The 132,308-nt window shown below is 34.5% G+C and overlaps 3 protein-coding genes across 3 annotated transcripts; all 3 read left to right on the plus strand.

Annotated features, from left to right (window-relative positions):
* Nucleotides 1-5,369: 5,369 nt before the first annotated feature.
* zld (zelda) lies at nt 5,370-12,669 on the plus strand. Its single transcript, XM_068764667.1, has one exon. The coding sequence runs from the start codon at nt 5,956-5,958 to the stop codon at nt 9,145-9,147; it is 3,192 nt and encodes a 1,063-aa protein (XP_068620768.1). The 5' UTR covers nt 5,370-5,955; the 3' UTR covers nt 9,148-12,669.
* A 32,235-nt stretch (nt 12,670-44,904) lies between these two features.
* LOC137932594 (uncharacterized) lies at nt 44,905-46,366 on the plus strand. Its single transcript, XM_068776198.1, has 2 exons — nt 44,905-45,053; nt 45,481-46,366. Exons 1-2 carry the CDS (start codon nt 44,905-44,907, stop codon nt 46,364-46,366), a joined length of 1,035 nt encoding a protein of 344 aa, XP_068632299.1.
* A 33,326-nt stretch (nt 46,367-79,692) lies between these two features.
* LOC137920409 (solute carrier family 7 member 14) lies at nt 79,693-120,684 on the plus strand. Its single transcript, XM_068763755.1, has 19 exons — nt 79,693-79,741; nt 92,051-92,102; nt 92,922-93,060; nt 102,967-103,120; nt 105,961-106,088; nt 106,984-107,086; nt 111,074-111,282; nt 111,691-111,862; nt 112,963-113,146; nt 113,309-113,433; nt 115,246-115,446; nt 115,545-115,617; nt 115,769-115,869; nt 117,657-117,800; nt 118,080-118,251; nt 118,461-118,588; nt 118,675-118,876; nt 119,114-119,206; nt 120,547-120,684. Exons 2-19 carry the CDS (start codon nt 92,095-92,097, stop codon nt 120,596-120,598), a joined length of 2,388 nt encoding a protein of 795 aa, XP_068619856.1. The 5' UTR covers nt 79,693-79,741; nt 92,051-92,094; the 3' UTR covers nt 120,599-120,684.
* The last annotated feature ends 11,624 nt before the right edge of the window (nt 120,685-132,308 follow it).

A 132,308-nucleotide genomic window follows, 5' to 3' on the forward strand; every position in this document is an offset into this window, starting at 1 on the left:
AAGGAAACTAAGTGCTAACGAAACAGTCTGCGATAGATAAATATTTTAACTTTCATAGAAGATATTTCATCAAATATAAAGCTAGTTTTAAAGATAGTCATAATTAAGAACGCCTTATACAAATAGTACTACGCTGGGTTATGATCGTTTGAACAACCCCAGTATATCTTTTGCCGCGATTACCTGAAGATTCTCTCAAAGAGCATAAAAATATGTTTTAATATTGCTACTACATTTTCATTTTTTTTCTAGGATCAAAGTTTATTTATAGGATATGAATATTTATACAGTTGATTTATTTTTAAAAGATAACTTGATAAATATATTACTTGCATTAAAAATGACCTCGTCTGTATTAAATAAAAATAAAATAATGACATTTTGATAACAAATAAAAAAAATATTAGATTATCAGCTAACATAAGTTGTCAGAAGTTATTTAAGATTTGATTTCTTTAACTAATAATAGTAAATCATTTTAAAATAATGATAAGACTTTACAAAATAATAATATTATTAATTATATGTTTTATGAGGAAACTAAAATATTTATAAAATAGTAATTTTTTTAATGGAATAATCCAATTATTCCATTAAAAAAAAATCGTTTTCCATTAAACAAATTCGTTCATATTCATGGTCAATTAAGTTCACGTTATTATGAAATTTTAATCAATACCGGTAAAATGGGTCAAGGTTAGTCATTGCATGCAAAATTTGGATGTCAAAATATTTTTTGCGCCGCCGGTTTAGGTAACGAGAGCGTATTGGCATAAACTTGCAAATGTCACCCGTTTACCCGACGCAATCCCGGGGCACTCGGTTACTGTGTCTCAACAACAAAATTTGAATTAGTTAACATTTGTTTTCGAAGTAAATCTGTAGTTATGAATTTAAATAAGAGAATATATGATTTTTAACGTTTTTTCTCTAACCAAAGATGTTTCACAAACAATACTTCACACAGCATATATTATAGTCGATAAGTTTTCGAAAAATACATGCCAAAAAATATTTTTTTATAGGATAATAAATTAGCAGATATTTTAGTTGGCGAACTTATTCACTTGGACTTATAATTTAAAAAAAAATAGACCTTAAGAGTAATATTCTATAAAATAATTACTTTGATATAGCTCTTGCACGCATCAGTTGTGAAGATTTGTCAAAGTATGAAAATTATAAATTAAATATAATTAAATATATCTCGCTCGATATCTATCATATCGAAGATAAATACAAGGGTATATAGGAAAGTTCTAAATAAATAATTTGATAACAAGTTTGATATATGCTCGGTTAAGAAAAATTGTTTACATAATAACCTATTCAATGAATGAAAAGTAGTCTTATTTATGTCTCTTATTCTACAATATTGGCTATTTTCACATTCTATCTACTATCGCATCAACTTCCTATTGTTAATAAAATAAACTCTAATATTTAAATAATCGTTTCGTATAATATTGTTTGCGCAAATATATTTTGAATAAAAAATTGTATATCATCCGCCTATTGCACAGAAATAAACCGGGCAGTCAGTATAAGCTGCCATTTATTGATTAAAATTAATGGTTTATTCTGTAATATTTTTTCCATAGCTAAATATTGAGATATATTACAAAAATGTATGAACAATAAGGAAAACTTTTCCTCCGAAAAAGCGGTGATGATCCTTTGGTTTAGGTTTCATGTATTAATTTTAATTAAAACTGTAATCATTAGTAAGTTAAATTTCTATTTTATGAATAGTATAAATTCGTGGTATAAATTTGTTTAACATGTCAAATATTAATATGTAAATTAAATACTACTTGAGATTATCGTAAACATTTATTTTTAACTAGTGCAAATTAATATTTAATTAATATATTACTTTTTGATTTGTGTATATTTGAAATAATGTATACAAGAAAATAATATAACGTCGTAAACTAATGCTTCCTTCCGACATTTATCATTTTGGGATTTCAAATTTTACGGAACAAAACACTGTCTAAAAATTATTACTTAACATTATTTTTTCTCTATTTTTAATGTTAAGCCTAAGTACATTTTATCAACGTAACAAACAATGAAAACTTTTTAAAAAGGAAAGAGGTTGTATTTTAGATTACTAAACTTCAATCGCTAAATAATTTCTTAATTTTCTAAAAGCAACTATGAGAACGATTTAAAAATAATTGAACAGCTAGAAATAGTTTTCATCCAAAAACATAGAATATTTTAATATTTTAACGATACATAATGACTCATTTAACAAACGTAGAGCAAATATTACAATTAAAACATAAAATACCAATTTCGACTACAGACAATAATTCTATTTCAAAGTAAAAGTTTTCGTGAACAAACTTTTTGCTGCACTATTATGCGCTGCATTCTGAGAAGCGATAAACTTCCAAGCATTCAATAGTCTATCTTTTGTGTAAAAATTCTGTGTAATGAAGCTTAGCCGACTGTTCTCCGAATTTTATCTATTGTTTCTGTACCGGTGTAAAATGTGTTGTCAAGTTTTATTGCACTTGGTTCGGCTTAAAAGAAAGTAATGTTATTTGCGATTACAAATACTACGTAGTTTGTAAAGCCATTAGACGGTTTCAATACATAGGATAATAAATTATATTTATGACATTATATAGTTTTATGTTTTGCGAATTTTAAGAGGTTTGTTCGTGTATATTTTATGAGTGTGTTGTTTTAGGTTTACACATTGAAGATTTTCACTAAACGTTATATGGTATATTTTATGTAATTAAAGCATCAATAAAGTTAAATCTATCACGAACAAATGTATTTTTGAAATGATAAAAATCTTACATATCGTAGTTACTTCGTAATAATCGAAAGCTTATCCGAAATAAAATTTATCGACCAGTTACCCTAAAATTCTGAACATGTGCAGGTGTTAACGGGTCTTAATGATCGCATACCATTGTTAGTGGTACTATTGGAAGTGTTTTCTCTAGGAACACGTGTTAATATTGTACATACTCAATCGCATAAAGCAGAGAGCAGAGTCCAAAACTTATTCACTTTAGTTCCGACATGATATTAAAATACACTTGACCGTTCAGACATATTTAATGTCGACTATTTAATTGTCTTTGGCCCTCATCATACCAATATGAATTTCCCAAAAAGTAGGTTATGCGGTAGGTTAAGGTTTCACCAATAGCGCCGGTAGTCCAAAATTATGTGGACCCAGGTTGACTATGAGCCGTTTAGAATTGGTGAGCTATAACTTAAAACTTCTGTCATGTCAATATGCTATTTTTTATCAATTTTAAGTTTTTTAAACCTAATTCACAGATCTATATGCCGTATTTTCTTTATGCCGAAAAAAAAAACGAGGAAATAGTATTTTTGTTTGCCTGAGTTTCGTTTATAGTGTTTTGAACTTGGGGCAAGTGATTCGATTTATTAAATTCGGCGCTGTGATTTATGTGTGTGATTACTACTGCGTTGTGCAATTACTATTATAGCATAAGAAAGCTTTAATTTCTATTCCGTTTCCTTTCTCGAGTCATATTAATTTTACATTATAAAATATAATGGAACTGTAGCATCTCAAAGTTACATAATAAATGTGTGTTTGTATAATCTAATCCTGTATTGGTTGAAGGTGCTAAATAAGAATGATTATAAGAGGACAATCACAAATGGTGTATACGGGAACTGTTAAATTGCAGTATTGTTTGAAAGGTCGTGTGTTTACAGTCCACGTCCCTCGTAAGATATCATGAATGATACAAGTTCACGACGAGGGGATTAACTCGCTATTATTACGCCACTTTGCCAGCCATTATGTTCTAAGTGGAAGTTTTATTGTATCCGTTTTGAAGAACTTAGTAAAACGCTTTTCTGCTGCCTAATTTTCTATAAATTATTGTACGTAAAAATATAATAACATAATAAATCTGACATAATCCCTTTACTTAATAAACGATAGCTAAGCTTTAATGATGCTACACATATTGATTTTATTTTATTGTTTTCCAATAATTTAACAACCAATATGACTATTAGAGGCGTATGAAAATATGACACTATTTTTTTATTTAGAACATGTATGTTTTGTTATGTACAATATATAATGGCTGTGTCAGATAGATAAAAAAAAAAACAAAAAAGTGACCAGCAGTTTCGCTATAAACCGCTCAGCAGTCGTGGACATTTCGAAAAATTACAATAGCGAAAAATATCCATGTACCGAAAAATACTTTAGTATTGAAGATATCATAGAGGTGGTAAGAGCAAGAAATTTTTCGAAAATTTCAAGGACCGATAATACAAGTAGGAAGTGAGGGAACGAATGTTAAGTACCTAGGGGAACGCGGACGGTGAAGCGATCGGTATTGTCCGAGAAAATCGATTTTCACCCCTCATAGTTTGCATGGCCAGTCCAGCCAGCTACGCAATTTTTACGCAATGTTTGTTTTAATACATAAATTAGTATTTCACGATCTTTAAATTTTTAACCATATTAATCATTATGTCATTTTCTTTAATAGTTCACGATGTTTTTATCATTTTATTTTAAACGATATTTTATATTTCATATTACTGATAATCCAAATCTTATAATTTTACTAGGAAGGTTAAAAATAAAAAAATATGTTATTTTAAATCTACAAAAAAAATTTATTGAAACTAGTATTTCAGTTATTAGTAGTTATATTCATAGGGAAAGATCAGCTAAAAATAATTTAAAATTTGACACCGTATGATGGTGGATCAATTATTTATAGAAAGTTTTATATTATATCATAACTTCTTAGCAAATTATTTATATTAGTGTGATATATGAAATACACATATTAAGTAGTAAGATTATTCGATTATGCAGAAAAAACATTATAAAACTCTTGAAACGTTATAAAACATATGGTGAGGAATTAGGTAATATTAAAATTGTATTAATGATTACGACAAATGAACAATATTTCAGATTTTGAAGTCTATAACATAAGATAGGCAGTTGAGATTAACAAGATATCCTTTTGATTATTTAAAGTGATGTTTAAAATTTAAAAAAAATTCATCGAAGGGTACGTCCGCCCGCAACGTAAGGGTGGGTGCTATCGCCGTCCTACTCGGACGCAGCTTCACCGGACATTTCGACCGGGCATTTCAATTTTAAGAAAGAGTAGGGTCCGTCCCGCGTAATACTACCGCACCCCCCCTAAACTTTCGTACGCTATCTCGCTCGCACGAAGGACTAACAAAAGGACGTAGGAGCGATAACTTCATCACCACGCGTGGCTCTCGCTCGCACTTACGCATCGGTGGGGGACGACGTTGCGAATTGTTATTGAAGTCATGCCCCCGAAGGCGACTTCGGGAAGGCTGTCAGTTGCTTGTAAACGTTCGTGGCGTCCATACTCGGCGACTGACCCGCATCGCCTCTACCGCATCCACTACCGTGCAACGCAGCTCGCATCCGCGTGCATAAAAAAGTGCCAATTTGTAATATTAACTCGCTCTGTGATTTTACGTTGAAAACTTCGTTTCTTTTATGTTGTAATCGATATGTGACAATAACTTAACATGGACAATAGAAAATAGACTATAATAACTTTCTGTAACTTTTTAAAGTGAACTTTTGTGGACGATTATTTACAAACGGCTGGGACGGTCCCTTGTGAGAGTTGCAGCTGAGAGAAAAGCAAAAGTGAGCCAAACATTGCAAGCCGCGACTGTTTACAACGCGCACGTGGCACCTTGCAGTCATCTGCCCGCGCTACGATGCCGCCAAAAACTTTCTTCGTAAACATCGCGCTGGTGTAAGCGACAACCACACGTCATCGCGATCATGACTCTATCCTATATTTGGTTAACATTTTATGCTGATTAATGTCTCAACTACATGCACTTCTACACAAGAAGCGCGGTTCTTTTAATAATTTTTTTTCGTTGGAGGAGACGGCGTTCTCCATTGGATTAATGGTTTAAATGGCCAACAGCAGTACCGTATCTTCAACCTTACCATCGAGGGATTACCATTGTAAGGTTTGCGATCTATATTTAGATACCGTCGAATCTTTAGAAGTGCATTTGCAGTACCACAAAGAAAATTTATACGTTAAGTGGGGCACTCAAAATTCTCAAAATGACGCAGACAACAATAATGGTACAAAATTAAAAAGTGAAACAACAGTGTCGGCGCCTGCCGATTCCAGCGACAACATGATCACCAAGCCGAGTCCTGAGTTCCAGCAGCGCGCTACTCCTGAGGCATCAGGACAGTTTCCACACCCGGCCACTCCGCAAAGTTACCACAGTGCGCCTTCGCCATACCAGAATCCGGACCAAACCAACTTCTCACCTGGCGCGCAATTTGCTAATAGTTACACACACTCTAACTTTTCTCAAAATCAACATTCAGATCAAATATCGTGGGATCAATCACAATATAGTCAAGAATATCATAAACCCGGTCGCTTCCATCCCTATAATATGCAAGAACGAGTGTCACAAGTTTCGTCATCCAGCCCACTTTATGGACAACCTCTAAATCAACCAACACCATCACCTTCACCAAATCAGTGTGATAAATGCGGATTTGTTTGCGATTCCGCTGTACAGCTAAATGAACATTGCAACTCAGCTCATGCAGGCTCAAGCGCAATGCCAGCTTCTGGACCCGCTTCATTTCAACAGTTTTCTGTGAAACAGTATAGTTCTGCATATCATAATGATAGCTTAAAAGTTAAAGAAGAGCACGAAGAGTCCTCCGATATTTTAGATTTAGACTCGCAAAAAGTAGTTTACCAAGGAAATGAAGGGGAGCAACAAACGACCCCATATGATGACGCGCCATCACAAGGGCGAGAAGTAAACACACGTACTGTGCCAATGATGCCATGGGAAACTCAAAAAATGTACAACAATCCACCTATTAACGGTGATGTATCACTTTTTAAAGATCAAAAAATGTTTGGGGAACAAAAACCATACCATGCCGACCCCAAAATGTTTCACCCAGAGCAAAAATATGCTTTTGCACAAGATAAATTTCTTGCCGTACATCACGATCAAAAACAGTTTATGCATGTCGATCAGAAAATGTATACCGGTGTTCAAATGCCGCCATTGCCTGATTATGGAGGACAAGTTGCTTCGTCAAATTCAGACATGAAACCCCCATACCGTCCTTACGATTCACCCACAGTGCCGCAGATAACTAGTACACAACCTTCTAATCCTACTTCTTCTGCTCTACCTTCAATTGGTGGCAAAGGAGCAAATTGGAAGTCAAATGAAGCAAGAAGGCCTAAAACTTACAACTGTACAGCATGCAACAAATGGTTTACAAGTTCCGGACATCTAAAGAGACATTATAATACTACACTCCATAAAAATGCTGTAAGGTCGTCGGGCCAGCCAGACCCAGCTACCATGCCAATTTCAAGTCATCACCATCCAAGTCGGGACACGATTCAAGCAAGAGCCCAACAACAAGGCGTCGACTCGAACACTCAAAGTCCAGTTCCTTCCGAAGACAGCCGCAACGTCGACGATGCTGTTCTGCAGTCACCATATGCAACGCAGAACTTCGAGCGCTCCCATCGTGTGGCTACAATGCAGTCTAAGTCACCATACACACATCTACAACAGGGTAATTTAGATAATAGTTTCAGTAATAATCCTTTAGCTAATCATCCTTTACAGCATCAAGTTGGAACACATCCTATTAATATCGGCAGCCAGCCTCCTGGTATAGGTAATCCAAACGATAGTAATCATCCAGGTTCTAAAGGTGTTCCTATATCATCATCAGGGAATCCCCCAAACGGGGAAGCAGGTCCCTCTGTCTCACAAAATCACCATATGAGGGGCCTGCTATCAGTGTCAACCAGCAATATTTCAACCCCAGTGCTAACACAGAGTACTCCGGCGCTTACAGCTCACACATTGCCGCCGTTCAGTCACTTGGGTGTCAACCCATACAGCCCGAGGTCTACGGATCCTTTGGCACATTCAATGCCGGACCCCACCCACACCCCCTTATATTTGGGTCAGAATTTTCAGCAGACTTTAGCACCGAATTACCCAAACGGGATGGCCCCCCACGTTATGGATATGGCTATCAACAATCTGCCTATAGCCAATCCGGCTACTTTTGGTGAAAACACATCAGAAGTGGTTGAAGTTATAAAACAGGAAACGTTGAACCAACCTGCTGTTGGAAGGCTGCCTAGTTTTGCGCAGCTCCAAACGCAGAGCTTCAGCGTTTATGTTTCTAACTACGTTTCACAACCTAACGTGGGGGGTCAAGTTGTTTCTGATGAGTCGACCGCTGGGTATATTATTGTAGACCCACTGCAGGCCAACTCTCCACTGCAGTACAACAATATTGACATTAGTGGGCAAAACATTGACTATGATTATAGCTTTTCTCCCAGGCAAATAAAAGAAAATTTGGCTAGTTTTAATTCGGACAATGTAAAAGTATATCCTTATGGTTTTGCGGTTGGTGGTAAAACAATTAAACGGGAGGACAATAATCCACGTACCGATGCTAGCGAGCTTCAAATATTAAAAATAGAAGACATAATGGATTATGCTAACAAAGAAAATTACGGAACACAAATGAAGTCACCTGCTAGTCCAGAGAGTGCAAAAGCCGAGAACGAAAGTCAAAGCTCTCCTTCTGTTTCATCAACGGTGATAAGCACGCCTTTGACTGAACGAAATCAGTTAAAGAAAACAGCACCTGCCACAGTGCACAAATGTTACGAGTGCGATAAATTGTTTAATAAGGCATGTTATCTCACGCAACACAACAAAACGTTTCATTCGGGCGCTAAGCCATTCAAATGTGACCGGTGCGGCAAACGCTTCTCTGATGACGTTTCTTACGAGGGCCATTACATGAAACATGCAGACAATAAGCCTTTCAAATGCAACGAGTGTCCAAAGTCTTTTAACCACAAGACTGATTTGCGCCGACACATGTGTCTGCACTCCGGTTGTAAACCTTTTGCGTGTGATCATTGTGGTAAAGGATTTATTAGGAAAGATCACATGGTGAAACATGTGGATATTCACATCAATCCGCGTAACCAGTACCGCCAACGTCGCCCCCTCCTTCGTGATAATGTCAAAAGAATTAATAGTGATGAAACAATCTTAGGAGCATAATAAAAATATCGATTAACAAATAGTAATAACATGTCATAATCCTTTACGACTCTATCATTCAAGACATGATTTCTGTTTAATATCGCTAACAAGTGGAATATTGTTATTTGTTATATGTATCTCTTAATATAAAGGCGCAGCTCAACTCCAGCGCACACGTTTCAGTCGCCGGTTTGTTTTTTGTTGTTCATTCAATCTAACCTTGTGTTCGATGCAAGGTGACTTTATGTGTCTGGGTGTCTGGGCGCTAAACATGTAATTACGTGACTTCGAAATGAAACTCCGCGATATTGTTATGACCGATCCATATAATTTTTATCTCATAATTATTTAAAAATAATCTAAATATCCATTTAGATCTGGCCATATTTCCTTTTAGGTCATTTTATTGTTTGTGTTCACTGTATCTTTTATTCATATGCTGTAAACTGTAGAATGGTTTAATTTTAGACAAATTGCTATCTTCTACGTAGAGTTGTTAATGTTATAGGGCAATGTGTGTTTTATAAAGAACGCTTACCGTTATTAACATTTCTTGTAAATAATTAAAATTTGGGACTTTACTGCCAGACACTTATTTGAGTAGATAACATGGATAAAGAATTTTAAAACTTTGATATCGTTAATTTACCGGAAAATTATTACACATGATAAAGTTTTAAGAATTAATTATTTGGATTAACGAACGTAAATTAATTAAAGCAAAGGACGTAATTAAGATCATTTGAAAATTAAGTTTAAGTATTAAATTAAAAATTGTAAGTAGCGTCGGGTTTCCCATACTGTTGTAATGCTGTAATAATAATCCGAACAGGGCGTATTGCAGTGTGATCAGTTGGCACGTGTCCACATACACCACGCGGTATGTTTGAGACACGGAGCGGGCCCGTGCGCCGTCGTCGTAACCGGGTCCGAGGTTACCGCGTCCCGTCGACCGCGCACTACGAAGTGTTGTTTTTGTTCTAGGTGTTAATCCTCTAATTGGTTATTACTTAATTAATATTTCCCGGTGCTTCCTATTATTATTTTGTCTGTTGACATTTGTTTTAAAGATAAGATGTTAACAACTTTGAAATTTCGTAATTTTTTTTCTCGAAGTCGATACTAATTTATGTCCAATATCTAAGTTACCAATGCGTTATTTGAACGAATTTAGTTTATACATTCCTGTTTCGTTAGTGGTAGGAAAGTAGTCTTCCTGAACGTTGCCAAATTGATTCCGCCAACTATCTGTTGCGAAACGATATAATTTTAATTTTTAGCTTAATAATAATGAAATTCTTTAGCAATAATAAAAAAAATAATGTAAATGTTTTTTGTATAGTATAAATAAAATTAACAAGATTTATGTAGAGACTTGGAAATCGTTTTTAATGAATTTGTACATAATTTTAATTGAATTGATAAATTTGCAGTATGACAAACATATCAGATGTATGCGGAGGTTACAAAATATTCCGGGTAGTTATTAGTTGTACTTGAAATGTTTTCTTCATATATACCCACTTTTACGTCAAAGACTAGTTCGTATGTTTCCTCATTAATATTCCGGCGAAGATAATCTCTGCGACGTAAACTTCCGCTTGCATAACTTTCGGAATATTTTGTTTCGCTCTAGGTTGGAACCATATCATCGTTCGATTTGCAGTTTTACCGATATTCAGAAAATATATGTGCAATATGGACATTATATCGATTTAATTTTGATAATGTTTGTATTTTGATGTTAATTATATTGCAGAAATATTTTTATACAACTAGAATTACACTTACAATGTTGATCTACCTCATCGGCGACTATACTTATCACTTAATGAAATTTACAATAAAATTTAAATTATTTGGAAAAGCAATAATATAGGCGAAAATCCGAAAGTGACTTCGCCTGTCTTGTATTTTGAAATAAATATTTAATCGTTATTAAAATAGGAATAAATATTTCTGATTTATATAGTCTTATCGTTGATGGTACAATCATTAAACAGCCTGTGATGTTGGAGGGCACTTTTGAATATCTTGCCGAACCATATCGTAGTCTATTTTAATGAGCACATATCATATATCTCTACATATATTCTTTTAAATTTGTCTCTACGTTAACATGTGCAGAGCTGTTTAACCAGTATAAATGATTCATTTACAAGGAAAAATGATACCCAAAAATTTTTGGACGAAGTTTAAAATAAAACTAAATATTACTATGTTGTTGAGAAAATTTTTGTATAACAGAAATGTTTTCTTCATAGCAATAATGACCTAATAGTGACGCATATGATGAAACTGAACTACCTCAAGTAACGAGTAATAGGGTTAGAATGTGTTGTGAGGGCGCGCCGCAGGATGCGTTGTCGCTGGCGCTGGCACCCAATGCTGAAACAATATACCTCAATTTGCCTTCCGTGTTCTAGTTAAAGTGAATTAATAGTGTTCTGGCAGCGCTTCAGCACACCGCCGCGGCCGCCCAATTTCTGATATATTATTGGAGACTTATTTGTCACCCCTCATACTGTTTAAAACATACACTAAAGTAGTAACAGTTAGAAATAAACTATTGTAAATATAAAATAACGATGAATTTTGTTATTTATCATATTCTATTATTGTATTCATCGATAGACTTATTTTGAAATAAGTTTAATGTAGTGATTTCAACTTTATAACAATAGCTTTTAAGAAGGATATATTATAAGATTTTTGTGATGATTATGTTTTTGTGTATAATGTATTAATTTAATTATCAGTTACCAGACGATTTCTGTTAAATGCATTTGAGTAAAATTGGAATCTAAAAAAATGCGATTAGACGTTGTTTTCTTTTTATTATTCCCTCTATAGATATTAAAGCTCACGTAGCGGTAACTAATAAGCCTTTTTTTTTTGTATGGTGAAATTCCTTCATTGTAAGCGTAGCGCGAAAAGTTCTCGACTTTGTTCCGATGAAAGCTTTCATTATTGTTGATTAACTGTTACCAGTAATCGAAGGTTAATCTTCAGAGGGAAATAAGCTGCAATCAACGGAGCACTGTCTAGATTATTAGGGTAAGTTTTGATGATAGTTTATTCTAGTTTTAGGCGACAGATCTGTCACACCGCATATAGCGAAAGAACTTTATCTTTGCTCCGCGTTGATATGTTCATGTGCATTTATTACACTCTGTAGTTGACATACATTGAAATATAATTTTAAGCATTTTGACCAAAATCTTTGGACATATGATACATGGACAAATCAGACAAAAAGGTGATGCGAACTATGGCAATGCGATTTCACGTATTTCTTGTTTAACTATTTATGTTTCTTTTAATATCAATGCAATTATTCGTGTTCATAATCTGACTACAAATGTAGTATCCCTCAATTTTTAAGAAGTGTTTAATGTAAGTATTATGTTATCTATGAACATGAATTGGTACAAATAATTGTGTTGATCTTAAAAATACTTAACATCAATTAGTTTTCTTTCATTGTTAATCTATTGTTAATACAATAGTACACACTACAGATCTGTCAGTTAATATAAACTTACTGTGAAAAATTGTTGTTTTATTTTCCTATCCTCAACCAGCGTAATGCGAATTTATAATTGGCTGTGCTACTATTTTTGTTACATAATGTTTTGACAGCTTACTTTCAATCATTTTAATTACAGGTTTAATAAAAAAATAAAACCAAGGACTCAAATACTAAATATTTTATTACTTGCTACAAAAGAGAAACAACATTTTCTCAGGGTAAAATATATACCCTGTCCGAAAAGAAACTAAATAATAAGTTTTATCTATTCAAAAAATTCAAAGTTTTCTATCTGTGTTAATCCGAACTAAACTAAGTAATTATATGTAAATTATATATATATATATATATATTATGGTAACATAATGACGATGATATTGTCAAAATAAAATTTATTTTAATATTTCATAATTTCACTTACAAAAATTCTACCTATTAAACACATGACACATGACATAAAAGGATTCCAATACTGTGGAGGAATCCTTTGTTGAAAAATAGAACATACGCTCTCCCCCCATGTGAATTACTAATAGGATTCGTTGCGGCCTGCATCCGACGTCTTTCAACACCGTTAACAAGATTTACTACACCCCCCCCCGCCGCCGCCGCCTTGTGAGTGGACGTTCTACCCTGCGCTTACCGGTAAGTGATCGTGGTCACTCCAGAACCTCATGGCCCCCACTGACCATCGGTTCCGCAATGTGATGCGGTCTCCCTATTCTCACTTAAACTTGCCAGCTTACTTGTTGATTCAATCTCAGAAAAATACCGAGCTTAGCCCAGTCTTTAACTTATTAGGCTCGTTAGGATTTGCAACTGACCTAACCAAAATTTAAGGCTATATATTAAATTAGTTACACAAATCGTTGATTTCCTACAATCAGTAATTCATGAATAATATTGATGTTGATTAACTAAATTTATTATTATTAATATGGTAGTAATTAATGTAGTTCATTCTAGTATTTTGCACTAAATAAAAATAAAAAGCTAGACTCTTTAACACGCACAGTGGATTTATGTATAAAACAACCAGAATCTCTGAAACTTAATCGGGAGACTTAGTTACTCTAAATTTTCTACACTTAATGTAAAAAAAATTATAAACTTATTAAAACTTTACATTTTATTATTATACGATAGGTAACGCTTAAAGAATAATGGAACATAAAAAAGACTTCAACGCTTCTTCGATTATTGATTTAATTAATCTTGAAACCTTTAAAAAGCTATTTCGATTTAAGAGTTATCTAATATTAAATGATTATCACAGTAAGCTATTTAAATAAGCCTTCCTAGTAAGTCGCCTTTTTTTTAACTAAGTTCTTTATGGAACTCTGATTGTGGATATCGGCAGCTCTCGGTGAAGTGGCGGCAAAAAGGTATTGTCTTGTCTGACCGCATTATATACTCGTATTGGACTAGACTCCGAAATTGAATAACGTATCTGAGCCCCACGACGGTGTAAAATTTGAATGACAGGTGGAATTGCTTTTTATGAAGTGCCACCTACGATCGCTATGTGAAGTCTTGTTTTTCCTAATATATTTTAGGTCGAATTGAAATATTCACGATTTGCCTATATTTGAACCTAGTGGACGAGCAAGGGAAATAAATTAAGTAAAATGAGATTTTACAGTAAGCAAAACAGCCGCCTGCCTGAGACAATGTTAACGGTTTTGTTATATCGAATCTTGCACGGCAGTGCCTTTGTTAGTCCACATAAGATACGTACATATAACTCGAGTAAGTTATTCTTGCATACAACTGTTAAGAATATAAGCTACAGTTTAAGCTATCTAAAAAGTATTTGAGGAAATGATGAGAAGCACACAAACGATCAAAAGCCAGTACTAAAACATAAAAATTTCTTAATGACTTTGTAATAAAACAAATGAAAAGTGTTCGCGACTTAGTAGTCATGACATCAACTGAGCTCATGTGTACTACTCGAGACGAAGATCAATGTTAGAAAAAACTTTACACTTGTCTGTCATGGATGCACGTGGGCAAACATGAATCCATGACGAACCTAATGAAATTTAGCTTTTTAATATCATTTTGTAAATCATTCTTTAGTTTTTCGCTCACCGTTACCTCGCGCCAATTATAGACAAATAAGCAAACGGCGATAGTTATTATAGGTGTGGGCCAAGCAAACGAAAAGTGTGATTATCGAAAGGCGCTACAATTATAAAATTAAATAATTAGAACGTTAAAATTACAAGTTACGTCTCCACGGCATAAATTGTGGACGGCGCATGGCGAAAGAGATTCGGGGAGCCGATGTTCAGCAGCGGTAAAACTACAACCAGGTGACGATGTCTACACGACAATGGTAATAAACAGGGAGCGATATAGGTAATCATTTCGAATTATTCGAATGCAATTCCTATCTATATAATGACATTATGCGTTTATATAGAACATTAATAGTTTAACTTGTCTATTGAGAAATATTGAATACACCAAATAAACATTTACTACAAGTTTCTTTACAGATGAATACTCACACCATAAATGACCAATCGTTTTATCATTAGTTTTTAATGAAAAAATAAAGTACGAAGAAAATTGAAACAAATTAATCTTTTTAAAGTTATGTTTAAGGTACAAAAGCTAAATAATTTCACCTTTAAATAAGTAATTAAAGCACAACATACATCTTAATTTCCGACAACTCTTCTGTCTCAATTATACAACGTTAACCAAGAATTACCACCACATATATCCCATACAAAATATTCCTATATTCCTATATTATAACATGTTATAGTATAGGAATATTGGAAATATGAAGTAAGAAAGCAACTAACGACCGACCTAATCTTTCAGCGGTTAATTAATTGACTAATTATTAGTATTATCCTGTAGGTAAATATCAAGTATAATAAATTAAGTACTTAAACCGAAATAATTGTGTAGTAATTTGCTTAATACCATTTAAATTGAGCGCCAAACCTTGCCAACTTTATTGTTACATCTCCAGGGCAGATTGTATTTTAGACCTCGGCCTGGCAGCCGGGAATCTTAAAGTCTTACCGCGAGAGTTGTTTGCAGACAGTTTTACGTTCTCTCGTGTGTTTTTTTAACTTCAAAATAAGCTATACTGTTTTGCACTGTCTCCCCGAAAACATCGGACAGCATTTGTTGACCATGTAAGACAAAACCGACATTTTGAACTAGAATATTTGCCTTATCCTGCCACTGCCCTCACAGTGGATGGGTAGGAATTCCTCTTGTGTCCAGAAGTAGAAACGATAATTGTTATAATGCTGGCGAAACCACTATACAGTTTAGGTTTAGTGAAGTAAAGTGGGGCTCAGGTAAAAAGAGCATAGGCGTCGCTGCCATGAGCGTTGACGGATGGAATGAAATGCCTATACTCTCCCCTATCTTTCCTTGCGGTACATAAGCACAGTACAGCGGTTTCGGAATACGGTTTTATTCTTATTTTCAAATCAAAATATCTTTATTCATATTGGCATTAACATATACTTTTAAACATTCAATGTTTTAACATTATATGTAGTCAGCGACCACCGGCTCTAAATGCTGAAAAGAGCGTGCCAGATAGTCAACAGTTATTATTATATTACATTTAATAATTTTTTTATTTATACATTATATTATCAACCCTACAGATGAGTGAACAAACAAAATTAAAAGGATTTATTTCATTATTTTTAATTTTAGATTCAAAACAAATCATAATTCAAAAATACGTATATCCTAGGAATTTGTAACCTTGGCTGTTTTTATTGCGTAAACTATCATCATCACCACCATCATACCAGCTGATAGACACTCACTGCAGGGCATAAGCCCATAAGCCTCCCCCCACTGTCGCCACGATGACCGGTCTTGCGCTGTCGCATCCGGCGACTTCCTGCGACCTTAACAAAATCGTCAGTCTACCAAGTGGCGACTTCTCCGTTCCATATATCTAATGCCTCTTTTTTGTCCGACCGGATCGGTCATGGGAAAATCAGTGAAATACCTTGGAGTTACATCAAGAACGTAAAAGCAAAGCCGCTTTCGTAGTGGGTAGACTACACCCACTCATCCATTCGTCCAGCAAGAGAGATATGAGACATAAGATACTACTGCATAAGTCTTACGTGAGGCCAATAATGTCTTACGCCCATATCAACGAGAACAAAATAAATCGCCTGCAGGTCTTTCGAAATCGCTTCGCCCGGAAAGCAATCGGAGCAGGTTACTACCAGAGAAACAGACATTCATAGCCATCTAAGCCTCCCGACCATGACGGAGTATTTCGGAGAGGCGTCAAAAAGATACTTCGAAGACATTCACTACACTACCCCCCGAATCAACTAGTGGCCCAAAAGGCCGACTATGTACCTAACAACTACTATGTACTAACATAGACGCACAAGCAAGAAAGCCGCGCAATAGAAGACGAAGAACGAGTAGAACCCACGAGGAGTTCCAGAATAAAAGCGGCGGAAACAATGCACCGAGGTCTAATCCTCCAACAACACCCGAGAGAACAATGTACCACCCCGACGCGCCACATAACACCCGAGTGTCGCAAAAAAATGTCGAAACACATTAATAGCAGAAATGTTCAATTTAACTCGCTGGTCCTGTGACTGTTGAAGCTCTGACAACAAACAGAAAACTGACGTATCGTCTCTGTGTGAGTACCTGTATTTTTTAAAGATTCACTACATTTAGTAAATACATTGACTCTCTTATCGATAAGTATGTAATATTAAAAATTTCTATATAAATCGTTTTATTATAAGTATTACAAACAAGCATAAAAAACTCACGAGCTATTGTAAACCTTATTGTATGTAACCTTATTATTATCAGAGTAATAACGTTATAATGATGGTAATATTACAATTATTTTAAAAATGATTAGTGTGTATTTACACCTTACCGGTTACAAGATCCTTAAATTATCGTAAGAATATTATCAAAGAAAATTAAAAAATAAAAACCTACAAACATATAATTCATTTCGAAAAGTTTATTTCACTGCTCTTGCATATTTTTTATTTCCTATCTTTCTAGTTGTAAAATAATTTACTTTCGTTTTCACTTTACTACCCATACCCAGGAAAATATCTTACTTTTTAAAAAAAATATATTTATAGTAGTTTAATATTGTTCGTACCCGTGTCACACGCGTTCGTGTCCTTATATCTTGTCGAACGTCCTCTATGATATGTTAAATTTGTGAGACAACATCTTGTTCTTGAGAATACTCCACCTTTTATGTATTCTTGAGAACAACATTTATTCACATTATCTGGCTACAGACACATCAATTAAAGAATGAGTATTTTTATTAAATTTTATTTCACTATAAATATACTTTGTTAAAACAACAACTTCACACATAACAACCTCCTAAGCAGGGGCACATGTGAATAATTTTAAAAAGTTAGATTATGAATGAAACCGTTCTTTACATCGGTGTATCATTATAAAAATAGATACTTAATGTTTCTGAGTATTAATTACAAATACAAAAAATATAATATTTATGCCTGTAGATACTATTTGAAGGTACCTGTTAAAAATAGAAATGACAACCGTAAAAATTTTACTTGACCATGTCACAATAGTTGAGATTAACTACTAACACAACTTCACATAAATTACATTATTTAGCTTATTATATACAAGAGTTTTAAATTTTTTTCTGCAGGTAGATAAAGAATAACAATATTTAATAATGTTTAGCAAACAAATAGCAAGAGCGGGTAGTTCCGACAGAGCCGATGCAAGGGCAATGCATATTTGTAGTTAGTGTTTTGGATGCTGGTTTGAAAGCGAACGCGATCGAAACTAAGAGCGGAGAGCAGCGAGGATCGTTCGGCCGCTGCACGACGACCTACACCGGTTTCGCTTTCGTCCGAAGGTCAACATTGAATCAGAACGAACGCGTGCCGTACCACGCGGTGTTGCTACTCCTATATCGACATCGAACCATATTTATAACTATTTGCTTTTAAAATTAATAAATAAATGTATTACAATCATAATCCCTTTCATCATACAATAAATTTTTACTTGCAATTGTTAAAGATATCGTTTACGTTACGCATTCAAAACATAATTAAGATAACTAGATCCATATCAGAGTATCATTTATCTAATAGTACGCCATTTATTTTTGAGCACAATCGAAAATGATATATAGACGCACTTTCACTCGCATCTGTTTACTGTATAGTACATGAATAAGTAATGTGTAATTTAAGTTTATATAACATATCCTATTTAAGTGTTTTTAGAGATTAGATAAGAAATATATTATTGCATGTTTTATTGATTTTTTGTGTTCATATTTATTCATTTCCTATCATTTTAAACATTCAATTGAATACCTGTTTAGTTGTTATCCCGGCACCGCTTTTGGCTGACTAGTATAGAATGTCTTTTTGGTATCCAATAAGCACAAAGTTTCTAATAAAATTGTGCTGTTATGTAATGTAGTACTTAATTTGTGAGAAAAGAATGCGTTGCCCAGGAATGAAAACTAAATAATGTATAATATAAGGAAATATTTCATGGTAACAAATATAAGAAGATTCGTAATGAATTCACGAATACCTCTTAAAGAGATTTAGCGATCCATATATCGATAATTCTTCACTCAGCCAAACTGTGTATGTAACTTGATTGGAATTTAATTTATTTCCGATCTCACAGTTTGCAGAGCTTGATTCTTCCGAATTACATATTTCACTTAAAGACAAAATCATTAACCCTATACATATATGATATTGAATGTATATTGTATATTGAACATTATTAATCGTCTTATATCTTATAATTTTTAATGTGTAGAGATTTGCATACAATTGTATAAAATTTTATAAGTATATCTTTATAATTAGACAATTTTTAGGTAATTTATTAGTTTTATTTTGAAGAAACGTAATAAGCACCTTGTGACCGCTTTTTAGTCACTATTCACAAAGGAGTTTTTGGTAATATTAATTAAAAAAATCAGTTCAAGTCTAATAAAATACTACATAAACTTCAAGAAAATACAACTGGTAAGAACTGTAATATTCTCAATCTTCTTATACACATCTGAAACCTAGATAATACGCAGAATAGGCCGAAGGAAAATTAATCCTTATCAACTCTATATATACCCCGGGCTCTCCGCCTTCTGCAACATGCGTATTATGGGTTACTTCGGCCACATAGATAACTCATAGTCTATTTAATGATATTAAATTTACTACGGAGTTATTATAATGTCTACATAATAGATTAAGAAATTAAAAGTAAAAACTAATAAATAAGTAATGTAATAGAGCAAATTTTTTAAAAAAAACTGACTATATATTATGTAATATACTGTGGGTCGGGTTTTGTTAACCATTAAACATAGTCAAGATTGTTCAAAATCCTTTTATGTTTATACGTATAAAGGTAAAAATATTCTCATTTTTATTTCTTTAACATAAAGAAGCGTAACAGTTTTTGATAGGAGATAACTGAAGACACGACCCTGAGTTATATTTGTGCTTGCGGAGTTGACTCAAAATTAAAAAAAAATTATTAAACTAAAACAAAATGAACCAGTAATTTCTTTACTACAGCACTGATTAGCTAGAATGTACAATTTTAATTAAATTATATAGCTATTTATAATTCTTTTAAGGTGATATACTAACTATTTATAACAAACTAGTTTTAGAATTACGATAAATTTTAGCGTTACATCGCTATAATTTTATTAAAACTCGTCTTCGATTCGATACCGCGGAAAGTGCAACACTGCACCCGTGGTAACGACCTCTTGTACTTGAGACAACGGAGGTCAGTGTCGCTTGCTTGCTGACGCCATAGTATTTGCAATTACAACTTAGGCAAAACTATAGCAAGGCAAAATATGCTTTGTTTTAACTTATTGTGCTATTAAATTTCAAATGAATATGTAATATATTATACATGCATATATACACACATGCATATATATATATATATATATATATATATGTGTGTGTGTGTGTGTGTGTGTGTGTGAATATATATGATTTCCACCATGTACATGCCTACTGGTCTCCATATCTTTTGAACCATAAGGTTTAAAGGTGGTTGGTAAGAATATTCCATTTATCGAACAAAGGACAGGTAAGAGGATTTTACGAAACTTGAGCGGGCGTTTATTAAATGTTATATTTTTATACTAAATAATTACTAATAGTTTTTATGTCATTACGCACACAAATAGCAATGCAAACTATGCAAAGCAGGCGGGATACAAGTAGTATTATTAATAAAAATTTACTCCAAGACGTAAAGCGTTCCTATTTTTCTTAATGATTAATCTCTGAAATATGAATATATATAAATAAATATAAATATCTTAGAACTATGTCTTGTTATGTTTTTAAACAACATTAAGGTGTAACATATTTAGATAATAATATATGTAAGTATCATCAAGTTTATCATAAATTAATAAAAGATTATTCAAAATAGTGCCATTATCTATTTGCTAGACAGCCATATATACGAAAAACTCCGTAGGCGGGTACCTCTCGAGGTCATTGAACGAAACCTAATGAACCCTGTGCTCATTTGTGTTTTCTTATTGAAACCAGAGAAAGTTTTTAAGGAGATTGATAATTGATGATAAAAAGTGGATCACGTACAACAAGAACACGTGTCGTGGTCGTAGATCGGTCTGGTTTGATGGACTGTCACAAAACCCGGGTTAACTAGCAATAAGGTAACGCTGTGTAAACGGTGGAATTGCAAGGAATTTATTTATTACAAGTTTTCACCGCCGAACAGAACTAACGTTATGGATGTACATTGCAAAGAATCAGGTAAAATCAAGACGTTGGGTCAAAACGGCCCGACTAGCACCTGTAACTTTCCACCTGTTTCAGACTCTTCAGAATTCTTTAGGTTCACATCATGAGGAAACTGAAGTCCCAAATTTTTATAGCTACGGCATCGTATCCACTATACACAAGATAAGTAACAGTTATTGAACAAAATAGCATCTGTATTATATTTAAAAGTTAATAAGCTTTTTAAAAAATTTCTCCATTTTCATATAAAATACAAGAACCGACCTTTTACAAATTCGTTTAATATTGCAAGAGAAAAAACTTTTCTTTTATCGTAATATTTCAATATAATTTTTTATTGCGAGGAATAAGAATTTATAAGCCTTCTTTTCTATGATGGTGTAAAAGTTCTTATGATCGTTTAAAACACTTCAACTAAATTCATAAAATAAATGATTTTATGGTCACTGGACCTTTTTCACAGCATGTAAAACAGATATTCCGTATTTAACCTATTCCATTCTTATACTCTTTAAAAGTAGTAAATAATATATTCTTAGTAGATTGAATTAAATTTTGGAGCAAAGGCAAAACAGAACTAAATTTATACCAAAAAGTCCTTCCTTATTCTCTACTTAGCTATACCGCATTTGTCCTTGTTGATGACCAGATAACCCCGAGAGTGCTGGTCAAGCAATACGCAAATAAAAATGATTTGATTCAGAAGAAAAAAACGAATGCAACGACTGATGGTGATTGGCCTTCCCATCTCAAGGAGTTTGCAAGGGGAAACGTTCCTTAACCCATATTGAATCGTACGCACACACATCTCAAGTACTTTATATGCTATTATGTTTATTGTTATGTAAATTTAAACATATTAAACGTTTTTGACAACTAAAACATAATTCTATCTTAGAATGAACTCGTTTCGTTTAAGTCTCATCACCACGTTATTCATAATCAGTATTGTGTCTTCGTTGTCTATTATAATTAGATAGATTTAAAATTAAATCATTAAAAAACTTGACGCGATTCGTTTCAATTACTTTAATTTTACGCTTTTAATGTCCAATGTATTTTAAAGAAATCACCAGTTGTTTTAAATTAATCCATACCATAATATTTTTTTTAAAAAAAATCTATATTTTAAGTGCACGTGCTATATATTTTTTAATATATTTTTCACGTAATATATTTGCGTTGTTTTCATGGTAATCATAAGCTTCAGTTTCTTTTTTTATAAGATAACGGCACGTATGACCTTTGATATCAAAATACCAAAAAAATGATTACAACTAAATTTAACACTTTTTTGCGGGCATCAACGACTATCACCAACCTGTAATTGTCTTGTTAAGATTCGGCCACGAAAATAGTCCTGGTTTCTTGGTTTCAGGTTCATAAGAAGAGTTTGTTGGTGCAAGGCAGAAAATTTAATATTGATAATTTAATTATTTAATACCCTTTATAGTACTTCAAGAAGAAAAGCATAGTTGTACAGTAACATAAAGGTACAAAAACAAAAGAAAACATAAATAAATATTGTTCTAATATTATAATATAATGATTTTTTGAAATTAATTTTATTTATATTTTTTTAATGTGAAGAAACTATTAATCTAAAATAAAAATTGAAAGCAAAGGGAAAAAAAATATAAGAATTTTTTGGACCGGACAGTCACTACTGCCCAAATATCATTTGCAGATTCCGCCAGTTTGAGCTGCCAGGGTGAAGAGAACGTCAAGCTTAAGACGTCTTTTACTATTTTACCGGATTGCAGGGCGCCGAACTCTTATATCGCTTTGATGACCGCTCCATGGCTTGATCATTGCCTTCTACAATGCGAAAGGAATGTGCGATCAACGCGACGAAATAACACAATTCGTCCGCGACCATGACATTAATGTGCTTCTAGCTCAAGAAACATTTCTTAAATCAGCCAAGAGAGATCTGAAAATCCCTAATTATACGCTGGATAGAAACGGTAGCAGGGCTTGGGGTGACTGTACCGTGATCTCTTACAAAAGGTTCTGGCACTGCGTGTCCACCGACTAGAATTATTCACTCAGACTTTGCAACACTATTTGCTATGGGCTGGGACTATTCTGGTTAGAGACTTTAACAGTAAGCACACCAGACGGAACACCGTTAACTAAGGAGGGAGAGCGCTATATGCCCTCTCAGATCTATTAATTAATTTTGAGATCATCGGACCTAGAGAACCCACGTGCTACCCGTCAAAGAGCATTCGCCAAACGTACTTGACATAGTGATAGTCAATGTCACAACACTCTCAATTAACGATGTGTGGTGATTCGTGAGCTTAATTCAAGCCACACTTCGCCGTTACCCCAGGCATCACAGCGACAAAACTGCTATTAATTGGCACAAACTCGGAAAATCTCTTAACGAAACTCCTATTCCAATCGACGCCAATTCCGAATCCATCACGTGAAAACATCATGCCAATATCACCATCGGTGCACTCACAGGACATAAACAATCTGTCATCAAAGATTGCTGAAAACGGATCCCAGCTAAAGATAACTTCCAATAGGCTCTGCCAGACAATATTAGATGCCATCCGAAAGGCAAGTGTGCCTCAATGCGCGCGTGCAATGTGATCGTTTCTTGTCTGCAACGAAACGCAGGTACATGTAACAGCTCAAGCGTGAAGGTAAATAGCGCATAGCCCAAGTTCAGAATGAGAGGGAGTAACACCATCTCGGCAATCAAAACGTCCCATTTCGCCTTCCAGAACATTCCCAAATCCCACATAGGGGAAACACGCTCAACCATGCCACCCCTCTCGCGCTCGAATAATCTGACTCCAGCCTTGCTGGACGAAGAAAAAGATGAAAACCTAGCCCACAGTCTGTAGGACCAATGCTCTCCCAGCTTCCGAATCGCCTCCTGAAGGTGGACGGTAAATTCGAAAGACGCTCCAGGAAGCTCTTACTGCACCCCAAAGATCCGGTCACGTGCCATGAATTTGAAGCTGTTATCCAAAATTTACTCCAGTGTAATGCACCGGGCTCCGATGGCGTAACAAATAAGGTAGCTTAGCTTCTCCCTGGGCGATATAATGCAAGTTTCTAGTCCTTGTTTTTGACGCGACCTTGAGTTGCGGATTCTTTTCCAAACAGTGGAAGAGTGTGGAAGTCATAGAGTTCTTGAAGCTTTCCAATACGGCTACCAATCCCACGTCCTACCAGCCCTTTAGTCCCCTAAACAGTTTTGATAAAATGTACGGAAGATGAATGCTTACTTGAATTAGGAGAATCATGGAGGCGAAAGAACTCCCTATTTCTGAACAGTTTGGTTTTCGCGCCAAGTACTTCTGCACTCCTCCATCACGAATTATCATAGAGCATATACTCGCCAAGGGAATGAAGGAGTCCAACATGGGAGCTATCTTTTCCGAGGTGGCGTAAACCGTTTGACATAATAGACAAGATATCCTAGCTACACGATGCCTGTATGCGGTACCGTCTTGTATACATGATATGAGAGTTTCTGAGCGATCGAACGTTTCAGTATTGCGTCGATGATGACTGAAACGTTCGACGTTAGACTCCTTAGTCGTTTTTGCGTTCGGGCGAGCGAACCCGAAGGATAGGTCTACTAGCAGGTTCTATATGCGATTAACACCAATGACATCTCTTGCGTCAAGGGTGTAGATCTTCTCTTATTCGTGGACAACACCTCCATTAACACTTCTGGTGTCGCCACCGGCGCCATCACCAAACTCTTTGTGACCGCAGCTAACGACCTGGTACGATGATTTTCGAAATAGAGAGCAGTCATTAATACCTCCAAAAGCGCGGTAATGTTCTCTTCAAAGCGCAACTGCTCCTTCCTACCACTCCGATCACGCTTATGAACAATCACTGACATGAGTGATTCAAACCTGTTATCTAGATTTTGTCCTGAATGACAAATCTATTGACCCATTGCTGCAGGAGTAAAATGTCACTGTTGTATAAAGTGACACTCTATATGAAACTATAATCATACCTGTCCTCACATACGCAAGTCGTTGCTTCGCGTATGCTAGTCCGCGCGTCATTCGCAGACTCCAGGTCGTACAGAACAGGTTCATGTGTAGGGCAACGGACGTGTCGTGGTACGTATGCATGTCGACCTGGAACTGCCAGCAATCGCCCAGTTCCTTTTACTTTGACTCTGCCGTTCGATACACAAATTTATTGATTGTAAGTGCCGCCTCCTTCAATAGAATCACATCCTGTACATGCAAATGCCGCACCTTACTGAAACCGAGACACGTTAAGCCGCGTACAATGCATACCATCATCGACGCCATTTGAAAACCAACTGGTCTCGTCGGAAACGAGAGCGGATCCTATATATCACGGTGGATGCCAACCTCCGAACATACTAGACAGAAGCGTTGCTGGAGCTTCTTCTGCCACTTCTTTTTGCAGCACAAATGCTTTTCGTAACTGTTGTAGTGATTTTAGCCAGGCAATAGCAGTTGCTATTGCCAAGCCAAGGAACGCCAAGCGGCTGTTATCGACGGCTGACAGCCCAAGCCGCAGTCCTTTCGTGGGAACCCCAAAATTTATGTCTCATATGTTCCTAATATTATATTTAAAACTTTATAGATTAGCTAGATACTTTGCCAGTTTAAAAAATATTAATAAGATAGAAAGTGACAGGATACAGAAACATCATATTTTTGTCACCATCACAGGCAGGCCTGGCAATAAATAAATTAAAAAACGAAATCAGGCCCATACCAAAGTATTTTGCCATCTTAAAATTATTCACTCGAGGTTTTAAATTGGATCAGCCAGATATTAAACTTATTTGGTTACGTTTCTTTGTTAATACTTTTGTCTGAATTTTCATTCCGTCACTCAAATTTCAATACCTTGTTATATTATTGTGAAACTATTTCACGTATGCAATAAAATGTTTATATTTTTGGGGTTTTTTAATTGTTAACAAAAAAATCATAGTGTGTGTGTATGTGTAATACTCGTCGTGTAAATTTTACAAATATTTAAAATTGTGATTTTTGAACTACACTTGATTGTTCAGTCTTTTCGTTGAGAACGGGGCAAGGATTTAACTGTCGTTTTCTGTATCCTAGGGATATCATCGGAAGCAGGCGCGTTGCGGTCAGATGACGTCACCAAGCAGAAGTGAACCAACCAGTTTTTGCCGGAGCCCCAATTTAGCGTTTGATTCTTATGCATACCTCAAGCGCTTTGCCCTAAAGTCGTCTGACATTCAAGGACATTAATGTTAATTGCTAAAACGCAAAAATGTTTTTTACAATAAGTGTATCCACTGCCTTGGTGTCTATATATTCATAAATATATGTATGTGATATACTGATGAAGTTTACAATAACAATGTCCTAATCTATAGTAGTGTACTTGTAGTTAGTAGTAGGTAATAGTAGTTTAAAAATATATTTACTGGTTAAATAAATATCTATCTGTTTTAAACTCAAGAAGAGTCCCACATATACCTGTAGTCCAGTGGTGGCCCAGCGGTGGACCAGACCTTGATGCACGTAATCGTTTGCTATTCCGTATTTAGTAGAAAAAGATCAGAGCTAGAGATGCAGCTGGGAAAAAGGATAGACAGCAGTAGCAATGTCTCCATGAAGGGAGATGGTGACAGCGATGACAAATTCTTACACTGCTTAAATAGTAATTATACTACAATAAAAAGAAATAAAATGAAATATTATAAGAATTGTGGCAAAGGATGGAAGGTGATGCAATGAAGGTTTGTAACCAAAACTTTGGGTTGAAATGTGAAGGATGAAAGGGAAGAAAATTCACCAAAAAAATTAAATAGTGAAACCTAAAAGATTGTTAATGAAATTAAAGTCTCTATTTTATCTGAGATAAGGAAAACGATATTAAATAAAAAATATATTTAAAAATAAAATTATCGGTACTCGAAATCTGTTTCTTAAATATACTTATATTTTGTACAGTCTATCTTAATTATTTTTATTTGGGTAATAAAACCAATTACAAAATTTAAATAAAATATTAATATCCCTAATCAAATAAATCTTTAACATCAAAAGGTTTTTGTGTAGAGTGTACTTTTATTAAAAGTATACAATTACCAGCAAAATTTAAAGAATTTCCATAAACATTTTAAGTAATAATAAAAAATTAAAAACAAATAGTTTACCAAAAAACCTATTATATTGTGGGATAATACCGTTTAACATTGTGCTCAATCGCATGGTCACATTACATTCATGTGAACGCTCTTTTGTTTGTCAAAAACCTCGGTTACTCATAGGTCATTGGTGCCCACGTCGAGTCGAATGCCTGTTATTCTTTACAACTTTTTTTAAATAATGTTTAAAGAAATTATTATTAGATATATAAGTACATATTATTTACAACTTATTTTGTAATAAATAAAACAAAAGGTATGTTTATATAAATATAATAATATATTAAAATATTACACGCAAAAATTATACAGAAATTATTCTTAATAAAATACCAAAACGCGTCATCTTGCTGTTTCCTAAATTATAGAGATCTTCGAATTGTCACCAGAAAATTGTTTTTCCCGATTCGGTCATTTGATTGGCGATTATTTTCTCTTTATATGACATTTTTAGATGAAATCTTTTCTTACCATCTTCAAATGGCGAGTAATGATATCAGATTATCTCGGGATCCACTCAGTGCAAAACTTCGAGATAGCACAGTTTTTGTAATGTGTAACTATACTTCTAATCAAGTAATATAACCACTGACACGCGAAATTTATTTTATGCATTGTTGTGTGGGCTTGGACCACACAAATAGTTTAGCCATATTTTGAGTATGCGTAATCACCTTCAAATATCATTATTTAGTCGTTTTGTATCTCTTGGAAACGGTCACTTGTAACTTTTGCATAATTAATTTCAACCAAATAAGTAATCGGTTAGCAGCGAAGGCGAGATCAAAACAACCGACGATTTCATCGGAATTATGAGTAAAAAATATAATAACATGTATAAATTATTAACAAAATCCTTCCAATAAGCCTTCTGTATTATAAAAATAGAAAGGCTTAGAGCCTCAAGGTTCTGTAGTGGTGACCACGGACCGGTAAGCGCAGCGTAGGATATACACCCACAAGGTTGACAGATAATCTTGATAAGGTCGTCAGAAGGCGCTGGATGCAGATCGCTTTCAACCAGACCCGTTGAAAAACTAAATCTATCTCCAGTGGTGGACGTCCTCCCGCTCAAATAATGGTGATGATGATGATAAGAAAGGATTCTGTTTTTGATGACATTGAAATTACCCTTCAAGATAAATTTATTAAATAGTTATTTAATTTCTGTTTCTCTATTAACATTTCCATTACATATATAGACATAATGCTACATAAACTAATTAACGTAACGCCTAAATGAAAGTTTCTGTCCTACAGAAGCTTTGATGAATCGATGGATATTTGAAATGACTATATCCATACGTCCACTGTACACTTCCTAACATAACAATTTTAAAGAATGTCGTACTAAATAATTTATTTTATGTGTTACAAAAATACGTCAGCCAACTTAGCCAAACAGCAAACAGTCGTCTGTTGTAGTCATAACTTTAAACATGTAATTCTGTAGGTACAAACAATCGCACTTGAAAAAACTTGTTTGTATATTGAACAGGTTTTATGTTTATCAGAGAAATTCTCGCTTATCTTCGATTTTCGCGCTTTATAAAGTCAATTGTTACTAGTCAATTGGAAATGGACATAGATTCACAAGGTCTTGCATGGTAATTTATTTGCACCCTACTTTGGGCCACCAGGCTGTTTTGAAATCACTGTTAAGAAAGCACAGGCAAATCTCGGATTCATTTTCAGAGGACCTTGCACCCCGGCAGTGAAATATCTTGGATAGGTACTGAAATTTTGAGTAGCATTTCACATTTCTGGTTTCCTATATCAGTCGATAGAAGTCCACTCACTCAAGGTCGCCACAATGACCGGTCACGCGCCGGCCGCATCCGGCGATTTCCCGTGTCCTTAACTATGTCGTCAATTCACCTAGTGGGAAGCCTACCTGCTCCACACCTACCAGCTCGTGGTCGCCACTCAAAGACTTTTCGGCACCAAAGGACATCGATTGCACAAGGAATGCCCATTGCTACTTCAGACGAGCAATTCTTTGAGCTCTACGTCGGTGTCGTTGGTTCTTCTTCCGATCTCCTCAATCCTGATTCGATTCCGTCTTGATTTCTAGTTAGTGGTAAGAAACACTATGATTATATTGTCTTATCTTAAAGGACACAGATAGGAAGATCCGAGTGTTGTATGATTAATAGACCTCTACAAGCTTTTAGTACTTGGAGTCCAAGCGTACACAACACGCTGAACATTTCTGAACAAATTTTTTGCTGAAAAGCGTTTGGTTAGCGCACATTAAATGTTTCTGGTTTTGTGCCAATTCAAATTGTGCAAATTCATTTTAATACAAAACATTGAATTTAAATTGATTTCACATACGTTTTTTTCAATTAATAACGTGTGGCATAAGTACTTACAATATCTGTACAACGTATCTTTTAATACCTATGAATGGCAATTGTGTGTTTTCTGATATCAAATAATGATTTATTCCTTGCCGGTAAAGTAAAAACGTACAGTTAAAACGTACGTGTAAAATAATCATCTTTTCTTAAGACAATTAAATCCGCTAGTTATAACTTTAATGTATTCAACAAGATTGTTTTAAACTATTGTTACAAAATATTACACTTACGTAGGTCTTCCTTAATAGGATGTCACTGAGTTCCTTGAGTTAAAGCGACTACATAACTCGTTACTAATAGTTATGTTCTTCAAACCTATATTTATTTCTCATGGAAAGATTGTACTCCTGTATGTAGCAAGGTAGCAGGGTTGTTTTCTTTTATATAATACCGCGTACCGAAAATAGATGTACACGTATAATTCTCTTTGATAAAACAACGAGAATAAAAACTATAAGCTAAACAGTGTTACCTCCGCTAGTCAAATCTGCCTTTACAGAGAGGTAGTTTGACAACATTTTTCTCATATATGTTATTTAATTAACAAGGAATTACATATGTAGTTAACATACTATTTAAGTAAGTTGGCTCTGGTTAATTGGTTGAAAACTATTAACTATGAAGAAGTAGAATCAATTTTCCCACACAAGCACGCAATTACCCAAGCACTTTTAGTTAATTTGTAGTTATAATCTTTTGATTTAGTTTTCAGTTTTCTTATTGCTATAAGCAGTTGATATTTATTGCAATGATAGTTCCACGGAAACGTTTATGAACGGGTAATCCTCTAACACAAGCAATAACATATTGCTTAAAACAAGACTTCATGCCTTGGAATTAAATGATAACTATATTTGTAAATATAAATTAATCTTAAAAACAAAACTTTTGTGCAGGTCAAAAAGTTTCATTTCTATTAAATCGTCACATCACGTTTTTTGATGAGTTGTCATCATGTTGGTACTTTGCATGCCCACTGCCTTTTTCAATTTAAGTCAAGCGCCTCATGGTCCTGGAGTGTAGGCTATGGATACGCAAGGGCAGCGTAGAACGAACGTCTACAAGATGAATAGATGAAATTATTAAAGTGGTCGGAAGCCGTTGAAAGAACTTTTGCACACGTGTTTTGAAATGCATTGTGGAGGCCTATATGTAGCTAGTGGACGTCCTTAGATTGTAATGGTGATGATGATTTTAACAATCGAATAAAGTAACATGCAAGTTGTTTTCACGATATCCTACAAATAATATGGGTCCGTGATGGGTCCCGTCTATGTAAATATATATTTACATTATTAATTTCACTAGCAAAAGCTTCATTAAAACTAGAAAAAGTTGCAACACAAAACAGCGTCTTGTGAAAGCGACGTATGATTAATAAGTTATTTGTAATTGTCTATTAATTGTCCGTGTAGATATGAAGGTTGGATAAATGACTATAGATCATGACGTTAGCCGTCGTGAAAACCAATGAACTGTGGTTACCATGCACTATGAACGCGATGTTGCGTGGCGATCGAAAACTGCATCCGTGCAATAATTATTGCCTCGGGACTGACGCCTCGTGACGGCAGTGACATTGATTAATTGTCCAAACGACCCCTTAAATAACACCGATTAACGTTTTAATAAAAATTGTTCTCAGAAATAAATAATTTGAGAATGTGTTCCACACTGTACAAAATAAATTTATTTTTTGTGTATAAGAAGTATGAACCAGTGATTGGGTGTGTATTTATAATTCATACTATATTTATTCTTCTGGCAGTTAACCATAATATATTGTGAAAATATTAAAGATGTAATATCAAAACTCTCTTTAGTTAATACCTTCCTATGGTAATGTATGTAATAGCTTATAAGCAAAAATTTAAATATATAATTAGAATACATTGCAGCTGCAGAAAAGAACGAGTGAGCGAGTATTGTTACTCATATTATATTATGAAAATCTATTAAAATTACAGTCGAATTTTTCAGCTCTCTGGCATATAAGTACTGTTTTAAAATAACCAAGAAATAACAAATATGTGGATTAATATTTACTATTTAGATGGAGTCTTTGGTCGAGCCGTAAACTCGATGAATTGCTTTAATAGAAACTTATTTTTAAATTAATGATGATTAGCAGCATATATAATGAAGAAAATAGCCCATAGTAATTTATTAAAGAAGAGAATATTACATATGACCTTATGATTTCTCATGCAGCCGTTATATTTTAATTTGCTATTTATTACAAAATAAATACTAAACGAACATACGAGTGTATAATAAACTAGCTCTTTTTAATTCTAGGGAGTATAAAAAGAGCTACTCGTGGTTTAGACGTGGTTCAAACCCTTCTGAACCTTTTGTTGCGCAGGATTAAGTTAATAAAACATTTGCGCAATATTTAATATAAGATCACTACTACTATATGTCAATGTTAAATAATTATAAATTTAACGAATTGTAATTTATTTCATTTCCAGTAATTAATGTTTATCGACATGTGTTTGTCAATACAGAAATAAGTCTAAACGCTACCCCCGTTTCCGTAGTAGTATAAATATAATTTTTTTGGATCCTACTTACTACTAAAACATACATTAATCTGTACTTCTTTCTACGTTACGTTTCGTTACACTAAATAAGCAAAATTCCGTCAAAGAGAGTTCAGTCCAGACCAACACGCTCAGCTAGAATTAACAAAGTTCCACCCCCACAAGGGACGTTCATTAAGATGTATACTTTCAAACTAACTGTTATAGATAGAAAAATTCGGAATAAATTTGTGATATAACATTCACAAAATGCATTACGAGCCAAGAAAAATAGTTGGGTGAAAGCTATTTCATAATATTTGCTTCAATATAAGCATTTATTTTTAATTTTACTTCTGATTTATTAAGTGTATCCGTTTGTTTTCTTTTTTATTATTTATTTTAACATAAAAGGGTACAACATACTTTTAACATTATTAAAAAAACGTTTTTAATAAACATAAAAGTAAAAAAAAATTGGGCAATTAAGTAATTTGTCAAATAGGTGTTTATACTCTGAAGGTAGCCCATACGTAGAGTACGGATACCTGCAGTGTAATTACGCGATGTAGTTAAATTGGATCATGCTTTTTTGTTTTTAACATGTGTTATGGTTTATTTACCTTGTCAAATATGACTACTACTACACAAATGACATTATTATCGCCAGCCTTCTGGTTTCAATATTACTTGCGGTAGGCTATGACTAATTTAGCTAACATATTTAACAACAGTTTAGCCTAATGATGATATAGATTATATATGCTCAGTAATGGTCCTAATTTACTTAACATCATTAAATACTTTGTGCAAAAATATTTTCAAATTAAATTGTTAAAAACAAAATAGTGTTTTTTTAACTCTGTTGACATTGTGTGATTATATATTATGATAAAATATTGCAGACACTTGCTTAAATTAGAACTGTTTACCGTATTGAGTCAAGAATACCTCATTGATAATACTAATGCATATGGTATTTGCATTGGCAGGTCGCAGAGAGCGCCAAGTCTACGACCTCTTTTAAATTAGAGAAGCTCGAGGGCACCCGGGGGAGCCTCGGCGCGGGCACATACGACTATTACTTTGCACTAGATACTATTAATGTTTCACCGGATTGGGGTTTGTGGACAAACGAATCGCCTGTACAAATGTTAATATGATGTAAATCGCACAAGACACCTGTTAGCAATATTTAGTATTGATTCCTCTAACAAATACGAAACGAAAAGTTATTACAAGAAAAACTTTACGATTATGTAAATGCAAAGTTAACAAGACCACCCCAAATAATTTAAAATAAAAAATGACAACTTGCAAACAATATTTTAATGGATGTATGCAAGGTAAAGCTCCAAAATAGCAAGAGAGAAGGAGATAGTGAATAATGGCGACAGCATCATGGGTGGTCGCGAGATAGTTTTAGTAAAATATGCATTTACGATTGATTCACAAAAAAATTATATTTCATACATTTTACTACAAAACCATAGTAATAGTCAAATTAATACATAATAAATAATCATATATTATAATTGAATTATTATTTAATACTAAAAGTATTAAAAATACTCAAATCGTTATATTTATAAAGTTACGATATTACTAGCAACTTCCAAAAAAAAATTTGGCTCTCGTAAATATTGTTCACGTGCTATGACGCGTCATAGTAACACGAGTCTAATGTATAAAAATTCGTGTTCGCTTAGGACTAGATAGCTGTACATGTTGACAATTAGAGCTGGCTTAAAACTAAATAGCTGTATTTATGTACAGAGGACGCTTGACACGCACCCGCCCTGTTATCTATGCGGCAACCGTAAATTACCCGATCAGCAGCACCGGTGGCTAGTCGGGCCTCTTCCTCACCTTCCTCCAAGCAGGGGAGCTCCACACTTACCTGTCCAGATGGGTGTGGAAGTCTCAAGAAGCTTACTGGTTCCTCTAGTTACCAGTCTTCCATTACCTGCTGCCGGGAATAACCACGCTTAACGTTAAACCTCACCCAGCTGGTCCAAGTGGCTACAAGGGTGCCCAATGTTGAGGGGCATATGGCTAACTGCTAAAATCTTCAGCCGACATCGGATCCAGATTGCTACTCTATGTCAGTTTCTTCAACTTTAGGTAGCTCTGACCATTGTATGGTAGTGTGTATCAACATAGTCCCTTCCTGACGCTTGTCCAAAAGGCAGCCAACGAGTATGATACGTTACAGTCAGCAGGTTGAGATGGCTTGCGATCGTTTTTGCATGTTATCCCGGGCAGCTCGCTTGCTTTTCCTCAGTGAAAGTAGTGACGGGTATATTAAGTCAAAATAGGACATTTCATTCCATTTGTCGAATTGCAACAGTCCAATCAAGCTCAAGCGCAAAAACATGCAGCATATCTGGCCTAGGACATACATTCTTGAAAAGGAGAAAACTTTAACATTTCTGTCCAGGCCTACAAAAAAGTCCAAAAGAAGTCCATAACAGCCGTTTTTGTCTCTGGCCAAGCAAATTTCTTCCACTCCTCTCTGCCTCTTCTGCTAAAACCTGACGGCGGCATTGGTTCACACCGCTGAAGAAAAAACAATTTTGTTTGCCTAACTCTTCGCGGGAAATGCACTCATAAAGCTAGTGGCCCTGTAGGATTAACAATGACTATTAATCCAACAGGGCCACTAGTCACCATCGCCATAGTCGCCACTAGGTCCTGTGCTCCTGTGCCTCTGCTTATTTTAACATGCTTGTTTTGCCTCTCCCTTGAGACTGGTCAAGTGAGGAAATCTTGGAAGCTAGCAAACGTGCAACTTGTGCCCAAAAAAGAACTCGTGTGGAACCCTCAAACTATTGTCCTATCTCGATCATGTCCATACTCTTTAAAAGGCTACGGAACCTGTACTGAATAGCAGGCGAGAGGGCAATGACCTTCTCAGTGACCGGCAATACGGATTTTGTTTAAACCGATTTACTGAAGATATTCTTGCGTATTCAACCCTTATCTAGGGTGAAGCTATCGACAAGAACGGTGAAGCACTCGCCGTTTATTTGGATATCTTGAAGGCTTTTGAAAGGATCTAACACGATAGCCTGATCAGCAAGCCTTCCTTCCTTCATATGGCTTATCCTCTGGCTTTTGTTCATGGATATTCGACTTTCTGAGTGATCGATTTAAACGAATAGTCATTGATGGCAATCAATGCCTGGGTCTCTCAGGAGACGATACAACCCTTTTCCTACTACATATTAATGATCTTTTTAAAGCCCGATATATTAGGTACTCAGACGACCTCACGGTTACTGAAAGATACACATCTGATTCACTAGTCAGAGAAGAACATGTTCAGTCTCACAAGGAGACTCTAGCGCGTAAACTTGTCCTAACAAGTAGTCTTCAATTGCAGCAAGGCCAGTCTAATCAAGTTTAACGCCGGCAAAAACCAGGCGTGGATTTGGACTGCAAAACAGAAGCCAAAAAGGACTTTCCAAAGTGCGATAATACCGATGACAAATCGCCTCGAGCTGTTGGGTATTGCAATAATATCAAATCTTAACTTTGGATCGTTTACCGAATCCAAAGCTAAATTAGCTGTTAAAAAGCTGGGATATTCTGGGAAAGGTTTGGTAATATTAAAGACCGACGCAGCTCTTAAGTTTGTATGTAGTACAAGTCCGGGCATGTGTAGAATACTGTACCCACCTCCGAGATGAATCTCATCATCTCATCTCAGTGAAGTAAGACATGACAAGAAGCTGATTGGTAACGATGCTTTGGTGACCGCTATGCTTCAAAGCTTGAAGCATTAAGGAAAAGTTGCCTGTTTATCGGTATTCTATAGATTACATTTTAAAGAGTGTGCATCTTCTTTCTTCCATCGGACAACAAGACGCGCGGATTCGCGACACGAATTAGCACACGAAAAAATTTCTTCCAAGAACACTAACCGTTTTGCATTGGAACAACTTACCGGCCTCTTTGTTACTATCCACCTTTAATTTAGGAATCTTCAAGACAAGAGTGAATAAGTTTCTTCCACACAAGCATGTACCATCGCAGACCTAGTCATTGGTTAACATCAAGCAAGATAGAGGTGAAATGCTTCGCCAAAAAAAAAAACTAATATTTGCAAATCTATTAACCCATGTATTAAAAACTCTATAATTGATAATTGGGAGGTTGTTCGAATTTAGACGAGGCTTTAGTTAAGAAATTATTCATTATTAATAATTGTATACACAACCATTTCCTATTGTAATTAAGCATCAGTTTTAGATATTTAGAATATTTTTTGTGTTTTATGATTTATAAAACATCGGTTGAGAATTTTACCAAGGCTTGATTATTGACGCAATTATGGCCGCGACTTTATATCATGAACTATGATAGGGCACGATATTTCCGCGTAGTCGACCAACAGACACCGGCGGTGTGACAACGCCGCGGTAAGTTCTCGTGCCATTTTATAAGCACATTGCCAACGTCAAAACTTTGCACCCTTTTATAATAGTTACTTATTATATTATTTTCAAAACAAATTATGCAACCAAAGAGCAAAATTCAAAATTATAAAGGTATGCTCTAACTTATAATTTTATTTATAACGAAATTAAGTTGTTTTGAGGTGAAATCAAGTTGTTTTAACATAAATTGGCTACATAATGCCACTGACGACATAAAAGCGCCGTTTTATTTGCCACTGCCAAATGTTGCAGGTTTGATTCTCAGGTATAACAGCAAAGTGTCGGTCACAAATATTCGTGCACAATATGGGTAAAATACGAAGCCATAAATTCTTTTGTCGCAGTGATAGTGCGAGACAAGTCTTAGACAATGAAAATAAAAAATTTTAGCATGTTTTGATATAGACATAAATTATATTATTCCTACTCGATTGTGAAGTTGAATTAGTAGAAGCGTATAAAATAATATAATCTTACGGGTAGTAACATTAATATCGTAAGTTTTTAATAATAAAAGTAATTATAATAACATTTTCCTTTAATGGTAAAACTCTAAAAAAGGACTAATTATTTTGAAATGAAATTATGAGAGATAGGGTCTTAACGGTTTATTTTAAGTTATTTAAAATTTCCTGACCATTAGTGTTAATATTAAAACTGTTTGAAACGTAAGTAATGATAATCTAATTAGCAGTATTTTCTTGTCAGAAATCTTAAAATTATGACAAAAGCATTCGTTGCTGTTTTTACACAGCACACAACAGCTATAAATATGTATTTCATACTTATCCTGACTTTTTTGTCGGAAATCTTGTAAACGAGTGCCAATTTGAATAAGATATTAATCAAACATAATTTAAAAATTATGCATTGCCCTGGTAATTTGCGAGTAAAATTTCTACATAGAAATTAGATAGATGACAGAAATAGAAATTGATTTTAATGCCCCCAAAGGCAACATGCGTATCCAGCGGTGCCTTTGACTTTAACAAAAACAGCCGACAAAGAAGCCGATAATTGTGCGACTCATTGTCTGCAACTATAGTTAATTTTACCGTACTGCACTGCAGTATTTTAGTGTGGGCAATTTTGAAGAAGCTTTTAATAGCAACTTATCTTAGTGAGCAAAAAATCCATAAAAATTTACAAAAACTATTTATTGCCATCAGGATTCAATATACTGTTTTAAAATAAATGTTCCTTTTATATAACAGGTTCATGTAAGCGGCATTAATTTACAAAATATGTATGGGGTAACAACTATCACGCGAGTTATTTCAAAGTTATTTGTTTAATATCTAACATATTGATATAATAAATTTAGTCGGCTAATCACAGTAATCATGTTTTCAAAAACATTTCTACTGTCTCTAATAACAAACAACACCAGATTATAAATATTTTAATAGCATAGTAGAGTACACTTTGTCAGAAAAAAAGTGTTCTTACCGACCCTTTTAGGTTTTTTAATAATGAAATGCGCATTTTTATTAAATTGAAACACTATATCACGAACAAGTTACTGTCTATCATTTAAAAGACAAGAACACAAACTCATCACCAGGGGATTGTTCATCATATATTGTTTTTCAGTAATAGTATATAAACAGTTCAAAATGTTTTTCACAAAGCAATTCTTTATTTTTACCAATACGATGTATATCAGAGTTCGTCTAAATTTTATATCCATGCAAAATTCAATTGTCAATGAAGATAATCAAATTACAAAACTATTTAAAGGAGGTCTATAAAATTGCTTAAAAGTTGTTTTGTAAACGAACACATTTCATAATTTTAGTAATATAATCAATTTTCAATCATTTAATCAATTTCCGGGCATTTGTAAACAAAGTCTATTTAATTAAGACTAAAAATTATAATGTTTTTGTGGCGATGTACATCACAATAACTCCAATCACGATCACGGTTAAACATGTATTACATATTACAACGCCTGGCACAGAACATCTACATGCTATATATAAGAGAAGCCTTTTGATAGGAATGCTTTAATCATATTCATAATGCAGCAAGTTTTTCTTTATAGTTTGTTTACGAAATTTCCATCAAAATCTGACACGGCACAGCCACTGCCTTCCTTTCAAAGAAGTCTGATGAAAGTTGCGAAGGAATTAGACAAATTATAAACTTCGGCTATAGAAATACTACATTATTTAAAACCGACAAATTTTAATAAGACCCGAAAAGCATAACTCGCGAGTACCATGACAACAGCAAAATAGTAGTTTTAGCATAACGATAACCGTAGTAGTAATGTTAGTAATGTCTGTGATGGAAAGTGAAGATTCGCCAATCGCAAATTTCATGGGATTTTCGCACGCAATATCCTTTTAAATCAATGCCAGAAGCTTATTCATTGTTGTACTAAATGCACTGTTAATTTAGATGTCTTTTAGTAACGCTTTAAAGAAGAAATAAATGAGATTTTTATATGAAAAATATATAAGCATTGTCCTATAACGAATACAATTATACATAAAAGGCATTGGTCATACCAAAATTTTATTACTTTCTTATTTCGTCTGTAAATTATTATAAAATATATCGTCTGTAAAAGATAGAATAATACTAATGCTGCTAAATAACGCGTGAATATTATTGTGTTATTATGTGGCCACCACATAGCGTACAGAACTGATGGCCACTGGTGGCTTAAGATTCTCGAGCGGAGACCACGAACCGGCAAATGCAGTTTAGTTCGTCAATGTGCAAGATGGACAGACAACCACGTTAAGATTGTCAGAAGACGCTAGATGCAGGTTGCTTCCAACCGGTCCTGTCAAAAATCTACGAGAGTAGCCGATTTCAACGATGGTGATTATTATATTGAAGAATTCTTAATAAATATTTTAATACTCAAATTATCCTAAATAAAAGTCCGGCTAGTTTAGTCACATTACAAAAATAAAATAAATGACTATGAGATAAACAAATGAAAGAACTCACAGCTTTAATTTAATGGGACTAGCAGTAACAAAACTTTTTGTCTAAAGTAGCTTCCGCACTTGAATCTATCGCAATTCAAAGTAACTCCAAAGTTGATTAAATTTATCCGACAGTGTTGTAATTCATTTTAATAGAAGTAACAACATAGACTTAAATAATATCAATCAAAAAAACAGTAGGGTGAACGTGGAATGGTAATGCAATGACCGATTTTGATTTGATAAGCATAGACTGCTGGATCGAGACGGCGGTGAGACTAAATTAACACAAAGTTAGGCAGCTCAATCTCCGGTTTATTTTATGAGCTTCTCGTTTGTAGTATCGCGTACGCAACAGTTTCGTGCACGCAAATCAGCTGGTTACTTCCTGTCCCGACGCTACAATAAAAGAGTTTATCTCAAATGGCCCAAGCGCCGACAGTGACACCTGCGGAATCTGCAAATGACGCGTGGACAGCAGTGTATTTTAGTTCCAAAAAAGTATATAATATAGATAATGCAAACACCTTAATGCCTACTCTTAATATGGCGGTTTCACAAGGATATTTCTTAATGCAATCCACTTTTAAGTTACTTAATTTTGAAACAGCGCCAAATGTCTACAAAACTAGAAAAAAATATTTATTGTTAAAAACACAAAAGTCCTCTAGTGAAATCGTCGTGCAATACTGGTCACTGCGGTTAATCTAGATTAATAAGTATATATGGTAGTTCTCGGTATAGTTGCGTCGGCGATAAGGCGTTTGGACTCATAGTGTTTTTTTTTTCTGTTGAAAATGCTAGCGTTGCATAAGTCCTCTAACTGGAATGAGTATGTAAAGACAATGGATCCCAACTTGCTGATAATTAAATATAAATTTAAATTAATTTCGTTATATGGTTTTTCTCAGGTGATGCTTTTCATTAGAACCGAAAAATTATTAACGTTTTCATTTCAAATAACTCCTTTAGTTTTTGGTTTTAATTTATTATAAAAATACAATATTGAATTATTTATACGGATATTTATTTTTGCAAAATAGGTCGACCAAACTTATTCTAATTCTTTTGTAACATAAAAGTGGCTTTGTTGTATTTTACTGCGTCATCTTCGACAAAAGTGCAACAAAATAAAAAATAAACTTTGGAAATGGCAGGATTGTCGCCTTCAAGACTGTTTTGGATTTTCGTCTTTTCTACGTAGTCTAAAAAAATTCCAAATCCTGTAGTGATATGATGAACCACCAACTTGCAATATGACGTTGAAATTAAATATTGCTAAGTTAAATAGAAAGGAGCGGGTTTCGTGCCTCGGGTTTGTGTACTTCTCTAAATCGAAAACTATTTGTCTTAAAGTAAGCCGAAAATAATTGTAAATAAAATTATTTGCAGAAAAGTTTTAAGTCATCTAGATCGATTCAATAACAAACAGGTTCTCTAAGGACCGACACCCACGCGTTCAATACCGACATATGGATTATACTCCCTTATATTTTCTACTCCCTGGAATATTAGTTGTCCTATTGTCTATAGGACAACTAATATTCCGGTACACTTCTTAGGTTAAATTATTTAATAAAAAAAATTAAAGGAAATGTAAACACTTAAGATAATGGATTCCACTACTAAAAAAATATATGTTTTGTTATAGGAGTTAAATGGTATATTCGCTAGCGTTTACAAGAAATATCTTAATGTTTTAGTTCATGGTAAAACTATCATTGCTTTTCAAGCAAAATAAAGTCTGAAAAGGATAGACAGATTATAAAAAAGAGAAAGAAGTATTGGTTCCCACAATGATTTCGTTCACCTGAGAGTTTTAAGAGATGTGCCCTTTCTTTGGCTATCGATTTTAAGTTCAAGTAATAATTAAAACTTTTAATTAAACACCAAGTTAGTTATGTTATAACAATTTTAAAATAACAAAGTGTCTAGAAACGTTAATAAAAAAAAACAAATTTATATATATGAAATATAAATAATATCTATTTTTGTAGTAACTAACTAACTATATAACTTTATTTCAAATCACTAAAAAGCTATTGTTAGCGTGACTAAAAGTCTTATGAGGTTTGTCTCCATTATCATGATTTCAATTTTAGGATGTCCACTGCTGCATCATCTGGCATCGCCCATGGGCTTCCACAATAAGATCGGTTGGAAGCCACCTGCATCCAGTGTCTTTTGACGACCTAAGCAATGTCATCTGTCTACCTTGTAGGTGAACATTTTATGAGATTAATATTGTTAACCAATAAAAATTTATTATTAGCAAAATTATTGTATATCGACGACATTAAACTTGGCACTTCACTAATGCGAGCGCACCTTGACATAGCTAAGGGAAATGGTTTTTTTAATCACATCAACCTTTATAATATATCATCCCTTTATTTACTTACTGCTACATATTCGCGCAGCCGGCTTTATCTGATCTGTGATAGATTTTAGAGCAAAGGGGTTATGAATGCAGTCGGTGCACAAGGGTTGTAAATTAAAAAAAATCAATAACCGACTTACAAATTATCAGGAATAATGATGTCAAAGTGCCTCGATCCGTGGGAATTTATCGAGTAAAATAACTCAAGAGATTTGCGGAAAGTACAATTTACTTAATAACTATGTATTATAAAAGTTTAACCGATTACTACAAAAGTTATATTTATTTCCATTTCAAGGTCAGTTTGTTGCAATTAATAATATATTGAACACGCTAAAATTGGGATTTAACTGTTGGCAGTGACACTGTTATGTTTAATTAAAGCTTCTGAATTTATTTAATTTGTTATTTAACATTTATTTTCATCACAGTTTCAGATGAATAAGAATATCTTAACAACATTTTTACATTTAAAGTTAGGAATATCTTGACCTGTTTTTAAAACTATTGCTGGTTATTTCTGAATGTAGTTTTTTTTTACATACTTTTACCGAACAGTTGTCTTTTATAACATTATTGTTTTTAAAAATTGATTCCTTTGTCATTTTTCCTTTTATTTCTATTTACAAAGAGTCATTAACAAACAGCATCTTTAGAAAATTCGAGGCTATTGTTTCGAAACGTTTTTGCACTAGGCATTTTGTCGAAAATTCATTTGCTTGAATAAAACGATTAAAAACGGCCAATGGTAAGCTTTAGAAACTTTTGTTGTTTACCAGATGAGCACCGAGCGTTTTGTTTGACAAAGTATTACAACATTGAACATTTGAATAACCACGTGGCGTTATCTTTAATAACTTATGAAAGCCAAACGTCACGTCCATAGCAGCTCAACAAAATTCAGTCGAATTCGTGAACGTAGTGCAAGGCGCATTTGGCGCCTTGCAAGATACATGTTCTTTTTTCTACATTATGTAACTAAAATTCCTTTTAAATTGCCTGCAAATGATTATGTGCCTTTTTACAAATGCACCAAGGGCTACATTAGCGTTTATTGTTAGTTATTGTGTCGATGAATATAAAGTTCTGTAGTCAGTCCATTTTCAACAGGAATCGCTTTATAAGCTTTTAAATACGGTCGAAATTTCTATGAATGGTACCAATGTCCTTGTTCCAGAAAAATAATAATAATACGTTTTTTGTGATGAAAGATGTCCGTGTGCAGTGGATGCACCACGTCTTTAGTAGTGTGCGTGTCTTTCTATTAATGTACCAGCTGTGCCTATTATTTTGAAGCTGTGTGCGAGAATTTTTAACTAGGATTTAATGTTCTTGAAACATGCAAGTATAAAGCGACAAACTAGTATGTGCTTATAAATTCGGCGCTCAAGAATTGACTGTTTGCTATTGGATAAATGTAGAGAAATATGTGACTAGCAGACATTTGACCTTTTGAAAGTTAAGTCAGGAGTTGTGCGATGACAATGTCTGTTTTTATTCAATTTTATAAATATGCTAAACACTGGGGCTTTTTGTCATTAGACTGTAAAGGGTACTAATGATCTAGAGACACGCAATGAAAAGTTATGAAAGGCACAAAAGAAATAAAACCGCATGTAATTACTTTTACGAGTTGTATAAAAATTAATACATAATGCAAAATAAATAACAGTGTTTTCAAATTAAAATAAATGCCTTTATATATATTAACTTTGAACTTATCTCTAAAAGTTACGAAATTATTTATTAAGAAATTACCAAGAATGTTCGAGCCGCACGCAAAAGAATAGAGAAACATTTTTTGCATCGCCGGTAAAGCGATTCTCAAGAACATGTGGACCGCTACGTTGTTAGATCAAATACACCATCCTGCCGGCATTGTAGTGCCTCTATCAATAGGTTAAAAAAAGTTCTCATCCGTCTCGCTCAGAACTTGGAACATCGTCCGTAGTATGAAAAGGCAAGGCATAGCGAAATTTCTTTTAACTTAATTGCTTGCGGCATGGAAAGATTTCAAACAATGGTGCACCGATATAAACACCAGGACACAACCGAAATGGTATTGAACAATTGCTAATTTCATTAGAAGTTGTTTTAAGGGATGTGTTAAATGTAAACAATTGTCTCAAAGCAGTTACAATAGTTATAAAATTTTATATTTTATTTCATACGTATACGTCAACATATCCTATTATAAATTATACCTAAAATTTTAAATATGCAAGCCCCTCTTAAGGAGCTCTAGTTTTTAAATATTTGGTAGGTCATTATTAATTTGATAGGAAAACTTTTTACATATCACAATCATCTTTAGATATTCATAAAAGATGCAATTAATGCCGGTTAATACTTTGAAACTCTATAATCTATACGTGTCAAGCAACACAAGGTTAAAACGGTATTCGCATTAGAACTTAAAACTTCCCTTTATATAAAATTTATTTGTTTTCATATTGAGATAATTAGTTATTGTCTTAGACAATTCGTTAAACACGCAGCTGCCACAAATTGGGGCACATGGGTTTTCAACAAACTATCTTAATTATTTTTTAAATTCTTACGCACGGTAAAAGAAATTTCTCTTATTTTCAGGTATAATTTTAACAATGAGGTGCGCTAAGCTTCAATTGCAAGAACGGACTAAAATGAAACCGAAGACAGAGTCTAGCCCCGGAAAACCCCGTAGATATTGCCAGAAACTTTTAGTTGATCCACAGTATGGAGACGATACCAAATGGACGAATTCAATAAAAGGGTAACATTAACTTTAATATTACTGTATCGACAAGTATTATTGGTACATGTGGAAGAAAGTTTTTTTTACTTATATATTTAGTTTGATTTTGATCTTTGTATTCACTAATGTTGTTAAAAAATAAGTTAGGAATGATTCAAATATTTCTCTTATTGTTTGATATGACTTTATCATTCTTTATTCTTTATTGTAGTTTTACCATAAATGATTACCTTTAGATCCGTAATATTTTAGTAATGTGGTATTTTCTAGCCGCAAGTTATAAATGCTTGCATTGAGATTTGTTAACATATTAAAAACCATTTTTGTATTCATTTTAAAATGAACCCTTAAACATATCGATAAAAGTTTTAAAATTTATATAGTATGTTCTTGTACTTTTTTATCGAAAATGTTTTTTTGTCTAAATGTATTTTTATTGTCATAGATACCAATGTGAGTCTTACAATTGTGATACCATCGGTGTGATACCATCAAATGCTTGTGTTAGGACAAGCCACCATGAATCTGACGTTGTTTTTTTAACAGTACAAACATTGCAATTTAAAGGAGAATTACAGCGATCTAAAAGACCACGTACCAGTTTTAAATATAAAACGTTTACTGACTGTCAGAGACATAGAATGTTTGTTAAACAAGTGGTAGACGAAAATTCGTCACATTATGACGGAGACCAAGAATCAGAACTTACTTCCTATTTTTTCAATGATTATGCAAAATATTTTATCAGCTATGAACGATCAAGGCCATCATCTACGTGTGAGTTTTTCAACATTGACAATAACTGCAGGCAAAATAAATCAGTGCAGGTCGACATCGGATGTGTGGGAAACAAAAGGCGAGACAAAAAAAATTACGTAGAAAACTGTCTTAAAGAAGATGAAAAAAAAATAAAAAATGGTGTCGTATACAACGACATGAAAGTCGACGAAGAGAAAATAACATTTCACAAGAATGGTGGAAGAAAAAGTATTACCATTTCGAAAATGGAAAATCCGGAAACTGTTCAAGTTATAAGAGTGGACGTAGTTTGTAATTACAGGTGCAGTTCCTCACTTTCCAATAATGAAGAAAATAGCGTACAGACTAATTGCAGCCAATCGCATTCAAAAAATACAAAAAAAGATGATTTGTATATAAAAGGAATGCATAACGGAAATAAATATCTTTTAACGAAATCAATTAAGGCCCTCGATGAAAAAGTCTCCAGCAGGACAAACGTCACTTTAGTTTGCAAAACGTTTACGTTAGCCGATCGATCAAAAACATCAATAGTCAAAAGATCCAAAACAATTAGAAAAACGGAAAATTAAGTAATAGGCATTATTTTTAAATGTTTAACCACAATTACCGTCCTTTAAAATTTGTTTAGATTTTGTGATATGATCGGCATAATTTAATTTATTTTTTAGAACAAAATGTCAGTGTGATACCTTTAGCAGGAAAGCAATGGCATACCTGCGAACAAATCTGGCGTCGCTCTGGCGCCACCCTAATTTTTAAACAATGGTTTCTCAAACTGGGTATGATCACTTAGACCTGTTGAGTTTAATATTTGCCTTTAACGAAAACTACTTATTAAATAAGGTGACATAAAATACATCATATATTTTATATAACCATCACTCTGGATACCAATTTTTTTTTGTGTTGTAATGGTCTTTCGTCATTACGAATTGTAAAATTAAATAAATCATAAAAAAAATTGCAGACTTGGTCCAAATAATAATAATTATTCAGTTATTATCTATTGCTCATCGTGTTTCTCATTACAGCAGTTGAAGCATATTTTCTTTTACTAGAAGGGTGGATCAATATAATTTGAGCATCTTTGATGGAGATTATAAAAAATTAAACGTAAACTTTTCACATAGCCAGTGGATTAAGGCAACGGTCCGTACATACTATTTTGTTTAAACAACATTCAATCTTCAATATTCAATCACGAAAAATGTTGTCTCGACTATTGTTTCAAAAAGAAAAATGCCAAATAATAAAATGTTTGCATATTATGTTAATATAATAAAAGTCACAATACTTTTTCCTTAAATATTTAAACTTTACTCAAAACTAACATTGGTATGGCTTATACATAAATTAAAAACTAATCTGTCACTAACAGCTTCTTTTAAGATGCTTAATGACTTTTTAAACGTTTATCTCCACCTACCGACGCGTAACGAAAACTTTTGCACATTCAAAATTCTTACGTATGTTACCGCTTTTGATATTATTTATTTAATTAATTAGAACTCTTCTCCTAAAATGTTCAATTTATTTTTCAACTTTTTACTGGTTTAGTTTAGTTTACGCGGCACGGGTAGGACCCCCACTAGGTGGATTGATGTGATGGACATGTGTCGTTAAGGTACCGGGAAGTAGATGGATGCGGGCACCGCGAGACCGATCATCAACAGATCTTTGGGGGAGGCCAATCCGTTGCAGTGATCATCCTTCGGCTGAAAGAAGAAGAAGACGTGAAGTAGTTCACTACGTTTTACTTTCAAATTGCACTTTTGAAGAAGAACGCACTAATGGAGGAGATCAAAGTGACTTTTGAACAGATAAGAATGTTTTAACTACGTATAAGAAAATGTAAAAGAATATTCATTGACTATGTATACACGTATCTTCATTCTACGATGTATTTTATTTACGACATATTGTACAGTTACGCGAAAATGTCAATTTATGCTTGTAGACGTAAGTAAGGCAAATGTGAGCTTAAAAATTGTTTCTTAATTATGTACCATCGCAAAAGTTTACAATGCCCATTGAAATGGTATTTTTATACTGTTTTTCATGTATATAGCTGTGGTCAGGTAAAGTTGCAAAAGTTGTTAATAAACTTTGTACCTTTAATATGTTGTCCCATTGTAAGTAATACAAATTTACTCTGTGACCCTCGACATAAAGGAGACAGTTGTATTTTAGCATAATAATGTAAGCCAGATGCAACAAATATTTAGTCATTAACATTACTTAGGCGATCTAACAGTCGTATTAAGATTTTAACTTTTCTTAGATTGGATGCTAGAAGTAGATCCATCTGCTGGATCGTGATCGGGAGCAGAGACGGCAATGATTAACGATCGAAACGGCAACATTTCTGAATATTAATTTGTAGTGGAGGTCACTGGCGGCCTAGCGAGTGTGACAGAGCCGCTGCGAAAGGATTGGTACGCCATGAGCCACCCCGCCCGATGGGGTGAAATGTATGTGCCGAATTTATAGGTGTGAGAGATGGAACTTCAGGGTAGCTAAAGGGTGAGGTGGACTTTGGACCACCCTCACTTAGGGGGTTGTAAACCCCCCAATTTGCCCTAGTCCGGCACCCCCGCCCGAGGCTCCCCGTCCGTTTCTGTCCAAGCGATAAGAGGGAAGAGGGGAGAGCGTCAAATGGACGTTTTACGCATAATTTAGAGCAGTAAATGGATTCGAACAGGCTCCGCAAAGCAGACGTACCCCGAAAACATAGACTCTGAGAATATCGTACACATTCTGAGAAGTATTCACGATCATCTCAATAACTTCTTTCATACAACTGCATCCAGTAGAAGTGCTTAAAGTTGTCACGTGATAGAAATAACAAGCGAAAACAATCGAAATTATAAGTACATAAAGAAACAATTGCTGTCATAGTCAAGAAATATGGACGAAACTGGGACAGTAATTTAAATTAATCTTAAATATTTATTTAAAATAAAGAGCGTTAAGTAGAATTCATTTCTTGCACTAAAGTAACGTTAAAGGTTTTGTACTGATTTATTTGCGGTAATATACTATAACACAAGAGCGTTTAATATTGAATTAACCGTGCTATAGTTTTTGCATCAATTTTATTGTATCGATTACTTAATTAAAACGTACGTTACGTAACATACGTACACAGAATTCTTATACTGAAATTATTTTAATACTTTATATACTCAATGGCTTATTAAATAAAAACAACACTTAAAAAAATAATTTCTGAACAAAGAAAACGTTATTTATTCTAAGAGTAAACAGAGATTTAAAAAGTATTTCTACTATTCTACTGCTTATAATTGTTTTGAGCGCTCTAGCATAGAATATGTTGGAAAAGTTTGGAATTCGCATAACAAAATCTGTGGTAAGCGATTGAAATGAATTTTAAATAAATTTCGTACATAACTTCTACAACGGTTTAATTGCTCAAATTTTCACGACCCCCGAGAATAATGGCTAATCGCAAAGAGATGAAGGATCTAGTCTTTCTGTATAAAATTGTCGACAACTACCTTGATAACTTCGCCGCAGAATGTCGTCCCAAATAAATTATGATTCAAATGCATCCTTAAAAATAAGCTAAAATATCTTTAAATAATCTTACGACATTCCCAAAACAATCGAAATAAAACCAACGGTATGAGAAGTGGGAATAAAATTCCTAACTTGCACTAAAACACTGCATTCCACCCGACTTGTTAGGACAATTTTAAATCAGAAGCAAGTGCGTAGAGGGGGAATACAATTCCCCTGCAATCCATTAAACTCGTCAGTGCTCTAGAAGATCCCTAACATGTGATATAAATCCTTGATAAGGGTATAGTGAACATTGTACACCAAATTACATCACAAGAAAGTCAAGCCATACAAACATTTATCGTGCATCTTAACACCGATTTTATTAATCACGAAAATTAATATGCAGCGCCATCTATTGAAAAAGCTATGTAATTTATACTAACCCGATGTATAATAAAATCTTTTGGTTGAAGTTGAAAGTTACCAGACTCAATTTTTCAAACAACTTAACTACTTAATTTGTAGTCTTTAATATAAGATATTATATTTTTTAAACTTTAGATCATCGTCTTTTAAGCAATGTTATTGCCCCCTTTTCATATCTCTATCATTTATCTGAGGCAATTTTGCAAGATTTTGTAACGCAATGTCTTTTATTTACATTTGGTGTTTTTATTCGTTTCGCGCGATTACTTTAAAAAAATGTAGAATATTTTTTTTAAATTATTATCATCATTATTTAAGGACAGGCTGGACATGGGCTTTCCTCACAGATTCCCTATAGGTATTTTTGGAATCGACCTGCATTCAACATCTTCCGACCACTTTAACAAGGTCGTCTGTCTACCTTTTGGTGAACATCCTATGCTGCGGTCCGTGGTCTTCGTTTCAGATGCTTACGGCCGGATTTAAGAGTAATGTACCCTCTTATGACCGAAATTTATATATTTAAGTAAACAAATATTTGAAATGTAATCTAAAGACTACCACTAAGTTTCTCAATTTTGATTATAATTATAAGCATTTTTTTTTGTTTCGATTTCACATAAGCGATATGAACAAATTGTGAAAGTAAATATCTATAAAAATTATAATAATCCAACATTTTATACTTTTTTTTATAAAATAATGTCTCCTTGTGGTATTTTAAAAAAACTTGAACAGTAATTTTTATAAAATAATTTGTAATCGGTGAGTATTCACAACCGCATACGAGAGTAATGATTGCGAATGGAGATATCTCATAGCAAGAGTTTAGTGACTTGATGAATTTTTAAACGGTAATGTACCCTTTTCAAATTCGCTATTGGAAGAGGGGTTGTTCCACTGTCCAAGCGGCTGACAATCCTTTTTACGATGATTAATTATTAACGTAAATTTCTTAAATTAGACGAGAGTACAAAAATCACGATAGCGACGCACAGCGTTCAAATTTACGTTGAGTTCTTTGTGCTTATATACGTTGGACATCATTGAAAAATCAACCATATGGTAAGGTTATAGAACTAATAATAATAATAGACAAACTTTCTCTTTTCGACTATTTTAATGCAAATATGACTATATAATAAGTATGTAATATAACATTAAAAATTAATAAACAAATAGTGTAACGAGCTTTGTTATTATTATTACATTTCTTTTTATTAATATCTACTCTGTGACAATACTGTCATAATAATAATTGGTAATCATTCATTCATAATTACTACCTTTGTTTTTACTTTATATCAATCAAATGCGGTTTATTCAGACAAAACTCTAAAACATGCAAACTCTATGAAAGGAGGTATACTCAAAGTAAGTTTTTGATGTAGCAATATATTACTAACCGTAATATATTGCTACATCAAAACGTTACGTTACGTTGCCTGTAACAAAAGTTATTTTTTACTATGGGCAACAAAGATTTCTATTTATTTTATCTGTACACAGTTCTGTCAATGCAGTGTGTAAAGTGATTAAAAGTGTAGAGTAACTTGTTTTTTCTCATAAGTCCTTTTAACGAAACAATGAGCCGAAGCAGAAAACGTTGCTTAACTTGACAAAAAAAAGTTCAGTAACGGGTACGTAATTCCGTCGAACATTGGCGTTGTGAAATCCACGCACAGGATACATAATATTATTAATACGAGAGTTTAAGCCGGGCGAGCGTCGCAAGTATTCTGTACCCACCCACCCCCGATAGCCGCCGTAAGTCCGAGTACCTTGACGGTGGCTGTGTGCGTGTCCGGTTTGCGTGTGTGTACAAATTTCATAATAGGTGAGCGTTGTTCTGCTCAAATTTTACATCTCACATCTTAGATATACAGACTGATGCCTATGACGCAATAATACAATATTAACACAAAAATTTGCATTATTATCATTTATTTTTATTTCCACCCTTTGGTGACAAATATTTACTCTTACTGCAATTAATTATATGTTGATCTTTTAATATTCTCTGGCAATTTTAAAATTAACTTTTAACTAATCTTGGTTAGACTTCACGACTGTTGAGAACCGTATTAGATATGATCTCGAATGAAAAAATTAATCATATTTCTTAAATGTTTTTCTTCTTATAAATTGTTTTCTGCTCTGAAAATAATTTATAAAGCCGACCACACATAGTGCGCAGAACAGATGTCCGCTCGGTTCTGAAAGTTCTGAAGTGCAGACCACTGATAGGCACGAGCAGCATAGCGTAGAACATGTCAAAGTCTTCAGAAATTCTGAACGCAGGCTGCTTCCAACCGGTCTGATTGGCAATGCAAAGACCGATTTTGTTATTCAGTCTTTGCCACGCTATTGGGCGAACTTCTGACGTGTAAGTATTACCTCGAAGGCATTTTTTATTTTCTTTAATTAAGGGAAATAGGCAGCCCAGTACAAAGAAGCATCTTTTGTCAAGGACAATTAATTATGTTTCTTGACTTGAAAATTGGAGCTATGTAATTCGTAAATAAAATCTAGTTCCGTCATGGTGATATTTTCCTGCTGGAGAAAAAGAGCGCTGAGCTGTTGTAAAGGGAACAAATTTACTATTTCTAAACCAACGTCCACGTCTTGGCTGTAACCTATCTGGTTTTATACTCGTAAAGAAGCTGATGTCGTCCATGAATATGGAAAGGTCTACATCATTCGATTCGTGGGATGTTGTTTGTGTAGATCTTTGTGTGGCACCAGTTCGATCTGGCTAAAGATGTGAGAATTCGCCCTCAATGCTTAACCTAAAGGTTTGTTTACAGAGTAACTCTCGTGTTATAAACACATGTTTATAATAAGCCCTTTTGTGTTCGTACATAAAATTATGACCAAATCTATAATTTGTCACGACAACCTTAGTACATTTGTAATAAATGTTAATTTTGTAAGAGACAATAGAATAATGATATGGTATTATTCATATTTTATTTTTGGATTTAACTGCAAATATGTAACATTTATCATGAAATATAAGTAACAGCTTAAACAACGGTTGGTTCGATAAAAATTAATTTCTGAAAGACAACATATTAAATCTTATTCATAAGTAGTCTTTATAATCTAAATGTTATTTTTACGGTACATGCAATAAATTTAAAGTTAAATGTAAGGTTTACAAAAAGCACGTCAATTTTACTTTTGAACAGCCTGTATATCTGGTACCTAGTTTACAGTGCTGCGTCCTATACCTACTCAAGCTTCATCGTGGGTACGTTATTAATTTATATGTAGCGGAGAACTAACCATCGCCCAGCGCCCCCGTTCACCCTCCCTTTACTACCCCTGTTAACCATTTCTAAATGAGTATGCAGAATACTGTGCTTAATACATGGCCTCGCGTGTTAGAGCCACCGTCAGATACCCCCTGGCCCTCTAAATTACTTGAGCTTTAATTAAAAGCCCAGCAATTCTGTACATGACAAGTATTCCAACAACGACCCTATGACCTCTGATAGTGTTAACTGAATTTCGCGATTATAGCGCTGGTATGTTTCGATCAATATGTTACTATAATCACTACACATCTTTGCGAACTGAAAAAGGTTCAGAAGAAACAAAACTTTAGGAATATAATTGTGTATCTGCGATAAAGAGGTAAATTTAAAACAATTACATTCCATCGCTAAATTATAAATTACATTCGACTTTATTAAGATAAAACACAGATAAGAAATAGCACAGCAGTTGAAAAAACTAACGTTCGGTAAATTGAATTAACAAGTAGTGCATGTTTTCAATCTGACGTGCACGCACGTTCAAACAAAATGTATGATACATTCCCAGCCTCTAACTTAGGTCAAGTTCTGTATGTAATAAACTCAACAACGATATAAAAATTTATCAGGTGAAAGAGTAGCTTGCATAAGCGACATTGACATAAATGTGTGTAAATTACCTTTAATCTACCCTTAGACAAGAATAAAAGAATATATGTAGCAATTATAAGTGATTATTTTTTTTTAATTACATTTTACACGTTAAAGAGGCCAAATATTTACAAAACTTTTGAAATGAGAAAAGGACCTATATATGTCTACTATGTAGCGTAAGTAGTTATATATTAGTCCTTTTCTTATTTAGGATGGACTTCCGCAAAGTAACGCCTGAATCTATTAGAAACTTTTGAACAACGGTTATAATTTTTTACACCGCAAATGCCGAATTGTATGTCTTTGTCTAATGTTATGAAGGAAGTTAAGACCAATTTTGAGAGATATTATGTTACCTAAAAAGGGCTCTTGACTTCTTTGTACGTAAATTCACAATTTTTCAAAAGAACCAAGTAGAATTCAATTATAGACCGGAGGAAAATTTTAGTGATCTGACTGTTTATAGATAAATTTATTATGTAAGAAACTAACTATTGACTCTATAACCTTACTTATTACATCAAACCCAACATATACTTAATGATAAATGAACGAAGAAAGCATTATGTTTTCTTAACAGAATAACACTATAGCAGCGCGCGCCTCACAACCCTCGTTTGACTCGGTTGTAAGGAATGGGGCTACTCCAAAGATTACAATGAATGTCCGGGACCGCGCTGTCCGCATCCGGCGACTTCACGCAACCTTAACTATGTCATCGGTACACCTTGAGGGGGCCTACCCAAGCCGCGTTTACCAGCTCGATGTCGTCACTCGAGAACCTTTTGGCCAAAACGATCATCGATTGACCGCTAGAGCGATGTGCCCCGCACACTGCCACACGATTCAAACGAGCAATACTTCGAGCTAAGTCGGTGATCTTGATTTATGATCACCTTATATCTGATTGGATTTTCTCACAACGACCGCCAAGAATAGCCCTCTCCATTGCTCTCTGACTAAACTTGAGCCTCTTACCCTCACTTTTCTACATATTTTAGAAATTTCAAACAATTATGAATACTATTATAAGAAAGGAATTCCAATATACGACCCTTGTCATTAAATAATAATAGATAGAAGATTTGTTACAATGAAGACGGATATAAAGGACGAGGTCGTAACTCGTGCAAATAGACGAGTTAGCGCGAAGTGAATGAAACGAGAAGTCAACGGCCAAGAAAATTGTTCACAACAAACAACCTTAATAAGTAAAGCAAACCATTCATACGGCGTCTCGATCTTTAGCCTTGCCGATGCCGACACGACTGCGTGAATTAAGCGATGTAATAAGGCTGAATGTGGACGCTGGTAAAGTTTGAAACGGACTAGAAATTGTATAAAATGTGGCTGAGCACATTTCCATCGCCAGGGGAATTTGCACAAGGAGGAACAAGGAAGAAGCGGGGGCACCCTTTCACTGGAAGGGGGGGAGGAGGCTTAGGGACGTCCATTCGCCCTACATACGCACGCGGGTAGGCTGTTTACAGCGAACCAGGCACGCACGCCGCCGTTTTCTGTTCTACAGAATCAGGGCTGCGGGCTGGACAACAAGGGCTGTCACCATTTTAATTTTCTTTCTACACATATTTCCTAAAAATAGACAAATAGTAGTCGAAATCGACTGCAATTTAAATTAATTCAAATGACCAGTACACAATTGAATTATGATTTTAGTATATAAAACCGCAAAAATATAAATGGTATTGATATATTACTGAGGTCATAATTTCACGCGTTTTCATTATTTCTGGTATTTAGTAGCAACATAATTTAACCACTATCATTATTTTGCAGTAATGCTAGTTAAAATAAGTCAATGATGCAATTCACGTCACATATACATTAAGATATACTGTTTCTTACACGATTTTAAAATATCAATAAGTTTTATTTTCAAAATCATAGTTAAGTTTGGATTAAAAACACACTTTAGTCGTCGTTATCGTCGTTGCAGTGCAGAACTTTAGGGGCTTAAAAATAATATAATTTAAAATATTTAAATAGTCTGAAGTAGTCCGAATTAACCCTAGCGGGCTAGTCGCCGTACTAGATGACGCAGGGTGGTCGCAAGGTGGCAGGGGCCACGCACCCTCCTGTGCGGGGTAGCGGAGCGTACCGCCCGCCCGACCCCCCTCCACCCGTGGGCCGCTGGCCAGGACGCTGCCGGTAACACGAGTGCGCCTATGCGAAGCATGTATCTTGGACGGGCAGATATAACGGAGAAGTAGCCCCCAGTACCCTGCTTGTAGCCGCTTTGCGTGGTCAAATGCTCTACTTAAAATATAACATACTTATATTCCGAAACCATAACTAAGCACAAACATTAGCATGTCGATCTTTGGGGGTGGCCTATGCCTCGCAGTAGACGTCCATCGGCTGTCATGATGCATCTACATCAACGAAGTACTTCGATCAAATTTTTAAATGGCCATGGTTTCTTATCCATTTACACTTTTATGAAGACCAACATAATTTTTTTTATATTATTGAAATTGGACCAATTCTGAAATTTTGTTCATTAACAATTTTAATATTTTAAAGCAAACGCGACCCAAAACTAATTGCTGGTAAAATGTAAGTAAGAACTTATATTCTTCATCATTATCAATGTAGCCTTTGATTGCCCATTGCTGGGACATAAAATTGGTTGGAAGTTGCTCGCATCTAGCTTCCTCCGACGACCCTAACGAGTTTGTCTGTCCACCTAGTAGATGGGCGCTCTACGCTGCTGCTACCTTGGCTCCAGTAGCTCATGTCCTGGTCTCAAGACGGCGCAGTGTTTTTTGCACCATCAGAAATATATCGGAGACTATTATTTTATAGGTACAAGCAGCACCTTACAATCGACTAGTATGTATGTTGAGCGGCATCTTTAAAATGTGGATCGATGTCCGTTTTAAGAACTGGGCGATCGTTGGTAGTTCTAAATCCACGTGCAGGTTCTTTACACATGTCATTCTAAAAACTTGTTTTGTATTACTCGGAGACTGTGAATGACACGCGGATTTATACGCACGAAATACGAGGTTGCGTATGTAACGACGAGTCTGATTAACAGCTTTATAGTGTCCTTGTAAGTCTATAGTCAGACGTTGTAGTTATTTGACACTGACATTCTACTCCGGCTGTTATGTAACGGATAACTCTTTCACCATTCTAAGCGCGCTAGCGTTGTACGCACTAAAGTTCAGACCAGGACGACACCTTCCCTTTTCATCGTTCATATATAAGCATGCCATATTAAAATTCGTTATACCTGTAGTACAAAGTTGCTCTGGGTGGCACCTGTACGTTTGTAAGTAATTAAAGTTAATACAACAGTAGACACTTCTAAACAGAGTTTCATGATTCTTCTGAGGTCAATAATCACCTGTTTTTAAATTAAATAATTACATCAAAAATACTCAATAATAATAATAAAAGTAATAAATGAAAAAAGAACAATACGGGTGATTAAGCAATCCAGACAAACCAAAATAGAATATTACTATTTTATCAGTGTTTTCCAACCATTTATACACCATGCAATTTTTATGGCGCCCCATGTAACAAATGTAATTTTCTTATTAAAGCGAAGAGGTCAAACTAGTGTCGTGACCGTCTTTGAACTGTCCCCCGTGGGGCGTGGGCCTCACTTTGGGAAACACACTGTGACACAATATACGCACTCATTTTCACAAGAATTTTATTAAATTTATATCGTTTTGTTTATTTACAAATAAACAATTAGAATTAAAATAAGACAACCTATTTATTAAAGTTACAATAACTTACGTGAACAATATTTAATAAATTAAGTAGAGTATACTGCGTAGCGAAGCGAAAGCTATTTTACATGTGCATGGACTATAGCTGCCCGCCCTGCGTATTGGTAGGTAGGGCAGTCGAAATAGGTTTCCAACGGCGACGCTGAATACATTTGCTAAGGCTCGTGTGTTGGTTCGAAATAGGAACACTCTCAATTTCTTGAACAAGATCGGCTTAAATCGTTTTTGGTACTTTCACTTGCAAAATCTTTATTTAAATAATTCAACCTAGTTGCGATCACGGCTAACAAAAATAAATACACGACGTCAAGGGTTCTAATCGCGATTAAGTTTGCATGAATCGTTCGATTCCACATGGCAAGGCTAATCCTTTACAAAACTAAAACTACAAGGATGACTTAACTTCAAATGAAATGAATGCCAGAAATTAAAATAAAGTTTTTTATTTTGTTTTTGTCCTCTAATTTATAGCATGCCTTTTTATTATCAAAAAAAATATTTTTTTTCTAATAAACAAACGGTATGGTTATATTTCAAATCTTCAAAGCTTTGCTAATACAAGAAAAACACTTGTTATATCTCCTTAAAAAAATTATTTCAGACTCTAATAACACTCGAGGTTTTAGCTGATCACAAAAGCTGAGTAGCTTCAATGTTTGAATTTAGATTATCATTTCTGCCCATAGACTCCAAAGGCATAGGCCTCCCCCAAACAAATCTACAGGGATATACCATTATCGCCTCGCTAGGCAGGCTAGTTAGCGATCGAATTGTGGTGTAGGATGCAGAAGGCACTTCTGCCCATCCTCTGAAAACTTGTTTGTGAGCTGTGGCAATATTTGTATTGCGACAAAATAATAAAAATTCTAACCCGACATCGAACCCGTGACCTGCGAACGCCAATCGCTGTCCTCTACTGTTGCTATACCTCATAGTTGACTTTAGGTAGAATCATATAGTTTTTTTGATTCACTGTCAGTCAGGGCAACGTCATCATATTTCGATTAGGCTCGACATTTATGAATATTACACTTAGGAATACAGATGAAAATTAAATAAGAAGAAAGACAAGTGAAAGACAGTTAAAGAATAGAAGCTGTGTAAAGATTTCGTAAACATTTATTTATATACTAACTGTAGTATTCGTATGCATTTCAAGATTCGCCGAGCAAAACGAGGCAGTCACAATTAGCTTGCTTAATTGTTTTATAAATGTATATCGCCCGTGCTACTTCTTACAACGTTAGCAATGATATGAAAGCGAGATCGCAATTTCTGCAAAATACATCCTGTTTTTGTAAAGAGCGTTTGCATAAATGTGACTTAAGTTTGTTATGAATTACACAATACAATAATCCTATATTATTATTTTTTAACACAGGGTCACCCGAGTCCAAAACAGTATTGTATTGTGTGCGTGGAGTAAAACAAAACATCCTTGTTATTAGTAAGCAAGGTTATTATTAAGTAAGTTTTTGATAACGAAACGTTAACGTAAATAATATCGATGTTTTTTTAACATTGTAGGACTTCATCGAGATGAAATTTCATTTCTGGTAATAAGACATTAAGAAATATGATATAGTTTCATAAAATTCCGACATCAAAAAAATAATAGATTTTTTAAATTTGTTGAATAGTTAAATTATTTGTTGTCATTATCGTTACTTTACCTTATAATTAAGACTAAGTTTTATGCTTCAAAGCTTATTACATATCAATACCTTAACAAGATGGACAAACGACATTGTTAAGGTCGTCGGAAGACGTTAGATCCAAGCCGCTTTCAAACGGCCCTGTTGGAAATTTCCAAGAGAGACATAACAATACCCAGTAGCCACGGCTGAAAATATGACAATGATGATTTCATTTCTACTAATATTCTATAGCTTCATTTTCTATTAAGTCATTGCGAAGATAACTCTATTGGTACTAATTTCACATCTTTTAATACAAGCTTAAACTAACTTTTTTTTTAATTTATAGCGATGGCTCAGCAAATATTATAAAAAAGTGACATACCGCTTTTTTAATTAATTACGAGCTAACAAGAGGCCACGATCTAAATTTGACATAATCGCAATAATTCTTTAAAGCGTTTATATATAGTGGTAATTATTTATTTATAATTTACGTCTTTAGTTATTCTGTAACAATTAGTAATTAATTTTGTATTAAGTTATTTTATATGTGATGTATCTACTTCTGCCTAAAAATATGTCTCTAATGCCACCTCCAGTTTATTAAAACATGTGCAGATTGTTTATTTATTGCTGGATTAGGTTGGCTATGGTAAGCCGTTTCAAATAGGGACTATTTTAAGTAATGGAGTGTATTTCAAGCTGTACCGCACAAAATTATCCAATATACAAGTCTGAGATTTCACTGCTAGCTTACTATATTGTAAAGCCAATGCATTTTGTGTGCAAATAAGTGTGACATGAAGCACCACACCATTGGATCTGTCGTCCAAAAGAGTTAGTATAATAATGTTAGGTATGGCTGATGATCTTTTCTTGTACATCACAAAAATTTGAAATTGAAAACGGTTTTGTATTATTTTAAGTAATGTGTTTGAACGAATGATGAAGGTTACGCTTTTGTTATATACTATTCAACGCGTTGATCTGAGTTTGGTGTTCAGAAATCACTTATACAAAAAAAACTGTGAACCTAATGAGCAAAAGATCTGTGTATCTTATTACACTGAAGTTTCGAATATACCGCCAGTTGATTTCCAAAAATTTAATTTTAACTTTAAGAATGTTATTACCAAAAACATCTTTCGCGTTACATATATTCAGATTCTAGAATCACGGAAATTATTGAGATTTATAAAACATTTTCAAAGACAAAACATGATTGGAAATAATCGAAGAAAAGTATGCATCTTAATTAATGATTTTAAAAAAATGTAAATATTTTCTCGAATTAATACAATAATCTGACGTCACCGTACAAATGAGGCGACTTTTGTAAGGAACCGCGCTATTAATAACGGTGCCAATCTGTAACTACTGTCCCTTTTCCTTTAACCCCGCTTTTATATAATGTTCATCGAATAATATTTGAAAAGCAAATTACGTTTTGCCAAAAGAAATCTGTTGTTTCATTTTAATTAACAAATGAAAGACATTGTTTCGTAATAAAGTACTTAATTCTTTCACGATTCTCGCGGAGACTTCAGTAAGTTTCGACAAATTAAATATGTGTTTGAATTAAACAAAAATATTTCGTTTTCAGTTTTAATTGGTAGTAACGAAAACGGAATAATTTTTACTAACTGGAATTTTTAACAAGGTCTATTTATATGTAATTCCGGTTTCTTGAAACTTAGGTTGCGTTCAACAAACACATTGTTGAATGGGTGCATGTGTTCTGAAGACAAATCTTAAAATTCAATTAAGGAGAAAAATATTCGGACATGGGCTCGCAGGCCAGGCGAGGTAGCCCTTCCGCTGCGGGCATTCGCCCCCGCATTGGTAAATTTTCTCTCGAAAATTGAAGATATTTCGTGCCTTCCTCCCCGGGGGCGACTCGTTTCTCGACACTTATGGTCGGCGTCCTCCGGGTGAGCAGGAGGCTTTTTACATAAAGTCCACACGTATAGGTATCGATCGAGGGCGGCCGGACAGGGTGTACGCAGATGACGACCCGCCGCACACGCGCCTCCGTCCCCTCTAACGCCCTCGCTTCCCCCTTTCATTATGTAAGTGCGTAATGCGTGCTCGCGCGGACCTGATAAGGGGGCCTCTTTTTTAACTGACCCCTTAACTTACTGCTATTAAACTTAATTTTGATGTCCTGTAGCGATCGATTTCCGCTACGGCAATTCTTTAAATAAACAACATAATATTGTAAATTGAATATGTATTGGTTATCCTATTATTATTTTCCAGCCCTAGCTGGAAGATTTTTATTTGCTCCTTCATCTTACCTATTAGATTCCTGTGTAGAAACAGACACAAATTATTTCCTCTAGCAATAGGTAATTAAAAATAATAAACAAAATAAATATAAAGATCACTTGAATTTCCTTTAGTAGAGCAAGTGAATAGTTAAGAAGTAAAAAAAAATCAAAAAATAAGAGTGAATAACTGATTAAATGTTGATTAAATGAAAACCTAACTTCCAAGTGTACCATTTAATATAAACGATTTTCAAATTCATATAAACTAACATGACGATAAAAACGCCTCATTGCATGCGTGAATATAACGCTAAATTCGTACCATAATTTTAAAAGTTGGCATGAACTATAGGCGAATTCCTTAGGTCATGTATTAACTTCCGCTTGCTTACATTTAATTTATATATAGCTTATATGCACAGTTATATAGCATCATATATAGCACAGTTCATATTAAATTTAAAAAAAAATACTCAAGAGTCCCAATAATAAATTATGCCAAAGATTATAAATCTTACGATTCCTCGGAAACTAAACAGTCTGTGTACACCTGCAACACTTACATGGGCAGCGCCGATAAAAGGCATGTTATGTTATTTAGTTATTCAATAAAATATTTAAGGTTAAAACTTTTTGTCTTGTAACAACACAAAATTTATTTACAAACCGGTACATGCAGACAAAATAACAAAACATAATACATGTTATATTAAAATATTTATAGTAAGCATTAAGTCCATAAATAGCTTCAAACAAAATTCCTAAAATATCTAATCACACCGCTTTATAAAATGTATCTAAATAGATAAATTTGCGCCATGCTCTATTTAAGCGCCATGTAAAAAATTATCCACCAATAATCAGTGTTATACTAAGAAATTCACATTTTCAATTTTTTTCAAGAGCTGGTGAGTGATATCAATAATTTTACTTTCAACCTTTACTTATATACAGTACAAGATTTCTTTTTACACTAAAAAACAAATATTCCTTTCAAAAATACATTCGCCCAAAATTAAAAGTTTTAGCAATACTTCGTTATGGCTCAGTTTGTGCTTAAGCTGTAAAGTATTATAAATTAAGCTTTTACAACATTTCAGTTACATGTACATGTTTCTTTCGGCAACACGTTACACAATAAAGAAAACCGAAAAGTTTGAAAATAGGTATGTTTTGTTTTATGTAAATATGACATTATATTATGTGACGTGCTTGTATTATGAGCATTCATTGCCAAGATATAATTATAACTTCATTTTTATAATTTGCCGTTACCTTGACGTTTAAAAAGATTCTAATGTGATATTCTGATCAATCATCCTTTGCGCAAACCCACATGGTTTGTAAAGCCGCTATTTAAGGTTTTTTCTTTTGCTAAAAAGTAGAGAGAATAATGCATTAATGCAATTCAATTTGCAGACGCGTCCTATTCAGTGTGAAAGTGTAAGCAATATTGCTAGTAGTAAAACGTTTCACATAACATAATGATAGTTTCCTTGGCATTTCATGATGAAAAGGAAAAGTATAGGAGTATTATAAAAATTTCTTGTTATTAATATTTACATTACCTATAAAACGATACCAGTTTAATGCATAATATAAAATATACGTAGCTAATTATAGACGTATTGTGGCTCATAGGTGTCTAATGGGTATCAATGTTGAACCCGAAACCATTTCTTTCGTATTTTCTTAAAACGATTTATTGGCATTTAGCTCTGTTTTTGTGAGAAAAACCAATAATTATCCTTAAAATTATCAAGGTAAAACTATACCGTCTTAAAATTATTAAAAACTGAAATTAAACAGTGTTAAGCTAACGTTAAGTTAGTACTAATAATTTTTTTGTAGATTATTCGCTAATTCATTTTGTTTTAGGTTTCACCTATAAATGTTTATATTCCCCTCCATCATTCTTAACCTTATTCCATCCATAGAAGCGTTGCTAGAGTTTCATACGCCACTGCTACTGGAGCGCACTTTTTTTAAGTGGTTGTAATGCTAATCAGCCATTGATCAAGTCGAAGTTCGACCGTCTCGAACCGGTATTTTAAGTGACAGGCATATCAGGCCAAGTCAAGGTTACCTCGGGCGCCTTTACATCAGGCCACTCCATGGAGCGCCCGCTTAGGCGATCTAAGACCTCGGCAGTACAATGACGTCTAAGCTAAGCCCTTCGGGCTCTTCCACTGCAATCCCATGGAATCTGTAAATACCACATAAATCCTTTCCGAAAAACAAAATAATTGCATGGTGAAGGAATTCATCACGCAATAAAAATAAAATATTGTCGCCGACAATAATTTTCTACTGTCGTATACAAAATTTCGAAAAATTACGTATGTAATTAAATTAGTTTCTTAATTGCAAACTGTTGCACCGTATTACTATATTCTGTATAAAAAACTAATTTCCCGACATCTACACGTATTTCTATTTACCATTTGTTTGTTGTGGTTTAAGACGATTTGACTTTCATAATTGTACATTGATATCACTATTTCAAAATCTTAAACAAATTAACGTTCATCGCGGGTGCTCCTGATTATTGGGAAAATGAAAAACTTGAACATGACCATAAAGCAATCTAAATTCCAAAATTAATGATTACTTTATTTGTTTGAGCTCTTTCTACACACATCTCCACATGAACGACAAAAATATGTAGAGAAGACACTAAACATCATTTTACTTTCTGATTCTTGGCAAAATTATCAGTAGCTTAATAAGGTTATTATTTATAAAATAAAGGACTACTCTAGTTTACGAACGAGGTCTCTTCAGTAATTCCTAGAGATCCCTACTAAACCGTTAAACCGAAATAAAACATATTTAATCTTTAACATCATTGTCTTATTATCTGCTTATAACCTTGGTTTAGACGACACTTAAACAATACACGGATTAGATATTACTTATTTAAAAAGAAACAATGACGAGTTAATGTTCTGAAGTGCAGACCACGTACCACGAAGCGAAGGATGTCAACCCATAAGGTGCCCAGACGTCCTTATTAAGGTCATTGGAAGACGCTGGACGGAGACCGCTTCCATCCGGTTCTGTTAGAATTTAATAAAAGAGGATATTTATCAGTCTTACTAAGATTAAAATGATGATGACGATGATGACATTGAAGAGTGCTTCGCAGACGAGGTTGTACTCTATAACATTGGCGTACATCGCGGCCTAAAGTCGAAGTAAATTTGCAATAACTAAATATTTAGTGTACCATGTAAAAAGAGTGTGTAATCATCACTTTCGCCGAGCATTCTGTATAATCCAACAAGTATACCTTACAAGTGGTAGGTATATCATGCATCCATACAATTCTATTAATTTCACTTTCAATTATTTTTTGTAAAGTTCTAAAATCTCAAAGTATACATTGGTAATTAAATTGATATTTGGTTTTGGCTTCAACGTTACTGCTATCGCTGGTATGTGTGCCAATAACGTGGCACCCGTAATAATTTGACAATGTTATTTAGAGGAAATTATTTTGAATGTTTGTTACATACAAATTTAAAAAATACTCATAATACACCCATCCACGTATTGGGCATTGAAAGAAAACTACCATTCTGTAAAAAAAAAAACTCCCATTTAGGTCACTAGACTGTATATTATTGATTTTAACCATGGTCATATTGGTTAATTTTATACATGCAAAACTTAGCAAGCGAGGTCTCACGGTATTGCAACGTGAGACATGTCTTTGAGGCTCGGAAGGAGTAAAATTCATTGATGGTAGGCGCCGCCACCTACAATACAATCAAGCCCGGTACAGAAAAAAACCGCATCATCTTGACATCGTGACAAATACAACCAATAAGGCAATAGCAACCGGTCAAGCCGAGGTTCGACTCTCTCGGCCGCCTTTGTGTAGGAATGCTAGGCGGGTATAACCGACCTCCTCGTGGGTGAATCCGGTGAAATGGTACTACCAGATAACAACCCCGAGCCGAGGCTCCCCCAGGTACCCTCAAGCTCCGCTTCTATAAAAGAGGCCTTAGTATAGGCAGCACTCTGCGCCCTGTCATCTCAAACCCGCGAAAACTGCAAATGCCATTTGTTTGGCTTGAGTTTTAGGAATTTCTTATTTGAGCGTAAGAATCAAAACGAAAGAGTTAACCAACCGATAATCACCGGTTAAATAGATAAATAAACCAAATTACAAATTATTTTATTATATACGTATAAAAGATATAAAATATGTGCCGTTGCAGACAATGTCCCTAATATGATAAAAATGTGTAACAAACTGGAACTTAGAAAAATTCCTTGCTTGTTCATTCCCTAAATCTAGCGCTATAAAATTCCTTACCGGTATGTGATAAGCTCCCGGACCCGTCCGTTCCATAAACTCAGTGTCGATGAAGCTGAAAAAGACTCCGAAGGATAACAGCATCAATTTCTACAGAAACGATAGTCCCGGTATCTGAATTTGCGTTATAAAAAATGTAAAATGACTATAACATTTTTTCTTAAGTCTACCGTAGCTACAAAACACTGAAATCAGAGCAAAAAGAAATAAAACCTACTTTGTCAAATGTATAAAAATGATGTAGAGATGCCAAGAGTTACCCTACCTTACTGAATACCTTGCAGCGGTTTGTAGAAAGCTACTAAAGGCACGGATCCAATACGGGAACCGTCTTTCTAGACGTGGGTACAGCGTTCGACAGTCTATCATAATGGACTTGTATACAAACTATACAATACCGGTATACCAAACCGTCTCCTATTCATAATACGAAGATTAACGAATTATGCGATATTTTGTTTTTTGCTAACGATTGTTTTTTTTTTAATTATTTAAGTAGATCGTAACAAGGATAATTATAACAAATCAAATGGTGCAATGTCACAAATACTTCTTTGGTTTACTGATAATAACTTGGTATTAAACGCAAAGAAAACAAAATATATAAAATTCACAACGTAAAATGTGAAGAGGAGTTTACTGACTTTGCGGTATTTTTAGGAACAACTTTAGATTCGAAACTTCGGTGGGGCACCCATCTGTCTACTCTTGCAAGTAGACTGGGCTCCACTACTGCTTATGCTGTTCGAACAATCAGACAGATTGCAAGCGCATTTATTATCTTTATTTTGAGTATTTTCATAGCGTAAACTCAACGTTGCTGATGTCGAGTCAATATTTGTAATCCAAAAGAGTAGTGCGCATTTACTGCATGGAAGCTTTTAACAAATCTTCATAGTTGCATCGCAATAGATCTATGATAATGTTTTCTCCGTCTCCATAAACATCCAAAATTATTAAAAAAAGTGATGGACACGGTGTTAATACAAGGAACAAAATTAACCCTTAATTAGGCGCATTAAGAAAATCACTCAATTAGGCGCATGGGGTCTTAAATGACCCCAAATAAACATTGGGAAAGGAGTATCAAAAAGGAATAAAACTTAATGGATTTTTATAGTAATAAATAAAGTTCTTTAATATACTTAACTTTAAGAAACAAATACTTACTATGACATTAAAAACATTAAAAAAAATAAAAACAGTAAACCTCTCTTTAAACTAATTTTTTTGGCATAGCCGAGATCAACTTAAGAAATAAAGTTTATTCAGCCTCATCAGCGGAATCTTCTGTTCTGCATCCGACGCAGTAAGTCCTTGAGTGTTGTTGACAAATAAATTTACGACACTTGAAACATTTTGTTGGCACTTTTTTGTCGTCCTTTCTAGGACATGATGAACAGCGCCCGCGCCTAGCTGTCGATTGATAAACCGCCTTGTTCACATTATAAACTTCATGGAGCCGTCTTTTTGTTGTCGCTGGTACAGCACGTAGTTGTATGCGACGTTTTTGGTGATCTTCCACAAATGCCGCAGCTATTTTCTTCAAGAAAATCCGTCTTGAATATGTCAAAGTCTTCTCAGTATTCGCTTTGTGTATGACAAATGCGTTGATGCCAGATATGTTTATACTCCAGGTAAATGTAAAATAATATTTTGTGCTCGGGTCCTTACTGCTTTCTATGGTGGTACTTTACACCATTTCACTTTGGGGCCATTTCTCTAAGTATGTCGAGATAAAAAATAATTATCTTCCGTTGATGCAGGGATGTCTTGGATATCTTCAGACTCCTCAATTTTGCTTTCTGAATTATAAGCACTATCAATGACAGCATCGTTTAAAGTTTCGTCTTGCGAATCCGAAGCAGCAACATCTTGCTCTTCATCAAGCACTTCATCCAGCCATTGCAATACTTGTTTGTCGTTAGGCATTTCAATTAAAAAAAAAAAAGAAAAAGCATAGAAAAAACCTCAAAAATACATAAAGAAATCATACCGTATCAAAATACACACATACAAAGATAAATAGTAAACAATATACTAATATAAACATAAAAAAAATCACAAAAATAAAAACTTACCTTGGTCAAAAAATGGAACGTAACTGGGCGCATGGGGTCAGCTCTCTAAAGGACAGCGATGCATGCATATGCGTTAATGTTCTGGATGTGACTAATTCGCGTACCCCGGGGGGAAAGAGGAAGCTAGAAAGAACGTTAGTACGCTCTGAAGACTGTAAGCCATAATTTTTTGAATTTCAAGTGGGCCTGACCCCATGCGCCTAATTAAGGGTTAAGCGTGTATACTCCTACTTTTCTTCGGCAAAATGTAAATAAATCATTTTTGGCATAAGGTATGTACCATAAAATTCCACAAATAATTTTAGAACTGCCACTGGAGTGATCAAATACTAATATTAATAGCATAATATTGAAAGGATGTATATTATACTTTCCAACAATACTATATTGATGTTAATGTGTGGAATTAAATGTTGTAGATTTTCACCCAAAAAACTCATTATTGTCATGGACTCTTTGCGAAACTATATCTGTAAAGAGCACCTGTTGAGTTTCCGCTGGCTCGTCTCAGCCGAACTGCCTTCCGAGCCGGAGGAAGCTTCCTGTAGGACTAACAATGCCGAAATATTATGTTGATTGACGACTCAAAGGTGCTTGTAACAGCCTATTCAAATAAAGAATATCTTGATTTTGATTTGATGTTTTAATCGAAATTTTCAGTATCACGTCGAGGGAGTATCATCACCGGCGCCTTCACCAAATGCCTGCAGATTGAAGCCAACAAGTTAGGACGATAATACTGGAAATAGAGCTTTGAAATTAATCCTTCCAAAAGCGCGGCAATGCTTTTTTCGAAGCGCAAGCGCTCTCCTCCACCAGTTCCAATGGCACTCATGGATAGTTCAATGCCATCGGTGACATATCCGTTAATCCATTGCTAAACAACGGGAGTAAAATGTCACCGTTGAATTAAGTGAAACTCTATAAAGCTGAAATTGGACCCGTCCTCACATACGCAAGCCAATGCTACGCGCACGCTAATCCGCACGAATTTCACAAACTCCTGGTTGTACAGAACAGGTTCATGTGTAAGGCAACGAGCGCGACGTTGTACGTGCGCGACGAAGATTTGCGTGTCGACCTGGAACTATCGGTTCCGGGTAGACATGCGGGTCTTCAACAGTTCGTAAAACAGGCATCAATTTATTAATTTGACTATGTCGCTTAATACACAAATTGTACGTGGAAATATACAAAAGATCGAAGCAAGTTCATAAACTTATAGATAAAAATATATATCTGTCTGTGAAAAATATAAGTTTGTCAGTAAACCCAGAAATAAGTACATTAAATTAAAATAATTAGAAATTATCATAAGTAACTTAGGAATGGTTCATCGATTGACCAGAAACATTACCAATATTAACTTATCAAGCTTATTAAACGCAATCTAGCAAGAAATCCTCTCCAACAGAAGTAATAAACTTCCAGGCAAAAAATGAATAATTAGTAATTTTCTTAGGATGTACACAGAAACAAAATAGCAGTTACAAAATATGATGAAATATTTTAAAGTATAAACAAACAATTCAAAAATATATTATTAATAACCTTCTTGGCGCGAAATGTAAAAACGGAAAGGCGGACCATACTTCAATTAAAAGCCGTAAAGAATGTTTTCTAAAGATAATTTAGAACCCTTTAAAATATATTTTCTTTAATTTTGTCCTGCGTCATAAGTTGAGTTCAGTTCCTTAGTTTATTTCCAATTTAAAATCAGTTGAAATAAAATAAAAAATAGATTATAACATCAATATCACCTTCAATCACCGTCAAGCATTTTAATTTGGCGACAACAGAAAGTTTCTACTGAGAGTAAAACAAGTTTTTATAAAATTTATAATAAATATTACAGAGTATGTATTTCGATCTTTTGTAGTTTTGTAAAATGACAAAAATTGAAAATAAGTTTATGAATAAGCATTCGTTGTATCATGTTGATCTTGCGAAACCATTATCTGTAGCAGTGAGGACACTAGTCTTTTCGACAGCGTTCTCCAACGGACTGCGTTACCCTACTTCGACCACAATAGTATCCGCGAATTTTTTTTTTTAAATTTGTTAATTCAAGTATCTGGTTAATAAACGGCGGGTACATCACTCACCTTAAATTTTTCAATGATGTAATCATAATAGCTGAGACCATGGAGGACCCATATACAATACTCGATGATCTCAGTACTCTGCATCTACTCGAGTACTTGTCGTAGGAGTTATGATCGACGTTTGTAAACCATTATATATACCTAAAACAAACCGCCCAGCTTGGTAAATTCAACTTTGAAAGAGAGATCACTCGCCGAATCCTACTCGGATGGGCTTCGTTCGGAACACTCGAAGATATAATATCCCGCCCGATAAAAGAACGAGAGGAAGAAGAAGAAATACAAATTCCATGCAATGTTAAAAAATAAAATCTGTTGTGAAAAATATACATTTTTTTTTACTGGCTGAGTAATATATTTTTTTAATATTCTTTTTAAGCAATATATTATGTTTATTGTATCTAAAGACGAACCAATCAGATAGTTTCTCCACTTTTCACTTTTTTTCCACAAAAAACTATCGGGAGCAAAATTTAAATATTTTTATGTGAGTTCCAATAAATGAAGTGAAGGAGATCCCATTAAACCATTAATGTTTTGTTGTTTTAAAAATAGTGCTCATGAGAGTTCCTCAAACTTTTTTGTGTCGTAGACCCCTTGCCATGTTTTTCTGTTACCATAGACCCCTAGGGGTAGATATAGACCACTTTGGGAATCACTGCTCTACATCGTTGGGTGTTGTGAAACCTTTTAGTAGTGGCCCTTTTCCTCTTTGGGTGCATTTTCATACCGATTCCGAAATCAACTAAAGTTAAATTTTTTATTGTCTAATAAGGGAAAGAATTGGCCTAGTTTCGTGGTTTGGTGATGTACGCTCCAAAACTAAGTTTGTCATTCAGGATAACATTGGGTTCATAATGAGCCACATTAAATACAAGCTGTCGGCTCTAATATGAGTGGGAACGTTTCTTCACCAATTAATATACCTCTACTTTACATATATATCTATACATAAATGAACAGGTGAGTTACAATTTCTAACTTTATAGCAGCTTGGTATTAACACCGCGCTGCTTGCCAAAAATTAATCTATTTGCAAGAAAATAATTGCGTGATCACAATTAATTAAAAATTTGACTGCTTCCAGCTTTATACGTTTAGCGGGGAATCTCAACACCGCGATGCAGAAATTTACGTTTTAACATACCATTACATCTACTGACATCTACCGGCTGGCAATAACAGCAGCACGTTACAGTTTAGTTATGTTAAAATTTAAGTAGATGTCGTGTACAAGTCGTCCCTGTAAAGGATCTCCTATATGTTAAATAAATTTGAATAAATGTTTACATTCGTTGTCGAGTAGTAGGAAGAAGCGGCCTAGTTTTGCGCTTTGGTGATGTACGCTCCAAAATTAAGTTTTTTGTTCAAGATGACCAGGCTTTTATATTAGTGAAACTTTTCTTCACCAAGTCTTATGCCTCAATATTGTATATATACCGGTGAGTTACTTTACATTTTTATAATAAACTAAACTTTAATGCGAACGTCGCCAACGCGCGAAAAAAGGGGGCCTTCGTTCTCGGCCTATCAGTTACTAAACAGTCGGAGTAAACTGTCACTACTAAATAAAGTGACACTCTTTAAAGCCGATGCGAGACCGAGACTCGAGTCTCTGAATTTGACGAGGAACTTAATACGGCCATCGGACAAAACATTTTAAGGCCGTTCGAAAACTAATTAGCCTCATCGGAGTCGTGGTCGGTACCTGTATCGCAATGGATGTCAAACTATGATCAGTCTAGATAGAAGTGAGCCTTCGAGATTTGGTACGTTAAAAGAGGTTTTGGCCCAAGGGCCCTCAGCGCTCTGCCTCCTTACACACGAGAAAATTGCAAATGCCATCAGATTAGCAATGTAAGCGAGGACAGATAATAAACATCGTATTTCCTATTGACTTTGACAGCGAAGCGAAAGTAATGTCAAATAAGGTTATGTCAAATAAGGCATGTGTCTTTAATTATTGTTATTGTCTTAAGTTTTGTTTATTTCATCCATATACATTATACTAATCAACGTTCAAATCTAATATAAATCTTAGCTCGTATAAAGTGATAAAAGTCGAGTTAAGTGCCTAAATTGAGCAAGAACTGTGCAAGTATTTAAAATGGCTCGTGTTACTCTTTTATTCGAAGCATTAGAAGAAAAAAAAGGGAAGAAATAGAAGCCACAACATCTTTTTGTTGAGATGTAGCCATCGCAGGATCTCGCCGACATCGAGTTTAGACATTGCTCACTAAACAGCCGTTTCTAACTGCATGCGCCGAAATTATGCCGCAATTAGCTCCATCGAGAAGGAGAAAGAAAATACGCGTCGAGTATAAAATAAGGTTAAGTTGTATATTTGTTAGTGTATTTTTATTAACATTTTTGGAATATTTTCTTATACATTCATCATTCATGCTACAGATTTCTATCAGAAGCCTGTTGGTTTGAGTTACCTGCATAGGCTCAGTCAATCTGAGGTATATCAACTGCAGTAAAAGAAGTGACAAAAGCTTTGAACAAGTTTTCCAAGAAATTTGGATTTCTTCGCTGTTTAGGTTGCATTGATGAAACTCATGTTGCTTTGATAGGGTCCTCCAATCATATGGAAAGGTTCCATAATAAAAAACATTTCTATACAACTAATGTTTCAAATAGTTAGTGTTCTAAATAAATTTATGTGAAATAATTGTTTATTATGTGCTTTTTTCATTATTTTCTTTGGTGATAAAATCCACATTCAATATCAGGTAGTACTTGTGTTTTAAATACTTTGCGTGTAGATGCATCATTATCATATATTTGGAGAAACATTGAAGTGCAGGGATATGTCCAAAATCTTCAACAAAATGGAGAAACTATCTGATTGGTTGGTCTTTAGATACAATAAAAATAACATATTGCTTGTAAAGTATATTACTTATGAAGTAAATAAAAAAGTATATTTTTCACAACAGATTTTATTTTTAAACATTGCAGGGGCATTCTGGATATTCTCTGCGGGCAACAAATATTGGTAATACTGAATCTGGTGCAACAGTGGGACATTACAAAAACAACAACCAAACTTCAAATAGCATGGAGATTTCCATTGGCATTTTAATATCTCGCTGAAGACATTTACTCGTCCATAGAGTATTGTTTTTTGACCATCACATGGTTGCCAAAATTATAATTAAGTGAGCAGTCCTACATAAGCCCTGCAATCAGCACAAGTGTCCGGTACCACATGTGTCAGGTACTGACATTCAGGAAGACATGATAATTCAAATCCCACAATGATTGCAGCAAATCGTTTCTTGCGGCAGCATAACTTCCCTTTTGGAGGAGGAAGTGAGCCATCACACTTTCTTGCAGTACTGTTACATGGTGATACATGATGTAATTAAATGTAATAAAACCTTGTAAGAGGACATTATAATAAAATTATTATATAAATATATAATAATAATATATAAAAATTATTATATAAATTTTGAGAAGTGATTGTATCAAATAACAGAAAATGGAAAAAACAAAGGAAAGAAAAATGGAAATGGTCGATTGAAAATGTAAATGATTAAAATTTCGATGGGTCACAATACATGAATGTAAAGTAAATGAATCCCATGAGAGTAATAGAAAATATGAAGGTTAAAAGAGGAAAGAAAGAGAGAAATTGTGAAGGTTGAGAGAGAGAGAGAGAGGCTAAGGATAGGATGGGGCAAGGAGAAAAATTAATTTTGCTTGCTGAGATGCGAGCCATCTTCATTCTCAATAACATATTCAATTGTCTCAAAAATCTTAAATGAAGGCGTAAATTAGCATTGCATTAAAATGAAATGCACCAAAGAATTGTTAAATGGTAATATGAAATATTATCTTATAGCTTGGTAAATTTTTATTTTCAAATTCTAAATATGCAGAAGTAAGATATGAATACATATGAAAAAGAGTAAGTGTTATATTATTAAAAAAATTACAAAATCAATCTAGATTTTATTTTGTTGTAATGCCCACTGCCACAAGAAGTGAAATGAAAATAAATACATTTTTATAGCGCGTCTATTGTTTCATTTAGAGTAGGTAAATTTTAGATATTTTGTTGAAGAGTTTCTTTCCCTTAGCTCACGCATAAGCTCTATTAGCATGTTAATATTGTCAGTTTGCACTTAAAGAGTTTCAACTATTATAAATAAGAGTAGCAATTGCCAGATTTATTTCTGCTTCCACCTTTTTTTAAATTCCTTTAAACACTCTGGCTAAATTCTGGCTTTGACCTTCGAGAAAGTCACTATAGGCTTAGTGCCTATATCTAACGATGCAGTAAATCTTTTAAACGTATTTTAGCAGGCATCGTAATTAATTAGGGGCCTGTGGAGATCTTACTAGTTCATTTACAAAAATATATAGAAAAAAAACCACTGGCGGAGCAGATTTCTCTAAGAAGCTTAATGCATTATTTGTTTTCTTAACAGAAATTAGAATTTTTCAATATAAATATAATTTATACATCACGTGTTCTTCAATTATATTTGAAAAACGGTATCACTCAACTACCTATTGGAACAGTCATTGGTACTATGCCTCTTTTAAACTATTATGCCCTTTAAAACAACACGTGACACGTTCGATAAACTTTGCCTAATTATGATCTTAAGTGCGCTATCTATTATATCGTAGCTTTGATTATAGGTCGAGCCTCGAGTTCTAAGATTTCTGAAACGGTATGGAAACTACACTCGCGTGACTAGATCTGCGCACATCTGCTGTATACAGAAGGTTCTAAAAGACAAAATCTTACTCCAGGAGGCCAGATAACAGTCGGGGACAACGTACTTCTGAGGGAGACGACCGATCTATCGTCTCTACTAGTCTCACCGGCGTTGCTGTGCAGCAGCGACTGAGAGAGGTTCGGAGAGTCACTGTTGGTCAATAGACGGTTATAAGAGGGCTAAATGATGCCAACCTGACTCCAAAACGGCCTGCCAGGTGCCCTAAATTGACCACAGCTCACCTGCAAGCTCGCCTTGCATTTATTCGCGAACATATCGGTTGGATGGCTGAACTACGGCGATCGGTCCAGTTCACTGACGAGTGCAGAGTGTGTCTGCTGCATGACAGCGACAGGAGAGCTCGAGTCTATCGGGCTTCCCGGCGAGCGTTTTTTGCAATGTTGTTTCGCCGAAAAACTGTCCTAAGACAGTGGTTCGTATATGATGTGGGCGGGCAGTGGAAGGAAAAACTGCTCTTTTTTCATTCCTGGTAGAGGCCGAGGATGCGGTCTGACTGCAGATCGATATGTGAAGTCCTTAATCACGTCTTTCCTAATGAAAACTTTATAATGGCTTTCCTCATACACACGATAATGCCCACTGTCATACAACACGAATCATTCGTGAGTTTCTGGACGAAGTTCAATCCTATTGAACACATATGGGACGAGTTAAAACGCATGGTCCGGGCCAGAAAATCAGCGCCTGCAGACATCGTAGAGCTAAAGACAACGCTCGAAGAGGAGTGGGAAGCTCTCCCCCAAGATCTGGTTAGTAATGGTTATCAGGTCGATTGGGAATCGTCTTAGAGCTATTATTAAGACCTTGGGCAACACTACTTATTGATTCAATAATTTTTTAACAACATTTAATTATCCTTTGTTGGTTTTTTTTTTCATTAATTCAATTCATGTTACCGTGTGATTCGAATTCGATTAAATGCAAAGATCCCTACTCGTTTTCGATGAAGCTGTGAAAGTCGTAATGCCAACACAGTAAATTTATCTCAGACTCATTACAAATTTTAAATCAATTGTGAACACGCAATTATTTTCTTGCAATTAGTTTAATATTTGGCACGTAGCGGGGAACATACATTGTAATAATGCCGCATCTCTTACTTTTGGTTTAAATTCAAAGTGTAGTACCGCGGAACTAATACCAAGCTTCTATATATAAGTTCAGCGGGGAATCTCAATACAGCAATGCACAAATTTACGTTTTACCACACTATTACGTCCGCTGACATCTATCGGTTACCATTAGCAGCAGTACGTTCCACTTTAGTTATCTTAAAATTTCAATAGATGTCTGTTCAGTAATATTTCGTATTTATTTTATGCCGCCATTTTTTTCATCTGAGAGGGTAAAATAATTTTTGACATTTTTTACTAATATTTCGTACAAAAAACAATTGGCAAAGTTCTATTAAGTTCAAACAGTTATAATAATATAATGTGTCACGAGAGCGACATATGGGTTAATAACGTGTGATTATAGTATAAGAATAATATTAGTATCACTTAAAATAGTTTCATGTACCTATATATACTTTACTCACACACACTTACTTCACTCAAAACAGAAATGACAGCATTCAAAAATATTTTGTGAAGTATTACTTAAAAAGCGTATCTGTTTCATTCTAGATGGCGTAACGTATATCATCAAGAAACTAGTTAGAACTATGGTTGCAGTTTTGTTTTGGTTACGATGTAAAATGGATTCTTGGCAGGCATAAAAGCCTATATTCTATATAGGCATAACATTACATTTTTGTCACCAAGGAAATCTGTACATTATTTTTGTTTTGGATATTGTGGATAAATTTGTTTGAATTATATAAGCACCATAAATGATACTTAAAATACAAAACACTTTTAAGACGGTTCTTTGGTTACGTGATTTTCAACAAAGCTTAGCATATAAGCATGAATTTAGTAGATAGGTTTAGTAGGTGTTATATATATATTTAGATAGTTATTTTAAAAAGAAATTACATTATTGTTTACATTATATACTTAGTCTTTCTTGCTAGTGCTTAGATGCTACGAAGGACGTCCGGAAAGTTAAGCGTGTGTCTCGGTCTCAAGACTGTAACATACAAGTGTCGCTTTGTGAATGACAGTAAAAATATGGATATGATTGTGAGAGTAAAAGTAGACGTAGCGGCAAAGTAAAAGTAGTGCCTAAATGTTTTTATAAATGATGCCATCGCAGGTTGCTCCAGGTCTATATGAAAATGTTCGTTATGCATGTACTAATTTCTGGTTTTAGTATCGAAAATGTTCTATTTATAATAATATGAATAAATGTATTGCGGTGCTCCATGATAACCATCTGTGAGAATCTGTTCTCTTATGATCTAATTCTGTGAATAATACGTGTATATTAGGATGGTTGAAAAATCTTAATTTGTTTGTGCGTGACTTTTTACATTCGATATCGAGTAACAGGAGAAAAACGTTGACACACTAGTAAGGAAATTATAAAACACGATTTTGAGAACTGACTATGCGGCTAGAGAAAACAGGATGTTTGTCTTCTTTATACTCTCTCTAAATCTCTATAAAGTTGGTACTATGCATTGCTTTACCTAACTCTACAGTAATATTTAAAGATTTGCAAACGTTGAGAATAACTATAATAATATAATAATTATAATTCCAATTTGTAGACTACGGCTGGCAAATAAGTTTTCCAGTCTACGTTTACACGAAATACGGAGCCGTTTAACGTCTTTAGGTATCCGCAGTGTATGATTACTGATTTTGCTTTTAAAACACTTACAGTTCTTTAAAACACTAATCAACGACGCATAATTTTTGGTGTAGGTGTACAACTCCACCATACTGATGTCTAAAATTAAAATAATTGACTCAATTTTCATAAGCTATATAACACTGCGTTTTCTGTTGCGGAGTACACATGTTGCTTTGTTGCTATCTATTGCATGCACGTCTAGACTAAAGGGTGGGTACAGAAGAAAATAACAGCATTGGGGCCGTCTCAAGGTCTAGTAGACCTGACAGTAGCAGCGAGCCAGACATGAAGAGTTGATAAATCAAAGGCCACAAAATATTATTCGGTGTACTACGTCAATAAGTATATATATATATATATATATATATATATATATATATATATATATATATATATATATATAATCAAAACACACACACATATATGTATATGTATGTATGTATAAGAAGGAAGCAATAGAGAAGGTATTGCTATTCCAGAGGTCAAATAACTATAGATCTACTTTAATGGACCACTGTAAACTTTCTATTTATTAAGACTGTTTGGAATTTAACTGTAACGTTTTTGCAACTAAAAAATATTTTTTATGGATATGTCATATCCAAAAACAAAAAAATTGTCAGATTCGAATTTAAAGTGTACATTTATGTTTACACTTTTGTAATAGCGATATATATTCACAATTCAGGGAATTTGTACGGCGCAGATCATGAAAATAAAACAGGAACTACTTGTACATTTTTCTATTTCAATAACTTAATACGCGTTACCCAAAGCTGAAATTTATTTTTTAGGTTCTGATACGAATACTTCGTAAGGGTACTGTTTAGTTAAAAAGGAATAAACTAGTATACAAAAATTTAAACTGATATAAATTTTGCATTTTTTTAGAGTTATTAGTAATATTCTTATATTGAAATGTTATTTGTTGCTGTGTGTGTTCGGTCCCTATTGGTAAGCATACAGCAGCAGCTCAACGCGATGTAAAGAGAAATCTTTAGGGGAGGCCTATCTATATATCGCTTAGGACTATTGGACGTCCTGCGTCGGTAATAATGGTAATGATGATAAGTGCTGTGTAAAGGATTTTCAAAATATGAGCGTTTTGAAAATACCATACAAAATATTTAAAAATATACAAAATGAAAATTTAAAGTACGTCAAGGTTTTTCATCAATGAGTTTCTCATTTTCAAAATAATTTTTCGACATCAAAGGTAAAGTTTAATGAATAAATGTTATAGTGGACTATTCCAATTTTAATTTCGTCTCTATGATTTGTCTAACATTATATTAAGAATCTTTTTAATAATCTCCGTTAAAAATGAGTTAGTAGAATTTATAATTTTACATAAATTGTATTTCAGACAGTAATTTTTTAACATTGCGTTTATATTTTTCATATTTATAAATCACAAATTTCATTTTCATAACTACGTTTTATAAAAAAAATTAACTTCATAAGCATTTTGGAATTGAAATATGCTAAAAGACTAGGCCGTTGTAATGTTCGCTTTTTGTTTTTAAATAACTTGTTGCATACAAAGCTTCCTTCAACGAGTATGACTCTATGGTTCCGGCAGGATGGGGCTACTAGTCACATGTGTAATCCCAGCGTGAAGGTCGTATCGTATCGAACAGGGGTGACATTAGATGGCCACCACGAAAACTTACAGTAGCTTTTTAATTATTTTATGGGGACATTTCAAGAACAGCATCTTTTGTAACTCTTCGAAAACACATTCTGAGTTAAAGCAAAACATATGAGAAGAAAAGCTTATTCACACAGGCGTGTTGTTGAAAACCTTTAAAGTCGTTAGTAAGAATTTTCTCGAAGATCTAGAGGACAACTTGACGACATCATTTTCACCAAATAAACAACTTTCGTTTCTTTGCTGAACAAACAATATATTCGTCAAAACACAACATGTATTTTTTTTAAGTTATAATCAAAATTGAACCTTTTTATAAGCCCGCCTAATCACTAAAATTATTTTGTGTTTATTTAACTTTCGTTGAACTTATTTTAGCTAATTGAAATTTTTCGCGGCGGCCTACAAAGTAGCTCGGCGGTTCTTGTCGAAAGTGAACTGAAGTGTCACGTGGCCACCAGTGGCGTCGTGGTTGGCGAGGATACATAACAACGGATGAATTGTTTAAAAGCTCTTCGCATTTTGGTAAGGTTGCGCGGTGGGCGGGCGCGACGGCGTATTGGGGCGGCGAGCGAGTCCGCGCGGGGTCGATAAGCAGTAAGCGGTTATAGTACGGCGGAGTTGTTCCTCGTGGACGGACGTGTCGGGCTCCGACTCTGGTTCGCAACTCACGGTTTCATCTCTCGTGCAACTACTCGCTAAAGCCCGGCGCCAACTAGCGGTTAAAAGCGCCACCGTAAGTACTCTAAGTTACTGACCGACTTCCGAATCATTTAATTTGACTTTGTTATTTTTTGACCTTTAGTTAATTTTTTATAATTTTTTTATTGCTGCGCACAAACGTATTAATATTATTGTAGCGATAATTTCTAGCATAGGCGAGACATGTGTTAATAAATTTATAGGTAATAAATACTAACAAATGCACTTATAACAATTCTTCTAACACTTAACATAAAAAATTATAATATATAATAAATATATAAATAAATAATAGCAATATTTTATAGGCTTAGAAAATTAAAAACTGTAGTAAGTAGAAAGAATTGGGTTATGTGTATTTGTAATTGTTAATTAATTTATTTCCTGTGTTGAATTGTGATTTTTTATTTATTATTATACTTTATTATATTTTATTATATTTAACTTTATTGTGTAGTTCTTATTTTATAAATCAATATTTTATAAATCATTGCTATTGATAAGAAAAGGTAATGATTTCGCCTCATTTGAATTTGCAACACTTATCTTATTAATATTCATTTTGACAGGGTTTTACACCCATTGTACTGAACACGTATAATCACAATGAAGAAATGAACAAATGAAAAATGTAAAACCTTCCGAATTATCTTTTATAACAGAGGCTTTGCTATAATGTACGAAAAAGTATGATTTTTATTTAAATTACCTACAACTTTATGCATTAAATATCTATAATACGATTTAAATTATTATTTTTGGCGATGTTCATGCTGACGATATTTTTACGTCACTTACGCTTTCAACGTATGTTGCATTAAGATTACTTAAAAGGGACCTAGAAAAAGTAATCGATTTAAGCCCTAAAGTGTATCCCATGAACAGTTTAGTAGATAGAATAGACAGTTAAATTTGTTTATAAAGCTTTATGTAAATCATAAAAATAAGTTTTAAGATTTTTCAACATGTTGATTAGGCTCAAAATATTACAGCCTTGACTGTTGAATATTATATACCAAGAATTAAATCAAAATGTGACGTTTTGAAAATTAAATTTGCTGACGAAATATAAAGGATATTTTAAATATTCCTTTTCTGCATTTATTATGTTTCATAACAATAAATATGCATCAGCTATTAAGGGTTCGGCATAAATAAAATATAAAATGATAAATGAATTTAAATATGGTGACATAAATTTATAATCATATCTTTCTTGAAAAAATTAAGAAATGCACAAGTCTAAACGCAGGAGAAAAGTTTAGCTGGATGCATGTGACGCCATAGAGTAAACTGTTTTGTACGATCAATTAATAAACAGATCATGTAAAGAAGATACCAACAATTTCAATAGGTTTTGAACCTCAAAAGAATAGAGGTCAAGCAACATGTTCAGGTTGGAGAAGCTATTCAGCAATATACAATAAAAGTTCCGCTCTATTTGTAACTTCTATCGGAATATATAAGTTGTAATTGTTTTTAAAGAAATAAATTTTGCAGTATTCTTCAAAGTAATGTTTGGTTCTATAAATTAAATAAAATTATCAACTATCCATTAAGTGGTTTGTGAATGACGCATTTTTTTTTACTTTTCATAATCAATGTCATATATAGAATAATATATGACGTTCATATATTTTTTATAGTCAATGATACATTATATTAGTTTATTATTAGTAAAAGATATACATTTATTATAACTAAAATAAAAAATATTGTTTAATTAATATAAATAAGCCCTTTGTGTCCTTACCTCCGAAGGCATAAATCATAGTGTAAGAAATGTTATGTCAAGCTAATAATAATGAGCGCATAACTATGTGATGAAATTGTAAACCCGTTTTTTACTTTAGAGCAGAAATTATATACTTTTTCTGTAGTAAATCTATATCTGCTTATTTCCTTTTTGCTTTTAAGCCCATTAAGATACATCACAGCGTAATGACGTTGTTTATCTATCTTCAATATTTTTTACAACTTTTAAGGGCAAGTTAAGATCTGCTAAAGAAGCGGCGATGACTTTTTCTGTCGTGAAGTCGAATCCTTCTAATACTAATGTATTCCCACTTAGCGTAAATGCCGGTACAATTTATTTTTGAAGAAGTAGTACCCTGGAATGTCTTTAGGAGTGAAATTCTCCAATGTCGCATTTGGTATTGCACCTTTTTTAACTTTCAATTATAGCTATTAATATTAGTTATCGTCCACTGGACGTTTGTGAGTGTTCCCTCTTTTATCTTTTTGTTTAGACTTAAAAAGTGTCATGTCGGTTTTATCTAAAAAATGTATAAAGTTACTTGTTTTTTGAGGATAGCTGGAGTTTATAAACAGCTGGAGTTTATAAATTTTTTTAAAAGTAGCAATGTCTCGTTAACTCTGATGTTTGTACTTCTTTCAGAAATAAAATTGCAGACAGTATTTTAGTTGTTTTCCGGTGAATACTCTAAGTGAGCCGTCGTGTAGTCAACCAACTTTTTAGTATATTTTAGATTTATTATTGTGAACTACAGACGAAATGTAATAATAAAACAATATAAGGTAAAAATTACACTGACATAATATTCAACTACTTATTCAAATTGTCCTGCGACGTTAACTGTGGGTGTTTATTAGTTTCATATCCATAGTTAACGAGGAGGCGGATTGGCAAATTTTACTGATAATTCTTTGGCTCATTCGTTTTGATCGTGTTTCTATCCACACACAAGTTTTTAAGCAATTACTTGTAATTATTTGCACCGACACGACTGCGTAGCAACGTTTAGAAAGAGCGATAAACATGATGCAATCTCATGGGAATAAAACTTAATGACGTATGCATTTTGTTGAAAACAAAAATGATTCCCATCATTCTGTCTGACAATTTCCCAAGAGAAAGGAAAACACTGACTCAGCAATAAATATATTGAAAATTTAAAAGGAGATCTGAGATTGAAATCGTTATACAATTCATATCTTATATTATAATATTAATTTGTAAATCGATACAAATAAACGAGTACACGCTTAGTTAATGAGTTTCGATTACTTAGGACTGATAGCAACGCTAAAGAAAAGCGCAACTAAGCGCAACTAAAGCTTTTGAAATTTGTTACATAGGAGAGAGACAATTTTAAAGAATTTTAAGTTATGAACACTTATTTCTCAGTCGACCTGACTTCGGTACTTTTAGTTGACATCAATAAATGGAACACATCTTTTCACATAATTCAAAATAGATATATAGGATATTGTCTTCTGCTTTGGTGTAATTAAACTAGGATAGTTGATGTTGACTTGTAAAATGTTACAACACATAGCGTATGTTACGTAAATCGACAATAAAAAACAGCTCGATATTACCAATGCGGGTCGTGTGTCTTCAAGTAACGCGCGTGGCGGTCGAAAAAGTCATCATATTACCCCCATCGGAGAAAATTAAATGACATTGTAATAAATAAAATAAACAATTACGAAGATAACAAATAAAATTTACGGTCTTAACTTAATTATCTTACTCTGATACAAATATTCATAACTTAAAAATTGATATGATTTTTCGTCCAATGACGTCAGAGGAACATTTTGATACAAAACTAAAAGACGATTTCAACCTACATTACAATGTACTTTTAAGCTTCATGTTTTAGGAATTCCGCAACCCAACATATTAAAATATAAATATATTAAATTCTCACGCCCAAATATAATAGGCCATAATGGTTTTAATGTAAAAGACAAAAATGATTATAAAGTTAATCGGGTCGTGAATCGGACCATTATACCAGACTTTGTTTTGTTTGTTTTGGTGGTTGCAATAGGCTCGGGCACGACAAACTGGGGGACTAGTGCGACTGGTGCCTGAGAAATTGATGGGGACGAGTTGCTTTAAATGAATGCTAGCATGACTATGTCTAAATTCACTAACACAGTCCTATCATTGAAGCCCGTAGAGGTAATTTTGTCATTCCGAGAAATAACCTCGTGGGGTCCGTAATACAATGGTTTCAGCGCGGACATTATATTGTCGTCACGTAAAAATACGTGAGATGCAGTGTGCTGGCCCTTGGATACAAATTTAGGTCGTTGACCGTTGCGAGAAGCTGGAGTTAGTCGTAAACGGGCCATGTGTTGACGAAGTTGGGTGAAAAAGTTGTTGATATTCTCAACACGATCTGACAAAGCAGAAGTATCAAAAATCTTGCCGGGAAGATAAAGGCGTTTCCCAATAAACATACTCAGCAGAAGAAGTCTGAAGGTCTTCTTTTAAAGCAGCACGTATGCCTAGAAGAACAACAAGTACAACTTTATACCATCAACTTATGCCAGACTCTTGGTAGCAGATGAAACCGCCTTGATTTACCTATGCATAGGTTCTACAAGTACCGTTTGCATAGGGATGGTAGCAGAGTGTACTCGTTTAAAATCGTAGTTACATAAGTGAAAAAGCGGCGACTGAAATTACCGACTCTGATCCATCGCAAGAACAGAAGAAAATCCAAAACACGTAGTCCGTCGACTAGGCCTCGGACAAGCAATTAAACCTGTCTACAACTGCGAGAAAATATTGGTAGCCTTGAAAAAGAGGTAAAGACGAAACGAAAACAAATGATAACAATATGTACATAGCAGAAATGCTTGGAAGGACAGGAGAATGTTCTAAGAGGAGTGACCGTGTGCCTAGAAACTTTCCTGGTCTGGCAAGAGATGCACGATCGCGCCCAGATGCGACAATCTCTGTTTATGTTAGGCCACACGAATCTTAGGGCTACTAGATTTGAAGTTGTCTGTGTTTCTGGGTGACTGAGATTATGGATTTTCTAAAAGAATAGACGACAGAAAGTTCGAGCTAGGCAAGGAAAACTAGTCTACTCAGTGGATTCATCGCAAAAAATAGAAATGTCAATATCTGGTATGCTACAATTTATTAAATTTAGGGACGAAGCGGACAGCATCCCTTGCAGTTCTGCGTCTAAAGATTACTGCACGGCAAGTGCAGCGTAATTGTCTATAATAAATTAAAATAAAATAATAAATTATTCTTCATTTTTATATGTACTATATCCGTCATAAATTGGGAAATAAAGAATATGTTGTATAGTTGCACGGGGGCAGCTACGCTTGGCTCTGAATAAGAGCACAATTTAAAAGTGGGTTAAGGTTAGTGTAAATTTTTACAGGGTGTGTTTCCAAAATGTGTCGCAAATGTATTACAGCCTCTCAAACCCCTAACATCTCCCGGTAATACACCGGTCAGACGTACTGTTTTCTGTTTAGCTTTTTGCTGAAAAAGACAGACGGTTATCAATCCTAATCTATATGTTTCTGCAAACATGCACCAACGTGCGAGGAAAAAGCATCCGTGAATAGTCAGAGTTCGACAGCAAAAACTGAGTGCGTTAAAATTGTTGCCTTAGCCAGATAAGTCTTGCGTGCTACAAGAACACTTATAAGATTATCAATACACTGGAAAGGTTTAGGCCCTTTAACTGCAAGCTAGCCGGAGCAACTTCAAAGGTGCTTGTCACTGTGTGTCACCGGGTAAAAAACTACGGTTAAAGTTTATCATGCCAAGAAATGTGCAAAGGAATTCCACAGTTTTGGGAAGAGGGCAGCTCTGCATGGCATCGATGCGCTCAAGATGTAGGAAAGTGCCGGATATCGATATCCTGTAACGAAGAAATGTAATTTCATCAACACCTAATACATACTTCGATGCGTTTACAATACTACGTCATACTCGGATAAATGCGATAAATTTAAGGTCGTCGGCGTGTTCTTCAAAGGAACTGGAGAAAACAAGTAGGTCATCCACATAAGGAAAACAAAAATCTAGTCCGTTCACCACCTCAGCATTTGGCAATCCGAAAGCCATTTATAGGAATTAAAAAAGGCCAGTAGATGTTGAAATTGCGATTTGGATAACATCATCATTTGCTACGGGAATTTGTTGCGCACTAAAAATGGAGCAATTTTCGAGACGATGGCTGAAATCGCCGATATGGCAGTCGGGTGTTCAAGATGGCAGTAATCGCCACAAAAGCGCTAGCTGCTGTCACGTTTTTTAGCCAGGTGTAATGGTGACATCCACAAACTTGTCGAGGGGCATACCGTGTCACATCGCAGCATCTCCTGGAACTTCTTCGCGGCCATCACTTTAGAAGGTGTAAGACGGCGATGTTGGCAAAATACCGGGGTCCTTGGATTCAAGCTTCAGTAACTGTGGTGGGCAATTTGGTCTTTCCGTCAACCAAGCGTGGGTTAAAAAATTTAAGTTGATAGTTGCATTACTTACGTCGGCAACTACAACCTTCCAACAAATATCACGCATGAGACCTAAATTTAAACAGAGGGACATGGTGCCGTATGTTATAATAAAGCTGAACTTGGCTACATAAATATCTAAGTCGGAGGCGCTAGAAAGGCCTTTTACAAAAAGTCGCGGGTAGCAGCAGATATCTGAACCCGTATCGATCAAAAACCGAATCTTGAAAACTGAATTATTAATCAGCAAATGGCGGTCAGGCTACGCGCAACCGGATGCTGCCTCTACCGATTGCCGGAAGCTTTTACATAGTCCTATGTTCTGGTGCATAGTTGAATATGTTTGCTAACTATCTTTATTCTAATCGAGCGAGAGAGCGATCTAGATTGGGCCCTGAATCTAAAAGTGCAGGCACGATCATAAGTGAGGGCATCAACCTTCTTTGTTAACTCCCTTATCTTGTTCAAGAGTTTATATAAGTCCATTGAAGTGGCATCAATAGCGCTGAAAATTATTTTCCCCTTAAATTAAGTTAATTTTAATTATTAATTATTCAAACACTTTTTATACATTTTATGTATAATGGCGAACTTAATGCCGAAGGCATTCTCCACCAGTACACTGTTCGCGCGGTGTAGGTACAAATGAATATTATATTTTATATAAAATTATATTAAATTTGATTGTGGAATGATTGACCGCTGAATATAAGACGTGTTAAGTTAGGACCTATGTTTATGCGTTAATTCATTTCTTTTTCTTCCTGTTTACTTATTCTTTCTGAGACAAGTGCGGTTCAAATAAGTTTGATGTTTTTTATTTATTATTGTATTATATTTATAATATGTTATAGCGTAATATGTGTTATATCTTATTTTTCATAAATATATATGTAACGTAGTTATGTACATTTGTTTAAATATGTTTCTTACCCATAATTTATAAAACGAGACATCTCTCCCGCCATTTTTCTATGTTTTTTGTTTATAAATTATTATTTTGGAAATGGAGTCGGCCACTTAAGACAATAGGATTTCAGTAATTGCACTGTACAAAGTAAATAAGGAGCCAGCCGATATTTTTGAAAAATTGGAAAAGGTAGGGAATAGTCGAATGTTTGTGTATCGTACCATCCAAAGTTTTACTGAAACCATGTCTGTTGATGACCGTGAGAGATCCGGCCGACCGCAGTCCATTCGAACAAACCAGGCTGTTAATGAAGTCAAGGCCAGAATTCGTCGAAATCTCAAAAGGAAGCAGAAAATCCTTTCCAGAGAAATGAGAATCCCACCGAGGACACTTTCTCGGATTATTTAACAAGATAGATCTAAGGGATTACCGAAGATACAGAGATAGATTAAATCAGGTACTAAAACAAAAGGGAGTTGAAAGATCAAAACAGCTGTTACTTCAATATGCGGACGAAAAACAGAGAAAAATTCTCTGTACCGCTGAAAACATTTTTACTACCGAAAGGACTACAACAAAAAATGTGATCGAGTGTATGTACACAGCTATAAAGAAGCTTTCGGGGTAGTGGCCTATGTTCAGTGAGGCCATGGCCATCATTCAATATACGTCATGGTTTGGTGCGGCGTCTCAAAGGGTTACAAAACTCCATTTTTGCGAAAAAGGTGTGGTCATAAGGCGCACTATCCAAAACTGGCTTGTGCAAAATGTTATAGACTTCTTTTTACTTTTTTAAAGGCTGATGATTGACCTTCGGCTAGTCCGGACTTAAACCATTTGGACTATAAATTGTGGACTCTGCTAGAGGGCATAGCCTGCTCTAAGCGTCACCCAAATATTGAGTTACTCAAGAAATCTTTGGAGGCAGCAGTGATCAAGTTTCCAATGGAAACCGTTCGTAAATCCATAGACGAATGGCCCGACCTTTTAAATGCGTGCATTAAAGCAAAGGGTGGATCTGCGTGCGTTTCCCCTTTCTTTCGCCGCGAAAGGAGGCACAAAGCTTTTGGTGCTCGCCGAATATGAGCACATCTTGATCCTCCGCCACTCACCAACCTGGAAGTCTCAGCATGTAGAATGTCTCTCACCAGATACCCTCCATTCACACTGGTATCTGCATACTTCCCATGTAACAAAGAGATACTCCGCTCGGACATTAAGACGCATACCTCCTTTGGTCCGTGAGTTTTGATTGTTAGCGACTTTAACAGCAAGCATGACAGCTGGAACGCCAGTTCAAACAATACCAATGGCTATAACCTATACAAAACAGCCAAAGAACTTGGTTTAGCCATAAGGGCTCCTTTATCACCCAGACGCTGTCCCAAAAACTTGACTTAGCACTGTTTAACAATGTAATTTTACAAATACTAAGTATTAAGTCGAATGTCTGGCCGACAGCTTAGAGCAACAATGTACTGACTCAACTTCTCCTGTGGACCCCCTATTCATCTGTGTACGGTCGAATTTGAGGTCCGGGTCAAATCTGCGCTCCCACCGAGCGGACCGGAAATCCCTCCCGTCTCCTCCGAAGAGATCACAGACCTTATAAAAGGTCTCAAAAACAAATTTTCCCCGGGTCCTGATGGCATATCCAACAGAGTCCTGAAAATTCTTCCACCTCACCTTATTCTCCTACTGGTTTCCATCTTTAACTCCCCCATAGCCCAGCTCTTTTCCAGATATCTGGTGGTAGGGATTAAGAAAAGACCAAGGAAACGTCCGTCATCCTATCGCCCTATAATTCTCAACACCTTGGTGAAACTATACGAACGCATCCTTCTCAAACGGCTTAAAGACGTCTCTCTTAAACAAAAGCTCTCAGTTCGGATTCCGAAATCGCCACTCGTGCGTACAAAAAAAAGTAAAAAAAGTCGGGCACAACGGTTTATTATACGCACTCAACGTTCCGGATAGACTCGTTAAGATCATATGAACCATCTTGTCGAACCGCACTTTCTGCTTTAGAGCGGAAGGCGTCCTCTCTACCCCCAGCCCCATTCAAGTAGGTGTCCCTTAGGGATCCTTGTCTTTCTCCGCTACTCTATTCGCTATTCACTAGCGATATACCAAGAGATAGCAAAGTCTAACTCGCCATTTTCGCGAACGACAACGCACTCTACACTGCTAGTGGAGCGGATATTAACCGGCCTCGTCGAAGTCATTGTTGGCTCGTATATCACAGGGGACACCAACCCATGATCAAAAATTTTTAATTATAAACTTGTAGGAAATTATAGGATCAGCGCACGGAGCGGTGGCATAAAACGTCCTGGCATTGCGATCCCATTGACATACCTATGCATAACCTACCTGGAAGCTTCAGTCTGTCGGACAGTTATGACAGCCCAAGCCCCAATTACTATACCATCTTTACACCATCATACAGGACTGATCTAGCATTATCCACTTGGACATTGATACACTATTTGCTTTCGGAGGGGTAACCATTCTAGCTGGACACATTAAAAGTATAAGTATATAGTACCTAGTGTGCTGGAACGCCAATACCATCAACAATCGAAGGAGAGCGGTATGTGCCCTCTCAAACCAATTAAACTTTGAGATCGTTAAGGCTACAGAACCCTCGTGCTAGCCTAGCGTCGAAGAGCATCGCTCAGACATACTTGCCATAGCGATCGTCAAAGGCATAACACTCTCAATTGATGATGTCTCACGATTGGTGATTCATGTGTTTAACTCTGACCCATATGACCACCGTGCGATCATACTTCGACTGGGTGCCGCTACAGTCCTAGCATCACAACAACTAAACTAGTAGCTTAGTTGGCATAAAGTTCGAGAACCTCTTCACGAAGCATCCATTTCAACCGATGCTAATCCGGATCCATCTAGTCCGCACATGGCGTCAACACAACCATCATTGCACCCACAAGACATAAATATTCTCGTCTTTTGAAATATTGTGAAAAGTAGTTCTGAAATATTGTGAAAAGTAGTATTTGGAATTTATTTGCACATCGATTACGATCACACACTTTGCTATCATGCGCATTCCAATGTTCAGTAATATTACTTTTTTATCAAAAGCTTGTGTAGGACCAGGACAGTTGTAGAGGACCAAGCCTTTCATTTGCGATAGTAGATTGCGGGATCTATTCCTGGGATACAATCTTATATAATTCACACTTCGTGCATTAACCTATAAGGGATTGCCACTGTTCACAATTATTCAGAGGGTAGGTAGTAGTGTCTTTAGCGTGCCATAATACAATGCCGTGCCACAATGTGAACTTCAACCCGCCGGTCAAGTTTGGCGATTATAGTATATGGGGGATATACTATAATCGCAAAACTTGACTGGATAGATATCTTTGGGGGAGACCTATGCCTTGCAGTGGGCGTCTATCGGCTGAAAAGAAAAGAGGATCGGACCAGGACTGCTCAAGATTTATCTCGAACTAATCGATAACCCTTAAATTTATTTTACAAAACTCGTACCGACACACGAGCCCAAATTCAATTCATTAATGGTTGAAACTTATTACTTATTCGCGGGTCAACTTTTGTCTTTACTTTATTAAAACTAGCAATTAACAATGATAGTAACATGACCAAATTTTATTCACTCGTTTGTTTGTTCTTAAAAGGTCGCCTCCTTAATTGTTGCTGTTACTGACAAGACGGAAGCAAAGAGATTTTACTTTTGAACTTATTGATTCGGTTTTTTTTCATATATAAAACAAAATTACTTATTCCTTATATCGCACATCGATTTTACATACATACATCGATTTTAGTTATCATGTCCCGTAGGCATACATCGAAATATTTTCGTAAATGACATGGGCAACGATTCCAGGTGAAATGCAGAATGCATAATTTGTACGAGCTGAATTTTTGTTTTAATTCACACTTGCGATCGGGGTTAATAGCTACCAGTAATGTATCATAATTGATCAGTTTCAATTTTCAACAGGTATTTAATAGGACGCGTTCTAATCGTCACTAAATTCGGATCATATAAGAATGTACTTAAAGCTCAACATTAACTTCATTGTTGGACATTGCTAACTAAAAGAGAATTGATGAATTAAAGGCCAGTTAGTGGTCCCACTTGATTGTAAAATAACACAAGTAATGCTGTATACGAGACGAGATATATTATTACAGATAACTAGGGAAAATAAGAAAATATAACACTAGGTATAGGTGTGAAAATTTTGAAAGGTGTGAATGTATAGTTTATTTGCTGTCAACTAATCTATGGTACGCCTTATCTCAAAATCAATGTCTTAAGAAATTATAAAGAACGTTATGATAATAAAGTAATAGAGTTTTAAAAATTGGGATTGCATATATATATTTTTTTACTATCTGACTCTGACAACTTAATATAGCAGAATTTATTAGCTGTTCCCGCCGCTTTCCTATAGAAAAAATCAAGTAATTCATGCAATTTCATAGCGATCACTTTTTGCAAGGTGATTGAGAATATGTAGTAAAAGCTTTAAGGGAGAAAATGTAAAGCTCATTTTTTTGGCGCGACAGGGGAAATCATAGGTAGTTCAACAGTTTACTAAATAAAAGTTTTTATAAGTTTTTCGCAAAAAGTTGCGTGATCATAATAAGGCTCAACACGTAAAGGTAACAGGGCATCTGCTTTTTTAATGTAGGGTCAATGTGATGATGTATGTGGACAGCAGATATTACTAATGAAAAAGGCCTTTTACATCCAGAATACGTGTTCACAATAAGCATTTTAGTGTTTTGAATACAGGTTAAATACGTGAAAAATATACTTACAACTTATTATTAAAAAGAATATCGGTTCGATTTGTATTTAAAATAAATAACCTTTGCAGTTTTCGGTAACCCATCGTAATATTCTTAAGTTGTTTCTTCATTTCAAGAATCTATCGCAATCTCTTTCCATACATGTTTCAGGCTCTGCTTTCCGCAGGGCAGTAGTTATAGTCTACTTTTCCTACAAATTTGTCGATGTTATTTGGAAATGAGGCTAAAATAACTTAGACTTCGTTGGTAATATATTGAAATATATTGTTACGTTCAACAGTATGTTACTGATTATTTATTTACGTATCACGCAAGTTTCGAAAACACATGTTCTTTTTAGTGTATATTTTTAACTGATCTTATTTTTAACAGGTCGGGGCTGGTAGAACATCGATGTAGATCACCAGAAAACGAAGATGCAGAGGTGAAAAACAAATTATTTTTACTAAAAATAGCTTTCAGACATGAGTTCTATCCACCTTAAAAATAAAGTCGACCAACTAACATTATGTCTTGGATCATATTAAGCTTATGCATAACGTCGACCGTACGTCATTAAGGCAGTAGCGTTTTAAATATTACCGCGTATGTATGTCGCAGACAAGAGTCCAATATACCTTTAAAGAGACCGTACGTCGTTTTACTTCTAAATCAATACACAACTAAATTTGAATCTTAAAGTACAAGAACAGATCATACTATGCGTAAGATATGTCTATGAAATTATTATTAATTGATTATAACTAAAATTCAAAAATATATTTATAGATAAAGTTATGAATAATTTAAAGACAGTGAATGCGCGAGCCTTGCCGAGAAAACTTAATTTCGTCAAATAATCGTTGCTGATCATTCGATTTGAAAATCTTAAGGTGGATGTAGCGAAGATTTCAATTTTCTGTATTCATCTTCTTCATTAGTAGTTGATAGCAAAATTTAATAAGACTCCCTATAAAATTACTTCGATGAATGAACTGTAATAGGAAATTATGAAGGTGCTTAGTAAACTATAAAGCTACCGAAACGCTGTACCGCGTCTAAGGAAATCGCTGCGTAGTGGACGGCGTACCTCAGAAGAGGTGTAGCTGTTTCGGTAGCACTATGATAAACTATAATTATTTTCAGCGATGATTTAAGAAATATCAATAAAATAATATAAAAGACAAGTATTTATTTTAGAAAACACTAAATGAAAAGAGTTTGTTGTAATAAATGAAGGAACTAAATATAGACTTTATGGCAGGTTTGTTCGAGGCATACGGGAGGTAGACTGGGTCCAATTCCGTCGCGATGCACACAACACCTTTACTAAACTCATCCGCACCAGGGACCCGTGGGATTCTGAAACTCAGAGCGTAACTGTTCCTAGGCAACGGCTATCAGTAAGTAAAAGTCTTAGTTATATTTATTTACTTAATTCTGTTTATTTCATCAATAGTTTATGTTTATATTAATTTACATTTGTAATGAATATAACACTGCTTATTTTAAATATAAGTGTTATTTAAAATAAGCAGTGATCAGTTTTTCCGTGACGATTTAGTTACCAGACAAGATTCATTAATAAGAAAAAATAAGACAAATCTTATAATTTTCCGTGATCATAATAAAGCAATAGACGTTAACTACAAGGGACAGGCCTCAGCAAACTGGTGTCGTTTTAATACAAGCACTTCGATACATGTATAGACAGTCGACCCGAGACTGAAGAACTGTTCAAGTCACGACCGAACCCGAAGCTTTCTCGTAGTCTACAAATGAAAAGCATAGAGACAGAATATACTCTACCTGCTGTTTCTGATCTTATTGTCGCTGTTGGCCATGAGGGCTTTTACAGATTCATCAGTTACTTAGAACTTACATAAAATTTTTATGCATCATACTCATTCCAGATGCACTATGACTTTCGCACGAAGATAGACGTTGCACTCGTGTAAGTGTGTAGTGTAAAATGTGTGTGAGCGGCGCTTGCAGTGTTATGAGTGTCTGTAGCGTGTGAGGTATGGTACTTAGATTGCGGAAACCCTGCAATGGGATCAATGGGGACATCTTTACAATGTCTCTACATGACCTTGGGGGAGGTGCGGGGGAATACCGAGATGCGCTATGAGGGAATTGGGTGAACAGAGGGTGCCTCAAAATAGGTATTTGAATATGTCTTAAAGAATTCTTGGACCTATGAGACTTTCAGGTTACTAAGGAGAATCACGTTTTTATTACGGCCCTCGTTTTGTGGCGACCTCTGTTTCGTAGTTCCCCTGACATGGTTTACGGAAACTATTTTAACATTAATAATTTTTACACATACTCTTATTATTTTCATTCTCATCTTTTTTACACCTCAATATCCTTTATTCGTTCCACTTTTATCATCACAATCCCTTACACTCCTTTCCATTCTGTTTATTCCTTTCACATATCGCCTTACTTTCATTGCCTTTCATACAGAATACTACACATTTTTTATCTTGTTTCGTTGTATTTTTATCACGATCTGGTACTCCGCAACGTCACAGTTGCACTAGAGATTCTTTTTATGTTGAAGCCTAAGCATCTCTGGTACTCTCGTAACTGGTCCGCCCTCTGGTTCTCCTCTGTCCTAGTGTGCGCTTTTAACCAATAATACCTTAAATTCTGACATTCTTCTCTTGCTTTCACAATATTTTCTTTCACTTTTATCGCTAAGGGATAGGGTGAGTCTGATCGTGAGACAATCCGAAGGACGAACTGCGAGTGGCTAAGAACTGAGCTTGATTGGTTAGCCCGCCACGCACCCCGTTATCCTCGCCAATACCAGTAGCTCTGCTTCTGCACTGTAAGTTACCCAACTTGAGTTTTTAACAGTAGAGCAGAACGCTGCACCCACCTCATCCTCAACGTGGCTGCCGTCGGTGTAAATCGCCGATTCGGCAGCCACGGTATCAAGGTGGACTTGGACATCCTACGTCTACGACGGCTTTCCCCAAGGCAGGAGAAATGTACACCAAATCGATAAGAGATCTATCTAGGATCTGGTCCTCGACCACCCGACGGGAATGACCACTCTTTAGCGAATTAAGCTAGGTGACCTTAGGATCCTTCAGAATGTCGCCAATGATTAGCGAGAAGAGTAGAGATGCACACACGAAAACCGAACTGTGCGTCCGAGGGAAGTTAATTGATATCGCGAAGTAAGATTCGCTTATATAGCCTTTACAATGCTAGCTCAAATGCATAAAGACGGGGCAGTCAACCTGACATGAGTCCAGTTGATGATGTTTCTCGATGTTCTGGACGTAAGCGGTTAACATTATTGAAGAGGGCTATATCAATTCTTGAGGCCCTATGAGGGAGTGCTTAACGCGGGTAGCGGATGGTCGTGGAAGCCCGGGTTAGCTCTTTGGCTATTTTAAAAAGGTTGATATCGTTCTAGTTTATACACTAGCGGGATTTCAGTTTTCGTGTTTGCTGTTGAAATCACCAGCAATGAAGACGGCCGGATCTAGAGAGGTCAGGTTGATAGGCTGAGATTAGAATGGAACCTGTGAAGTATATTCTACACGCGGAGACTTTCAAGTTGGTGAGAGGTGGAAGAATATTTAGAGGTGAGCTTTTAGTAGCGAGTCCGTCAATGATTATACTCATCAGTCATATTATATATTAGTGTAATATGCCGCAACGTATGTATGTGATGTATGGTGTTAAAGCCTTTATAGAAACATTCAAAAGTTCGGGAGGCTGGAGGTCATTAAACCTGCGTGCGTGACGACTCGCAATGACCCTTGAGAACAACTTGTAGACATGGCTCAGAATTGAGAAGCATCTATAATTTTTCAGCAATCTATTATTACCGTTTTTAAGAACATCACCACCAAACATTTGTGGAGTCATGTGTTTATATAGGACGGTATTAAACATGTTCCTAAAGCGTTTCAAGACTAGTCGTCCACAAGTCTTCAGACGTGTCGAAGAACAGCCCGTATAACTCCTCGATCTCTCAACAGCTATGATTTGAACTATATAATGCTGCTTTCATCGGTCTTCAGTTTCGCCTGTTGTCTCTGTCCAAAAGACTCTGAACTCTGACTATTTAAAACTCTTGTTCCGATCTATTACATCCTCAATACATATTGTTTTGAAGTAAGTTAGATCAGTTTATTGTGCCGCCCTACAGCTGGACACATAAACAGATGATTGTATAATAATATCGCTCATCTACTCCATTAGTTTGAGACTCGGTCAGTGAATATTTTTTTAGTTCTATCGGTAAAATACTGTCACTACACTTGACCATATCGTCGCAGCACCACAGGTACAGGAAGCAATTTTTAAGTTCAGATTGAAAGTTTTCGAAATTTTGTATATTATTGTACAATAAATGGAAAACTGTGAAGATAAATAAATGACTATTACAACAATGTTTCATAAAGCTATGTAATTTAATAGAATTAGGATCGGTATAAATAAAAAAGAAAGATTAAAAGCTAGCGACATAATGTTAATATTTAGCAATTATTGTATTTATGTGGTTAAAGAAAGGTATTATTGCAAGGGATTGTATTAAATGATTATTAAATATTACATATATGTATGTGTGTGTGTGTGTGTGTGTGTGCGTGTGTGTGTGTGTAAGCACTGAATCGAGTTGTTTAATACAAAAAGGAAGTTGTAGTAGTTGAGTTCTGTTACATATACAACCTACGACTAATTAATTAGTTTTTTTTATATTTTGGCATTACGAACAGTATTCTTTTAAGTAGATAGTGAGATTTTACAAACAAGAGAGAAGAGAAGACATGAGATTTTACATCACAAGTACGATATTAAAATATTTTCAATACAATATATTATTTATTAACAACTGGTTTGGATGACTCCTCTGTGGGAGCGGCATTCGTTACTTACCCGCAAGGCCGCCAAATCGCTTCCAAAAATACAGACTTAAATTTTCTTGCTCGGTCTTTCAGGCCAAGCACCTCTCCACTTTTAAAGCCTGCTCGTAGGCCAATTTAACATCTACCCGAACGCATACACAATCATTCACACGGAGGAATCGGCTATCGTCGCACTACAGAATCAAATCGCCCCATCGTCACACAAATTCACACTTTGATACACGCATGCAAGTCTGCTACATTACACTTCACCTATGTCAAAAGCTGTACAGTTATTTTCGGTAACGAGGCAGGCGACTTGACAGCTAAAAGCGTCACTGTAATGCACTCTCCACCGGCGCATGTTTTAAAATGCAGGCTAGGTACAAGACCTCTGCTTAGGGTCGACAAACTATAGGACTTCTTTCGAACTCTCTGGTACGAACAAAGTGCGGGAACTCTTAAAAACATCTTTTCATCTCATGCGACTGTTAAGCGGGTGCAGGTACTGCAAGCAGTATCCGCACCGTTTTCAAATAATCGACAACGATGCTGGCCCATGTGACGGCTCCACAGTGCAAACTTTTCAGCACTTACATTGTTGCCAATTCGAATCCAAAATTTGTAACCACGTGACCTTTTGTGAAAACCTTGATATACCTCTGTTCGACTTACCGTACCTCCAAAAGAAAAAAATCTACGTTAGAATATTTTAATGACTTCCTGGCACATTATCTTAAACCTCAAGGTATTAAGTAACGTATTTAACGGTCTTAGGCAGCGACTTCAAATAAAATATAGAAACAATTAATGTGTAATTGAGTGAAAGTTTTAAGTTGTATTGTTTTTATTTATAAATCTTACCTATATAATATATAGGTAAGATTTATAAATAAATACTTATAAGAAAAATTGTAAGTAATTAGAAAAGGCTGCCGTGACACGCAGCAGGGAGAAGAAAGATCCGTATCAAATAGCGGCAAACCGTCTCGCTATTGTCAGCGCTGAGTAAAAGGGAAAAACATATTGTACGTAAAACATCCTAACGACACAAATTGGAATTATTAATAAAAAAACTACTGCTTTTAAAGCTTTTCGTGCCGTTGGTGCAGCGCCATTCATACCTACCAATGAACAAGTTTCTTTTTATTCGCCTCTGAACATTATTTTTTATAAACCAGTTGTTATTTATTATGTTTACCTTACAATTATAAATAACCAAATCTCTACTACACAATTACTATTTTTCTACAAAATTAGTAGTCTCTTTAGTTATTTTCGCCCAATATCTAACAGAAAAAAGTAGACAACAAAATAGAATGGTAAAATAAAGTTCTTTTATATATTTTACCGCCATTAAGTGGTACACTTTATGTTTACCGCCAACTCAAAAATTCGTTAAGCTCTAACGAATTACTGTACCTACCACCGGCGCCTTTCTTCTTAACTTTTGATTTTTTTTAGTGTTTTTTTAGGTTAGAAGGCAGTAATGCCCTAAAAAATTGAAAAAATGCAACCTTGGGCAGGTCCTTCTTAAAAAATCTCAACAATCAAATGACAGGTAAATTCTAGGTGTTTCTTTTTTTATTATTAACGAAAAAACTAAAAGAGCATATTTTGTTTCCATTTTGCAAGATATTTAATTCAAACCTTAGCGTCCAAAACCAGATCGTAGGCTTGCCAGCTGACCTGTTCGTTTTCTTCGAATTTCATCTCATTATTTTCGTTACATAATTGCTGTTAATGTAGTTTTATTTTTTTTTAAATTTTGCATCCGAACAAACAATATGTAAATATTAATTATTATATTTACACTCATCACATTATTCTGCTTAATTTCAAGTGTTTCCTATAATGTTTGCAATGTAATACTTAGCAAAACTCTTGTGTACCATAATGAAATGGACTTACATGACAGCTAGAGTGTTACGAAGCGTATTTTTCTCGATTTGAAAAAAAAAACAATAAGCTCGGTTTTATTTTACTCCTTTATGTCTTTCAAAACGGCAATAGTTGTTAGCGCAAAATGTCTTCACTGCGTTAACCCATAAACGAATAAATAATATAATTGACTAGAAATAAAAAAGTAGGGGTATAAATATATGAAGCCAGGAATTTTGCCTAGTTTATCACGCCATAAGGAAAGAATTCCTCCATAAGAACGGCGAAAGATACGGTAGATTTTTCATAAGAACTTTTCCTGCCAAAGGTACTGGCCACATGTTAATTAAATTTATAATAAACACTGCGTCCTATATTAAACTACTTGTTTCATTTAACATTGATTACATCATTTCTCAATTTCAAAAGCAATTTAAAGTTTATAGTAAAGTTGAAACTAAATTGCCTAACATGTTTTATTTACCATTTAAATTTTCTCAATTATTTTTCCAAATTTATCAATCCATTTCTAGAATAATCGACCGTTTTATGTTTTCATGACGTCAAAATACTATAATTTTTTAAGTCAAATATTTCTCCCAGATATTGAACATGAATCCCTTCAAAAATTAAAATTTTATAAATATTTGTTATTATGATAATACATATCTATATACTTCATTAAGGTTCAAGTTATTTTAGAGTAAAAATTATACTACTTAATACTATTATTTTTACACATCATTCACAATTATTATAAATAAATTTAAATTCAATTTTATTTTGCTGAACGTTGTACCGGGTTGCCTTCTAGCCTGCCCAAGGTAAAAGAAAACAGCGTACTCGGCAACAGAAGAAATATATATTTCTATATAAAGGGTAGAAGGTCTGGTTTTATTTTGCACCGCAGGTCGGTACTCCCCTGATGGTGGTGGTAAGCAGCCGCACGATCTCCCTGGACTGCTCAGGCGGCAACAGGTCGAAACGAGGAGCACCAGTAGTTGATAGGATATGTTCATGCCGGTGCAAGGGTGTGAGACGATATAAAGATTGTGGCGTGATTTTAAAGATGCTCCGAAAATGAAGTTGAAGAACCATGACAAGAATTTATAACATAAATTCGAATTAACCCCGGCGTGTGATACGGCACATAGCTGGTGAACGCAACCGATACAAAGAATGTGCGTCGGTGCGTGAGACGTCACCTAACTAGCGAACGTGACTGAAGCCAGGGTCCTTTTCCCGGGCAATGGATCTAAACTCCTGTTGTAGTGTGACATGAAGCTGGTGCGCGGGCGGGAGCACGCTTCCACGTCCCCACGCCACTTGAGATGTACCGTCCCCGCCAAATGTTCAAATATTTTTTACTGTATTGTATTTTATGTTTCTCACGTTTAAATTTTTTTGTTAAAATTTAAATTTTGACATATGGGACGATAAGATGCAGCGTTACAACGTTTTTTAGAACTATATCAAAGTAAGAACAACTTTTATCGATATTAAATGCTAAGGAAGTTATGGAAATTTGTTTATTGAATTGTGTTAATTTTTCAGAAAATTATCTAATACTAAGAGTTAGCACGAGTTTATTTTATTCGTGTTATCTTCAAAGAAAAATTTCTTTATAACGTGAAAGAGGTAAACGTCAACTGCGTGTAATTAAATTTCTATTTCTCTACAACGTTTTATAATGCCGTACTGCGGGCGGACTGCGGTGAAAATGTATTTGAACTCGTTTATAGTTTTAGAGGGGCAGAGCATGATTTTTTGTTTGAGAAACAAATTTATAAGCAACAGATCCGCAGCGCAGCTGTCGTCATTATTATAAAACTATCCTAGACCATCTGATATCCATACTTTGATAACTGCAATCACATTTATAATCAGTTTTAAATATATGTTATTAGAAACACAGAAAGAAGGTTTTGTGTTCATTAAATACATTGAACGAGTATTTTTAGCTCAGGCCTGCTTTTAACCTTCTTTACTGGTGATGGTAGAAACAGACACAGAGAAAGTGTTTATTTTGTTCTCCAGTTAAGTTATTTATACAGTAATTAACTCTAATTGCAGGGATGAAAACAAAATGTACGCCTTGTATTCGTGTTAAGCTATCGTTGAACGCGCTTCTTTTAATTGATCACGCTCCTATAACCTTTCTTTATAAACTGTAACCACGTAAGGCGTTGACCCAGTTGAACGCTGTGTTAAAAATATCCCTTATATTTTAAAACTATTAACTCCTATTATTAATAACTCAATAAAAGAACTAACAGTTTTAGCATATATATATATATATATATATATATATATATATATATATATATATATATATATATATATTTATATTTATATGTATATAAGATTTAGTTAGTTACTTTCATTCTTAAATCAAATATTTACAAATATAAGACGAATGTTTAGGTACGAATCGGTGTCAAATACTATCGCGCGTATGTTTTTTCTGTGTGAAATCCCTTTACATTATTGATGCAGTAAAGCGAAGTAATAATGGAAATACCTTTCCAGTTACGTGAATTTATTGCACAAGGAAATTCATTTTTATTATGTTCGGGATCTCTGTATAAGATCGATCCAGGAATAAGCAAATCCAGACGAACGAAAATGATCGACATAGCCAATCGTATTGGCAAGTGGCAGTGCGCCAAGGCAGCCGTGAGCCTTAAAGTATTTTAGAGACGAGACCCGACTGGATCGTCAAGCTCGGCGTAGAACATCCATCCAAAGTGGACAGACTCGGATTTAGCCCTCTTATGACGGCCTCTTTCAACTAAAAGCTATGAGTGTTACAATCGCGCCCTTATCTGATTTATTGTATAACCAACATCTACAAAATCAAGAATCAAAAAGAAGAGTCTATGAAAACTTAAACAGAGCAGTGGAATAAAACATTCCCAAGCTTTATTATAACTTAAAAAACCTATACACAAACACAAGTTTAGAGAGATTACATGGGAGTATATTGTAATACCGTACACACATGATAATAATACACGTAATACGAGTTGGTCAACTTCTGCACTGTATATCAGGCAGACCTGCTGGCATTGGCGTAATCGACAGGGTACAAGGCTGGCGGGTGGGCGCAATCTTGCGCTATATTGAGCGATTCACGGTCCGCCCTCGAGATCGTTGCAGGATCAGACGGGATGTCTGATCCCGCAACTATCTCAGATCAACGATCTCTAAGGTAAGGTGATGTAGGGTAAAAGGAGACCAGTACACAAAAGATGCTCTATCATTCGTCAAGCGACAGCTTAGGCTTGACACGCTTGGTGAATGGTATACAAGGTATGTGGAAGGTAAGACGGCTTCGGTGACGCGGATGTTTTTCCCGAATGTCGTCTCAGCCTATATGTCGCGTGCTTCGCCGGTTGGAGCTGGATACAATTTTGGCCCAAATGTTCAAGAGCATGGTAGATTCGCTGAGTACCTGCATAAGTTTAAACTGAAGGAAAGTCCCTAGTGCACCTGTGACCTTTGCGATGGACCAGACCGCGGCACACCTGATCATGAGCAAGCCGGATATGGCGCGTTACCAAGTGAATGCCAGATTCGGTTACAGAAAAGAGTAGCGGAGGGCCACCCCGTTCTCTGAATATTGCAGAAAGGTGATAAGTAAAGCTATAAAAGACAACAAAACACAACAATAGTCGGAAAAGTGAAAGAAAAATCTGTGATAATGAAATAGGCAATTAAAATTGTGATATAGATATAAACTGTAATAATAACACGTTAATTATACAGATATACAAAATATTAAAATTATAATTTTAAAAAAGCACTCCAGCAAATGATGAAGGAAAAGAGATGATGTATGAATGGTAATGTTAGATTAAGAAAAGAAAGATTATTAGAGGGAAAGGAGCGGAACGTGTGAAAATATAGAGAAGAATACGGAGAGGAGAAATAAATTTAGAAAGTGAATAAACTGTTTGGAAAGTTTTCCTGCGTAGTTTAAGTTTAATCTTAGTGTTAACCTTATGAGCATCACTACTTTGTTTAAATTTATGAATGTCTAATATACATAGATTGGATTGACATATATCAACTACGTCTTTAGTTCTCATATTATTGATTGCGCGAATATTTATCTTTCATCGTTAGTTTTGTACTGATATTAGTAGCAATATCTCATACAAGTAACCAAAGGACATAAATCGGTGAATATAACTAAAATAGACTGATCTTATCAATATTCACTTTGTATTTTATAAATTATTTTTTTGGGATTGAAGAAAACAGCCCAATTTATAAAACATCTTTAATTTTATAATATATTTCAACATTTAATTTTGTACTATTAATGTTGGTATTCAGATATCACATAACACGCATAATTTTTGTATCTTAAATTCGAACAATTCTGATTTCATAATAAATATTTTGTTTAAAGTAATATTCCATTGTTTTATTTTCTATTATTAATGTCGGGATTCAGGTAGCCAGTCAGGGTTGTTTTATCATATTTCAAAATATATAATTCGAGGCACCTTCGAGAATATCATACTAATTCAAAGTTATTTCGCACAGAGATGCCTCACAACCATGGATCTTACATCTCTCGGAGTGGGCTCCTGCGTCGGCACTGGGATGTACTTGGTGGCTGGCATGGTTGCCCAAAAGTATGCTGGTCCAGGTGTTGCTCTTAGCTTCATCATCGCTGCTGTAGCTAGTATATTTTCTGGTAAGTATATATGAACTTTTAACGGCGCACATAACAATGATTTCAAATAATATAAAAATACGCAATCATGCGTCGATAATTCTTGGTAATGACATTCGTCGCCTAGACTCTAGCATTTTCGGAAAAAAAATATCCCCAAAGAGTTTCCCTGGGGCAATGTAATGTTTTTTGTTTCTTTTTGAGGGTTGCAGGTTCTAAAGTCCAATATTGACAGTTTTGCTTGTTGTCGTGGCTGTTGATGCGCAAAAGAGCCTCGTTGCTCCAATAAATGGGGCTTACTGGGCGAAAATCTTCCATCGTCTTTCAGTTCTTGAACAATTTCATTTTTAAAATTCTGGTTTGAAACGTGAGATCCTTTTTTAAAATGTCATAAATGATTGTTCTTGGAAGTTCCAGTTCGACTGCAAATCATTATTCCACGGAGGTCCAAAATAAAAATATGAAATAAAACTAACAGAGTGATAACTTTATTAGTTAATTAATTGCATTAACAAAGGTTGCTTAAAATTCCTTTTCTATTTTGTATACTGCAAGACTAGCAATGATGTGATTTTATTCTCAATTTACTTATTTATGGCACATAACACATCTTTGATTATATCGAATAAAACGAATATATAAATAATATGTCAAATACTTTGATAGGTTTAATTTACTTTATTGGTTGTATGGAAATGAGTTTTTTTTACTATATTCGTTGAGAGTTTTCCATTTTTCTCCACTTAAGAATCATCCTCGTGGCTTAAAGGTATTATGAAAATAAGGTGAGCCAAATCGAAAGAGTCATTTTTGAGATATGCACTGTTTAACATATTCGGTAATTCATCTTTATATTTTTGGAAATGGTTAGCTGCATCGTTTTATTATTGATTCGACTATTATTTACTGTAAGTTATTTTTACATTAGGGCCAAAAAACGAGCTGTAACTGTAGAAAATTGGAAAAGCTTCTTAAGTAAAGTTTTTGTGTTTAAGCCGGGAATAGAATGTCTGTCATTTTAAAGAAAGTAGTTCATTCATATATATATATATATATATATATATGAATGTGTGTGTGTGTGTGTGTGTGTGTATATATATATAAAATTAAATAATATAGACAATTATTTACACTTATATTTATTATCTTATTATTATTATATATTGAAAAAAAAACAACAGTACTCTCTTGCCGCGAGATACAATGATATCAAAGACCGATATACCGTATAAGGCTAGGGAAAAACTTCCTTCGAATTTTGTGCCAAAACACTGAGCTTTTTGTCAAATAATTTATTTTCAAATGGTTTAAAATTAGTTTATTAGGTTATTTTCAATTTTCCAGGTGCGTTGTGGCTACTGATATATCGATTTAGATCTATTTTTTAAAAAAGTGGCATCCATTTAATCTATAATTAGACAATAGACCGATGTCCAACTTACTGATACCGTGTTAGGTCCATAAAGGTGTAGTATTCACGACATGCGTTTTTATTTACTGAAATAGTATTTAAATGTACACAAATGTATACAAATTAAATAATAAAATTTTAACAAGTATGTGCGACAAATGACAACTAGCTCGAAATAAAAGTTTCGAAAGATTTTTATTAAATGTAACCTTTATACTGTCATCAAAACCAGCAAGATACAAATGGTACAGCCAAAGAGATTTTATTATTTTATGAAATCACCACTTCATCTGAAGGTCCCTGGATACTAGAGAGCTGGACATAGGCCTTCCCCATAGACTTTCGATAATTGATTGGATAGGGACCGGAATCCCGCTCCTCCCGACGACAAGGTCAACTATCTACCTTGTAGGTCGATCTCTTATACTGCGCTTGCCGGTTCGCCGTATTCGCTCCAGAATCTTAAGGCTCATTTAAGTTAATTGTCTGTGAAACACAGTTTGCCTTTCCACTCTTTATCTGTGTTCAATATTGATCAAATGTATATTGTCATAGACAAATAATATATCAATTACTTTCAAATTACTTTAAAACGGAATCTGTTGATAGATATAATGCATCAGGTTGCGGTGTTACAAGATCGGATGTGTTTAATATAACTTTTGAATAGCTTTAATGTGGGTTTTTAATATTCTCGAACTTTCACACGGTATCGCAAGCTTTTTTTTTGATTGTCTGTGTTTTAAACTGAACCGTTCGAGTTAATAAGAGACTTACGAATAGATTCGTTCACCTAGCTACGGAAATCGGTCGGTTACACTCTCAGGCGTTGTTCCTGTGTTGTTTTTGTTGCAAATATCTTGGCCATAAACCAAGTTATTCTAAGCAATTCTGAATAATTTATTTGCTCATACCAGCGGTGCATGAGATTGATTAGTTAACAGTAATTACTTGCATGTTATTTTGCTTCTAAGGGAGCAGTCATAACAGGTGCTAAATATCCTTGCTTCGAACTGTTTTATTACAATCCGAAAACACTTACCATATGTTACTAATGCTCTAATAAACTTATGAGTGGTGATGAAGCAACGGAAGATTGACGTATCGATTCTCTTGTAGTAACCTACACTCAATATTTAATTCTAAATATAATATACTTGGTTACGCTTAGCGTGTTTGGAAATTAAAAAAAATGATGACATGTGTACGCTAAAAAGTATTGCTGGAAGATACAAAAATAAGTGGTACAAAACATTTAGTTTATTTTTGGCAAGCCTTGTAATTTTCTTAATGTTTGTGTGATAAATACTTTGTACATAAATGACGAAAAAACTCGATTTCTTAAGCGAAGTAAGAGTTTTGCCACCATTGTTATTGCTTTTTGCAAAGATCAATCTTATTATTAATATAGGTTAGACGTTTGGAGTAATTTTATTGGTTTTATTCGTAGGGGTGTGCTACGCCGAGTTCGGTGTTCGTGTTCCCAACACCACGGGTTCGGCGTACATGTACTCTTACGTGACAGTTGGCGAGTTCCTGGCTTTCATTATCGGCTGGAATATGGTCCTCGAGTATTTGGTAAGCTATAATGTTTGCCTGTTAAAATTGCCCTTCATTGAAAGGTTATCTTCTAACATAACCGTTTTATTTGAAAACTATTAATTTAATGTTATGTTTGAATGTTATGATATTAGCAAATTAGCTGGTGTTAAATAGTAAGCATCTACAACCGACCATCTCTAACTCAGGACAAGGATTAATAAATTCAGTTATAAAAGGCACATTAGCTAGTGATAACACTTTGCTAATGTGACCTATTATCTCATATTTCACACGTCGGTCTAGCCAGTTTATTGTGTTGGTGGAGTCTGCGGTGTAATGCTTTGTTAAGATCTATTATTTACCATCAGAAAGAGGGCAAAATATCATTTTATTTTCTGAAGTAATGTGTAGAAACTGTCTCAATATATATCTCATTCTTTGAAACTAAGATTTCATTAAAATAATTCAAATAGTAATGAACATATTTTTTTTCTTTTGACATTCTATTGACATTTGCGTCATTTATCATTTAATAAGAAATTTAAACTAAAAGTTCATATTATACTTATTAAGGCTCTACTTCATTTTTTTACCATATTTATGTTTATTACTAGCAAAAAAAATGATGTTGATCTTTCGTAATCGTCTCGTATGTGAATTTTTTAAAATGGGTGTGTCTAGCGTAGAAATTTGAAACATTTTAAAGAATTACTCCAAAAAATGAAAAAACGCAAGTAGTAAATAAAATTATAACAAGTTGTCTCACAATTTTTCTTAATTTTTTAATTATTTTAATAAATTTTTTCCATACAAATACATTACGACTTTTAAATGTTTATTTTGTATATGTAGAGGTGAATTATGTTGTATATTCAAATACACTACCGAAACAAATGTTTTTATCTGTTAGTAAACAGTAAATTCGTTACAGATTGGTACAAGCGCATGTGCCCGTGCTTTGAGTGCTTGTTTTGACTCTCTTTGCGATGGCGCTATTGAGCGTTCGACAGCGAAAAATGTCGGAACTATTTTCGGTAAGTAAAGTTTTTACTAACCCCGAACATATAGTACATTAATTTGATGTCACTGAAATCTTTACTATTTTTTTATTTTGTATTATAAGTCTGTGGGCATATTATCATTCAATGATTTTTCTAAATATTCCACGAGTTTCAGAACTTTTAGAATATTGATTGTAGCTTAAAATATTGCCTTGTTGAAATTTTAGTTTTACTTACTGAGCTTATTATAGCTTAGTTTTTTTGATATCCCAGTGTAGTAAGCTTTACTTCAACATGTATGCTGTGAATCATATATTAATGTTGTTAGTCAGTGAAACGTGGTAACTCAATTTGGGTCTTATTGGCAATTACTTGTATGGAGTCGATTCTAGACGAAACACGATTCTAGCAGAGGGCTATGTTCGTGTTTTCTCACGAGATAGAATCATCATAAATGGGGAGATCCATTTATAACCGAAAGTAACCGTCGTAACCAAGCATGTTAAAAAATCGAAGTGGTAATGGACAAGTCACACACCGCGCGCAACATAACGCTGGGCTCTTGTGTTTCTGGAGTGAACGTCGCAAACCGACAAGAGCAGGGTACGACATTTACCTTCAAGTTAGATAGTCGACTGTGTTGTGTGGTCGTCGAAAGGAGCAATATGCAGACCCCTTCCAACCGGTTATTAGAGAACCAAAAGGGAAGGTGTATGTCTAGCTGTGGACGTCTTACATATAAAGTGATGATGATATATTAGGTAAAAAAAAATCTTTTCGCAAATAGTATGTACAAACTAATAATGATATCTCTACGGCTTTTTTTTATTTTATCTTGTTGGTTTTGACGACATTGTAAAGATTACATTTAAAAAAAGAAACAATTTAGTGAAATTTTGTTTCAAGGTATTATTCATTTGTAATTCTTTTTTTGAAGATTTAAGCAATTCGATACATTTTAAGATTTTACTTCAAAAAATGCGTTTGGTTTATTAACTTATTTATGGAGAGCTTGTAACAGTAGCATCAAGTTTGTGTAAGCGTTTTCAATCCGGGAATTTTAATGTCAATGATGCGCCTCATTCTATTCGTGCAGTTACGGATAAAATGGACGCCATTTTGAAAAAAAGGGAGCAAGATTGGCATTAGTTACGACGCAGCTGAAGAATCGATAATTAATCACAATATAGTGTTGACCCATTCGAAAAAATTGGGTAGATAAAAGTGTACAATTAGTACATAAGTGCTCACAGAAAGAAACTTATTGAACTGTGTGCATTGTTTTGTGATTCTTTATATATAACTGAGTCGTCTTCGAAGAGATTGATAATCGGCGAGGAAAAGTGGATCGCGTACTACGAGAACATGCAAAATAGGTCGTCGTCTCTACCAACGACCGCATAATAATAATTAGAAGGAGGTGTAATCTTTCATCGTGATAACGCGAGACCACACATATCTTTAGTCACTAAGCAAAAATTAAGATAGTCTGGCAAGATTTTATCCGCCATATAACGCTAACCTCCAGATTTCGAACTGTTTCGGTCTCCTCAGAATTTTTTATACCAAAACATCTTTACACGTTTTTTTATTAGAAATTTTAAAAATTTATACAGCAACAACATGAAGTCACAAAAGATCGCAAAAGTTATCGAACAAAGTGACAGCTCTATAGTCTTACAGTTAAATTTAAATAAACTTTGAAAAATATGTGTCGAGTTTTCATACAAAATACGAAGAAATCTTTTCACCAACCTATTTAATATTCATCGTAATCTTATGATTATATCACGATACAAAAGAATACAAATATGTAGAGAAAATGCTTACTAGACACAAATGATACTAAGAAAATATACGTATTCTCTACTTCAATATATTGCATTCAACATTCTTGATATAAGAATGAATAGACTCAAACGTTTCAATTCAATACTCAAACTGAAAATAAACGGTGATATTATAAGACGTGAATACTTTATTCCGTGTTTACCTATATTTACTTTTGTTTGCTAAAGAGAACCAATGGCAGATTTTATCGTACCTTAAATTTAGATTAACTTTTACAATTATATAAAACTGTTTTTTATATCTGTCTACATGATTACGTATTGTAAAAATAACAGAAATGTATTTGAAAGCCGTGCGTTTTCGTGCTTTTTTACATTATCACATAGCCTTTTTAGAGTGAGCTATACAACAACATACAAAATCAGAAATTCAAGACAGAATAGAAGAAATAATTAGTGCGTAATTTGTAAACTGCAAGTCTTACGTCATCTTTTTAAAATACGCGATATGGTTCAGGTGCTAAGATGAAGACATCTTCAGAGATAAAATCTTTTGTCTGCGGACGGGATTTCTCCGAATTATCGCCCTCGCTGTTTTGGTCGCATTTTTCATTAAAACATTACGTGAATGGCCAGATCTTTTTCTGTCACAAACAGAGGAGGTTTAATCGTACCTATCTCGGCACACAAACACTTGACAAATACAATTCTTCATACCCTTAGTATTAGGGTATGAAGAATTGTATTTGGCAACATACCTACTATTTTACGTAAAGCAATCACAGCGAAACGAATCGCTGTGATGATTGTTCTTTATCACCTCACTCCTTCTATTCTTCACTCATTTTAATAACATAAAATATTTTACAATACATTGGCGCGAAAATAAGAAAACTCAATGAACAATAATATAAAAATAAGCGATTCCAAATTCAAAGTAATATTTTTTTTAAGTTTAACTACAACAGTATCTAGGACCGGACCGGACTAAATACTATTTAAATAACTACTATCAGTTAGTATAAATAAAAAAAAAATAATAAGTCAACAAGGTATCAAAACGTAATATAATTTTTTTTAACTTAGTTACGATCTTTGATGATACGTTTAATTTTTAACTGGAGATAAGACCATAGATAAATAATATTACACATATGGTTGAATTCAAAGTTTTTAGTTAAGTATTTATTTCTTAACAAAGCTGTATTAAAACTGATAACTTTACTGTTATTTTTTATTTAAATCGGATTTACGATAGAGTTTTCGAAGTTTTATATTCTGTGATAACGTGTACAGTTATGTGCGAAAAGAGGGTCTTCTTGACGAGAGTATAAGAATAACCTTAGTAATAGTTCATTTTACGATCGCGTACGATTCCTCGTAAGTACTTACTTGACATCAAGTGGAAACTTGTAAGTTTTAATCTAAACAAACGCTGGTCTAACATCACGCAAATATTACGTTTATTTTAATTTATTACAATGTATGTAATTTTTTTACATTTATTACTGACTAGTTTATACAAACACCTACACATGCATAATAAATAACTAATAAAATTATGAAATTGAAATTCCGCCTTTCAAGTTTTCACAACACCACTGTACAGTTATTTAAGGCAAAAATTTATTGATCGCGGACAGCAAAATTAGTAGACGTGGCTAGATGTGTATTTGAGAACTTTAGCTAAAAACTTAATAACAAATTATCTACATTTCCTTTAAAAGTACAAGTACAATATTACAATACATAACACCTTTATCGACTTATTTTTTTCATCAAACGTTTATTATTATAAGTAGAAAATAATCTAAAAAGCCAAACAGCCCTTAAGTAATTTTATAATAAAATACTTAAACAAATAATTAAAATATTATTTCTAAACTAAATGTACTTATGAATTTTCCGCTACGGTGCACTCTTGCCTTTGAGATTAGTTCCACCTGACCTACGTGTCCGAAATGACATTGAAATCTCACCCGACTGAACACGACGTGTTTGATAATTAAAAATTATGCGTAAAAGTTCAGGTGCAGAAATTCATTAAATCAATTGCGGGTTAATTTATAGGTCAATTCATCTTTACGAATATAATGTTAATGTAAAGATAATTACATATTACAACATTTAAAATCTTTTAACATAAACACTGGATTAATGCTTGTAAAGATATTGTGTAATTATTATTTTTTCTACTTTATGTATATTATGCATGAAACTTACTTTACAGGAAAACCCCCGGATTTCTTAGCTTTCGGAATAACTCTGTTAATGACGATGATCTTGGTTGCGGGCGTAAAGAAATCGCTTTTCTTCAATAACGTACTTAATGCTATTAACCTAAGCATATGGGTGTTTATTGTTACGGCAGGAGTTTTCTACATCGATGTGACTAACTGGACTGAACATAAGGGATTTTTACCCTACGGTTGGAGTGGTGTAAGTAATTAACCCAATGTATATTAAATGCCTCATATAATTTTTTTACCGACTAAACTCGTATTAATTTGCACCATACCTGCAACTTAATTACTTAATTTTAGTATTGTTCGGTGCGTTCCTTAGATTTTTTTAAACGGCAATGTTATTTTAGTGGATATCCAACATTGTTTTCATATTATTTACCAAAATAACTAGATACAGATTAATACTTCTACTCAAAATGCACGAACAATATTAACTTCCCGATCCTTTGACACTTGTTATCCACTAATCTTTTAATACCTTCACCTTTTGTACTGTAATGATGTTATTACATTACATCTAAAAAGATTACTCCGCTCAAGGTAAGTTAAAATTTTCTGATGTTATGTACATCTTTATGAATAATTTACATATCTTATTTAGGTGTTCAGTGGCGCAGCGACTTGTTTCTATGCATTTATCGGATTTGACATCATTGCTACAACTGGAGAAGAAGCTAATAATCCGAAAAGATCCATCCCTTTGGCGATAGTACTCAGTCTTGGCATCATCTTACTCGCATATGTTAGCACTTCCATCATACTGACTTTAATAGGTTTGTTAAATAATTTTATATTTTTGTTATTTATTTTGCTTCAGCATGTATTTTTACCGATAAAACAATACTAATAACATTTTCTGGTATATGAGTGATTATCGAAGGTTTTCTAAACATAATAAAAATAACTTAACAAATAGAGTTCTCTTGGAGTCATAATACAAAACGAATCAAGTACTACTACACATTAGTCAATGTTAGGGTTAATGAACAACAAGAGCACAAAACAACAAAAGCACTAACAAGTCCAGTTTTCTTTTTTACTTGTTTTACTATCTTTTCTGCAATCTACTGGCGTCGTGTTTAAAAACACACCTGTGGCTTCCCTGTGCTCTCCGTATCTGCACAAGTAGGTCGCTACAGTATGAATCAAATTATAGTTGCTCTCAACTACAAACAGGGGAGTTTAAATATAATACTAGTTTGCAGTATTTTTTTATTGTAAACATCGTCATATTTTTATAATAATAGGGTTATTCGCTCCATGTTTTGGAGTTACGTGAAATTTTAACATTATTTATTTTCATTCACAATTTTAGCTGTACTTGTTATTGTATTAATAATGGAAAATCGGATATATTATTTATTTTAAATTAAAAATTTGTGTGTATTGTACATATAGTCAAACACGGTATTCTAATTAACACGATCAACGAAAATAAAAACTATTTGTAGTCTGGACCGAACAAGACATTTGTTAATTTAAACATAAATCGTTCGGTTGCTAGTCGTAGAAACTTCACCCATATATACAGTTAGATAGCAAAATTTTAGGTTTTATGCAACCTGAACCAAACGCTTTTGTAATTTCATATTTTAATTTATACTAAATAACCGTATAAAAATTTCCCTGCCGTAGAAAACAGCAGCTATCCAGAGTTTTCACGTCGAAGTTTTAAATATCGTTATGTCTTCCACTGAAACTTTAAATCTCTTAGCAGAGCCACTTTCAGACTTTATTTGCTATGAGCAATGGCGAATACATTTTTAAAGCGTAGCGAAACTTTTAACGTATTTAATGGTATTCCTAGAGTATAATCACCTAAAGCGTAGTGCGAGAACACTTAGCATATTAACACGTGTATTTTGCTATTTAGTGCCCTATGACAGAGTAAACACGGATTCTGCGCTCGTGCAAATGTTTGCCTATGTCGACGCGCCGACATGCAAGTACATTGTGGCTTTGGGTGCTCTGGCTGGCCTTACCGTCTCCATGTTCGGTTCTATGTTTCCGATGCCACGTGTCGTCTATGCCATGGCTCAAGACGGGCTTATTTTCAAGTTAGTATACTATTTTATAGTATTTGTTATTGACTTACTGTTTTTAACCTGTGTGTTGCAATTTATTATAATAAATGTAACTATTTCTCTACCAATATCTTACAGAGGCTCACTTTCGCTTAGTTATTTTTAAGTGGTAAAAAATTTTGGCGTGTGTTTTAGACAACTGGGCGTTGTTTCGGAAAAGACTGGCTCACCATCCTTTGCTACTATTTGTGGAGGCATATGTGCTGCATTGGTATCACTCGTGGTACAGCTAGAGGTTCTAGTAGAAATGATGAGTATTGGTAAGTTAACATTTTATTCAATAAAACATTTTAGTTTGTTTTATTTTTTCAAGTGTTGTTAGAGGAAATTTTGCGTTGTAATTACGCTAAAAGCTATGGAAAGTAGCAGCTTGCCGACATTTATTGCATGACTTATTTAAAGAATGAAAATGATTTATAACAGACAACTTGACATGGCAGCAGATGATATTTATAATTTTGTGAAAAAGGGCTCGAACACAATTATTACGAACACTAAAAATGTTTGGATAAATGATATACGCCGCGAGGGTATGACTAGTAGATGCTTAATTTATGATAGGCTATGATATCAAGAAAATATATGCACTAAATCGATTGAAATAAATATTTCATGTCTATACATTTAAGGTAGCTGAATATAACCACCGTAAAACCAGTCATAGTCGCGAAATTATTATTTTCTAGCCTTGGTAATTTTTCCGTACTAAACATTGTTCAAAGTTAAGCCGTTTTTAACACAACATCATTTTCAGATAAATGATTCTTTTCATTTTGCTATCATTATTACAATGTTCACACAAAAATATTTGTGATATAGTCGCCATGAACTACTTATTGCAAGCTTACTACTCTGTCGTTTTATATGATATGATTAAATAACAATCTTATATAACATCATTGTACTTACGTTGTATGTTAAATTCAACATCTGTTTAGTGAAAATTGCTATCATAGTAGATATCCTTTACGGATCAAAACTTGTTAAGTCGTTAGAGATATTTTGCTGTGGTACTGTGGTGTTAAGTGGGAGTCACAAATTGTCTCCTTTAGTTGTTGAAAGCAAAAGTAACACACAGCTACGATTCCGTACAAGTAACGTTGGCAAACTGTAAAGCGTTTACTAGTAATACAATATCTAAATTTAAAATTTCTATGAATCAAATCAGTTAACATTTATAAGTAATCATTAGCGTTTATTACTACAATTTAATACAAAAGAAATAAGTTTATAGTAAAATGTTAATGATCCTTCCATATTTAAGCTTTAGATTTAAAATATCTCTCTCTCTATACCGTTTGACTAAGAAACTTAAAATTTGGAAGAAATATACCTTTAGCCAGTGGTGGTTAACTAGAAATGATTTTATGAAATTCCTCTCTCAAGGGGAGTGGAGAGGAGTTCCTCAAATAACTACATACTTTCAATCCATAGCTCCTAAACATATAAAACTTGGCTGAAAAAGTTTTCATGATAAAATTTACCAAATATGGATATTATGATTACAAGCAAAGCGGGAGGTGAATAGCTACAATGTTGTAAATATATTGCCGCGTCAGCACGATATACATTTGCAACAAGTTCAAAATAGCTTTTGGAAATGTTTATGAGAAACATCCTAACACTTGCAAGTGCGCAAATTTGTGCCCAAAAAGTAAGCATGATGGGCATCGAAAAATTTGGTTAATTTTATTATGAATACAAACAACCAAAACCGCAAAGGTCGAGTCTGCGTCTTATAATTTTTTTTGAAATAAATATTAGATAAAAATAAAATAATTCAAATGACAACATATTCGCCCAAGCGCATGAACGAAAACGAATGCCCACAAACAAACGGATACGTCGCAAGCGCTTGAAACAAATTAACTTGGATTTGCAACAAAAAACTGATACTTGTTGGACTGTAAACAAGACGCTTGCAAACAAAGTTACAAAACCATAACTATAGGCTTGAATTTGTGACAGCTTCTTCAGGTTTCAATAGAGTGTGGCCGGGGCTAATAATTTGCTATTACATGAATGAAAATGTAACTTAATTTCAAACTTTTCACTTTTCCCAATATTCTCAGGGACTCTTCTAGCTTATACCCTTGTATCGACATGCGTGCTCGTTCTCCGTTACCAACCTCACTCTACAAACTTGATCGAGCTCCTGCCACAAAGCCTTCGCACTCCCGTCGACCCTGTAGCCGGTACCTCATCACAAAGAGAAACTAATTTTGCCGTAAGTATTATACATTTTATTTACCACAATTATTTACGGTTTTATATTTTAATTAGATGCTTTCTGATTATCTAAACGTAATCATCATTAAATAGTACGAAAATTTTAAATGTTTAAAAAAAAACAAATATAACGTATAAAGTTTGTTACAGGTGACTTCCCAAACTCAAATAATGCCACCAAGTCAACGCGTGATGGTGCGTCGTGTCAGCCGAAGGTAAAAAAAATTGTTGACTCCTATGCTAAGCGAGCTTGCGATCTCTGTATGCCCAGCGAACGGCCGGCCGAACTCTTCCCATCAATGTTGTTTTTATTAAGACCAAAGTACTAGATATAGTGATTAGCTAAGCGCTTTAGTATGTTCACAGTTCTCCGGACTCCGATGACACAATAGCAGGCGATGACAGCGAAGAATATGGCCGTGATGATACTTTCTTAATGAATCCCCATGCCGAGAACAAGTTTTATGGTATGTGTGCTGTCGCTATTTTTTTGTGCTACTATTAGTATTATTAGTAGGTATTAGTACCTGCATTATAAATTTGCTGCAATATCTTTATAATTATACAAGTAATAAACTTTATTTTCCTTGTTTCCCTTGCTCCTTGTCTCGCGTTCGACAGTTCATTTTGAACTTTACGCGTTTTACAGTTGACTCGTCGCATATTAAATAGGTTATAGGAAAAAAATATTAGCATTTTATATTAAATTTTGAAACATTATTCCAAAGTTTATAAACATTTTTTTAACACTTGTTATACATATAACGTATGACAACGAACTAACTACATAGGTATTGTAAATACCGTGGGTACGTTGTAGATGGAGGCTTTGTTTAGTGACTGTTGCCATTTTATAGATGATGGTAATCAAGAAGATTCGGCAAATAGATTTTGACAGTTCTCTATTGATGTTAACTTTAAGAAACAGATATAAATGTAAAGGCGCAAGATCAGAGCTATATATCGGATGCACAATCATCTCCCAGCCAAATTATCTTAATTTTTACTAAGTGGCTACTTATGTGTGTAATCAAGCATAATTATGATGAAAAATCATATTTCTCCTATTGATTGATTCTGTCCGTTTCCTTTAACTTCTTGTTTTAACCTCATTAGGTACTGGCAGTGAGATCGATAGCGATGGTTCTGTCCGGCGGTAAAAGCTTTGAAGGATGGCCTTAGAATTTATCTGTATGGTGGTATTTATTCTATCACCTTATTGCGAATTAATCCCGGTTTTGCTGAACTCTGTGGAATTTGGCCAATCTCTGAACATTTTTCGTACGTTCTCGTCGCACGTGATCTACTTTTTGTCACGAGTCATCAATCTCTTCAAAAATGGATAGGTTCATTTAAGTTTCAATAATGAATCGCAAATAAGTACACGGTTCTTTAAGTTTCTTTAGTGGGCCCGTGTGGTGATACAAATATCGTTTTTTTTTATAAACTTTTCTTGATTGCAAATAATTTAATCAAATTTGTTCTACTCTTACTAAACTTGTTGTTGTTGTTGTCTTTTTGAAAGAAATATTAAAAATATATAGAGTTTCTTTAACAGATTCAATGAAAAACAAATAAAAATAGCTCTCAAAATTTTACTTACTAACTTTTTTTTTGGAATTTAACCTTTTAAATTAAAATCAGGCAGATACTTTCAGCTAGAGAAATTTTATTACAAGTTTAAACATACTTATACGAAAAGAGTTTTTCCTAAACCTAATATTTTGTCGTTTAACATATACATTACAAGAACTAATGCGCATAATTTATGATCGTTAAATTAATTTCTTTTATTAAGTTCACTGTTGATCTGAAATAGGCTAATATAATTTATTTTACCTATTATAATAAGGTAGGTTAATAATTTCTAACATTACAAAATCTATCAAAGCAATTTTTATATTTTTTTCGACTTTACTAATGCTGTTATAACATGTTCATATTCAATGGAATCAGGCGTTACCTCGCGGAAGTCCATCCTAAGTAAGAAAGGACCAATATTTAGCCACTTCCGCACATGCAGTGGTAGTCGTGCAATAAAATGCACCGCCCGCCAGCCCGCTGATAAATGCGTATGCGGCAAACAATGCGAATCACACAACCGCCACCGCCAAATCACTCAACACGTGTTTCACCCCTCCACGGGGCATCTTCAGGAGTTATGTTGCACCGATTAGTGCCAAACACAAAGTCTCATATTCATAATGATATGAAATAATAAAAATGTTCATATTAGTTGTTTGTAAACGTGTAGGGGCCGTTCCTGGAGGTTCATCTATTGGTTCAACACGTTGTGGTCGTTTCTTTGATGCCATCTACAGACAGCTGCACGTTATGTCGTATCTTTGTCCCGGTATTCTTCCCTGGGTTGACTGCGGGCCCGCTACGGAAGCTAGTGGTAAGTAAAATAGAAAATATAACTTTGTGTTTATTTCCATATAAAACAGTAAAAAGAGATTAGTTTTAAATGTACATGAAATATTAATAATAATTAAAACAGTCAATAGTATTATTGACGTTGATAATTTAGTATAATATTTAGGGACGACAAAAACATTGATTAACATTTTTTTATATTTTTAACTTTTAATTCATGTGTAAAACATAAGAATCAATTAGTATACATATTGCGTTAACTGTCGTGCAAACAGCTATGTAAAATTTCATTTTATTTCAGGTATGTTCGTAATCAAGTCGGTGGGCGTGCTGTATGTGTTTGTTATTATTTTTGACCTGTTCGCGGCTTATGGAAGTCCCAGTACCTCTACTTTTACGACTGTCGTCATGGTTTTGTTGTTTCTGGGTATTATAACGATCTTATTGCTGATCTCGAGGAAACCACAAAATCGGTAAGTTGCGATTAAAAAAATAAATAAATATAGGAAGTGTTATGAAAGTTGTACAAAAATATGTTTAATGTGATTTTAATTAAAATTCATTTTCGAATCATTTTGTCTATAAAAAATTATCTAAAAACCAATTCTAGCCCGTCTAGTAAAATTTACGACATACATTTTGAGTTATTAGTACATGAGAAAATTACTACGGTTTTTTTTAGATCTTCTCTGGTTTACCATGCGCCTTGTTTGCCGTTTGTCCCCGGGGTGGCCATAATTACCAATATTTATCTGATCCTCAACCTCTCCGTCTTGACTTTGGTGCGTTTTACTATTTGGATGTCTTTAGGTGAGATTTTCAAGTTATTAATTATAGTAACAATTATTTCATTTTTAATATGTATATATTATAATTGTTCTTTTCATTATGTTTAGGATTGATTATGTACTTTAAATACGGCATCAAAAACTCGACTTTGGAGACTAACTTTCTCGCTCCACCGGCAACTACACCGCCTCAGCAGAATCCCCTGGATCGTACCACTTTACCTCCGCCCAGCGCAAGCCAACCCGTGCCTATTGGAGATCGTAACATTTTTGAGGGAGATGGTAACAACAGAATGTTTGGTTCTTACGAGTAAGTTGTTTTCATGTTTAAGAATAATTTTAGTTTCTTCTATTAGTACAGCTTTCAACAGCCCCGTTTAATCTCATAACTGATAGACTAGAAATATCAATATCAATAGTTATTAAGAATATATATATATATATATATATATATATATATATATATATATATATATATATATATATATATATATATATATATATATATATATAGTTATTATTTGTATTAAGAAGTAACCATTTACAGATATTCGGACCCGGTGCTAACTTGGCACGTGACTGATTTGGAACCGTTACCGTCTAGTAGCCGCGGCACTTCTATGAAACAAGTAGAGTCGCGGTAAGTTATGTACTAGGTTCTACTGAATTGTATGTAATAAACTAAAATATTACTTAATGATGTAAAAGACGAATAACGTATATATCTTATCTCTTTCTAGCTATAACGCTAAAACTAATAGCACCTCTTCCCATACTTCAAGCCGTCCCCCGTGGGCTTGCCCTGATTCGATGTTTGGTAACTGGGAAGACTAGAGCGTCACACAATGTATGTAGGGTCATCATAGCCTAAAGATTCAGCGTTAAACACTTTCCACAATATTTATTCATTTAAATTTTCCATTGCTCCGCTGATTATCTTCTATTACGAGCTAATGTATTCTTATAAATTATTCAACAGTTTATTTTTACTTTTCCACCTATCGCACTAGAAGGTGAGACAACAATTTATTGTAATAATGATATTAGTATTCATAATTTTTCAAGATTTTATAACATTATCTTGCTTATCTTTTCGCTGTATACATTTGTTCAGAATTTATATTTTATGTAGCAGAAACTCAAATTTATTTAAACTTCATTCTGTCTAATTAAAAATACAACTTAGGAATCAAACACGAATATTCATGCAGGTAGCAATAACTATTTTGGATTTATTAAACCTAAAAGCTTATCTAAACATATCAAATCAGTTTTACCTTTAAATTTAATTTTTCGTAAATTGAAACATTTCCTTTCAAACAGTTTTTAAGTTTTTAATGCTACAATATAAGATGCTACAGCATAAATACGTCTCGTAAGATTTCTGTCATTAGCTGACTCGTGTTTTGTTAATTTATTTGTAATGATTTGCTAAATATAATGTTATTTAACACCGAAAATTTAAAAGCTAAAGTAATCTAATGTTGATACAGAATTTCATATAATTTTTGATTGCTTTATATGAAATTACAATATATTATTTTGTGTGAAATCAAGTACAATGTTATAATTTAACAATTAATTCACAAACTCTAATTTAACAATCCATGTTAAATTAGAGATTGTGAATATATATTAAATTTACACTTTGTCGAACAATAACGAATTCTTTTAAAATATCTGTGAAATAAGTTACAACTGTCCGGAATAAATTCATAATTTATCGGTATCATTGTAAGAAATTCTCATGAATGTGATATTTTAAGTAACACTATACTATTCTTATCTATATTAATGCTAAAATCTTTAAGCTGTGTCGGTTTATATTAGATAAGCGAACATTCATTATTGGAACTTACCTAATATATTAATACTGTTTATTTATAAAGTATTAAAAAGGCTAATTGCCTATTGTTGAAATAAGAATATAAGATTTTCATTTTAATTTTTTTTTCTATTTTGGCATTAAATCCCTTTTAGGTCTATCTGCGTCTCGGAACACATCACAACGGACATAGAAGCTGGGCGATAAATACTTAACGCAATTTATATACGAACCCCTGATAAATTAAGTTATGCTATTAAATAAAGATAACATTTATGATTCAAAGACAACATGCGACCGCCGTAAACACATTGCACATCCACCTATATAACTTAATGGCCGTTCTAAACTTCTTCGTTCTGGTACACTGTCAGTACAAGCCTTTAATAAAATTACATTTAATCCGCCAGACATATATTTTCCACTTTTGATGCCATATTTTCATTTCTTACATCCACACTAAGGATACTACCGAATCTCGCAAGATAGACTTAATTAATAATTTATAATTTCTTTTTATTTTCGTTCATCAATATTTATTATAATTATTTTAGTTAATTGTTTTTTGTTATTTCATCAAAAATTGTTTATATTTTAAAACAACACGTAGCTTTTCAAGAAATGTGTATTTTTCATTAAGTCATCATGTTTAAGTTACATTTATTAGTACCTTGATTTGATAATAAAAAAAGTTATTGTTGTTTATTTTTAAGGAAGTATGTGTAGGGTCAAATTGAAAAATGATTATACTAGAATTGGATTTATAAACAAAAAAACAACTTTACAATATTAACGCTATTAAAATTGTTAAAGGCGTAGGTAGCAGCTTTCTCGGTGACTAAAAGGTTCGAATTTTTAAAAAAAAATAAGATATGTGTTTCGGCTTAAAAAAGGAAAATAAGGGTTTTATATAAATGTTAAAATAATGTTATTAAAACAAATTTAGAACATTACCTATACTTATTGACTATCTTTATGCACGGTTTCTAATAAGTTCCACATATTTATTTGTTAAAACTTGCAGGGAAATCTATAACTATTTTAGACAGGTCTAGTATATAACCATAACTTTAATTACATTTGATCTCATTTGATTTTTAAGATATTTGTCAGCATAGTTAGCTACGTGGTGTTCTTAATTTTTGTTGACTAAGATTTCTACTACTTAGCCGTAATTTAATTAAAAAGTTAATGTTCAGGTATTTAATCACTCTATTAATTGTAAGAGAAAAATAAATTATGTTTAATTTTGTGAATTACGTTCTGACATTGAAAAAAATTATTGTTAAAAATATACAAAATTATGTTTCTTTTAATTTTTAGTGCTTCAATGAAAATTTTAGGAAAATAATAATTTCTACAAATATTCTGACTGTGAAAGGTTTAATTTTGAAGAATTTTAACCCGTATATCGTATTAAGATTAGTGATTGGCGTCATCGCCATATGTAATCAATAAGTGTAATTGCGCTAATCTCTATAATGGTCTATGCCGTATTCGCATGATAATTATAAATCCTGTAACCATTGTCGATGTTCAAACACTCCGAATCGCAGCAGCAATTGTTACATAACCAGACGTAGAAAAGATTTCGCCAACAAGATAGAACTGCAATCCGGAAACGATACCCCCGGCAAAATTTTAAAAAATGTCACACTAATAAAATTACATTCTTATAATGTTTTATATGAAAGTATGTTTATGTTCTTATGTCTTTAAAAAATAACTACACTACTACAAATTGATATTAAGAAATTTGGGTAAAAGTCACTTTTAATTGGAAACTTTTATTTGTCATCTTAAACACAAATAATATTTAAAATGCATTTTATTAGAAAAATCTGATTTACTTCATAGTAATATCGCAACAACGTAGAAAAAGTTGATGCCATAGTTAGCTGCTGTTATTCGGAAAAAGTGTTTGTGATATATAAACGACTATAGAAATAAGTATATCTTAACCATAATAAAATGTTTATTAATGAGCGTTGCGTTTTATTTATGCGCCTCCTCCTCCAAAAATGAGAGATGACTATAATTTATTTTAAATAGAAAGAAATAACTCGGTTTTATTTAAAAACTATGGTACCAGTATACCATACAATTAAAGTTTAGGTGAAATAAAATCTCGACTATTTCACTGCCGCAGGACGTTTCCTAATTTCCTAAGGTGCCCTTCACCTTAGCTAATATAATTATGACATACCTACACAAGTATCAAGTAGTATAGGCGATGAACGCGGTATAATAGTAACTCTGGAATTTTGTGTTACAAAATAGTTTTGCCGCACCATTCCATAATAGTCATGCGGTATCGTTGAACATTTGACAAACGCTATTCACTTTCGCCCTAATAAACCTCCAATTATCCTATGACTATCATTTTCCTGTTATGTTGTTTTTATAAGATCTGAAGTAGTAGTACTTACTACTTCCGATTTTATTAAAACTCTGTACTCATAAAGAATCTGACTTTTAGATAAACTTGAAACTTTAAAATTATAGAACGATAGACAGTCAACTGTAAATTTATTTTGCATAGATTTCTGTGTATATTTTAAGGCTATAATAAAGAGTAAAGTTTAGGTTTACTGTAAATTATAGCTCTTCGGGCACTCCGCTCGTAACCGTTTTTACTGCCCCAGATGCGTAAAGTGCAACTAGGATGACGGCACAGCCGACTGGTTCCGTCCCGAAGTTACAGAGACACCGCATTCGTGCATGCTCTGTAATAGCGACCACCCCGCTAATTATAAGGTGCTGCCTTAAGGCGCCGTACACGCCGCCTCCTCAACCCGGCCCCCCAAGAACATCCACATGGCCATTTCCGCTCTCATTGAGAAAGTTTCGAAGCCCGCTTTGAAATCTCCCCCCCCCCCCCCGTCCACCTCCAGCCAATACAGCCTGGGCGAAACCTCTGTGTGCGAAAATCAAGCCGTTCACCTCCGCTCCCGCATGTTCGGGGGCTTACTCTGAGCAGCCGAAACCTTCGAAGCCCCATGCCGAGGCTCCTGCTTCCGCCGAGGAAATTAAAACCCTCCCTTTATAATAAATTATAAAAGTTAATAAATTATATATAAGTGCTGATGTCATATCTATTCAGATGGCAATCTAGAAAACAATCTGATATTGAATTCGATCGATAAGGTTAGCTGAAGTTCATATTCTAATGAGTATCGGTCGCCAGTACGAGCGTCTGCGTGCAGACCTGTCAATTCTTGTTTGTCTGCTGCTGCTAACGAACTTAACATAAACATGTTTTAATTATTACTGTTTTCAAAAGACATTTTCCTGACACATTGCATGGAAAACATTTCCAACAAATTTATGTATAAATATGTAGATGGTGATTTATGGACTGCATAATGAATGAACTTGAGAATAAATACAAGGTAGATCATAATTGACACTTTACAAAATTGCTAGTAATCTTTATAAGTATTTTTTTCCTACCTGAGGAAATGAAAGGTTATTCTCGTGCTACGTCGTTGATTTCCGCCTTATCATGGCGGAGAGGCCCGATAGCCATGTCCTAGTCAACCACGTTGAAGCTAAGAGATAATGAAAAGGTTTTTAAAATTGTATAGCATGCGTGATTTATTAATTTATTTATTTATAAAAAAACAGTTAATTACTTCATTTAACGAATTCATGTTTTTTATAGTACATAGGGCAAAATACCATTGCTTACTTTACCTGCACTTGAAAGTTGCACGGGCTATGTCAAACTTGCACCGATTGAAACTCTCACCATACTTCTCCATCATAGCTTTATGGCAGAGTCACGGTAATGCTTTCGCGTGATAGTCACGTCGTCGTCGGCCAAGAAATAGTTCGTCGGAATGAAATGCAACTTACTTCTTCTTTTCGACGGCGACTTTCGACTAGGGTGAAAGAGCGAGTACTCGCAACTACAAACTGCTTTCATCCTCACTCGGCGTATACATTCAGATCCATCAAAAGACAGACGTTATTCAACAGCATTATTTCGTCTATTCGCGGTACGACCCCTGTAGTAGAAAAAGGTAGAGATAGTGGTGCATGACAATACTAACATTCCTCTCACTCTATTACTGCCCCTGCGCTGCGGAAGTATAGTCGGATCGGCCTCTACTGAGCTCCCCGAAGTGGGCTTATTAGGCCCCCCACTCTTTCTACGACATGGAAGATTTTAGGAGACTTAATAAAAACACTATAGAGATATAATAATACCTGGTTATTTATTATATGAAAAATAATTATTGATGACGGATGAATTAAAACGAGCTCATTTGTTAGAGGGTTTAAATAACGATGCACCGACGAGGTCACAAGAAAGTTGTCACTTAAACCACCAGAACGTAAGAACCTTCACATAACATATAACACTATCAGTCGAATATTAGAATGGAATTGATATTATACTAGAAATGTGTGAAAAAATTATGATAGTGATGTGGGAAAAAATATGAATTTATAGAATTAAGGTTGATGCTTGATAGAATCCACAGATTAGAAGTTTGATGTTAAACCATGCCTTTCGTCAACAATATCATAATTTATATGACCTAGTTCTAAGATAAAGTGTTTAACAGGAGAGCGATATCGACAGCTGTATCCGATATTTAAACACGCTATTGGAATTTATATTCAGTATGTTGCAGAGTGTTTACGTTTGTTATCGTTAATTACATGTCAGAAATGATGAACCAAGAAACTCTAACGAATAATAATTACAGCAATGGAACACGCGTCAATAAACCTAACGGAATCAAACCTTGTGAGGATTAGCTTGTTGAAATTACTCACCATCCGTCGTCGTTGAATATAGTATTTAACGACACATCACCGTCCATTGTACTGCAGCACACCGCTACGAACTTTTGTAGTTTCTCTACGATTGTTTGCACGTTCATGCGGTTTAAATATTTATCTCAAGACCTTTATCTTAAAAATACAAAACCTTTAAGGAACTACTTTCCAAATTAGTCCTAACTGACTTGACTTTGTCACCTTATTTACTTCTTACTTGGTGTATATACAAGTGTTACCTTCCTTTCTTTCTTTATTTATAAAAAAGTCCAAATAAAACTTTCGTATAAAAAGTAACAACCCTAATGAACAACGTGCTTACTATACTCGCCGCAAATATGCAACAATATATAATTATAAATTTATTCACAATATATATAAAGTTCATGTAAGATATTAGATACAACTGGAGTGAAAATAGTTTTTTTTTTTAAATTAATTCATCGATAATTCAAACCTTAAAAACAACACCAGAAAAAGCTATTTCCGAGCTACTTTATCGATGTGGTAATGTATAGTATAGCGCTTTTTTCTACAACGTATTGTACTTTATTGTCACCTTGACCGTGAAAGTATGTGTCATCAGCTATGGTCGATCGGAAAGTTTGCTTGCATAACAGGAAAATGTTTTTTGATTTTCACTAAAATTATAAAGGAAACCCCAGCTAAATTAATTGTGTGTGTATAATACTATTCGTGATGACATTCTAGAAATGATAATTCATCATCGCCACTGTCATCGTTGCCGTCATCGACGTCACCGTTGCCGCAGTCATCTTCGTCACCGTCGCTGTCCTTGCCGTCGCTATCGTTACTTACAGTTGCGGTCATTACCGTGGCCCTGTTTATGGCTGTAACATTGCAAGTTAACGTCCCATAAATCTTAGTTAAAATTTTAACCAATAAATACAAACACGAGATACATCTCATAAATCACAATACAGCAAAAAATTGTTCAACCCTTGGCTGGGAATGGTTCACATCAAGTGGCGTGGGGTCGTGGAAGCGTGCTATTTTTTTCAGCGGATCTTTGTTTTTATAACAAACATTCCAATGCGCCCGCGCACCAAACAGAGTTTACATCATCGTGCTCGGGAGAAGGACCCTGGCCTCGGTCGCGTTCATTAGCTAGGTGTCGTCTTACGCACCGACGCACACTCCTTGTGTCGGTTGCGTTCACCAGCTACGTGTCGTCTCACGCGCCGGGGCCAATTAGAATTTACGTTATAAATTCACGTCTTGGTCCTTTTCATTCTCTGGGCATTATTTAATTCACGTCACAACCTTTATATCGCCTCGCACCACAAAGGGGTAAGCGTTGTACAAATATTATAAAGACATATTAAGTAGCGTTTAACATTTTGTCTGTGTCCATAGTTCCATCATTATGTATTCATTATTACTTTTCAATTTGTTTATTTGATTTAGTCTCCTATTTTTGTTTTTAATGCTTTACATTTTGTAACTCCGTTCTGACAGTAAACATCAACTGCTTTTGGCTTCTTCCCTTCCTACGTCGCAAGCCATCTCGGGGTTTACTGTCAGCGGAGCAAATTGTACATATATTTATATATGTATATCACAACTGTGACATTTATTCACAGGTACGAGTTTTATGCAAAAAAATAACCAACCATCATTGAGGTTGAATTTATCTCATCTTGCACCGGAAGCAACACATCCTGTGAACTACCGGTGCTCCCTGCTCTCAACTTGCTGCCGCCCGAACAGTGCTGGGAGATCGTGCGGCTGGTTGCCACCATCATCATCCGCCTAGCATCATTGACACGACAACGGGCAAAGAAAGGTTCAGTCCGATCATGCCTCCAGGACCCGGCCCTTCGACTGCCACGCCAGGCAATCCGAAAACGTGTGCGCGGCAGGATTCAAGGAGTTCGCCGTCACTTCGCGTGTCATTCTACATGTAATTACCCTTGCCCGGTAATCACTTGTACAAACCTGTAGATGATACATAACGCTCTTCGCGGAGCTTAACTCGAGTACTCGGTCTGGGATGGTACCATTGCCTCAGCGGAGGTTACGACTGTATTTGTCCCATGATAGACACAGAAGCGTCGGCGGGAAGCAAAACTCCCCCCCCCCCTCCTCCCGGTAAAGTAAGGATAGAGCAAGTCTCTTCGATTTAATGTAGCTGAACTCCTTTCAAGATATTCAACCTGTCGGCCCATCCGACCTTTACCTTTAGGGTAATTTTTGAAGAGGTTTTCTTCGTCGTGGTCCTATATAAGTACGGTGCTCCCGGTCTCTGCTGGGATTATGGTTTGTCTGGTGTCGGCAGAAGCCTAGTGCGCCTGGCATATCATTTTATTGACCGCATCCTCTGTGTCATCTCTTGAAGAGGGGTACGGAATGCAACCTCGAGCCTAAAAGGCCTATCGCGCGGATTTTATAGTCTTTAGCCGTTTCCCACTTGTCGAAAAAATTAATGGTAAATCTGCTGAACGGGGAACGCGCCCGAAGGAAGTTTCAGCAAATCCACACGGGACGCTAACCAATCTGTGGTATCTAGTCCAGAACCTCAACGAACGATAATTGTTTTGAAATAGTTTGAGATGAGACAAGAGTAACTCAGTAAATACTGCGACTGCGGACGATCTTGAACTAACAAAATCTGTCTGTGTAATATAGATTCAATTAATAAAAAAATCATCATAATTTTTTTTTTAATTTTTCATAAACGTTTCATTTTATGGAACATTTGCAGGAATGAGGAACATTATTTTTCTTTTCATTAATAATGTAAGTATTCTTATTGTAAACTATTTCAATTTGTAATTTCATCAAGCCGATACGTCATATATCGTTACAATTAAGTTTTGTACGTTCCAAAATTATGATGAAACTTATCACAACACTCTTTCAATTTGTTAATTGATGTTTTATGCGGAGACATTCTATTAACTGTTAAGGATCAAAAGATCTAAAGATGATTATTATGAGTATTAAATCTTAAACAATTATTTTCATCAATTTTAATGTATAAACTGTCTCTTTCAAGTCAAGGATCCCGCTTTAGTATCTTTTCCAGAAAGCCACAGTTATATATATTTATCGACGGCAACCTTATCTTTAATTTGATACTAATTAGTTCTAAGTAGTTAGTACTAAGTAGTTACATCTTCCATTTTGTTTACAAATATTGTTTTAATTTTCATTTCCTTCATTAAAAAAATAAGGAATTCGTAAATGTAGACTCAAAAATAAAAATCCTTTCTGTTGATATTGTACTCGAGTTAATTCGCATCATTTTGTCCTTATTTTCAAACGATGGCGTTTTAATTTATTTTTGAACAGGAAATGATTATACTGTTCTAGAAAAAACCACGATTAGTTAAAACAAAAAGTGTTTTCCTTGTTTTTACAATTTATTATTTGTGTTTTTTTAATGAACATTTACACCGATAATGATGTTTAAATATTGGAGATAAAAACGTGTAAACATATATTTTTAATATGACTATACAAAGAAGTTTTTGTAACAGTTAAAAATCAGTAAGTAAACTTTATATAATTTAAATAATAATGTTTTTTTTTAAATTATGATGATTAATTTTTGTATTTGGTAATTTATTACGAAAGTTTTTAATATTTTGATTCCATCTCAATTGATCCAATTCAAACAAAAAATACTTTCATTTATTAATTCCTACTGCTAATCGAAAGTTACCAACAGAGCTGAAAAAAATGCCGCTAGGGCTAAAATTCTGGAATGGAGACCACGGACCGGCCAGCACAGCGCAAAACGTCCACTACTCAACAAGTAGGTAGACGAAGACGTTGGGTGTACGCCGCTTCCAACCATTCTATCAGGACGCCTATGCCCAAAAGTCCTACAGCTGAAATATTGATGAATATAAGGACTATAGAAAGAATTATATTAATTTTATTATCTTATTATTATCATACAAAACATATTTGAAAGTAGTATGCAACTACTCTACAAGGCATCCTCCGAATAAAATTCTCTCATTTAATAGCTTTATCATTGTAAAGTTTTTACGAATACCCCTACAAATTTTAATTATAAGTTTTTTGTAGTGCAACATTAAGTATATTCAACAGCTATATGTAAAATAACTATTAAATCAATAGCGCTGATGATATATTATGCTAATAAAATTCTCATACGATTTCTTAATAAACAATACAATATTAATTATACATAGAACAGTGTCCCTACTCATGACGTACTTAGCTCAGTGACCCGATCTTATATTGCGGAGAAATACGACCGTCTATTCTAGTGATTAAATATTTAAAGGCCTACTATCTTTTACTTCACGGCTTTATGTTTACTTTACCTTTACTATTCGATCTAGTTTCCTCCGTCGTCACTGTTACCGTCCACTTAGTCCCCTTAGCCGTTGACAGCGTTGCCTTATCTGTCGTGACCGTCATCGACTGCATCACCAGCATAGCTTTAAACGCAGCTGCTGTCGGCGTCGTATTCATCTTCACCATTCCCGTTGTCAACGTCTCTTTAATCACCGCCGACGTCAGCACCGTCTGGTTGTTGAAATCATCCATGCCGTCATCAGCGACAACTAATTCAGCACCACCGCCCGTACCGTCTGCTTTGCAAAAGCCGTCGCCGCCGTCGTCATCGTTATCGTGGTCTTCTGCTTTGCGTTGCTGCCGATGCCTTTATCATACAATGTATATTATGTAATACGGCTGCAGGGAGCGAAATATGAAAAGTCGGAAAAAATCCTTGCGGTCAGTGTTGCTAGTCTCAGACAAAGATGGTCATAAGTCATTGCTACGAGTATGTTGCATAACCAGGTGCAGTCGTTTAATCTAAAATGTTGCTACTTTTACTTTCATATTTTTGAATGAAAAGTACAAAACTTTAAAAACGGAGAAACAAACTACATACGGCAATACTACTCAATAATCTTCATAGCCGCTCTAATAAGGCTTCGTAGTCTACAACACCGAGATTTTTTGGAAAGCGCAATTATTCATAGGTCCTAATCGAAACACGCTGGGGATCCGAATCCTTTTCGAAAAAAACCTACGCAACCATCAAAATTCAGGACACCTGAAAGAGGATAAAAAGGTATATTTCAAAATTCCTTTCATAACTCTACCCGATGCGAACCCGCAAAGTCACCTCCAAAATTGACAAAATTCAAACTCTAATATTTCGGCGGCCGTCTTGTTTTTCTATTTTTTTCTTCAAAATTACCGTTTTGCTAATGTACTAATCAGCCGATAACGACACCGAGATCTGAGAAAAAGGAAAGGGTCCAGATACGAAACGCAGCCGCCATCTTGCATTCACATAATTTCATATTTTTGTGGAATACACTAAAAAGTATGAAAAAACGCCTCATACTTTGCGAACCTCTATCTCACACCTTCCGGAAGTCAGAGTCGGGTGAAGCTCCCGATTGAAAAAAAAAAATGTTGCCAGTGTTGCCAGTGTTGCCATTAGACGGCAACAAAACCGGTCGAATATCAGTACTACAACTGGTACGGTGTGTTTTCTTCTTTCTTGAAAGAAAAGTCGGAAAATTTGTATGTGCGAGGGGTTTAAAACTCAACCTTAAAAACTAACATCAGTGAGTTTAGCGATTGCGTTTTCAAAAGTTGTAGACAACAATGTAATTTTTGCAGGTTTTATTCGTTGGCTTTGGAAGGGTATTATCGGCAGAGCGAAAAAAAATAGAGCAGTAAAATTGAGCATACTTCCGAAAATCAAAAACGAAAATTTCACAAAACCGACGTCACCCACCGCAAAGCGGGTGCTCCAACACGACTATGCGGGATCTCGGCAGCCACCGTGTTTTTTCGACTTACCGTACTTTCATCGTATAGAGCATCCCCCGATTACTCGAAAACGTCACCAATACCGAGAAAAACAAAACCCGCGGTTTAGCCTCCGTCTTGAATTTCGCAAATGTCAGATATTTTCGTAGATCGCAAGAGGAAAGCGTCTTGACTCCTTCCGGGAGAACCGTCACGTCGATTGTTCAAGGTAACTTGCAGGATTTTATATAATAATAATTGGAATTATAACCTTTTCATAGACAACTATAACAAAACCTATAAAAATTAAAAAAAATGAAAGTCAATCTCTCAACTACACTTTTCAAAAGAAAAGTATAGTTGAGTGGTTGACCTAGTTGAAGGTTTTTTTAAAAAAATAAGTACAAATGTGCTAATGTGTTTCAAAAATGTCATTGTATATTTAACTGTAGTTAAAATTTGGTAATAGCTTGTCCATATTGTAACAATATCGTTCACAGATTGTTATAAATATACTATACTATATATTTTACGAGTACTCACGATCCACAGTTAAATAGCTCTACAATTTAAAACATCATGTAATAAAATGAACAAATAACATATAAATTTTACAGTGCACTATCAAGAAATTGTTAAAAAAAAAACTCATGATTTATTCTGATGTCTTTTCATCGAACTGGGACACAGCTGTTACATTATTTCAGGTTTTAGTTCGCCACCGGCCCTGCATCCGGCTAAAAAGCCGTATGTACTGAAGTGCGTGTATATATTTTGCTACAAAATTTATAAACACATTTTGACCTTTAACATCATTAACATTATATATCACATTTTTTTTGCATATTTTATATACACCGCCTATTCGTGACCAAACTCTGCAATATATACGCAAAAAATCCATAAATTGACAGACTGTAAAACTAAAAACTGTACTATATGCATTATAATATAAATTAAGGAATATTACGGACGGTAGTCAGGTGTGCCTTCTTGTTTTTGTCCACCGTGGGCCTCCTCGTAACAAGTTTTTCCATCTCTTTAAATGATCAGCAGGCGATTGGATTACTCGATCTGAAGTTTAGTTTTATGTTTTCAGTAGTAGAGAAGCTTATCAAATTTTTTAACCTTCCTGTACCCGCGCTAAATAGTGTAACACCTGTACCCGTGCAAGGTGTAACGGACCGAAACTTTAAAATCCGTAACTTTGATTTTTTTGGGAAAACCTATTGGAAACTTATATTGTATTTAAAGTTAGGGATATGTTTAATAAATAAACTATTAATAATTAAACCATAATTAATAAATAAACTAATTGAACTATTTTTTTATCAATTATTTGCATTTATTATGG

This window comes from Battus philenor, unplaced genomic scaffold, assembly GCF_028537555.1.
Source record: "Battus philenor isolate CCGP_79_NKW_IND1 unplaced genomic scaffold, ilBatPhil1.0.hap1 SCAF_1, whole genome shotgun sequence".
Taxonomy (NCBI): domain Eukaryota; kingdom Metazoa; phylum Arthropoda; class Insecta; order Lepidoptera; family Papilionidae; genus Battus; species Battus philenor.

Coding starts and splice junctions, on each gene's coding strand:
- zld (XM_068764667.1), top strand. CDS start 5,956: ATGGCCAACAGCAGTACCGTATCTTCAACCTTACCATCGAGGGATTAC.
- LOC137932594 (XM_068776198.1), top strand. CDS start 44,905: ATGAGGTGCGCTAAGCTTCAATTGCAAGAACGGACTAAAATGAAACCG. Junction 45,054..45,480: donor TGGACGAATTCAATAAAAGG/GTAACATTAACT, acceptor TTATTGTCATAG/ATACCAATGTGAGTCTTACA.
- LOC137920409 (XM_068763755.1), top strand. Junction 111,283..111,690: donor TACCCTACGGTTGGAGTGGT/GTAAGTAATTAA, acceptor TATCTTATTTAG/GTGTTCAGTGGCGCAGCGAC. Junction 111,863..112,962: donor CATCATACTGACTTTAATAG/GTTTGTTAAATA, acceptor TTTGCTATTTAG/TGCCCTATGACAGAGTAAAC.